General features: G+C 34.9%; 2 protein-coding genes across 3 annotated transcripts; one reads left to right on the top strand and one right to left on the bottom strand.

Moving 5' to 3' along the window:
* The first annotated feature begins 14736 nt into the window (after nt 1-14736).
* On the top strand, nt 14737-61387 carry LOC149775965 (uncharacterized). Its single transcript, XM_089941093.1, has 23 exons — nt 14737-14871; nt 23094-23162; nt 24126-24223; nt 24720-24821; nt 26818-26925; nt 31010-31294; nt 31937-32072; nt 33322-33544; nt 37258-37775; nt 41130-41471; nt 42044-42161; nt 44543-44731; nt 45478-45514; nt 45944-46216; nt 48298-48348; nt 48884-49041; nt 49357-49546; nt 50243-50362; nt 51269-51423; nt 52509-52631; nt 53211-53325; nt 54755-54848; nt 57939-61387. Exons 1-23 carry the CDS (start codon nt 14789-14791, stop codon nt 58069-58071), a joined length of 3720 nt encoding a protein of 1239 aa, XP_089797219.1. The 5' UTR covers nt 14737-14788; the 3' UTR covers nt 58072-61387.
* A 6458-nt stretch (nt 61388-67845) lies between these two features.
* LOC149775964 (heat shock 70 kDa protein 12B-like) lies at nt 67846-103036 on the bottom strand. 2 transcript variants are annotated; one of them, XM_089940884.1, is made up of 7 exons: nt 102937-103036; nt 89072-89218; nt 85445-85773; nt 80765-80983; nt 80279-80438; nt 79594-79850; nt 67846-78338 (listed from the first exon to the last, which is right to left on the bottom strand). In XM_089940884.1, exons 3-7 carry the CDS (start codon nt 85769-85771, stop codon nt 77532-77534), a joined length of 1770 nt encoding a protein of 589 aa, XP_089797010.1. In that variant the 5' UTR covers nt 85772-85773; nt 89072-89218; nt 102937-103036; the 3' UTR covers nt 67846-77531. The 2 variants fall into 2 exon arrangements, with proteins under 2 accessions (XP_089797010.1, XP_089797011.1); XM_089940885.1 differs by lacking the exon at nt 89072-89218 and having other exon boundaries at nt 102937-103012.
* Nucleotides 103037-104799: the final 1763 nt, after the last annotated feature.

The following is a 104799-nucleotide window of genomic DNA, read 5'->3' as shown; positions in this document are numbered from 1 at the left end:
TATTACTTGCATCTTTAACTGAAATATAACTACCGTAGAAGAGTTGACATCAAGGCAAGATAAAAGGCAATATTAAAAACCTATATATTAGTACATGGCGGAAAACACTGACAAAAAAAAACCCACATACACATCCAACAGTATGGAGGTTTACCCAGTGAGCAAAACTGCACGTCATAAACTGTAACATACACTATATCCAATCCTGTACGCGGCAACATGATTACATAGTTCAGCGACATCACTATCTCATCATGTTGCATAACTTGGTTGTAGTTTTTGTAACAAACCCAAATAACATTACACCAAATCATGTGAGGCTATAACGTTAGTAATTCATGTAATTGTCGTGGAATCCCGTAACTCAGTATTGCAACACCAGTTCACCAGAAACTGAAGCAATTTTGACACCATAACCATTTTAAAACTTTAATTACTTTTTTGTGTTTTCTTTAATCACCTCGGTAATATTCGGTCTCCTTAATAAACTCACTCTTCATTTGTTGAACGTTGCAACCTGCAAAACATAAAATTATTTTCTGAGGTGGAGGTATTTTTGCAATATTTATATGTTTAAAAATGTCTGCTGAATTGCTAAATTATTTGGTGTGGAAGAATAATTTGCATTTTTCAAGTGTCAGGTATAAACTGTAAAAATCAAACGGAAGTTTATTTTCTTCTTTTGATCAGCAAATAATAGAGTTGAGCATCGTAACAAAGAAGAAACGACAAGGAATTCATTGAAGAGAAAGACCCAGTTAAGAAGCAAACATCAGAAAATGAAATAGAAAATGAAAATGTTAAGCTACACCAATCAACAGCAGTTAATTCTATTGGAAGCCAAAATAAAATACGGAAACGGGGATTTAATGCAATGAATGTACAAAAAGAATACTAATTTTGTAAACAGTAAGTAAGTATGCATTATTTTTCCTTTATTTGAAACAGAGAAAGGTTTAGTTAAAAATAATGAAATAAAACTCTTTACTATTTTCAGAATCACAAGTACGATAGTATAAACTATTGACTCGTGCATTGCAATTTGTTTTAATTATTTCATGTGATTACGAAAATAGCAGTAGTTTATCTTGTTTTGTTTTTAATTGCAGATATAAAAGCCTTAAAATAAATAGTTAAAAATTAATAAGCATACATAAAGAAAAAGAATTAAACTCACCTATCTTATCATTAGCAAAAACATTTAACGTTCATTTCTTTTTTACCGTGTTAATCGGAAGCCTTTATATCTGCATATATATATATATATATATATATATATATATATATATATATATATATATATATATATATATATATATATATATATATATATTAGCCGTGGTCTCTTTTTACTTCATTCTATATTCATTGATGGGGTGTTTTTACAGACGTTCTACTAAATCCCCTTCTATAAACTTTCTTTATGTAGCCGGCGCCTGTAAAATGAAGAGAGTCTCCAAGTAGACCAGAGCTGTGGACCGAAATTAAACAGCTCGTCTACAAGGGGCACGTTATTATGAAGGTTTTAGGATTGCATACAGGCGATCATCGCAACAGACACAACCATGTGCAACATCCTGGAAAGTCGACACCTAGTTTCCAGAACAATTCATATCACACACATATCGACTATCTTATCCACTGATTTCAGATGGCATAAGTGTTCTGGAGGAATGCCACGGCCAATATCATCGTGCTTCGCAAAGAAAGAGCAATGTGATGTATATACATCACAGAACTACCAACGTAGGCTAAGTCTAAGTTCGAAATGGGAGCAAGGAGGAATGTATGCGCTTCATTGCCCGATGGCCAACCAGGCGATCCAGTAGCAGATTTTTCGCAGAAATATTACACATACAATACATTCCACAAAAGTCAGCTCAACCACCCTATCTATGCAAATCAGATACAGGAACAGTACCCCACAGCAGGCCATCCTTGATCGAAGCAAGCATTCCATAATGAGAAAGGAACTGGATGTGCATTTTGCATTTGGAATTTGGAAACGGGAGGTATTCGATACACTAAGACCAAGCACTTGATAGGAACGAATACCCATCCAGACACATATCGTATGTTTCTTCTACGTGCCTTACAATGGTAGTATTGGCTTCGGCAACCAGCTGATCGTTCTCATCAATGTGATGGCAGCCTTATAAAATTATGCTGTCATTTTAATGCTGTCTGCTGGCTCAGCATTTTTTGTCGTAGACTTTTTGCAGGAATGGTAGAGAACCTTCCAACTGTGCCTTCTCCACGAGACTAAGCCTCAGACCGTCAGGTATCCTCAGTTCCTTGCTAAGAACAGTGTGTGTACAATTAGTCATAACAATGAGGATAACTGAAGCGTGGGCTTAGAGCCATTGCTTTTCTATGACAGTGGCATGATAGGCTTTCACAATCTCGGTGCTAGCACTGGATTTACCTTTTCTCTCGAGAAAGGCGGGAAGCTGACGATAGTCGCTTTATTTTGCGCCTGGGAGATGGAACTGGCCTTTGGGGCTGGAACTGAGCCTTATCATTGACTAAACCTTTCTTATACTCTAATCTGTGTTGCATGAACCTCAGAATATTCGTGTGCACATTTTGTTCTCCACAGTTCCTTGCTCCCTGGTTTTAGCCATGAGCACATGTTTTAGCCGTAAAATTTCATATCTCAAGAACTGCAACCGATCACCAATAAGCATGTCATTTAAGACAAATTTATTTAGATGATGTATTCCAGCTGTTTGAGCCCAGAATTTGGAGGAATGGTCCCCGGGTCTGGCATAAATGATGATGCTAGCAAGGTCGTTTCGACAACCGTTTTTGTACTGTTATGAGAAGCGTACATGTTGTCCCAAATTAACAGACTACTGGCGGTCCTGTGTCCCACAACCCCATTCAACATCGTGGAAGTGGTGCACTTCCCTTTTGGGCAAACCTGGCTGGCCGACTTACTAGTCTATCCTCGGGCCACTCTAAACTTCTCATTCCCTGAGTTGTTGTTTTTTTATTTCTTTTGATTTTGAACTGATTTTGTGTTGTGATGTGATGTGATTTTGATTTTTAACGTAGCTTCAACAATTTTTCAGTCATATCGCTACGATGTCTGCAATGTAGCAGTTTATAGTGATGTCTAGCACTGGGGCATCATGCCGCAGACATGTAGCATGATGTCCCACCCAGTCACATTATCCTGACACCGGGCCAACCAGTCCTAACACCAACCTCTTAATGCTGAGCGCCAAGTACGTGTTTATTGAAATACCAACAAATTCGTGTATTTGATGGAAAACACAATATATTTGAATATATTTGCAGTTTTTGTTTATGTAATAACCCTACGTTGAACATGTATAAATTATTTTAACTTTGTTATATCTATTACACATATTTATATTTTAAAAAATCTAAACTGAGCTTGCGTTTAAGACATGAAGGGGAAGGAAAATTTGGATTTTTATATAAGTTTAATTTATAGAATATTTACTTTAAACTCTGTGAAAATAACGATTAATTTCAGCAAAACTAATGATTTCTCTAAACATTATATATAAACAATATGACAAAACTTATTGTTCTTATTTTGGACCTATGTATTCTGTTGTTATTTACAGAGAAGGGAATTACTGCGGATGAATCGCGATGGATGAACCTTCTGTAGCTCAAATGAGTGCACGCTCCATCAAACATTTGACCATTAATTCACTACATCCAACTGGGGCCCAGAGCGGCCGAGTGGTCTAAAGCGCTCTCCGTTATGAATCAATGCCATCTCACCTCTGTTTACGTGGGTTCGAGTCTCGGATTCGGCCAATGTGGGTATGTGAGAGAGCTTGCCGGTAGCTTCTCGTGGGTCGGTGGTTCTTTCAGGGGTTTTTCCGGGGTTCTCCCTACACCATTAATGCTGGCCTATCCTGTGCTGAAAAATGGCGTTAAACCCTACAACAACAACACTACCTCCATACGTTACACTGGTATATGCTAAATATGGTACTTCAATTGATCCACGACTTGCATAGCTGTTTGACATGCTTACAGTTATTGAGAGAACAACATAGGTAATTATTTCTGAAATTAGAACCTGATGGGATTGATGCAAATATATCAGCGTGAGTCTAGGATAACATCACTACACAGAGTTAACATGGGTTATCATTTCTTTGAACAACCTATAGCAGGTCCATCTCATGGATTTGTCTTAAAGTTTTCTCTGATTTCTTCTTGATAACAATGACAAAGGTGATCTCTGAAATGTCTAGTCTAATGAATTGAAGACGATTCCTAATTACAATTTATATCCGCTTGCTAATTGTTCGTCCAATTAGACTATTAATGTTCATTCCCTCCAGATGGGTACGTTTATGGTATTTATTTATTGTTCAATCCCTCCAAATTGGCCAATTTATGGTTATTTGTATTTGATCCCTCAGAGACGGAATGAGTCTTGTGTAATTACCCAGAAACTAAATATATACCAGGTCTCATCCTCTATTTCCTACACCTAATCACCATGTCAGAATTTCCTTTGTATTAAACGTCTATTGGCTTAATTTCATATCTTGTGTATTTCAGTCTGTGTCAGTGCGTATTTGGAACATTAATAAGTTTAAATACAGGTTATCAGAATATAATCAAAGTAAAATACATTCTACATATATATATATATATATATATATATATATATATATATATATATATATATATATATGCCTCACACTAGAAAAAAAACTGAAAATATCGTGTAACATAACCAATTTTCAAATATGAGGAACTAGAGCCTAAAACTGCAAAGTAAAGGTTCTTTTCTGTCAAAACGTGCAAAATGAGAAGCACTATATTTCCAAACAGGTCAGCCGACCATCACCGAGACAGATGAAATATTAAAAATGCTTTGAACTTTTGGGTTTTCTTCTATATAAAATCATGAACAAATAAGGTATAGATTATATCAAACATTTGGGTCGACTTTAAATACAGGATATAGTAACCTACAACACATAAACTAAAACAAAGGAAACATTTTTTCAGTTTCTTTTTTGTATCTCTCTTTAAAACTTCAGTTAATCAACATATGGGAAGTGCTACCTATATCTAATATAGACGGAATCATTAGAAAAGATATAACTTGACATAAGTTAAGCCTCAGGCTATTTTAAATGCAGTCAAACAAAAATGTAGCATACTAAGTTATGATTTATGAAGAGCAAACTTTCTTTTTTTTTGTGGATATCCTGTTCAAGAATGATCATCATTTCCTTTTTTAGTACAGATTACGTAATCACCTGTTGAATCAAGTTTTTCACTTTCACTGCTTAATATAACAATACTTACTTCAATACTCTTTTGTTCAGAAATGACTTATACAACACATGAATACTAAAGGAAATGCAATTTTTTTATAGAAACGAAGAGATTTACAAGTGAATAATCTACACTAATGGAGATGTCCTTTTATTTATATTTCGCTTTATACATTCTTGCATAATTTTACCTCTCGCTCCCTCCCTCCCTCTCTCTCTCTCTCTCTCTCTCTCTCTCTGACACACACACAGACAGACATACAGACATAGTGTACTATGACTCTGTATACTTCTTTTTGGCGTTCTGAATATGTAGTTGCAGGATGAGAGGGAAATTGCAAGTTGTACAACTTGCGTTAATGCTTTGCCTTTGATAAAAGTAATTGTGCAAGAAAATGTTTCATCTACAAAGCATAAGAAGTACTTATCTTTAGATGCATGTGTAAATAAATAGGTCAGTAGATTTAAATGTCTTTGTTAATATTTCTGGGTTTTAGTACTGTATATTATATGTGATGTGGTCGGATGGTTAGCAATTATTGCTGTAGCTGTGCTTCTGCTTTGTTTCAAAGGGAAAAAATAAGAGGCGTGCGTAGTGTGTGTGTGTGTGTGTGTGTGTGTGTGTGTGTGTGTGTTTCACTGCAAGATGCAACAGCTGGCAATTTCGACATTACAAAACAGTAATATGTTAAATGGGATCATTCAGTTCTGATAAAAAGTTATGAACTCCGCCTGCTTTTACAAAAAATATCAAGTTAACGCTTTTGAAGAATGAAGTTGACGAAATTTTAAAGAAAAAAATTAGTATACGGGTAGTAAAAGGTATTAATTTGCTACATTCCTTTTCAAGGGATACCAGTTTGTCTTGTAATCGGGAAGCAAATAGTTAAATGCGCTGGTGAGTAACATGTAGACTGATCAATAAGTACACTAGGTGAGTAACATGTAGACCTGATCAATAAGTACACTAGGTGAGTAATATGTAGACCTGATCAATAAGTACACTAGGTGAGTAACATGTAGACCTGATCAATAAGTACACTAGGTGAGTAATATGTAGACCTGATCAATAAGTACACTAGGTGAGTAATATGTAGACCTGATCAATAAGTACACTAGGTGAGTAACATGTAGACCTGATCAATAAGTACACTAGGTGAGTAATATGTAGACCTGATCAATAAGTACACTAGGTGAGTAATATGTAGACCTGATCAATAAGTACACTAGGTGAGTAACATGTAGACCTGATCAATAAGTACACTAGGTGAGTAATATGTAGACCTGATCAATAAGTACACTAGGTGAGTAACATGTAGACCTGATCAATAAGTACACTAGGTGAGTAACAAGTAGACCTGATCATTAAGTACACTAGGTGAGTAACAAGTAGACCTGATCAATAAGTACACTAAGTGAGTAATATGTAGACCTGATCAATAAGTACACTAGGTGAGTAACATGTAGACCTGATCAATAAGTACACTAGGTGAGTAACATGTAGACCTGATCATTAAGTACACTAGGTGAGTAACATGTAGACCTGATCAATAAGTACACTAGGTGAGTAATATGTAGACCTGATCAATAAGTACACTAGGTGAGTAACATGTAGACCTGATCAATAAGTACACTAGGTGAGTAACATGTAGACCTGATCATTAAGTACACTAGGTGAGTAATATGTAGACCTGATCAATAAGTACACTAGGTGAGTAATATGTAGACCTGATCATTAAGTACACTAAGTGAGTAATATGTAGACCTGATCAATAAGTACACTAGGTGAGTAACATGTAGACCTGATCATTAAGTACACTAGGTGAGTAACATGTAGACCTGATCATTAAGTACACTAGGTGAGTAATATGTAGACCTGATCAATAAGTACACTAGGTGAGTAACATGTAGACCTGATCAATAAGTACACTAGGTGAGTAACATGTAGACCTGATCAATAAGTACACTAAGTGAGTAATATGTAGACCTGATCAATAAGTACACTAAGTGAGTAATATGTAGATCTGATCAATAAGTACACTAGGTGAGTAACATGTTGACCTGATCAATAAGTACACTAGGTGAGTAACATGTAGACCTGATCAATAAGTACACTAAGTGAGTAATATGTAGACCTGATCAATAAGTACACTAGGTGAGTAATATGTAGACCTGCTCAATAAGTACACTAGGTGAGTGACAAGTAGACCTGCTCAATAAGTACACTAGGTGAGTGACAAGTAGACCTGCTCAATAAGTACACTAGGTAAGTGACAAGTAGACCTGATCAATAAGTACACTAGGTGAGTGACAAGTAGACCTGATCAATAAGTACACTAGGTGAGTGACAAGTAGACCTGATCAATAAGTACACTAGGTGAGTGACAAGTAGACCTGATCAATAAGTACACTAGGTGAGTGACAAGTAGACCTGCTCAATAAGTACACTAGGTGAGTAATATGTAGACCTGCTCAATAAGTACACTAAGTGAGTAATATGTAGACCTGCTCAATAAGTACACTAGGTGAGTAATATGTAGACCTGATCAATAAGTACACTAGGTGAGTAACATGTAGACCTGATCAATAAGTACACTAGGTGAGTAACATGTAGACCTGATCAATAAGTACACTAGGTGAGTAACATGTAGACCTGATCAATAAGTACACTAGGTGAGTAACATGTAGACCTGATCAATAAGTACACTAGGTGAGTAATATGTAGACCTGATCAATAAGTACACTAGGTGAGTAATATGTAGACCTGATCAATAAGTACACTAAGTGAGCAACATGTAGACCTGATCAATAAGTACACTAGGTGAGTAATATGTAGACCTGATCAATAAGTACACTAGGTGAGTAACATGTAGACCTGATCAATAAGTACACTAGGTGAGTAACATGTAGACCTGATCAATAAGTACACTAGGTGAGTAATATGTAGACCTGATCAATAAGTACACTAGGTGAGTCACATGTAGACCTGATCAATAAGTACACTAGGTGAGTGACAAGTAGACCTGATCAATAAGTACACTAGGTGAGTAATATGTAGACCTGATCAATAAGTACACTAGGTGAATAATATGTAGACCTGATCAATAAGTACACTAAGTGAGTAATATGTAGACCTGATCAATAAGTACACTAGGTGAGTAATATGTAGACCTGCTCAATAAGTACACTAGGTGAGTAACATGTAGACCTGATCAATAAGTACACTAGGTGAGTAAGCAAAGAGCAAAATGTCATCCATACAGATAATCTTAAACAATTTGAACAAAAGTTCAAGCAAACCTGCCACAAATTTTAAAGTATATAGCTTATGTGTCTTAAATAATCATACACCTGTCCTGTGAGATAAGCCAAATGATAAATACTTTGTCTTCATAGTTGTTTAATTTCTCAAAGTAAGTCCGAACAAATCGACAACAAATAATGGCATATATACATGACTGATATTAAAATATTTGTTCATACTAAAGTTCAGTTCAGCACCAGGTGTAGGCTCGGGTTTTTCTATTTCTGAATACTTTATTTTGTGTCCATGTATATTCTGAACATAATTTGCTTTAATATATGCATCTACCAATCAAAGAATACAAACTGCTGAAGTCACATGTGAATTACTTGATAATCTAAGAGAACTTGAGCAGAAGCCAAAGAAAACCGAATATGAACAAGAGTATCATGAGCCGCAATCACGCAGACCAAATTAAGTTTTCTATGGTATGAATGACTTCAGAGTAAACAATGGTCAAAGAAAAAGACTAAAGTTTCCATTACAAACCAGTTGGGGATTGATGATACAGCAATACATTTTAAAATCATCCACTGATTGAACAGTATCAGTTCTCCTAGAACAGTGGTCAGTACGATTTCCTGATTCAAGTGTAAAGAACTTGTACCGCAGAAATATTGAAGCAAACAAATAAGAGCCGCTACAACACAGAACAGGCACTAGACATATTCACAATGCTCATGAAGATACTACTACGACAGATCGAAGAACATAGATCAAATTACAGGTAAGCAAGGACTTTGTTAAGACAATAAAGAACGTTCGAAACTTGCTGAAGTTTTATATTGCGGAAGGCATCAGTCAGGGAAAGATAGTGTATATGAAATTGGAAAAGTTAATAATAAATGAAAGATCCTGTTTAGATGATGAAAATACTTCCCTCCGCCAACCCCACAAGAAATATATCTTGATATAAAACCAACAGGGACTCACCTGAAGCTCAATTATTAATAATGGTAAATTTGTCAGAATATAATTCCAATAAAAATGTATATAATTTCCAGAATTGGTCTTGTTCTTGTTTGAAATTTGCCTGAACTTAGCTCTAACTTAAGCTGAAACGCAGACAGTGATGAGTTTTATCAGTTTCTCTATAATTATGATATCATCGGGTTTTGTACAAGCATAGGCATATAATGAGATTGAGTTTACTACCATGATGAATAAATATGTTTAAGAGATATCAAATTCAGGTGGCTTCTTAATGACTCTTCGAAATAAATTCCTTAACTAAATTGTTAAAATTGAAGCGAATATAGTTAGCACCTCCAGTAATATCTTCTGGTTGAAGTCAGTCAAATCAAATATTATTTTTGAGCTCTACATACGTTTGGAAAGATATATGCCTCGCCCTAAAATTCGTCATAAATTATGAAGAAGAAACCCTCTTAAGTCAAGTTAAATGTAAATCGTACCATAATTTAGATTATGTTTTAAGTACAGATTGCCCAGAAGAGATAATATGGACACAAGAGGTATAAATGATCATAATCGTCAGCAATGGAATTGTTTGTAAACTTACAGGTTAACAAATTGTAAATGTCCATTTTTGTGGTGATATAGTGATAGATAATTTTACATACACTTCAAAACTTTTGCAAGTATCAATGACTGTTGTGTGTAAGATTATATTTAATGTATATTATATCATAGCTAGGTATAATAGAAAGAGTTATACGCGTAAGTTTCATTACTCCTGGTTTTATTTTATAATGGTCAAAACAGTAATAAAAGTACTCTCTATTAAGAAATTAATCCGAATAAGAAATTTTATTCAATTGTATGTGAAGTCATGAGTCATGATCTCTTTCAAACATGTCTGCATACGGAATTTCATATTTGTAATTTTGATGTTTATTTAGATCAAATACTTGTGCAGTTGATACATGTGTATACCAGGAATACACAGCACATATCCGGTCCGCCGACACATTTGGTCTGTCACGTGGCCCGTGGCCTTATTTGAGACATATGTATTGATGACTTTATTATAGACAAAACTATTTTGCAGTGCGGCCCCACTTCGTTCCAGTCCAGGTCATTTCTGATCCATGTAAACGTTTTGAGCTGTGCACCTTGGTGCTTATGCTTTAACGGCACATCAACACAATCCACGTCTTAGAATTTCTCTCAGATGGCATTGTGCCATCATCACATGATACGTACCAAGGTAAAAACGTTTCCTCCATTGGTCTCTCGTGTGACATGCTTGCGTACGCATCGAAGGTGTTCTGGAGGGAGGGTGGCTAGTGAATTTGATGATTTTTTGCAAATATTAATACATACCTCACACACTGCTTCTTTCAGTTTGGAATTGAAGAGAACTATGTCATCATTGGTAACATGTGAAATATTGAAGGCAAATATATTGTCTCAACCAACCGTGGTTTGATGCATCTTGTGAAAAGGTTCAGAACAAATCTTGATCAATATATGTAGTTTAATAATTCAAATTAAACAATTGCTGTTAAAAGAATATAACGTTATGCAACGAAATCAGAATTAGTCAATGCAACGCAGAAAAAAATAATCGAATGAACCTTTAGTTGCAAACAATTTTCTAATCAGACATGTTTTTTCATCTAATGTTTTTACTCCACAAAAAGACACATTATTATGTAATTGTGTTTCGCATCAAAAGTTTTGGGATGATACACTTGAAAGCGAATTTCAGGAGGTCGAAACAATGACAGTTATTCTTGACCTAAAGTCATCTGGTATTAACGGCAAGTAACTCTATATACTTTTAACTAGGAGGCTTAACCGCTACAATTACATATAATAACTATTCATTTGGAAAAGTTAAAATGACTCAGTCACTTTAAAATTTTGTCGTGGATTCAGTTTGAAAAACTGTGGCTACTACTCAATCTTTTGTTGTGCTTTCTTCAAACAGTAGACATCACTGCATCCCGAAATAATTACAAATAAATGTTAAGTGTAGTTTCAGATGACAGAGCTACGATAAGAATTCTCGGAGATAAAAAGAGCAAGTGATCGTTTTACTCTTTCTTTTCCACATTAATATAAACAATATCCTACTGATATTTTGTTGCTTTTAAACTAACCTACACCAACGAAACAAAACTATGCGAATTTGCTATTTTAGCTCCCTTTTTGTGCAACGTAATCATTTATAACGTGCACCAATATTTTGGGGAAATGTGAATCTTCAAACACATCATTTAATTGACAATTCAAAACGAACGTAAGAAAAAAGTCTGCCGTGTTGACAAAACTAGGCACAGTGCCGTCAATACCACATGCTAATAATTTAATGTAATGTTTACTTCAAAACAACACTATTACGCAATGCATTGATATTCATCGTAAAGGGCTTCCTTTAAGAAAAAAGAAAAAAACTGTATCGCTTATCAAGAGATTCGTTCTCAAAAATACGAGCAATAAAATGGCCATACGCTAGGAATTTACAAAATGTTAATTCGAACCCATTGGAAAATAATGATTTGTTGATATCCTCATAACCAAACTGATTGATACCAGTTCTGGCTGCAGACACAGCGGGCACAATAAACTAGCGTCAATCTGTAAATTCTAACAGAACTTGCTAGAATTATAAAATAGAAACAGAAATTGGTGCAGTTAAACTAAATTATGAGTAGTTATACGTCATTTGTCCTGCCTCACATACCCAGTTCTGTTTCAGTAAATGTTGAGGTCCAGTGAACAAGGGTATTTGTGGTATACAAAATCAGTTAAAATAGAATGGTACGGGACCATTGAGCTAGATGTGGCCTATAGTTGCTTCTTGGCAAAAATAAAAAACAGTCAGATATTAGTTAAAAACGGGTTTAAGTAGATGAGAACTGGTTTTATTCGCTATCCCAAACACATGACAGACTATGATTGAATAGGTTACCAAAGATAGCAATATTCAGCGTTGAATTAATAAGTTATTATTATTATTATCATTATTAATCAATCCTTTCTCTTCCGTTTAGTACGTCTCTATATTTTTTACCGTTACGTACTCCTTAAGAAGAAGCGTGTCTTGTAACAATAACATTCTATATAATTAAAATATATTGTAAAAATTAAGTGACAAATAAAGACAAGGAGTTCCAGTGTTCATGTAGGTGTAGTATCTTTCATTTCAAGACAAAAAGAGCCATGAACATTATTACATAATCATCGTGGATGAATGTGTGTGTGTGTGTGCGTGTGTGTTTTGAGGGCTTAATGACACATCGGTTCAATACTGTCTATATAAAAGCGTAAAGATGAAATACTGCATAAAAAAAGATGTTTAGAAGATAAACCCTTCCGAATAAATGATGACTGTTAACATTATCATTGTTGTTTTTTGTTGTTGTTCTTAACTTATGTGGTTCAAAGTTACTAATCTAATTTAAGTTACGAAACATTACATCAAACTGCACAAGAATTAAGAAACTGAAACGATATTTGATCAAGGTCACCAATTTTTAGAGGAACCATACAACACTCGGTTCTCTCGACTGGAAGGTGCTTCCTGTTGTTATTGTTTTCTGCAATCGCGCATCCATCTCGTTTACAGTTTCAGTCCATCCCTCTATCTTGTTGCACTTGACCATATCCTGTCAGAAGCTTGGTTTTTTATTTTACAGTTCATGCAAGTAATATTACAAATAATTACATCTTTTGTTAAGATTCTTTGCTTTATTTGACATTTGTAACATCAGAGTTCTCTTGCTTATGACAAACTTTGTTTCGGTCGTGTCGATAAACTCGTCATCATTCATATCTCTTCAGCGTGTCATGACATGTACTGCGGGGGTGGTTGCTGTGTTAGTACAGAAAACCTGGCTCGAATTGGACTCATCTGGCTCACGTGAGGGTACGTCACTCGTTTCTCATCAGATTGATGAATAGTTTTGTTTCTTACAATACCATACGACATCTGCGGCCCTTGTGAATGTTTCCTACTTCCTTGGTTGTATTTTGTTTTTGTTGGGGGAGGCTTAGAACTTGGATTGATCTATACTCCATGTGCAAATAACATAAAAAAGCACAATTTACTGCTCAGGATACACTGCTGATTTCCAGTTTGGAATAGCTGTGTATTCCATGGATTTATCAGACTGAAAGAACATCCAACCCGGCAACACCTCTGCTCAACAGCAATACCCGTCTCCACTGCTCAACTGCAATACCCATCTAAACTGCTCAACAGCAATATCCATCTCCACTGCTCATCATCAATACCCATTCCCACTTCTCAACAGCAATACCGTCTCAACTGCTCAACAGCATTACCCATCTCCATTGCTCAACAGCAATACCCATCTCCACTGCTCAACATTAATATCCATCTACACTGCTTAACAAAAGGCGAACAGTATTATCCAACTCTTTCTAACCTGACTACAAGACACACGTGCACGGATTGATACAGGCACCAAAACTTTCATTTTTCAAACTTTCGTTCCAAATAGAGTTAGCTTATCTTGCATTCATTATAAAAATAATATTAATTTAAGAAATTTTAGTAACACAAATTAATATGACTCACAACTCGTATATGGCCTAAGTGCAATAATAATAATAATAATAATAATAATAATAAATAAATAAATAAATAAATAAATAAATAAATAAATAAATAAATGTTTTGAAATAAATATTTGAAGATTATGCTACTTCTTGTCGCTAGTAAAAAGTGAATTTTAGAAATGTCAATGGTAGCAAAAATTGTGTGACACTACAAAAATAACCTTCAAGCAGGTGACAAACAACATTAGAACTGTCTACGGACTTGACGACAAAGAACAAGAGATGACAAACGCACAACAACCTGTGACCATTGTAGACAAGTTTCTGGTGTCAAATAATACCAATGCTGCAATCGCATCATGCAACGTCTGTGCTTTTCGCAGCTGTGGGTGTGCTAAACACGGATATAGACGGTAATAAAGGTGTCAGTATGTATCATACTCGTAACATTAGTGACTGTAACTTATCAAACACTCTACAATTAAGTTTTAACCTAAATTATTTTTCCATTCTACGATACCATCAAACACATCATCATTTAATACGTCAGATATGGAAATAAGCACGTATCTTCATTGTTCAAAAATCACCAATAGCAAGTGAGCAGATAGTTTTCCTTTCCGCCCCTTGCCATGTTGACAGCAGAAATACTTTATATTAGAAAGGCCAGAGCACGTTCTTAACCAAATATTGCTGCTTAACAGAGATGGTTACGGGAGTTACGCTTTTTCTTTGTATACTTTCTGTGGTTTTATCCCAAGTCTCCAAAACAAATGCAGACTGGCAAGGGTAAGTAAAATTAATGTTTATGTGAAAAGGTTATATTATCACTGTTGAACACACACATACATACACATACAATAAACAAATTAGTAGGTACCACTGTTCTAAACCATGTAATTTGCACAGAAAATATACAGTAGAACAGGATTTTGGAGGAGTATGTTCAAACCGTTTTGCCGGACACAATTTAAAGCATTTTTAGAATGGTTTGATAGATCCCCTAAAGAAAAACAAAAGTTTTTGTGAAGTTATTACAAAACCGCAAAGAGCTTGAAAAATAGTTTAGGCAGCTCAGACGTTACTGATCAATAATAATAATAGTGATGTTGTTCTTGTAAAAAAAATATGCTACTTATTTGCTCTTCTTGAGGCAAATAGCTGAACTGATTGCCGAAGAGTGAGTAGATTGATCGACAATAATTTACATGAGTTTTTGAAGATCTGAGACCGAGACAGAGTAACACAAACCTAGCTATACAGTACAGTGTATGTTTAGCTATTCCCTGAAAAGGCATCCAAAGCAAGATAAAGGCAAAATGTGGTATCATCCGTGAAATATAACTGTCAATTTTAGGATATAAACCGCAATCTTTTAATGTCCAAGACGTTTCAAGAGTGAACATAGTAACGTGATACATCCCAAGTCAAAAGACTTTGCAACAATTTTCTGTAAATCTTAGAGCATTGTTTTTTCAAAATGTATTAATAAATTTGTTCACAATACTATTTTGCTCTGTTCCAATATTTTTAATAAGTTTCCTCAGGACTTTGATCAGAAGTCAAAGCGTACTTTAACGCAACCAATATCAGAGACAGAAAATAATTAATAACGAAATCATAGCACTTAATAATATAGTTAGCTCCACGTCCGCAAGCTAGCTCTATTGACGGATATGCGTATTTTATAACCTTATTTCCTAATTTTGACTGTTGCTTAGCATTTACGCCAAAATAATAGCACACTCATATGGATCCAGTTGGCAAGCATTTCCTATATATTAGAAATTCTGGAAACTTGAGCCCGATTGTACCTACCTTGAAAAAGTTCTTTAAAAAGTGTGGTTTTATTCTACATCAAACTATAAATTGTCGAATGATATGACTTTCTTCCTTTTCATATTCTAGACAAGGACAACAGCATTATTAATTTAGTTGCTAAAGTTGTGGATTCAACCTTCCAGTCTCTTATTTGTTGAACGTCAATCCAATTAAAACAAAATTTTGAAAACCGATATGAAGGACCAATTAGTCCGCTGGAGCACTGGCCTACCACATATACAACTTTTGTTGACTTTTCTTTCCTCTTATATTATACTCTAATAGTGACCCATGTGCATCGAAATATTTTTAATTTCTAAAAAGGGTCCATTATATTATTCCGTTGACTCACCCTCACACACAACTCACCTCGTGAAGGGTATTGTTTGGTTATCTTGGGAAGGAGGGCGACGATTTGTGATAAATAAACACTTAAGTTTCCTGATGATGCATAGTTTAATGGAGACCAAAGTTCATCGACATACTATTGATGTTGCAAAGTATACTGGGCATTAATTATAGGGTTCGTTATGGGGAAATAACTTCGGTATGGGGACGAAGATAATTAATTTAATATTACGAAGCCATTTAGATTTGGGTTGTTATGGGGACAAGAGGCACTGAATGTTAAAATAGATGGAGAGATGGATAATGTTAATCTAATTAGAGACACTGTTTTAACAATCCAACCCGTAAGTAAAAACAAACTGAAGGAGTCAGGAAGAGGATATGAAATGCTCAGAAGCACACTTTGTTAAAGACAAACACCCACAATTACGACGAAAATAGGGTAGGGAAATGGGATAATTTGAGGGTCACCCACATTCCCTAAGGACACATACACATATCCTTATAAATAAATGCATCCTAACAAAAATACTTACAATATACGACACCTTACTCTCCAACACCACACCTATTTACAAATAAATAAGGGGCAGGGAACCTTTTCCTTTGTAATGCATACATGCATACGTAAATAAGTGCCTATGAGGTTTTTTTATATTAATGTTCAGAATATTAGTGTGCTGTACAACCAGGTTCTTTATTAGCGGACAGTACGTCACTGCATCCACTGAAAGTACTACCCATACACATCATCACATTTTCTCAGTCTAATTATCCAATTATTAAGTAACATTTTTATTCACTTTCTTCTGTATTATTCATACTCTGGCAAGCTGCTCTTCCATCCTCAAGGCGGCTTTCCAATTGTCTACTACTCCGCAAATTTATACATATATACATCAAAACACACAAAACACACACATAGTCATACACACATATAGGAAATCGTACAAACAATCGCACAAGCCAAGAGAGAAGGGTGGTGGCTGTTTTTAATTTTGTCTTTTCTTTTATACAAGCCAGGATTGTACATCATTTTTTTCAGTTCTCTTTATCGTCCTCTCGACCGAGTCCAGTTGCTGCTGTTTTTATGGGTGGATGTATTCTTTGTTTGTAAAATCAGATATCTTTCTCTTAGACTTGAACAAAGAAATTTCGTATAAGGCTCTTAGCTGCTTCGTTTCAGCCCAAATTTAATGTAACATAGGCACAGTTTTTGATGTCGGTCCTCTTCGCTAAATTCTCCCTGTTCATCGTTGATTGTCATGGTTTTCATCTCTCCCTTCTTCTTTCCTCCTATTCTTTTTGTGCAAAAGTATATGTTTTTACTTACTGTTGTAATTTCTCTAGATCTTCTTTCAATCATGTTAAACAATCATTTATTCTGGCAATATTAGCGATAAGGGAGGTGCTGTAAAAAATTCCTGCGCTGGCAAAAATCGCAGAAAGCCTAATCCACTAGAGGATCCCATCAGCTGAGTGATAGCGGCAACAGCGCCAATTATTTCGTTAGATTTCATTTATGAAAATACAGGATATAACGAAAAGATGATGATGATCACATATGCAGCACGACCTCTCTTAAGGTTTACTATGATAAGAAAAAAAGGAATTTTAACTAATAATTATTTTAAAGGATATTTTTTGCTAAGTGTACAATATAGATCTGTAACTTCTGAACCATTTTTTAACATTTTTAATATATCAAGCAGCATCAAAACATCAAATAATGCTTTTACATAAATGTTTGAAATAATAATATTTTTTTCAATTTTGTTTTGAAGTTTGAGACAATGATATCATATTTATGAATTTTGTGACATAATTCTGTAATACATAATTCTATACCAATTAGAAAAAAATCCTTTTAAAAATTTAATGTAATTATTTAGTGTTTCCTTACTTTTCTCATATTTTATGTATTTTCTGGAACATTATTTCTTTCTAAAAACGAAACATTTGTGTACGCTGATGTACGAGAAAGAAAAGTTTCACTGTTTTTTTGCTGTGACATTTATAACATTTGAAATATGTTTTCTCTGACAAATTCAATCTTACTTTATAAGATATATTTTGTCAATCTTGCAGGTTAATGCAGCAACTGATTGTTTCCGTTCGGTGCTTTACCTCACAGAAATACAAATATAAAATCTAATGACAAAGTAGTTTGAGAAATGTGCTTGGGTATGATGCGCACCGCAGTAACAATCATGAGCTTGTCCAGTGGTAGGATTCGAACCCACACCCTTTTGGTTAAGACTCTGGCATACTAACCACTTACCTCTATTAGTCGGTTCTTATGGCTTGCAGAAGTGCTCGTTTGACCCGATCTACATCGCCGAGCTAGCATGGGTTTCATTATGATGTATATCTATCTAGTCGTGTGATTGATTCATGACAAATGAAGTCGTTAAAATAAATAAAAACCCTAATTTCATTGTTCTTTTCTCTCACGAAATTATGAAATATCTTATCAAATCAATGATAACAACTCAGTAAGTAAAATGAAGTACATTACATTTAATTAGGTCGCTTATATGATGTAAAATATAATGTTATATGTGCACATAAATGCTCAACAATGGGGTTTCTTTCTTAAGAAACTAATTATTCAATGTTTCTGCCCTAAATTTATCTTTCTTAATAAAATAATCGGAAATGTTATACATCTGAGCATTCAAATATACTGTCATTTATACTAATAATTCAAAAGTTAATGTTTTGTTCTCTTAATAAATTGATCAATACCAAAGTTTTAACTTAGCAGGACAATATGTGAGTCATGAAACACAGACGTATCCCTGTTTAGTGATACTATTTTCAAAGTTCATTAATAAATTGTGTACTCATTTATATATCGTAAACAATAGTATCATTACAAGTCTTAACACCCATATGCGTGTTGTTGGCCCTCATAGGAAAGGATCTTTAACTGCGTGGAATTTTCGGGATAAAGCTGGAGAAGTTTTTCTATCCATCCATCCAACCATCCGTTCATCCATCCATCTATCTATTTATCTATATATATATATATATATATATATATATATATATATATATATATATATATATATATATATATATATATATATATCGTTTTTCCTTTATTTATTTTTTTTCTTGTTTAAAAAGTATTATCTTAAATACAATGTTACATGTATACTCAAATCCTAAACAAGTGGGGCGTTCTTCTTAACAAACTAATTAATACATCTTCCGGCTTTGTAATTGTCGTCGTTCACTTCCGTCATCTTCCTTGTATAGTGAAACGCTATACTTCCGAGCATTCAAATATAGTGTCAGTTATATTAGTGAGAGTAATGTTTTGTTTTCTTAAGCAACGTATCAAGAACCATACACAGTTTTTAACTCTTTCAACTTTAGCAGGATGTGATATGTGGGTCATCCAAAAATATATATCCCTGTTTGACGATAATATCACAAAAGTTTATGAATGAATCGTGTACTCATTTTAACTATTGTACAAAACAGTATCATTACAAAGTGTCAATATCCATGTGGGTATTGTGGGCGACTCATTGGAAAGGATCGTTGACTGAGTGGGATTTTGGAACGAAAGTTGTAAAAGGTTTGCTGTTTCGTAATTTGCAGCCACAATGTCATCTTGTATGATCACCAACCAAACCACCTGGGGTTGGGGAGGGGGTACTGATGGAGAAAACGCGTTTTCAAAGTAATATGTCACAAAATGAAAGCTAAGTAGAATCCAGGTATGTTACTAACGTTCTAAAGAAGCAGAACTCCACAAGATAAATGCATGAAATAAATGAGTTCTGATTAACCGGCGGGAAAATAATGTCGAGCTTGTATGATTAGATAGATCATATCCTGCTCTCACGATAATATTTAAACAAAATTTAACTCGTGAACCGCTATGAAAAGAAATGAAACTGCCAAAGATGTGAGGCTTGTTTTATTGTTGATCTCACAATTAATATGTCAAAATTCGATAGCATTGACATGTTCTGTATGATGATTAAGTTTAGACTTTTGAATTCGAGTTTATTGTTTGAGTACATACAGCTTTGTGACTACGGGTCCAGATGTTGCAGAAAATGGAAAGTCAGTAAAATAAAATGAACAGGCAAAACACCACTACTTTTTAGTACATAATCAACAGAATTGGACCGATATCATTAGACGACATCTTGCTTAAGTGTTGTAATACGTCTAAAAGCAGCTAGTTCGCCTCCAGACTGAGTTAAATATCGACTCTGCGCGAGTTTGGCTTGTGGTTGTTGTTTCCACTGTTTTGAAGGATCTCAAGACAACTACAGTCCAATGTTTTGAAGGATCTCAAGACAACTACAGTCCAACTAAGGACCACATATTAGCGAGTCTCTGATATCACACACGTATGGCTTTTGCTTCGCAGTGGTATGATTTATCAAATTATGGACGTTGAAGCCTTGTAATCGTTTTTTAACACCTACATCATCTTCCTTAGCCAAGCGAAAATGTTATACTTCTGAGCATTCATATATATTGTCAGTTATGTTAATAAATGAAGAGTAACGTTTCGCTCTCTTAATCAATTCATCAGTAGCAGACACAGATGTTAATTTCAGCAGGATCATCTGTGAGTCATTAAAAATGCATGTGTCTCTGATTGCTGGTACTATTGCAAAATTCATATATGAATCCAGTGCTCATTTTATATTGTAAACAATAATATTATTAAAAGTGTCAATACCCATTTGAGTGTCAGTGGGCGCCACATAGCAAAGGATATTGACTACGTGGAGTGCTGGAGCTAATGCTGGAAACGTTTTACTATTATAAACTATGCAACATAATAAGATATCTCTCTATTTATCCATCGATATATCCTTCATTTCATCGCCATTCTGCAGTTGTACCCAACAAACCATTGGAATGGTTGAGAGAAAATTAGTTTTTAAAATAATGTGTCATATATGAAACCTGCCAGAGCAGAATCGCCTTCTATTACCGACATTCGGAATGTGACGAAGACCAAACGACAAAAGTACGAAGAAGACCTTTTAGATTTAAAAAATGGTAAAATTTGAGGATTTGAATTGAATTAGCACTTTAAGTCCAATTTTAGATGACGGAGTATCAGATGCGTTCCATCAACAGCAAGAGTGGTCCAGAAAACAGTAAAAACACATTTTGGAAGGAAAAAATTCGAAAGTGAGTGCCTTAGTTATAATAATTCTCCCATAAAATCTGGACTCCTCACCAGAGCACCATCTTCGAATAACGAACGATCTGTCACTGTACTTATCCCTCCAACCACTAAAATTTGAGCACACAACCACACAACATTTGCAATCCGGAGTAGGAACAGTGGTAAATCTTCCAACCATCCCGTTCTGACTTTCACGGAGCACTGTTTTATTTCACAAAATCTTATGTTTTTTTACAAACCCGGACAATACGGACACTTTGAATGAGATTAAAAAAGATTTTGAAAAACTATGTCGGTAAGCGGAGGTGTGGAATGGGGGATAAGCTGGTAAAGAAAACAAGTACTCAAAATAATGTGTCACAAATGAACCTGAGTAGAATCCCCATCTTTGTTAATATTCTGATTATGAAAAATATCAAATGATAAAAGCATGAAATAATTTCACTCTGATTAACCGACAGACAAATGCAGTCTACCTTGTATGATTAGACAAAACTATGTTGTCTTAATGCTGTCACTGAACCAAATTTTAACTGGTTATCTGCTGTAAAAGGAATTTGACTGCCAACAATCCATGTAATTATTGTATAATTCATCTTTCTAACAATGTGCCATATTTCAACATTAAAGTCTGAATTTTTGAATACGAGTTCAATGTTTGAGCACAAATAGTTTGGTGACTTGGGGTTCCAGATGGCCTGACCAGAGAACAGTAAGTAAACAATCTATAGGCAGAAGATGCCGCTTCATGTAACTACATGGACCGCAGACATGGATATACATTTGGCGACATCTTGTATAAGTATTGTAACATGCCACGTTCCTAACAGCAGCTAGTTCAGCTCAAGACCAAGCTAAAACAAAAAGAATGTCGAACCCACTGCGCGAATTGGGCTTGGGGCCTTTGATTCTGCATTTCCAAGTACCACAAGACAAAATCGTCTTAATATTAGAGTTGTTAAACACGCTAATTCCACACATTTTTTCATATCATCCAAATAAGGATTACATATTTACAAGTCTCAAGTTTCACACTTGTACAGTATTTCTTGCTTCTCGTTGGTGAGATTTATTTGGATGCAAATCTAAGCCGTAAACCGATATGTAATGTCACGAACCATAAAACAAGCCATAAACACATAACAAACAGAATTATTCCTACCTCTGATAAAAAGAGTTGTGCGTGAGAATATCTCAAATATTCATATTCTAAGAAATTTTATATGGGCCATTTAACGAAACTCATCCGTGTTTCTATGAAGTCTCCTGAATACAGTTCATTGCGATTTATGAGAAATGTCTTCCAAAACAGATTTCCCGAAATTAAACAAATAATAACAAAATATTACACAACTATAAATGCAGACGTAAATGCAAAAGGCAAGTACCCTAGACTTATTGCAGTAGTACAACACAATGAAGGAGTGGGGTGGAAGTTGAAGAGCGGATGCATACACCAATGTCTCAATGTCAATATCCAGTTACAGTTTAAGAACATATATCTCTCTCTGGTACTGTTTATATCGTTTTCGCAACAAATATGACTAAATATACAATGCAACATCGACCATTAGAATTTAATTGGAGAATGATTTTTTTCAGACAATATCAGTTGCATGTATTGCATATAATTGTTATTATCATTCATTGTATATAATTGTTATTTCAGAAAGGTTATCAAAACTCGTGTATTGGAACACCGACCAGAAAAATACTGCACCAGTTACATCATTGCGTGGTAAGTGATATGCTGGACGTATTCAGATCAGTTTTATTGGAATATATGCCGCCAAGTTTTATTAAATCACGTTACAATAGCTAGAGATATTAAACCTGTGAAAGAGTGTAAAGCTTCAGATTGAGACCTTGACATTCATGCTTATCATTGAAGCTTATTACATACTGAATGTGTCATTATACACAGCTTATTACATACTGAATGTGTCATTATACACAGTTTATTACACACTGAATGTGTCATTATACACAGCTTATTACATACTGAATGTGTCATTATACACAGCTTATTACATACTGAATGTGTCATTATACACAGCTTCTAACACACTGAATGTGTCATTATACACAGCTTAAATGTGCAAAAATTAAAGATCAAAAAGTGTACTGCTGCTACTTAAATTAATGTTACCAAAATATAATTTAAAGACAATGAAGAGAAATACAGTTTCGTACAAATGAAAAGAAACTTTCAAGCGATTGTTAGTATTAAATCTGTCAATGACTCTTTTTTCTAAAATACATTTGAGAGGATCAGGGTAAATAAACATAGATTTATGTAGGATTGAATGTATATAGGCACATGTAAGGAATACAAAGTGAGCAGATATTTTATCTAGTGACACATACTTCTTCTTGGACACAAAAGCAGTTATTTGTAAGGATGTAAACACTCATGCTGGTACTGCGTTGTTAGACGATGAAACTGTGCCAAATATTGTATTCTCATTACGCATGAATTCAGAATCATTTTAAATTACAATATCTTTATTCTGACATGTTTAACCGCTGAAACTGCGAGGGATGGGGGCATGCCAGTACACATCCAAAATATATACAATTGATATGTTGGCTTCACAATCCATTTTTTCAAAAGGAAATTTGTCTTTTTCATATTGCTCATATCTGACGAAGCTACATATAAATGTATCACTTCATATGGCTGTTAAATGTTTTTATGCAGGTGCACAGCCCATAAACGGCGCACTGTGTTTAGACAATACTACTCTGAACAATGCATTGACGGGTGGACGCACAATGGTGACCAGAACTGTAATATTCGTAAGTCTAGTTTGGATGGCAAGTCACTAGTTGCATTTGATTTCTACTTGTTAAACAGAAAACATACGTGATAGAAATTTATCCTTATTCTCTGTTCTTAAAAATACGATACATTGCAAAGAGAAAAGTCATATTTCAACTCACATACTTATAATTTGACCTTAAAAGATAAATTTTGGAAATTTATCAAATTTTGTGATGATTAATAACTTACGAGGAAATGTTGACTGTTTTGCATTTTATATGAAGTAGTGTCCACTGTGGACCGCGACTAAATGCGACACATCGTTATCTATAACCACAGAGTATTGGAAGTAAAGATGTTAATTTCAATATTCATCGTACACACTTAAGTCAATGTGAGTGATACTTAGTAAGATGTATTTTTCTCATTCTTTGTTTGCTTCAATTCATTTTCATTTATTCACAGGTAACATTCTGCTCATTAATGAAATGGAAATTAATATTTTATTTTTCATTGTTTCTTTCTAATCAGCCATATGCCTTACGGAATGCCAACATGGCGGGAAATGTGTTGGGCCAAACGAATGTGAATGTACTGCAGGTCACATGGGACGTTACACGGCCTGTACAACTGGTAGATTAAAAACAAACATTAAAAATGTAAAATTCATTAACATTTCGAATATATACTAATTTCTGATCAAGACACTGTCGTAATAGTTCCTGAAGTGATAAGTTGTCAAATTTAACATTGTTCTGTCATATACCCTCAATTATCATCAACGCGATTTCTACACTTGTGAGTGGTCAGACCGTCAGTTGCCGCATGTGCTTCGAAAACACAGTCGGGTTGTTCTTTTCCTCGTGTTTTATCAAAATTTTTAGAAAGCAATGATCGGTCCTAAAATGTAGTGTGTGTGTGTGTGTGTGTGTGTGTGTGTGTGTGTGTGTGCGTGCGTGATGTGGATTTTTAACGTAGCTTTAACAATTTCGCAAGATTAAAACTCAACGCTGATATTTAGCTAGCGTAATAAATTTGGCTCAAGCATTCGACTTTGTACGCCTACTCAATATCTGACTTACTATTATACCTTTAAGGAATGCAAGACTATTTTCCCAGGCTACCGCTGGATATGGCTAAGATCGCGCCCACTTGATATGCAAGTAGCAAGTACAACACACATAATGGAATACTGCCACCTTAATGGTCAACTGATGTAGTCATGTCGAGCGGTAGCGTGGGAAAATGGTCTGTCATTCCTTAAATGTATAATAGTACGTCGAAGTTGAGTAGGTATACAAAGCCATTCACTGCAGCCAACGGAGTCTCCAGCCGTAGCGATTCTTCGTTCTATTGGGTACCGGCTCCCACGGCCTAGAGAGAGGGATCGCCCCTGTGTAACAACTTTTACAACTGAAAAGCTCTCCCGCACAGATTTTGTTGCCCAACCCATATTTCACTGTGCTAGTACTTTGTAAAAAAATCCTGCGGCGATTAACCTGTCTAACCTCAAATGGTGTGGAATCCAACACAGCGACCCGAAAGCCTTGGCTATTGACGGGTCTATCAGGCGCACGCTTATCGCAAAGTTTGCCGAACTAATGGAGGATGACCACCGTCAAAGCCTTGCAGCCACTAGAGGAAAACGGCGCATCGCAGCATCCCAGACCATTACGTCTACAGACCTCCCATGCCCAAATTATGTGCATCCAGCTTTAGACTAAGAAGCCACATGCATAGTCACAGTCGGCTGTACAGCTAGCGTCATCACAGGATACGATGGACAACAGAAGAAGAAGAAGAAGGTGCAAAGAAGAATGCTCGAGCTAAACATTAGTACCAAATTTATTACGCTACGCGAAGATTGTCTTGAAATGTCGGTGATGACTTTTAAATAGGTCGCCCGAGAAGAGAGAGAGAAGAGATTATGTCTGATAGGAAAATTCTAAACAACGGTACCAGCCCCTATGCTCTTAAAGTAAGCTCATGTATGTATTTGTCTACAAGTCAAAACTATAAAATCATTGATTACGAATAAGATACCACTGACCTTGAAAACGCCCTGGATGAAGTCGTGACCTAAATGACTGAATAAGTACGCTCATATCATTCCGTTATGCCAAGCAAAGATTATGAATTATTGTATTGAATAACTAAAACTTATTTAACGAAACTTTGCTATTTAGCTCATATTATTTGTTTCATTGTATTGTATCAATGTTAACTTCAAGTTTAAAGCCAAAAGAAAACTAACAACATCTTTTTCAAGTAGATAATAGCAATGTTTTCATTTAAATCATTCCTGCTTAATAAAAATTCCTCCATCTCGTCTGAAACCTATTGAAGAAATCGAATATCAATATCAATTATGTCACAGTTCCCAACACACGTGGCACCACTTCACCATGTCACTGAATATGCATTTTTAGTTTACGATACTTTATCTAATGTCCGTCATTCATCAGTCGCTTTGTATTAAAATTCGGGGGCATAGAAAATATCTATATATTCTGTAGCAACTATCACGCATTTTAGAATTCCACTCTAGTCGTTACAATCATCTGAACATGTTAGAAAATTGACTGTTACTATTACAATGTATACCTAAAAACATACTTTGGGATTTCAGTGACTTGTTCACACAAACTCCCATGTTACCCAGGAATGTGCGTCAACCATTTTTCCTGTTCCTGCGATATCGGCTTCAATGGCACCGGACAAGATGCCTGTTTGACAAGTACGTCCTAGAGCAGTTTGATTTAAATATATTTTATTTCTTCCTTTATAACATTCACAAACAGTACACGAACGGAACTCTAATGACTTATGCGGTTCCTTCTTTAAAGATACAAATAATTATACACAGGGTGCAGGACTTTATAGTATGATGGCACAATAATAGAAAAAAAAGTATATACTGTAGACAGCAATGTTTAAAACCGATGCTTGAGAAAGGCATTTGCAATTTGCATTATGGATAGAAAAATCTAAAACAGGAAGAAATAAAACGAAATGTAAATTGTGAATAAAAGAGAAACAAAGAAGGATTTTCATAGGAAAAGATTCCCTGAGATATAGTGTGTGTGTGTGCGCGCGCGCCTGTTTTGCACATTGCTTTTACAAGCAGCCACGAAGCATCGAAGCCAATACGTTATTTGAGAAAAAGTACGGTACCTTTTTATAACTCTTTTTTATATCGCTAAATTTAGCAATATGAATAATCACTTCCTACGCGAACGAAAAATCCCCATAATTATAAGTTAGCATTTAAAAATAATTTACATACTGGTCCTGAGGTTTGAAAATTCTCAACATGATGTTCACGGGAATTGTCGCAAGAAAAAAAAAATTGCTGCATTCTTTCGATGATAGGAAATCTATATAAAGTTGAACCAATTACAGTTTAAGGAAAGGATGCTGGTTCAATGAATTACAATTTGTCCGAAATCAAAAATGAAAATCTTAAGTTTCATTGTACCCTAGTTTACATCGTCTAGGAACATTTACATTATTATCCTTTAACATTTTTAAGGCTGTTAATGGCGATGATGTACCTAGTTTCAGCAATTCAGCTTGAAGAGATAATATGAAATAAAAACCAGACCCTCGTTTCAAAAACTTTATTCAACTCCAAATCTCAACGAAAAAATATTCCAGTCAATCTGGCACCATGCTTTATCTATTTCGTGTAAGGTGTTTGAGGTTAGAGTAATGTTAATTAATAGAACTGTTGAATAATGTTTTATGACGAGTGGACTGGTTCTAGCTAGTGTTATTTTGAAATTATTTAAATTACCGAAGTTATAACGCAAAGTTACTGACGGCAGGAAGAAGTATTGGTCTGAGATAGGAAGAGCGTAAATTATTTGACATTTTGAGAAGAGAATTTTTACTGGAATATACTGCTTGACAAAATGCATTCTGAAAATATTTTTAGCTTATTAACCTTACAGTAATGTTGTATACAGTCAGATTGTAGTGGTGAGAGGACGATATCGTTTCAAAAGTGACTGAGTATATGTTTGACAACGAGTCAACGAGTCATTCAAAAACATCTGACGATGGCACTGAGAAGTTATGTTGGTGTATTGTTTTTTCACAATGAAGGACTCGCTTTCCTTGGAATAGGGCAAAAGCGCGTTTCTTTCCAAAGTCTGGAAAAAAAAAATACTTTCCTTAAGAGGTTGTTTATAAATATTGGAGGATGCGTGCTGCTAAAATAATCATTTAAATAATCATTCGGCAGCGAATGTAGCCGAGGTTTTAAACTGTCGACTTTCCACATGAGATCATGCATGCACAAGAAAAGTTATCACAAATTTTAGATATATGTGATTACATAAGACATATAAAAGTTTCCAAAGAGCAATCATATGTATATCACATTTGAAAAACATACAATAAATAAATGTAATGTGTAATACACAGTTGCAACACATTTAACTACTATGAGCCAGATATCACCTAGGCAAATTTGTTTTTGCACATGTTTCCATTCGTGAACTAAACCTTTCATTTTGCACGTATTATATTCGACAAGTTTGTCATCGGATATGCTTGACATTTGTGGAAACTTTTAGACGTACATCACACTTCGTCAGATGTCTGTCATATGTAAACCCAAACATATATGTATGTGGCAACTCGGGCAGTGTTGTACTTATAGACAAAACAAGGAATATGACGTCCATTATGGGTTAAGCGTTATGCGATGGGTTAAGTTTCACAACAGAACTCGCACCTGGAATGGAAGGTGCAATCAAAAGAAACAAACTAGGGTGACCACCTAAAAAGTAATTTAAATTGTTTTAAAAATAACCTGAAATTGTATATCGTCTCGATGAAAGTGTGGATACAAGGAATAACTGTTTCAGAAATGGCACTTCATGGGACGGAGAAATAGAAGCTTCTTCAGATCGGAGATAGCGGATAGCGACTCAGTTAAGAAATAAAAGCTAAATGACCATTCAAACAAACAGAAAAGAAGAAGAATAGGATGAAAAAGGAGGTCAAAAATTGTGTAGGTCGACGAAGACAGGTATCGGGCAGAAGCCATAGAAGTATCAGCATACGGAGATTCTCATGTCTAATGCAAGGAACAAGAGAAAGTAACTATTACGACTCTATGTTCGTAAACTAAGTAACAGAAATGAGCGAAAACCAACGACTTTTGTAATATTCAACAAATAGTTTATTTCCCTAGAATACAAAAGAGAAAAAAAATGAAAATAAACTTACAGTATTGTGAATTAAATGCCCAATAGTCCTAAATGCATGTCTAAATGTATGATGTTCCATTGGTGATCCAAATATATTCCAATACTGAATGTATTAATGTGCCTATAATCTCAAACTTGGTAATGTGCCAGGGACCTGTAGTGTGAAGATGTGCTGACAATGTTTTGCTTTATCACAATAATATAATCCCAAAATTGTTCTTGTCTGAAATTACTAGAATTCCAAATTAATGTTCTAGTCCAAGAATATTATTTATGAGCACTTTCTATTTCCAGTGAATAATAATTTCAATGAATAATTCCACCCAACTGAATACTGAACACAACAATACGACTGATTCAGCATCAGATGTAAATGCAAGAATTTTTCAAGCAAACAATATTATTATTTTTAAAAAAACTAAGACACAAAATGAGAACCAGGATACGGGTCTAAATTTCATTTCTCGAACATTCTAAGTTGTCAACAAAATAAGGTATATTACTAACATTACAATAAAGGACATGGGAAACGTCAGGTACACTATGTATTTCCATAGGGGAATTCCAATGTCCTGGAATCAGATTAAGATAAACATGTTTTCTCAATAAACATGATCTGAATGTTTAACCCACTCTCATAGAGACATATTAACTATGTATTATGTTGTTTGCATAATAAAGGAACTTGATTTTGGACAAGGTAAAGTACTTAATACAATTATGCATAACATATAATCATGTAAAAAAACAACATCAATTTATACAAATTAAATATGCATAACATAACACAGAAAATAAGACACAAAGATTGTTTGAATCTTAGCTAGAGTAATTGTACTAATAACCAAAAAGTCCAAAGATAACTTGAGGAAACTGCAAGTCATACCTACAGCAGAAAGTATCAGTCCTCGGGAGAGTATGATTAATGCCCAAAGTCCTTAAGATTGATGGGCAGATGTAGTGGCTTTATTTAAAGACAAGGAGGGATGAACAAATAGTTGTGAATAATAATAATAATAAAATAATAATAATAATAATAATAATAATAATTCATAATCAACAAATCGCAGAGATGTGGTGTATTTTGCTGATTGCGTAAAGGAAACACTTGATTCATGCATACTTTCTGAAGGGTGGGGCTGCATAGAGTGCATAAGCTATGGTCGCTGATAGTCAAATACATCCTTGTCGAGTGAATCAGCTTCCACCTTCTGAGGCAGAATATTTAAGCGAATATTCCACACTTTTATGATGACATAACGCCAAAGTTTTGGACTTTTTGAGGAGATGCGGTTTGTTTAACAAATGTCGATCACATATGTTCCGTGTTTTATATTTTACTAGTGTCTATTAATGTATATACCTTGACATATATTGACAGTTTATATTTTATCGTGTAGTACTATATAGTACTCTATGTTTACATTTACTTGGATTTATCTTTCCAATATTTTTTCTTTCTTTTTCCTTCTCTTACATTTAATTATGCCATAGAGCCACTACAGTGAGCACGATCTATTAAACCCTATCTTATTATTAATGTTATTATTATTATTATTATCATTATTATTATTATTATTATTATTATTATTATTATTTCAGTGACACCAGACAAAGGAATGCCTGTAATAGGTCTCAGCTCTTGTACTTTGTCCCATGTGAGACGTTCTAATGGAACAACCAAATTTGCTTACATAACTGACGGATACTCAAACGAAACCGACACACTTTGGAGCAATCAAAAGGATTTCAACTATCTAAAATTTGAATTTCAGTCTGTATATACACTACCGTATCTTTCGAACAGGCCCTGGTATATACACGATTCAGGATTTGGTATCGTTAATGCTACAGTCAGTGTAAATATCTCCAAGATTCCAAGATCAGGTAAAATTTTGTTTAAATAAAGTGAAAGTTCATTGTTTCTACGAAATGTAGAAACTGTCAGCATAGTTTTCGAATCGGATCACGTTAGAGTTCATGCAAAATGTTGTGTAATGGTTCCTTGAGAGTCTTAGAGTTTCAAATTCGTAAAGGTTGCAGATCCAAGCAGCAAAGGATACATGGGAAAGTACATAATCGATGCCTAAAAATTGTAGATTAATGTATCTCTCATTTTGCTGAGTTGGTGCAATTCAAACAAAGCGATACAATTTTGGGTATGCATTTAATTTGTGTTCCTTTCTTGTATTGACTCTTATTTGCATAATATGTGTAAAAACAAATTTAGGCTTGCAACATTAAATAATTTGCATAGTTTCTACCGAGTAATTGATTCATTCGTATTAAATGGTTATGAATTTAGAATGAATATTTGTATTGTTTCCAGATGTCAAAGTAAGCCATTTCAGCCTCATGCACAGTTTCAAAGGCCTACCATAACTGACATTTCTTATTCTTATTGAACAAAGCTGCGAAGTTTTCTCATGATCTGTACATCATGGGTATTGATAGATGTAGGTCCAAATAAATATGATGTCTATATAACAAAAAGCCCCCACCCATCCATGTCTTCATTATTATTTTCAGGTGGTCAGGTTCGTGATGTTGCTTTTACAAAGCAGTACAATTGCCAGGGTCAAAATGATACAACTCCAAACAAGGACATTGTTAATTGCATGATTATTGACGATCAGTTCTATATTAACATAGAACATGGCGACTGGTAACCTATCTCCCTCTCTCTCTCTCTCTCTCTCTCTCTCTCTCGATATATGTTGCAACATTATTGACGATCAGTTCCCTAGTAATATAGAACATGGCGACGGGTACTCTCTCTCTCTCATTTGTATATAAAGCAACAAATTAAAGTTATCACTCAAATAGCTATTGACTTAGCATCAACAAAGAAAGTCAAAGGTCATATTTGAACTTTGTGTCCTTGTATGGAAAGGTAATGCGGAAAAACAGCAAAAAGTATGACTGAAAATCTATTTTTGAACAGCGAAAGGAACTTTAAATCATGTAGAAATGAAACTTTTGACTTGTAAGGTTTTTACACTAATGTCAAGGTAATATTGTATGCATTTTATCAAGTGTTGTTAACGTTAATGTATTTATAACTTTAATACGTTTGCTCTGTATATTATTATTACTCGCTTGAGATTTTTCAACATGGGGAAAAAGTAGTATTCTGCCCAATCGTATCATGTTGCTGCCAGACGTATCGTCAGCGTCCCAGTTGAATTTAAACCGCCAATTTCTATTATCATAGAACATTTGCACTATAAATAATAAGAGCGGAGATGTCTCTAACAAGCTTCTCGTCATAGAAAATTCTGTTAGCATATTTAAAAATGACATGAATGACACATTTCATTCAATGATCTATAACTAAATCAAACGAGTGTTTTGCGTATCCTCAATTTTATTATTTCTAAAAGGGCTTGCGCCCTTCTGGAATATTCTCTGTGTGTGTGTGTGTGTGTGTGTGTGTGTGTGTGTGTGTGTGTTGCATTTCTAAATATAGTGGGTTTGTGTATTTTACTGAGGTTTAATACCAACTAGCAAGCTGGTTTCCGTTCACTAAAGCCCCTTGTATTTTTTGTCCCATCCTTTTGGGGGATGGAAACATATCCGAGCATACTTAGATATCTGGTGCATACGATGTTACTCGCAGCTAGGATTTGTTTCGTGCTTTCGTCATGATATATATGAAGCACAACCTAATGCCAGTTTCAAGGACCCTTTCTTTCAGTTTGGGGCATATTTGCCTTTCCCGGATGATAGCTTATAGTTTTGAAGCGGTTTACTTATATCATATTGGCTTAAATTTAGATTTGCTCAGAACCATAAGTTTTTAATAGCTTTAGCGGACACAATTCAGTTTTTCACATGTATGTTTTACAATGGCAGTATATAAATTATTGCATATCCACACTCACGTTGTAAATTCATTGTTTACATCATAATAGGCTGCATGTCGTGTTTACCGCAAAGAGTGGTGGTTACAGAAAACTCAACCCTAATCTGAAGCAAACCATAACGGAGACCCAGATCTATAAAGGTCAGATTGGCCGGAAGGAAGTAGAGTTCAAGTTTGATTTCGAAGCGCCAGAGTACTGTTCTGAGTCAAACCATTCTAAACGTTGCACATCTATTGATACGCCTCTGAAAATCGAGAAAGAGTTTACCAAGGTAAAACTCAAAATGTTTTTATAGAAACAATTTACATACCTTTACATTATTTTCCGGTTACTACATATTAAACTTCACCACCGATACCTTTTGTTTAGACAGAAGAAGGATATTTGGAGGAAGAAAACCTAACCCGAGGTACACAACATATGGTGATTGAAATCTATGAGGGCGATGTAATGGTTTAATAGTTGTATGTGATGTTTTAATCCCTTTGTGTCAGCTGTCATATCAGTTCTGAGGAAGTGAAAAATCGTCTACAAATACTACACTATAACAGACATAAAAGGCAAAAGGGCTACAACATGTGTCAGTAACCAGCAGAACAAATGATTAGAAAACAGTGTACAGTGTATTATTTAAAGACTGTAAATACATTTATTGAACCAAGCAGATAAGTCTAAACGACTAGCATGATTATTTACTGCAATGTACAGACCTTTGTTATGTTTTTGTCCTTTACCCTACTTCTGAGCTCTAATTTTGAATCCTTATATGAACAATGTCTACGCAGCGGTGCATCTTCTGGATCTTGACAGATTGTCTGATAGTCCATTTGAAGCAGACACGTTAGCACAATTACACAAAAACAATGACTTAGACAAAAGGAATTCGGTTGTAATGTTTATATGCATGTAGTAGATTACCTCTCCTCAGTTTCACAAACTTACTTCTTAAGGTAGGCATAAACTTAAGGCATTCGATTAGTCAAATTTCAGTCAGACTGAAATTTCAGCCTATCAGATTGCTGGATTGAATTAACAACAAAGTCAACACAGACGTACTGTCGGTGAAATTAAGAATGACGATATCTTCATGTCATTTACGTGATTTATTAAAAATCTCTAGCACGATTGCACACAAAGAAAACGCTTGATCTGCGCAAATTTTGGAAAGCATGTTTGCATATATATTTAGATCTCCTGTTAGATTTCCGGACAACTTAAAACAAAATGTGTATTTTTAATTATTGTTCACACGTTCATGACATACACGCTTTCAGTAAACACATTGTAATGACAACGTAGAAATCGCTTAACCAAGACACATGAAATTTGAGAATCTGATTGTATGAATGAGTAGATGACCAAGTTTGAGAAGACGCATATATGCATATCAGATTTCCGTGCCATCTAAGGATTTTAATGTTTAATTTTCTATTCCACCACAACTGTTCCATCTGTCTGTTTGTCCGTTCCGGTAAGTTTTGAGTTTAGTTTTCTGGTTCTCAGTCTTCGGACTAGGGCTTTTATTAACATCAAACTTCGTCGGAAAACCGCGTCTTCTAAACTATTTTAAGACATAAACAGAATCTTATTCCATTATTTCATCCGCCTAAGCGATTGCGAATCGTAATTTAACGTCATATAAATTATATTTCTTGTTAAAACAAATATATGGGAAATTCGGATACGAGATGAGCAATTTTATGTGCTGAAGTAATCTATCAAGAAATGATATAAACAATGTTTTTCATAATTAGATGCTTTTGCTAGTCCTGAATGTAGTCTTAGTAAAGAGGACTTTATATAGTTCATTCAACATTGAAAATAAAAATTGAGTACATTGCAAGCAAAATATACGTAGAAAATAAAATTATTTCTTCGTTCGCAGAATGTTCATGTCGTAAAATGAAGTAGAGATATGAAACAAAATGGAAAGTACATAAGTGCAATACATGTTTCTTACTGTATACAAATCTAGTAAATACCATCCGTACACTCTCATACATGCCGCTTACACTGTCTTAGAAAAGCGTGTGAATTGTAAACTCTTAAAATGTATTTCTAAAGAGAGTAGGAGAAAACAAAATATTTGCAATTTATATTCTGTGATATTTTCAGGACAACATGCAAGTTAAATCATACTAGCCTTGATAACATATAATACATAAAAAAAATAATATTAGAAGCTAAATTGACGTGACCGTTTACATTATCTCAGACAGTGAAGACTTGTCATAAAGTTCCGTAATCATGGTATAGAAATGGAAGGAAAAAATAACCTTAAAATAGAAATATTAAAGAACAATATTTCGGCTGTACGAGGTGACTGAACCAAGTGACCTACAGAGATCAGATTAATCATAATCCCCAATATGCCCAGAACAAATCAGAATCACGAGAGAACCAAACAAACCTGATGAAACACAATTACACGAAACAATGGCATGTTTTTGTGATTTTATTATAATGAGAGAAATGAAATGATTCGTTAATCTGCAAGATCAACATGAATTACTAATTACTGCACGTCCAGGCGAAAAGTCTATTCATTTTTGGAAGGCATTTAAAGCTCATTTATGTAAATGTGCCCGAAAACCATATTGGAAGTCACACTTGATAGATTTTCAAATTAACACATTGGTAAAATACTAAACTACTATCTCATGAAGTCAGTGTATGCGGGTTTTTATAAGTAGTTTTATTTGACTAAAAATGTGTTAGTAGGCCTCTATGCATGCACGCATATTCACCAATAACTTGAATGTCGTAGATTAGACATGTAAGATTTACTTCAGTCGGCTGAACGTGCATGTTCAACTAACATATACTGGAGGGATCATGCTGACCTGTCCAGCACGAGCGTGTGAACGAATCTGAAAAATGAGTCAGTAGTCCTAAGGCGTGTCACTTTTTCCTCCTCTTGACATCAATATACCTAGTAATCTTAATTAAAGCAAAATCCCACACTTGCCCGACAATGAAAAGTTCCTGTTTTATATACTGCCCGATCCAATTATTACGACCCAAGTTATTTATTTTCCAATGCTTCTTTCTCTCATGAGAAAAGCCGTGAATAACATATAGCGGAGTCTCACAAGCCTGTTGGAAACCTAATGATTTTGAGGAGACTGAAAAAGTCTACGTGCATACGCTACAAACATAGTAGTAGCTGTAGTATATGTTTTCGTTGTCGATGACATAAATTTATTTCCAGATTTTTCCATGTATATAGTATATATCCGTACTGCAAGTCGCCAAGCTAGTATTTTCCAATGTACGAACAGATGTTTTTGCCAGTGTGTCCTTCTGTTATGATTGGATGTCTTTTACTGGGTAAAAATATTTTCTAAAGGGTCACTATAACTGGAATATTTGCAACTTCTGTACCAGGTTTGGCAAATGTTCACCCAGAGGTTTAGGAAGAAATAAAATTACTGACAGGCGAACGGACAGACAGACCGGCGGGCATACGTACACTCAGAGGGTACGAAATTATCTCACGCTTGAATGTAGAGATAATAACAACAATATTCGAAATGTGTTTTTCCTCGGGTTTCATACAAAGAAAAGATATATGCCAAATACTCAACAGGTTATGTACATTATAATCTCATGTACAATAATGCATTAAGTTATGTTCTAAAGTAAAACCATGTGATAAAGAAAAGAGAATTATCAGATCCTACAACATAAGAGTTCACATGACTTCGATAATCAAATATTTTACATAATTAACAGGACTGCAAGAGAGATGTTTTGAAAGATGAAGTTACATTTATAATTGTTTTTACATTATCATTTATTTATGATTTAACAACAAAATGAGGTTTTAAGAGAACTTAAAAGCCCTTCTTCCATTGGCACAAAATAAAATTGAGCATTGGGATACAGCTGAAGCATGTACTCAGTAAGTAATTTTAAAATATATTCCTATATGATCTATACTTTCTTAGAATTTCCTTGTTTCCCTTCAAATTTCAATTGCAGCTGCCAGTTAACATTTATTGGGCCGGTTGGGCAGATGATCTATCAGGAATGGAACGTTACCACTTGGAAGTTTTCAAACTCTCTGCAGATCTATATGGCAATCTCGAAGAGTTGTCGCCCCTAACTCCTGTCTACTACGCAGACTTCAACCACACTCATGATAATATTTACCGTCACTTCTACACTCCTGAAAAAGACGGCATGTATTCGGTCCTACTTCAGGCTGCGGACAAAGCAAATAACTCGAAAATAGTCCGACGACTTGTCCTCTATAGCCCGAATTCGAACATCAGTTTGAATAAAAAAGAAGACGGTAAAATCTTTGTATCCTCTGCCGTTCTAGAAACTGATTATATGTGGCAGACTGCAAAAGAGGGGGAAAAGATCAATATTACCGTAGAGTGGGCAAATCATTTTATAAATAAATTCATCGAAGATGGAAATCTTTTGAATGAAGTAAAACCGTATCCAATCCAGTTTCAAGAGATTCAGACGGATGGAATACTACGCAGTTTGAAGTAAGTTCATAAGTAAAAGAATACGTATAAAAGACAGGATAAGGACTTTGAATTTATATGAATATAACTACCTACATATCTACCTATCTACCTACCTACCTACCTATCCATCCATCTATTTGTATATTTAGCAACCTCAACCTTTTTTCCGGTCGTCTTTCTTGCATTCTCCCAGCTGCTAGTTGAAGAGCGGTATCTTCCACTTTCCAATTTTAGATTCCCTCTGTTATGACAAGCGACACAACGTGTATGGCTGGGTTGACAGCTACATACTACACGTGTTATGGAAAACCAAGACAACATCAATATTCGGTTGACAAAATGCCACTGGTCCCGCGCAAAGTTGCTGCACAACAGAATTTGAGCATATATATATATATATATATATATATATATATATATATATATATATATATATATATATATATATATATATATATATATATATATATATATGAGTGTGTGTGTGTGTGTGTGTGTGTGTGTGCTGGAATACAACAATTCAGTATACTGAAACTGTTCCTATATCAAATTGTGATCTACCCAAGGTGTGTGAATGAGCACAATATTATCGTTTCAACAAATCTATTTCTCTCTACTCTAGATCAGTGAGGAATTTCCACTTATTAATTAATAATAAACATTAAAAAATACAAGGAAATATCTTAATAATTCCCATTTTTAACATTTTTTACATGTTATAACATTTCATTAAAAAAAAAAAAACCTCTCTCTCTCCCATGTCATAAGGGACAAAAATACGCGGCATCAAAGCGTTGAAAGAAAAAGGAATTGTGGTTGATACAATCTTTGAACGTGAACTTGCGCCAAAGAACCTGCAAAAACCAGGATCGTCATAAGATATATGTACACTTTCCATGTAATTTTTCAACAGGGTTACACGATACCAATGATGCAATTTTACAATACCTTTTTGAGACGAGAAGACCGTGCTTTAAATTCCTTGCCTAGTACTGTACAATATGGTATTACATACCCAATTAATATTACATTTTTGATCTGGCATTCGATACAGATGATCAGTCTGTGATTCCGTATCGCACACCTAAAATTTCCGTATCGCACAATCAGCCTGAAACTACTTTTACAACTTGAAATATTCAATAATAGTCCCCTTATAAAATACCGGGAACAATTTATTGCTATATATTTTAAACTATTGAAAAATTTTAGCACACTTTTGTAATTTTAAGAACAGCAGTCATATTGGGTGAAAATAAGCCGCTTTTAGTGCTGGAGACAATGCGGGGGTAAGTGGCGAATAGCACTTTATGGTATTTCAAGGTATCTACCCCCGAGAAATTAGAGTTAGTTGACGTTGACAAAAATATTTTTGTCTGTTAATTTTACCGAGGCATCGAATTTGTTTAGTAAATACGAGGATAAAAATGGCAAACGTTTGAAATATAACGGAAGAAGAATCACAGGGAGCAGCAGCTGTTTTGACTGTGACATAAATGTATAAGAGTTACATATTGTTACGAAGTTGTTTAGACTTTTTCATCACTTGAGCAAGCTGCATGAAACTGTATGTTTGTTTACATTTAAATTCTTGCCACTTTTCAAGCAAAAAATAAAGAAACAATATTTTTAGAATTTTCTTGTTGCAAAATATCGAGATGAGTATTAAAATAGAGTCTGCACGCTAGAAAGATACTGAAACTTCATTTTCTTCAAAATATATGCTTAAATGATCACATTTAACTTCAATTCATCAAAAGATACTTGTATTAAATGAAAACAAAAAATGAAGAATTTTGAAAACACTGTAAATTAATTAGCTTTCTGTAATAAATTGAATGTATTTAAGTAATTACTGTTATTCAGCTACATTTGCCGAGAAAGTTTCTTCGAAGTAAAGGTAGTGTTTTCACTAAGTAGGGTGTAAGCAAAGTGGTCACTTACTAATCCAAAACCTATGTTCCGTTTGATAAGTAAAGACAAAATACACTTGCCTGTGACCGCATTGCACATCCATTCATATATGCCACACAATACCTTTTTTAAATTCAAAGATAAAGAGTAAATGACCATATCAGCAATATAGCCCGAAGACGCAACTGTACAGTATATAAATCGGCCTGGCCCGTGTTACGTATGTCACATAGGGACTTCTAGAGAGTTGTACATATTTCATAAAAGGCCAAATGCCTTTTTTTGTTTTCGCTTACATTACAATTTGTAAAGAATATGTGAATAAAGAGGGGATATATAATAAAGACAAACCACATAAGTGTTTTGTTCAGAGTTGTGAGAAGGAACTCGTTCAATATGGCGTAGGAAAATACGTCTCGGCCTGACGCCCTCGACATCTTTCAACACCGTATGAAACTAGTTTGTTCTGCCAACTCGGAACAAAAACACAGATGTAGTTCTATATATTGATGCTTCTGTTTTAATGTATAATGAGGTTCTAGAACGGATCATTTTTTTAAAAAAATAAAATATCCGAAGACCTTTCACTTTCTCTTTCTCACTCACTCTGTGTTGGTTGATCAGTCAAGCATGTGAGGTTTACGTTATTTAATCAAGATCACACACGTAGAGAGAGAGAGAGAGAGAGAGGGAGAGAGAATCCCTCCACGCCTGATTGAATCCAGATCTCTCGATCTCTCTCTCCTTGGAGCATCATCGTACCTATGAGGTAAAACTGACCGCCAAGAAACTGACCGAGAGAGAGAGAGAGATGGATGATAAAAATAATGTCGTGGTCGGGAGCAATGATAATTGAAGCGTGCTAATCATTTAGATCAGCTGTGAATAGCTTTGATTTTTTTTAATTACCTCTTATTTGTTAATGATTTAGCTTGGTCTATTCCCCACTTGTTTCTATATATTCGCCAGTGATGGTATGGTCCTGCGTTCAGTGTTCTAGAAACGAGGCATTGGACGTTTGTCGTGCTCTACTCTCTTTATTTAAACCGAACTTTGATGTTTAAATCCTAATGCAAATGATTATTTTATATCTCCAATTACTAAATACTTAGACCTAGAAAAATATCTAGAACACTCCGTTTGGTAAGAAATTATGGGCGGGGGTCCATTTTACAAAACTAATCCATGCTGTCATAAGGGCTTGTGAATACTGTACATCATGACGTCTGCTCCTAGCAATTGGCTAATTACTCCAGTTGAGTAATCATACCAACACCGACTCACCAAAGTCAAACAAATAATCAATACATTCTAAAATCGCTATAATCGCTTAACCAGTTATTCATTATGTTTGTATAGCATTTGTACCCATTCCTAAAGATATGTTAAAATTGATCCTATTATATAACTTGATGATTCTGCATTTTAATCTGACAAAATATTTTTTGTTTGTTCAAGGTTTGTGAGCCTTGATGACGACGAAGGCGCAAGAACCACAAGTGAAATTCCCAACAAACATGGAATAATACGATTTGAGGCAGTAACGAGTTATTCAGACGATACCGATTTGCCAACTCATGGTTGGTCCGACATACCTAATATTGATGAGAAGTTCTCGTTCAATGTCACGTTAAATGATGGAAAGACAGCGAGAATTTGGGTCCGCGCTCATGACATACTTGGCAACACCATCGTGGATGGAACTGAAGTGCATTTTGATACAACTGGGCCTATTGTTTCAAAAGAATCTGTTTCTTTGGTACGAAATCAAGTGAATGGGAAATACAACTACACTTCGAGGTACGGAATGGTAGAAGCGAAAAAATATTCCTGTAAAAAAGCCCCCCCCCCCAAAAAAAAAGAAAAAAAAAAAAATAAAAAAATAAACTCAGTTAATAGTTTAATTCTAAAAGTTACGGCATCGTTTGCACTGCTGACTAAGTCTTATAACTTCAGTATCGTGCTTTCTCTCAGGTTAACTGGATAGATATGCAGAGGTAATTTTTGTTTTAAAGAAAGGAAATATCTGGTGTCTGTTACTCAATGGACCATCAGTACCATGTGCTTCTTTTGCTATCCATCTATGAATGACCAGGCACTTGTTCTTGGAATGTATCTAATCTAAGAAAAATAATATGATAGAAAGAATCAGTGCAAACTATTTATACTTTGAATAACTACAAGGTAATTTATGGACTACATAATGAATGCTTCATGTTTATGTTTGCGCTAACGATCCTTTTTTTAACGGCATTACTATTTCTCTGATAAAGGTCTTTTGAAACATTGAAACAATCTATAAACAATTTCGACAATATCTTTGTATAACGCAATTACCTATTTATTTATTTATTCATTTATTTATTTATCAGAATAAAATTTCAAGCTGGCGATCATGACAGTGGGTTGCACAAGATTGGCTTTACGCTGACAAGAGATGATACGGGAGAAGTGAAATATTCTGGATATATATCTGGAAGTTCTAAATATGTAAGCATGTAAAAGTACTGCAACTCGCACACGCATATGCATGTATGGAGATGCATAGAAAGACAAAATAGCCAATTCGTTCGTTATATAATATTGAGCCACTTTCTTATCAGTAATTCGTCAAAAAATCCTCAAATGGACATCCGTGTAAAAGTTCTAAGTTCACAGATGTACTTTCCCCTATTCCAATGTAATCAGGGTTAGCTATTAAATATATATATATATATATATATATATATAGAGAGAGAGAGAGAGAGAGAGAGAGAGAGAGAGAGAGAGAGAGAGAGAAAGAGAGAGAGCAAAATTATGTTAACTATCTTTGGCGCTGTCACCTTTCACTGAGTGCTTGTTGGAGGCAATTACAAATTAGAGACAAGCAAGACAAACAATAAACGCAAATGAACGCGCTGAATTTAATTTGCGACATTTTGTGATTATGTATCAAATGGAAGTGTTGTCTGAAAATTTGAGGTCTCATGTCTAATTCGTTTGGTATGCTGTATAAAAACTGATAAAATAGTGTCTAAACCTGGTGTGAAACCATCCAGAGCTTTTTTGAAATCTACTGATTCCATTTTCAAAAGTACAATATTTACACAAACGGCACAAGAAAAGAAAAAATCTTGAATAATTGGAAAAGTCTGTCCAGCTCTAGTTGTGACTTTTCAACTGAGTTATCACAAGCCGTCAAGTGCGTTCTAATAGCAAATGAGTCCAGTTAGCGACGCAATCATTTGGGTTAGTAATAAAAGATACGTGTGGTCTTAAACTTTCCAATTTCTATTGTTGGCATGATGTAATAATTTGTTTTAACTGGCCTTTATTTATTATTATTCAATGTTCTATTTTAAAGCACTATTAAAAATTTGATTTGTGTCAATCTTAGCAGTGGCAGTTGTAGGGTTTAACTGCACGTCAAAACAATATGGTGCTGATTAACAGCAAAGTTCATTAAGTGTCAATATAACGAATTGAGTAAACATTATAGAAAGATAAATTCTACCAACACAATAACAACAAGTATTTTTTAAATGTGAAACAGAAACCCCCCATAACATTAAGTACTGAACGATAAAAGTTGAAAAGAAAATTTTATGCAGCTTTTACAGTTGAAGAAACTTGAAGTCCAGTTCATAGTTCTGAGAGAGTGAATTTAATGGCAGATATAAGTAATTTTGTATAATTTTGTTTTCCCTGTCACAAAATATAACTAAAAGAATAAAAGCTTAGTTTTCGAGCGCCCATGGGGGTATAAACGCTAGTAGCCTGGCTCAAAAGTTACCATGAATTGCAAAGTGCTTTCGTATTTAGTAACAGTAAAACATCAAAATCTTTTAAATCCTGTGAATCCAAGTTTTCTGTTTGAGTTACTTTTGTTAGAACTATTGCGAGTTCGCAGGTAAAAGATGTTATGTGTATTTAATTTGTGTTATTTGTTTGGTTTTCTTAACGAATGTATGTTACATACATTTGTATTTTGTACTTGACCTTGTCCAAAATCAAGTTCATGGTGTTCCTGACAAGTGACATTGGTTTAATAAACAACATAGTAAATAATTAAACTTTTCTATATGATTGTGGACTAAATATTCAGATCATTATTAGTGTAAACATGTACATATCAATATGAATCTGGGACATTGGAATTCCGCCATAAAAAAGAAACTAGTCTACCTGCTGTTTACCATGTTTTCATATTATAACTTTATTGGCAGATTTCATCTTGTTGACAGCTTAAAATTTACTGTTAACCCTAATTCTGGTTCGACTATTGTGTCTTAGGTTTTTTTTATTCACTTGCTTACTTGAGAAATTTCTTATTCTTGTGATAACAACTTTAGCAGAATTATTCTTATTGTTATGTTCAGTATTTGATTTGGATGGAATTACTTATTCAAATTAGTATTCACTGGAAAAACAAGGTGTTCTTCAATAATATTCTTGGACAGAGACATTAACTTGGAATTACAACGAATTCAGACAAGGACATACTGAATTATATTATTATGATTCGTCGAAGACTGTTGCAACATTTCCACATCACGGGTCACTACAAGAACAACATATTTAGAGTTAATTATTAAGCATTTTCGGAACGCCACTGGAATTTAATTTACTTGATTTATTAGGTCTGGTGATAGATCTTTTGGGGCTATTTGGGATTTAATTCACAGTACTGTAAATTCTTTGTAAATGTTTAGTTTGTATTCTAGACAAGCAAATTATTTGTTGAATTTTACAAAACTTATTGGATTTCGCTCTTTTACTAAGACCATATAGTCATGATACAAGCTGAGAAAGTCACTCGAGCAACCTGAAAACTGGATACTGAGTATTCAGTAAATGATGGCGAAGTTATTGGAGTGTTCTATATTTTGCAGACAAATGGTTCTTGTAAAAGTCATCTGGAATGTATATGTGTCCTCGAGAAATGCTTTCTTCGTGATCAAACCCTGGACCTAGATAATTGTTGGTTTATGACGGCTAAAGAGGAACTTGACCGAGTTAATGTCACTGTGAACATCACCGTGTACAATCAAGCACTGCTTTCAGAAAACTTCTCTCTGAAGGTACGCATACTATCAAACACTCCATTTAACGTCGCTCGTCATTTGTATATTGTTCCCATCTGTAAACATTTTAGTCATTTATTCAGTATAAACAGCCAAATTTATTGAAAGCATGAGTTGAAAGATTGCGATGATTATCTTGAAGCCAACTAGTATAACTACCAATAAAGTATACTTGAAACAAACAACGAAAACTGAAACATCCTCAAAATGATGTGTTTGATCTTCCCCATGGAGCCAAAATAACTGAGGGTAGTTAGTAATTAAAATATTGTAATGTCATATTTTTACTGCTTACTGTTTTTATCGAGATCTATATTTTTAACGTAATAGATTAAAGAACTTCTTCAAAGTTTGTTATCTCTGTTTAGGCCAAGCAAAAGATTATGTGTGCTTCTGGTTACTTTGAAAAAGTTCGGGCAGGTACAAACTTTTCTTGTTGGGGAGGCGATGTTATTTGGGGGGGGGGGTCCGAACGAATTTTTATGAAGATTAATCTCGAAAATAAGCCCCGTTCCCATCCTGAATTTAACTCTGATCATATATACATACCTTTGTATAAAAATTTCTCCAGATTTTTTTCCGTTGTACAGTTTGTTTCCCCAAAACAATGTACGGTCGGCAGGAACAAATAGAATCGGTTGAGTAACCAGAACAACACATGCATTTTTATTTGGCCTTAGCGTTACAAGTAATGAAGATACGCTCGTTTCATCACATATTTGCACGATTACTTTGTCATTTAGGTTTACAATCTGACCACGCTAGAAGGCTTAGAAAAATGTAAGTATGTATCCTTATCTATTAATTATTAGTTATTTATATGTCTGCAAGTCAAGTCTTTGGAAATTTGAACAATAAATTTCATTTGTGATGCCTAGCTATATTTTAATTTTATTTTATTTTATTTTGTCGAAAGGGACATATGTGGTCTTTTCGTTAGATTTGTCATTCTTGCAACATATTAAACCTAAATTTTGTGGAAAACAAACAAACGAACACATAAGTTCATAAAAGACTGAATGTCATTCCCTAAAAAGTACAGCTCTTACATGTTCCAGACACTTAAATATTTTCAATAAATTTTGCAAGAACCTGGCATCTTTTACATAATGACAAAGTGTCGCACATGCATATCGGGTTAATTAAAAACGACACTGTGTCACACATGTATATCAGGTCAATAAAACAACGTGCATTTTTTACTTGCAGATTCCGGTCCCACAAACATCCATGTGGCTCAGAATCTACCAAACGGTGTTCGCTTGGCATGGGATTTTCCTGAGACTGAATCCTGTTACGGGAGGACGGACATCGGAATCATTCTGTACACGCTCGACGGCACCACTAAACTCTACACAGTCAGTAGGACCACAAATTTTGTGGACATTGTTGGACTGAATCCAGGAAATAACTACGAGGTAGCATTCAGCCTTCAATACGGTAGTCAACGTATGGTTAATATGCCATTCAGTTTTAAGACATGTAAGTTCCTAGTTTTGAAGATACAGTTCTGAATCAGTCTTGTTCAATGGGATGTCTCAAACAAAAGCAGAACAATCAATTTTAGACTCATGAAATATAGTATGATAAAAATGTTTTGGTTTAAAAACTTAACATTATTTATTAATTTAATAAAACCAATCAGATAACCCCTATGTGAATATTTAATATGAAGTATTTGATTCAGGATGATATTTGACGTTCAGTTCACTCTGTACATGACAGGAAAAGCAATTTAAACATTTTACAGGCCGTACCTACTTGCCTGGGCTGTGTTTTGATGGCACTCTAACCAGGAACACGTTTCGCTTTGATAATTGCTTGAGCGGTGTGTTGTGAGCTATACTGTTGTGTGATGTCATTGTTCCAACAACACTGTAACTGAGTGGAGAAGCACGATATGAAACACTAGAGACCGCCACAAGCAATTGTAGTTCATGATCGTGTTTGTTGTGCCTCTATAACCTTTTTAAGTGTGAAAAAGACATTATTTATGTTTGAACTGAGCATTTGCTCACCAGAGTGGACACCTTTGGTCACAATGACCCCCAAAAATACCAGAATAACTTCGTCATTCATCTCAATATTTTGCCATAACCTGACGTCGTCAGTCTTTAGTATAAAGCCCAAATTTTCAAATTTTTCCCTTTGAAATTTAAGTACATGGATTTATTGATTGTATTGTTTTTTCTTGATGACATTGCTGATGTTGCTGCTTTCAGTTTGTGAGGTCACCTTTTGTGTTTGTCGGGTTTTTAATTCAGTTTACAGTACTATTTCGAAATGTCTGACTAGCACAAAAGAAAACAGTTGAGCACTCGATCCACCGATCAATCGATAAAGTATACACACACACATATATATATATATATATATATATATATATATATATATATATATATATATATATATATATATATATATATGTGTGTGTGTGTGTGTGTGTGTTTGTGTGTGTGTGTGTGTGTGTGTGTGTGTGTGTATGTATACATTTAGCGTTTAACTGCATATCAGCACAAGCCTAGTTATATTGTGCCAGTATTCCTAACAGCTTAACACAAAGGAGTAGTCAAAATAACGTTAAGGGAAGGTGTTTGATATAGAAACTTGAGGTACAGGATATAGAAACGGGAAGTGCTGGATATAGAAATGGGAATGTAGTGGATATAGAAACGGGAATTGTTGGATATAGGCATGGGAAGGTGTTGCATATAGAAGCAGCAAGTGATGAACGTAGAAATGGGAAGGTGTTGGACATAGAAATGGAAAGGTGGTAGCTGAAGAAAGATGTTCGATCGAGAAGAGCAAAGGAACTGTATGCGTAAATGGAACGGTAGTAGATGTAGAAGAAATATTGGATACACAAGTGGGTAAATACTGGATATACAAAAAGGAAGATAGAAAAATGAATAAAGAAAAATGAAGGAATTTGAGCCATTAAATGGAAAGTATCGAAGATAGACGTGTGAAGGTATTCGATATTAAAGTTTAAAGGTTTTTAATTCATAAGATGGAAAGTTGTTTTTAGATAGAAATGGGAAGGTATTGATATTGGAATGGGAAGGTATTGACTGTATAATTGCAAAGGTCTTGGATATAGAAGTGGGAAGATATTTCGATATAGCAACCTAAAGGTATTGGATATAGAAATAGAAAGGTATTCAATATAGAAAAGGGACTGTGATATACTGAAGAAGGAAATCATATATATATATATATATATATATATATATATATATATATATATATATATATATATATATATATATATATTACATCAGATTTATGGTTGCTCTTTAGGTAGGTACATTACGTATATGTATTATACATATTAATATAGTCACATAATGTACCGACCTGAATAGCATCTATGACGATGATGCAAAAGTGCCTGAAGGAAAAGAAATATGAATATATTACCAATTTCCTGCGAAATTAATATATATATATATATATATATATATATATATATATATATATATATATATATATATATATATATATATATATATATATATATATATATATATATATATATATTGTTTTGATACTGATGATTTCAGCGGCAGGTGAGCACTTAGTACCAGTTGGGGCCGTAATTGGTGTCGTGGTTGGTAAGTTCATTTATACTTATTTGAATTGGTACATCAATCACAAGTTTGCTATCAGTTAAGGAATTATCTTTTTAACTTTACGAATTCCTAATACTTTCTAGGAAAACAACGAGTTCAACGTCTGGTAATAATTTGTCGTACAGTTATACAATTCTGTGTATTTTATTTTCAAAACCAAACTATTGCGTGAGTCACATTTTCTTACCTCAGTGCAATTAATTAAACATTGTACTTTTTCAATTATATCATCATTTCTACGAAAACCTGAAGACGGACACTGTTTTGTTTTACCTTAGGTTTTAAAATTCAATACATTTGTAGCAGACTCAGTATTTTCATTTTTATTTTATTTTTGCTCTGTGCAAAAATAACCATAAAAAGCACATTTTTCACATCACATAGTTAACATCACTATATCACTATGTGCATATTTCACAAACATGATTCAGTGGTTTTTTTTACCAGTACAAAGCATGAATTTTAGTAACTCTTTCATATAAAACTCATTCATCCGTTCCGACATCTCTCATTACAGCCTCTGTGACGATCATTGCGATTCTCATAGTCGTATTCACTGTTTTATGGAGAAAGGGTCGCTTGGAGCCTTTCCAAAAGCATCTCAGCAATTTGAGTTTACGATACAGAGAAAGCATCCGGAGAACGTTTCGGTTAAGAACGAAGAGTGAAAGTCAGGTACATGCTTCTGTGTATTAAAGTTTATTTCTTTTGTGCTAAAGGTATAAATAAGTATACACGGTACAATGCACCCATACAGACACACACACACCACATACATACATACATGCATACATACATACATACATACATACATACATACATACATACATACATACATACATATAATAAGATGCATATATACGTACAAACATAAAATTTTTATACAAATTCCAGTATTGGATACATTGTAAGATAGATAGCGAGATAGATATATGCATACATGTTAATATAAACATATGTTTAAACTGACTCAAACGTTTCTTATCAAAGAGTTATTTCTCTGACGACGTGTATGTATATGGAGGGATGAAATTCGACGATCGGCAAGACTGGTATATCAATCGAGATGATATTACCATCGAAAAGCTTCTCAAGGTCGGCCACTTTGCAAACATTTACCAAGCCACTGCATACAGAAACTCCCATCATCAGAAGACTGTTGTTGTCAAGACACTCAAAGGTACGTTTCTATCACAATGTAACCTCCACAACAGATTAATACGTTTGTCTGTCTAGACTGTTTTGTTTTAAAATTTGACTGTGGAGCAGCTTTAAATGTAAGTCAGCTCCTGTACATGGTACATAATAAACTTAAAAAGTTTCCTTTTTAAACCGTTTCCACTTGTCAAAAGCGGTAAACCTTTTTCACTTGAATATCTCTATTAATTATTTCCAATAATGAAACTTCTCCTTAGTTTAAGTTGAAATTTCATATGACTGTAAATTGTATGTGGTTTTTCTCCTCTGACAATGATTCATTTGAAATACCTAATAATTTATTTGATATACTTAATTATTCATTTCAAATACCTAATTATTCATTTGATATACCAAATTATTCATTTTATAAACCAAATTATTCATTTCATATACCTAATTATTCCGTTTGTCATTTATTGTCTTACCTTTACGCTTTAACCCAATTTTTGTTTTTCTTTAATGTTTATTTCCTTACATGCGATTAAATTATTTTGATTCTTCAGATTACAAACATTTCTTGTTACAAATTTAATCTACATTAAGTCTCTAAAACAGTAGATACAAAATGAATGATCTTTTGTGTGGTTCATGGTTTCCATGGCTGCACTTCAGTATACGATATATGTTGCATAACGAGACAGAAAGTTTAATGAAAATATATCGTTACTGTATTCAGAAGGATTTACAGACAAAGACTGGCAACTTGTGATGGCGAAGATCAACTTTGCCGTTGTGAAAGTCGGGGACAATCCATATATCCTGAAGTTTATTGGTGCTGTCATAGATGATGATGTTCGTAAGTAAAACTATTATTAGATAAGCTTCTAAAGAATTTAATTTTTATGCCCGTTGTTGCATAATTTTAGTGATCCAACAAGATAAGACGACAGGAAAGGTTCAAACCATCCCCCAACTCGACCCCGGTTTCATTACTCCCCCTCCTGCAGCCTATAGTTTCCCTTTTGTTCACCCTAGTCTCCAAGAGTCCTCTCCTCCGTCTCTTCACAGATTACTAATCCACCTTCTTAAATCTGCGTTGCTCTATATTTAGTCCACTTATATTTTACTTTTTATTCAATGCAGAACAAGCTTATGTCATTTTCTCTTTTTAATCAGATCATGGCCAAAATCCTCTGTAGAAAAGTATCACTTCCTTCAACAAAAGTATCTATGTTACAAAGCGCGTCCGTTCCTTCAACAAAAGTGACCATCCAGTTAAAAGTGCGCCTCTTCCCATCATCTATGCGAGATATTTCTGGCTGGAACGCTGTTCTTAATATTGCAAAAATACTCATAATGTTGTGTGCAAGAAAGGTAGAACGCTGTTACAAAACGTTCAGCAAACCTCAGCTAAAAGCAACTAAAATTCTCCTGAAGAACAAAAAAGCTTCCAGAACTTATAGTCACGTTATAGTGTTAATAATACAATATGTAACTTGATACATGTAGCTTATATGGTCTATATTTTCGACGTGATTTTTTTAATTCTAATGAAAAATCGTTTAGGTACTCTATACAGATCAAAGTTTTCTTCAGTTGCATTGTGTGTTTATGTGTCTGGGTGTGATGGTCATGATCTTGTTTTACTTATATTGTCACAAGTGTTTGTCATTTCATAAGCAAAATGATATCAGTGGTTTCTGAAAAGCATCTGCTTCATAAACACTTTTGTGTATCAAACCTTATACTTCACCATTTACAGGCGGCCCCTTCGTCATATATGAATTGTGTGAGAAAGGTACCTTGAAGGACTACCTGGAAAGTCAAAGGGATCACCTAACACTGGAATTGCAGGAAAAGCTCTACCGCTTTGGACTTGATATTTGTAAAGGAATGCAGTATCTTGCATCTAAAGACGTAAGCTTTACTTTGCCAAGTTTAATTTTGTTTGAATATAAAAAGTAAATTGCGTTAATCTTCCATATGGATAAAATGAAGGATGAAGTGTTGATGTATTGATAGAGCAATGTGACACCCTCTTGTCTTCCAATGTACATAACATTAGTCTTATAAACATAATGCATTTTTCTACAAAATGAAATATGAAGTTAAAAAAGGATTATTATTTTATGAAGATCTGATTGCAAGCTACTATCTCATAATGGAAACATAAGGTGGGTACAAAGAGCAAGAAGGCTTTAAGAGGTATAGTTTTAATTTTCATACGAAACTGCAGGTACACAGAAGATTCAGGATTACAAAAATTTCCTGATCATGATTTAAGTATCTCTAAAGTACAGCGTGCATAAAGCTATATTCTTACATAATAATCGATGCACGGAGTTGTTGGACGAGGTGTCTCAATACACAGTATCCATGTCTCAGTATAGGATTTCACTCGGCACTGATACCCTGGAGTGTTATTATGTTTATAGAATTCCATTCATTCCACATTGTTTGTATTGACTGGAAACATGCAATCCAGTCCCGTTAGGTTCGATTTCCAGTCGCACCGAAAAGAGAACTTACCCTAGTATAGAAATAAGATGGGCTCTATTGGTGTAATAAATATTATTCATTCCGGATTTTTCAGTTGTTTGTTTGCGTTTTTTTTTTGGCATATAAATCAGAATATGGTTAATAATCCATTTAATTTCAAATAACTACCTGACATTCATCTGAAAAGTTGCTTTGTTGCTCAGAAATAGCAAATATTATCCTGAACCATTAGCAAAGAGCTTATTTCTGAATAGATCTTAAAAGCTGACTCTCGTGCGAGACGCTCAACCCCTTTTAGATGATTCGGAGCTCGCGCCGTCCCGAAAAAGGGCATATTAGAAACACTAGAAATAATGGATTCTAAAGTTGCATGTGTGCAATCATAAAGCTATTATAAGATTGGTAAGCAGATTTTGGAAGATATATATAAAGGTTATATTATTATGTCATTGTGTATTGTTTCATATTTGCTTTCATTTCTATATCGTTAAACTCCACTATAGGTTGTTCACCGTCGATTGGCCGCGAGAAATGTGCTACTCACTGCAACGTTCGCTGTAAAAATAGCCGGATTTGGACCCCAGGAAGTGGAATCATCAGATGATGATGCTGAAGCTGGGAAAAAGGTCTGTGTAATAGGCCTTCCCCATGATATCAAGACTAGAAATATACCAAATGTATACTATCACATACAAACATCCCAGATAGTCAAGTTTGTTCTATCTCTCATAAATTTAGTTAGACTTCCATTACCTTTATATATAAAGGGTGGTGGTGGTGGGGGTGATATCAATTTCTGCAATTTCCATATTACATCATTTTTAACACAACAATTAAAACGTATACCACATATTAATTATTGGTAACATCCTATCACGTTGCAATACGTTTTGAATCCCCATTAAGTTCGTTGACTCGTACCAAGAAGAGAAAAAGAGGCACAAAAACGCTATAAATCAGTATGGCTCCGAACTTTTTTTGATTCTAAGGTAAGTTGCGGAATGCAAAAGTAGGCACAATTTTAAAATAAAAACTGTGGGAGAATCAAAGTCGTTTGTGAAAATTGTGTCAAATCTCAATCACGCTTTGTTGTTGCTCTTCTTCTTCTTCTTCTTCTTCTTCTTATTATTATTATTATTATTATTATTATTATTAATATTATTATTATTATTATTATTACTATTATTATTATTATTATTTTCTAGGAGAGGATTCCAATTAAATGGATGGCACCTGAGTGTATGCATAGCACAGCTGGGGCAACAGAAAAGAGCGATGTCTGGTCGTATGGTGTGGTTCTATGGGAGATATTCAGTCTGGGTAAGACTGCAATCAATATCCATAGCCCTGATGAAGTAGTATTCCCCACTCACCCCCACCAAGAATGCATTATGGCAGTATAAAGTTGTCGCTATGTCTGTCTTCAAAGTTCTATTTGTCATCGGTTTCGTCTCTGGAGGATAATTCCCAAAACGTTTAAGATCTCTCTATGAAAACTGATATACTTATTGTATTAGTGTTGTGGTTGTGACTCTTGTCATTTTAATATCTTCATTTTCGACAATATTTGGCACACTTTTCTCTCCGTCAATCCACTCATTATCAGCACTTTCTTTTCTGACGTATAAGCCCCAAACCATTCAGGGTGTCTTTATTAAAACTGGTGCACATATTGGACTAGTGGTTCATATGTACTATTTATTTTCACTATTACAGACTTGCATATTTTGGTATAGTCGGGTAAAAAGATGTCTTCTGATTTTATTGCTTTTTGTTTGACGGGTGCTTTTTTTAGTTTTAGTTTATTTATTGTTTTGGACGGTTGATGTGTCTTTTTGCTCTTTTTGTTTGCTTTGGGGAGATTGTTGTTGCTGTTTTCTCTAATTACCCCCACCTGTCCTGGTTTTAAATTCCGAGGGAGGGTATTTAGCCATATAACAATTGCTATATCTGACTCCATGACTATCAGTCCATAAACATTTTCATGTAGAATTCCGAAACGCATTCAACCATTCGTATGTTGCCATGGAAATAAAATGGATCATTAGCAGTATATAAGTAGTATATAAACTAGAGTGTTGGGCCAGAGAGTACTTTCAGTAATAATCTTTACGAAGGTGAGGAACACAGGAGGAAATGTGCAATTTATAGACGATTTAGTAGGAGTATCATTTCCGTTTTATGGCGTTGGCCGTCTGGTTCATTGATCAATCAGACATATTATTCATGTTTGCAAATATATTATATGATGATTTTGGTAAGATATGTGGCTAGAAATTTTGCATCGATCGATTTCTTTAGTCTTTGGTTTATCTGAAAGAAGCAGCGTCATTGCGCACGTATATTGTCCTTTCTATAATTTATGAATACAACTGTTGCAGATATATAGGTGTCTCACGTTTATCTGCTGAAGTTACATTTGTTTCTGATTCAAACGTTTTATTCTAATATCATATCTCGATTAAAGTATAATTGTCGATGACAATGTATTATCTTTCTTTCTGCTTTCCATCAAGCCAGCATAAAATAACAAACAAAACATATTTCCTATTTACAGAAACATTCCTGAAAGACCACTGAAGGCCACAAAAGAAGCATATTAGTTTCTAATTTTTTTGCAAGCAAATTCAATGAATATTTTAAATACTGATTTGCAAGTATAAGTCTGCGACAAGAATTGTCTTCAAAAGGTGTGGTTATACCATGCAAATGGCGTCCCTGACCTCGTTTGTCTCTTTTCAAATAACAGGTGAAACTCCATATCCAAGCGTTCGAAGCAGAGACCTTCCATCAAAATTGAAGAAAGCTGAAAGGCTTCCAAAACCTGAACAATGCGATGATATGTGAGTTTTGTTTATACGGAACAAAATCAATTTAATGATGACATTTAGATAGTAAATCAACTTACCACATTTAATAATAGCTTATTTCTTCCAGAACAGGAAATGTGTAATTATTCGATCACACTGAAATTGTTCCAGACAAATGAATTGTGTCAGTAGGTCGATATAGCGATCATACATATTTTCTTCAGGTATAAACGTTTCGCCGAGTCGATTTGGATCATTAAAACCCAAACCCGCACGTCCGAAGGATTATGCAAATGTTTACACCAGAAGAAAAGGCATATGTGATCCTTATTCTTATATAGAAATAAACAAAACCTTTGAAAGCTTAAGATGTAGTTTGATATGTCCACAGAGAAGATGCCTATTCGGTATGTTTGCTTTACATGTTCATTTTCTTTTGTGGCTTTTTCTCCCGATCAGTCGTTGAAACATGCTCGATGTAAATGAGCCTCCCATTCGAGAGCTAAATTTGAAGCTCTATGGCGAAATAACGCACTTTAGCAAGCCGTTTAGGATAACATAACTTATTTCTAAATATTAAATCATCTACGGAATTTGTTTACACGCAATTGTCGTATTGTGAACCCATTGACGTTAATTCTTCTCAAGGAAATTTGATTCAAGCATAAATATCTTTCGAGTCTGTACCATTTACGCCTCTCCATCATGAGAATACCCACCGTCACTTAAAATGAGAACAGTTGTATTGATTTCTTCTCAAAAACCACTCAGCATGAGTCGGACAAATTCGACAAACTTATGTTTGTATAAAGGCCTTTCAAGTTTAGCAGATAGTATCTTTCCGCCGTCCAGTATGCTTTCTGTCACATAAGAGGTAGGCTCTTTTTAAACCGATTTATTTAAAATCCAGTCTATGGGATCGAACGGATTTAATTACAATTCTTTTTTAGCGTCGAGGCCAATCAGCAAGTGTATCCGTTGTTACAACAAATATAAACTAACAACTTTAAACGACCATTCAATAACAGAAATCATCCCAGCTCTTATGTTTATATTTTTCAAACCAAAGCTTTTCCGCCATCCCATAATACCACCATTACTATATATATATATATATATATATATATATATATATATATATATATATATATATATATATATATATATATATATTCTTTTATTTTAAACAACTCCAAAGATTTCTGGCAAATTTGGCAGAAAGAATAATAAAACAAAGCCGTTTGAATTTTTTACAAATACTGCGCATCAACTTTCCAATATTGCTGACGTTACTAACAACAGGAAAATCTAAAACGACCTTTGATATCAGAAGTCCGTATTTTTTACAAATGATGCTAGGGCACCTGAGTGTCTACAGCGTTCACCGTTCCGAATCACTGCCATCTCACCTCTGTTTGCGTGGGTTCGAATCTCGGGCTTGGCTAACGTGGGTACGTGAGAAAACCTGCCAGTAACTTCTCGTGGGTCGATGGTTCTTCCCGGGGTTTTCCAGGGTTCTTCCTTCACCAGTTATACTGGCCGCTATATATAGCTTATCTTGTGCCGAAAAATGGTGCCAAATCCTACAACAACAACGACAACAACAGATGATGCTAACAAGCATGCCAATGCTAAAATATGTGAAAACTTTAATAAAAAGAAAATCACGCTTCTTTTAGAAAATAGTTCATCAGAGAACTGATGCCGATCCACTCTCCAATACAGCCACCATTACGATAACTAACTTTCTTTTACAACTGGTTTCTTCTAAAACAAAATCTCTGGTTAGAATATGACCAAATTTGGTTAAAAAAACATCCTTTTATAACGTCTTATAATTTTATACATAACACGCTTCTCTGTCATCAAATGCTGTTTCTCAGAGCACAAAATATAAACACGTCAAGCAACATTTTCTTATAATGTATAACACACTCGGAAGAAATTTCGACAAAGCATATTTAATAACCACTGTTCTTTCACATGGATGTAAGGTGGATTTCAACCCAATGAGCGATCATACACCAATTGGGGTCTTTCTTCAAAACTTCTGTCATTTTAGATAATTATTATTCCAAATACCTGCAGACTTTAAGTTCTAACTAATAATTTGGCGGTATTAATTTCAAGATTTTTTCTTTCCAGTATTTTTATTTCACCGAGTTACAGAAGAGTAAACTCGGGTTTTCATAACTTATCAAGGGCCACCTCCCTTACAAAAATCAGTACTAAGAATCCAGACTCAATAGACGGCAATAACTATATAATGTTAAAACTTCCTGACCCAAGACAAAGAATTTATATGAAAATTACAAAAATGCATTGATATAACAGTTTATAAACAAGGTGAACACAACAGAAAAGTAGGTTTCCTGGAAGAATAAAAACGTTAGGGCTTTAAAGAAGAATGAGAGTTTATTTTATGTTAGTCCGTAAGCTACTGGATATTTTTAAGTAAAATAATTTGATAATTCACTGGAGCGAAATACGATAAAGAATTTCACTGCTTCGTCGATCGATAACAAGATAACCGTTAAATTCGAAGTTGTTATTAGATCTTTACGCGGCCTAGCGTTAAAGTCATATCGTGTTCAGCTCCAAGAGGGCGCTGTTTTGCTATTTTCCTTTGAAGTATAAAGGAGAATTAAGTAACTTGTTATGGTTTCTGTTTGAATAATACTAATAATCTAATACAGTATATCATGATAGTCAGTACGATTGCAGCATGAAACAAAAAAGAAAAAAATTTGCTTGCTACGAGTGAATAACGAATGTTTCATCTCGTTGGTGAAAAACGTAAGTATTTTTATTCTTGGCCTGCTACTCGTGAAAATACTGAGTTTAGTTTTTTACCCACTCGTTGAAATATATCCGTTATTCACTCGTTTCAAGCAAATATCTCCCATTTAATAACTTATTTTATAATACTTGATTGGATAATAATGGATTTGTAATAATGCATTGGATTCTCATTGTTTTATGAGTGTGGCACTAAAGAAAGTATCTCATCTCTTCAGATACTTAACTTACATACCATCATTGAAGAGAAAACAAATAATTGGGAAATATAAAAGCGTTGATAAATAATATTCAGTATGCTATATTCGTCCAAATATTTTCCAGCTGGTATAGCGTCATGTCAAGAGCCTGGAACCAAATTCCGCAGAAAAGACCGACGTTTGAAGAGATTAGAGAGGAACTGGATAAATTGTTTATTGAATCCGCCGGTGATTATATCTACTACTACAGATGCTGATTGATCCTGAACTGCTTCAATTTTGAACACAAAGCTGCATTCTGAATTTGTAGGAGTGCTATAATTCATATATATTCCGAATATGTTGCCTTACCTATTTAATTTAAGCAGTATATATCAACCAGTGTAGACTGTTTTCACTTTCTATATTTCTTTTACATTTTTATTTAAATGCATTTAGTGAAGCATTCTTACAGAAATGTATTTTTGTTTTTTGGATGAAAACAATAGATCAGTGTCTTTCTGCAGTTAGATTTTCAAAGAACATTTTCAAAGAAGTACGTCTGGCATTGTTTTCCCGTCTCGTTTACCAGAAGGTATGATTGATATTGTTTTGTCATTTCGGTTACCTCTAATATGAATGAAATTAGAACAATAGAAAACAAACTTTTTAACCACCATCATTTGACAAGCTTAAGTTTCTAAAAATGTAATAGTATATCTTACTCAGCACTATTCTCTGATGTCATTCTTGTACAGTACAGATATAAATATATCTGCTCTCATATCTTACATATTAATGCCTAAATAAGGCTCATGTTTCATATCTTCATTTGTAATTTTGCATATTTCCAGGTAAATACTAATCTTCAATTCAGCAGAGTACATTTTGTAGGAAAATTTTATTTATTATTATTTTTTGTGTTTTGTTTTATTTCTTCTGCTTTTGCTTTTTTTACATAACTTTACGACCTAAATTTGTTTATACGCTATGTATGTAATCGGTATTGAAGCTTTATGTAATAATAAAAAACACTAGTTTTATGCCTTTTCAGATATGCATCTATCTGGCACGTCAACATCATAAGGTTATATGAGATGCTGCCTATATAAGGTTAAATTCGAAGTATATGATCATAAAATATTGCACCAAAAAACTGAAGGAAGATAATCCCGTCCATAATAAACGTTAACATGAAGTATCGAAATATAATGAGATAAAATGTAAAACACTAAATATAAAGAATCGCTTGAGATGGTGCCAAGTTACTATGCAGAGGAAGATTCAGCCAAGTTGCCATTTTGCGAACAAGCATATGTATGGAATCATGGATACGACGTGAGGTTTTGATTTCAATGAATTTACTCTGGGAAACTATACAGTTTGTTGATTATTTTAGTTTTCGGTTAGCAAAGGTCAAATATTGTTTTGTTCTTTATAACAAACCAATGTTGCGATTCATTACTGCAGACATTCGCAGGTCTTGTACTATTTGCTGTAGTTGCTTCTAGAAGAGAATAAATTCATACCTAGTAAGAAAAAACTAATGAACATTGAACATTTAAATATATTTTTGGAGTATACCCCAATAGTACAAACGTGTTGCCGTTTAAACCAAAAAAAGGTTTGCCAAACGATTTCGATTTCCAGATTTGAAGAAAACAAACCTGAGGTCAAGATATTGAATTTGTAGGCGTATTCATTTCAAAAACATAACCAATAATTCCGACATAGAAGTTTACGGTAATGGTGGCATTCCATTTTTAAAAAAGAAGGTATTTAGAGACTAAAGTATGCAACGGTTTTAGTGCAGAATATATATAGGTATATACAGATAAAGCGTTTAATCGTTCTTTCCTTTAATAACCATTTAAAACAAATTAACTTCAAGGAGTGATTTGCCTCTCGTAATTCACGTAGCATTGTTTATAAAATCATGTTGGGCAAATAAAATATGTCCAATAATGATTTGTTACACACTTCTATGAATCGCTCTATAAAGTTTTTAGAATCACAGTACAGATCTTTGAAGAGTTGAAGCTTTAATGAGGCCTATAAAGGGGGTTTGGATGTACAGATTAAGTTTATTATTGATTTTATTGTAGAATTATTACATTTCTGAATGAAAATATGGTGGATCACTTATGATATGTATTAAAAACAGGGAATATAATGTATTCGTGACATAATGGGTTACACAACTGCACCATCAAAACCAATAAGTCGTTGACGATGTGGGATATAAAATCCATCAATAAAACGTCACACAGAACTGTAGCATTTCAACGAACACCGGCAGTAATATATTGTCACCGCTTTATACTCTGAAATTCTAAGTATAGATGGTGTACATGTAATAGAAAATAACCGCTACAGTCTGTACTAGAGGTTCGCAGTATTACCGATATAACGGTTTACCGTGATATACTTTTCCAGTGGTATGTACAATGGTACGTTTTTTTACTTTCTACGGTACTTTGGATGTTTCTAACAGCAAGAAATTTACAAAATTTCCGAGTAATAGAATTTAATGATATTAGCAGAATGTTTTCATTTTTTAATTAGAACATTATTTCCACCAAACATATTTCGCAATAATTATTTATGTCACGAATTAGTTTTTTATATATATTTCAAATGTAAGTGTATGTATGATCCTTTATTCAAGTATTTGATGCTTGTCATCTGTGCTAATGTGGTGACAAGGTATTCAGCCCACAAAATGAAGAAAGAAATCATGTTTGGTTAGTTACTAGCGTATACAAATGTGTTAAGTAAATGTATTCTTTTGTAAGACTGAATTATCGTTTGCTTATCACGAGAGCAGTTGTTTTCTGCTTCGATTTTACGTAATTTGTCGTGTTCACTTTATATGTTTCGTTTGTTGCCTTAGTGGTTTATGTTTGGCCCTCTCCAAAAAATAATTTAACCGGGTTTACGCATCCACTCAAAGTCTCCCTGCCTATTGCCTTACTAACGTGGCTATTTGTAAATTGCAGGCTTGAGGATCAGCAGTTGCTATTTTTAAACTCTTTACTGTCAACGCAATGTCCGTCAAAGAGTGACAGCTATAGTGTATGCTTAATCATCATTCAACTTTAGTTAATTTATCGATTACAACTTACGCAATAATTAGCCTACACATAGAAAATTCATCTACTACAAGGTACTGACCTTTCAATTTTCGCAGGGATGGGAGCTGCCATTTTCTTTTGAGGTGCGATATTTTACTTTCAGTAGCTTAAGACAACCATTCAAAAATATGATAGATATAATATGGTGTCAGAGCAAGATAGTCTTGATAGCTATTGACCGACGCAAATTGAAAAACTAAAAAGTGTCAAGCCCTTGAAACACAACATTAAATTGGTGGTCCCTAATATAATGACGGTACACCTTGGCACGTACGTTGGTATAAATTATTACCAGAGAGTGATTTATTTTTGTTGTATAGTTTGTATTAGCATGTACATGTATATATTTACTTATCTTGTTCGTTTTGTTAGTTTGTTTATTCGTTTTATTTTCTTCAAAGAATATGTTGATAAATAATGTCAAAAGGAGTTACAAATAAAAAAAACAATGTTTGAATAATTTAGTAATATATTTCTTTTTCCATACAAATACCCACCTGTGCGTTTATTTACCCCACTATATTGTAATTTATCGATCTATCCATCTCTTTTATTTCACAAATGAATGCTGTCTAAATACTATTTCCTAAGATACTTTGTATAACCAATATGACTTTTAAGTAAAGGTAAACCACTATCTCTCATTCATTCATTCTTCCGTTTTTTCCTATCATATGTAGATTTTGTAAAATCTATTAGAAAATGAAGAACCACAATGTTGCTGTTACAGTTTGTCAGATAGTAATGATCAAGAAAACATTGGCAAGAAAAAGAGAACCGTAAAAACATTATAGATCTGAGAAACATTTTGTGACATCAGCTTACTGACAGAGGCATTAATCATAAATACATTAGTCTCAAAATGAGCAAAATATATCAACATATATAAGTACAATTCAATTTAGGAGTTTGGAAGATATACTATAGATATTCAAATGCTTGATCAAAGCCTAGCTCAGTACGCATTAGACAAATAATGTTAATAAGAATGGCCTTCTCATATATTTGCAAATATGCGTAGTATAGCAATATGCGTTAAAAAAAAAGAAAATATGCGTAACAGCAGATATGCGTAATATAGCAAATATGAGTAATGTAGCAAATATACGTAATGTAGCAAATATACGTAATGTAGCAAATATACGTAATGTAGCAAATGGTCGTTACAACATGCAGAAATATCAGTCGGTACAACTTCCTTCACTGACGATTTACACGAAACTCACGGTGGTGGCTAGTAATTAGATAAAGTTGGGATTCCTGTTCTTTATATATATATATATATATATATATATATATATATATATATATATATATATATATATATATATATATATATATATATATATATATATATATATATGTCTGATATCATAGTTCCATACACATGTACACACATCAACACGCCAGCGCTATAGACACAGATCTCTGTAGTCACTATGATGTTTTCATTTGTGGAAAGCTCTAACGTAGATATTTTCCAATCAAAGTATTAGTGTTGTTTCTCAGTTAAGCTGCAAGCATTGTCAAAAATTCATGCTTTTGCAGCATGATAGTATGTTAATTTATGCACCTTGTTCATAGTATGATTTATGGTTAGGAAAATTAAAGATCGCAATAACTTGACTGCTGTATCAGGTTTCTACATTACTTGTAACAACTGCTTTACGGAATCACAATATGATGTCATTATAGGATTAAATGATCATGGTTGGGTATTTATCGATGTGTAAATTTTACCTAATCACTCACAAAGTAAATTAAGTCAGATAAATGCCCAACCATGACCATTTAATCCTTATAATTCCAAATTCGTTCTTTCTTTCATCGAATCAACTTATTCCATAAACAATGCATTCCAATTTAAATAGCACGTACTTTCCTTTCATTCGCCGCTTCACATCGCCCCATAATGTATAACCCATACATAATCAATCACACGAGCATATTGACTACTGTCACAGTTAATTTATTCAGAAACGTCATACTTTACATCTTAGGCAATGGCTACCGATGTTTTCAACACATTTAGTTTATTTACAACAGTCTTGTTTAATTTTATTCAGTGTCATCTGCTACGTCAGATGACCATGACCTTACATAATAACAGCTGATACGGAATGAACAAGTGTGCTAGATTAAATCTCCAATCAAACCTTAAATCATAATGGATTTTTATAAATGAACAAAAATATGAATAAGATAATGCTATCCCTTACTAACATAAAGGTAACAGTTAAATAAATTGTATACAGGAATAACATTTTATATCATTCTCAACAGCGTTAATACTTATGAAAACCCGTTCAGTGATCTAATGTCAAATGTAATGCAACTACTGTCACAGTTACGTTTATTCAGCAACTTCATACTTTAGATCTTAGGCAATGACTACCCATGGTGTCAGCACATTTCTTTTCATATAATAAAATAACATTATTTTTTTAAATTTTAGTATGTCCTATACAGGAATAACATTTTGTATCCTTTTCATCAGCATTAATACTTAACAAGACAATTTCAGTTATCTAATGTGAAATTAAATGCGCACCTGTTAAATGTAGAGCTGCTCGCAAAATGGGCAATATGTTTTGTTTCGTTGCATAGTTGAGTGCTGGAGTGCTGGAAGGAAGGAATGACTACACATCCAAAATAATTTAAATTAGCAAAACAATCACCTTTATGAATTATTATATACATTTTTTAATGATGTTAAGTCACATTGGTGGATATGGTAGTTTTGTCATTTAAAAACTTTATTCATTCTTTGAATATTGGTCTCATAAATATTTGTTTTTATTTTTGTGAAAGTGGTCATATTCACCATGCCACAAACACCCTAAAACGTTTTTTTAAAATAATCCACCAAAAAATACAATTGAAAACGCCAATGCCCCATTTTGTGTTTCTTTTAGTAACCTCTGAGTACTGAATAGCTTTTAAGTCCCCCTCATAATTTCATGAATCTTGGTTTAGTTCATATCCCTCAGCGGCCTTAAAATTGACTGATCCAGTTCCCACGCTACTATTGTTGTTGTTGTGTATGGCTAGGGTGACTGAGGTCATGGGGTGCTGTGTGAGGTAATTCATCAATCTGTTGTTCTTTTTCATTTTTAGCGTTTGTAACAGCCATCGCATCATCGTCAAATCCATCTTCATCTGCTTCAATCGCCGCATTTATTTCTTTTAATTCCTTGTCATCTAATTGTTCAAAACTCCGCAGGAAATTGCTATGAAAAATCACCATAATCGGCCGGTTTGCGCGACTATCAAGCAGACGATCGCCAAATTGTAAACTATGCATTTCAATCAAAGAATATTTGAAAAAGTATAAAAAGGGTATAATTTATATATATCTGCTGAATAAAAAATTTAAAAGACGAAACAATTGTTCCACAATGACGTGTATGTAATGTTTATTTATATTGCAAACAGTACAAAAACAGAAAGTAGTCCCAGAATGTATTGATGTGTAAAAATTTCCAGATCAGTATCACTTGAGCGTTTACAGCCAATTTTATTGCAGAAAATCCGTTTCATTTATAAAAATTGAAATTATAAAGTAATAAATTTTCTGAATAATTAAATATTTCAATTATTAAATTACAATCTGATGTTAAATACTTAATGATTATATTTAAAAAAACGTATGGATAAACAACTGGCCGTTTGAAAATATATAGTCGCTACTGAGCATGTGACAAAGACTAACATTCTCCTACATTTTTCTCAAGTGCTTAAATAGAAGTTCTTCACTAAATAGATTTACTGTCTTAATTGGTTTTAAAAAATGACTACGTCTACCACAGTAAATTTGATTCTTCACAAGAGGGTAATTGTATATTTACAGCTAAATGTCTCTTAAAGTTTCAGTTGCCTACTTTTTTATTTCAAAATTGTTGAAATGGGGCATATTTAACACCCGGCCTACAGGTCGCCAGTTTTTCAATGAGATTCAAAAATTACAAAATACTAACTAGATCTTTTCTTTGAATTAGTGTGCATAATTCTGCAACGGTATCAAACTTCTTCGGGGTCAAGCGAATTGTCGTCCGAACAAAATTCAAAGAAACAAAACAAAAGCGGAGAAACATAATGCGTGGGTTTATCAGTGTGTCTGTGTGTGGGTGTGGGTGTGTCTATGAACATGGCTGAAGTGCAATAATACTGCAAACATAAAATATTTCGTGCCAAACGCATTTTTTACTTCTATCGATACAATTCTATCAGTAATATCAGATTTTTTCTTCAGTTACCTGTTTACTCAAATGAATATAAATGCTACCTTATCAAACAAACTATTCCTTCATTACGGGAACTTGAAATGTCGTCTAACGTTAGTTTATTCGGTCATTTCCATGGTGGGTCCAAGTACTCTTTTGCTTAAAAATGAACAAACCAAATATAATATGATATATTGAATAATATTAATATATATAAGTTCGATCATAATTGGAATTTAGCAAACGGATTTTCTATTTTTATATTCTGTCGCGTTTAGAATGTCATTTTTACAAATTATCGAATAATTGTATTGTAGACGCTGATTGCGTTAAATCATTCACGTAAACAAGAACAGCTATAGAGGATAAAGTATAAGAATGATCCGAATTGTTACGGTGGGTGAGTCGGATGTAATAACCACGTTAGTAATTTGTGAATAGGCTATTTTGTAGTATTTGCAATTTTTATTTCTATATGAGGACGATTTTATGTCACCCAGTTGAATGAAATTTGGTCTCTGAGTGTACATGGTATTACTTTAAACCGCAAGATGAGTCATTTGTAGAACTAGATGCTTTAGAAAATAGTTTGATAGTGTTCTGAAGACCCAATGCGTATTTGGGAAATGGGTTTGAGCTTAGTAGAGAATTATTAGATGCCAGGCAGAATTATGTAGATTGTTAGCTTGTGGTCAGAATCAATTTTGTAATTCGCTATTAGGTTACTTCGTAGTAAACCAGTGCATTTATTAATGTGCTTTGTTAGAATATACACATGCTTGAATTGTGAATTTTGATACATGGTTGAAGTATGTAAGATTAGTTACTATGAACATATGCATATACCAGAACATGGATATTTGAATATTTGAATACTTTGCGTGAGTTGTAAGGTAAAGAAATGCAACTGATTATTGAGATATTGTTTAGTATAATGGGATTAGAAATATGTACTGATGTGACGGTATTTATTGATGTATGTATCAGAAGTAATTGATACCGTGCTGTATTATGACGTTTGTTTTATCATACAAGAACGTATAGGTATCTCGATGTGAATGAATGCGTGACCGAAGTAATTTAATAGCCGTTATCTGATGATAGGATGTGTGTAGTGTGAGATGAGAGGGCTAAGTAAAAAGATTGTAACGTCCTTGTGTTTTCACAAGAAGCTTTTTAGGGGACAGAGAACTTCCGGTTCCATTGGGTCCCAAGTCGTTAAGAGTTGGAGATGGAATGGAAACTGTAGCCGAGACAGATGATTTCGATAGAAGTGTAGTCGTCGGCTAGAAAGTGGAGAAGGAGGAGAAGGAGTCAAGAGAAAGTCGAGGAGATGGAGGAGAAGGAATTTGGAGAAAGGTCGGAGAGGAAGAGGAGAAGAAAGTGGGAGAAATAAGAGAGAAAGGATACAATAGATGAGTAAGAATACAAGGACATATGGAAATCAATCTCATACTGCTAATCAAGTGATGCAATAGGCTTATTAAAGGTCAATCGTTAGGAATGTAATTGGAACTTTGAGTCATTTGATTTTTGAATTGTTCTTAAATTGTTATTCATCGAATTTCAACTTGTTTTGCATATTTAACCATCTAACTGTCGGCATTGCTGACTGGGGGGCTCGGAGTTTTGCATCTATCTTTCACTAAATTTTACTTCCAACAAAAAAGAACCTGGGTGGGACTTCTATAATAGTTTAAATAAAATATTAGGAGCACCACACCCCAACCATATAGTTCGTCACAATTACAAAAAAGAGCACTTGAGTAATGATTAGACAAATTTGAAGAAAGAACCTGGGTCATCAGGATCTGTTTATAATTGTCAGATGTGTATACAGACAGTTCTCATTGTACAAATAATTGTCAGATGTGTATACAGACAGTTCTCATTGTACAAATAATTGTCAGATGTGTATACAGACAGTTCTCATTGTACAAATAATTGTCAGATGTGTATACAGACAGTTCTCTATTTACAAATCTTTAGTCCGTTTCTTGTGACAAGTTTCAACCTTGGTGAGACATAGTACTTGATATGTGCTATATTAAGAAGTCGTGGGCCTATTATAAACAGTCAATTCCAGAATTATAAAATGGAGCCTGCCAGTACTCGTTAGATTGAACAGGATGACTGGCAATATGCTGACCTTAGTTACACCCACATCCTGTGGATTGCTTTCAGAAAATGTGGAGCCTACCTGCGAAATTCTATACGCGATAAAGGTCGAAATAAAGGTAAGTAGGTGGTCCCTTCGATCAACGTTGAACAGATCATGGACTTTGTCGTTCACTGAAGTGGTGTCACAAGCTTTCTCCAAGTCAGAAGATATGACTACCATGTTCTTTCTTCATGAAACAGCTCTGGCTTAACGGGCAATATTAATCGAAATTCGGAATGTATATTATTTGACTCACAATGTCAGAGTAGTCTGTATTGATCATTTGTTCCAATGTTGGTGGTATGGTGAGATAGTTGATAGCGTTGGTGTGCTCTAAGACAGGTGTTTTTACCGGTGTCACTTTTATTTCCTTAGCTTTTTGGCAGGAGAGGAGAGGCTAAGCTAATGCAGAGACAAAACATGATACAACAGTGAGAGAGAGCCCTACCACTTATCCATCAGGACCGGATTAATCAAATAATCAAGAAAACTACAGTTGATAAGGTCTCATAATGAAAAACAAAACAACAGAAATAAGACTAAATTTTTATTATAAAGAACATGTACAATTAAAGAAAGTTAACCCAAATCATTAGTGACCGTAGTTTAGAGTGGGTTACCTTCCTTGCCTAGTAAATTACCCTAGCCCGAACGATGTAAATATGGTGGCAAAATGCCACCATGAGAAAACTGTATGCTTCAATAATTATATCACACACAGTTTAGATTGCATTTGCTGTCATCTTTCTCTACATTGACGTTAGTGCTTTTAAGCATACGGCCTATTACGTAAGATATAAAAGCAGGAGGTTATTCACTTGCCGTGATGGATCATAAGGCAAATGATGACAAAAGGTTGCACGAGGCAAGCGTCACAATATGCAGACGACGTCAAAATGAAGAGCTTCTCAGCGTACAACACAGTCTGTTTTTTTGTTATTACCTTGATTTCCTTTTGGATTTTAATCTGTGATAATATATACCGTCAACAGCTCGTGTGTTAATCCTCAAAGTTCTTGTAGTGATATTTAAATGCAACTGGTGTCAAAACTGCCTATGACTACGATATATTGTTAAATTTATATATATTTATGAATGAAGGACAACGATTTCATAAGATACAGTGTCAATGAAAGTGTGACAAACTCTGCTAGTTGCCAATCATTTGGGGGTAGTTCATCTCATCAGTTAATTAAATGTTTGGAAATTTAGACCGATAATGTGTTTTTTTTAAATTGTATTAGACATTGGATAACGTTAACACATATATGTGTTGCAATAAACTACATTCAATACAAGTCACAAGACACAACGGAAAAAATCACTTGCCTCAGTGATGCTTGATAACAAAAGAAGCTGATAGTTCCAGGAGTGTAATAGACAGAAATTTTTATATTTCACGAAAATCCGATGAGCGTAAATGTGCGCTTCGGACTTTACATCATATACGTTGATATATGAACGCAAACAATAGAAGCAATACTTCTTCAAGACAGTTTGTTGTGTTTGCTATCAAGACAATCACGTCCGCTCACCAAATTTGTATTAAACTAATTAATTTCTCATACACACAGACATATAGGGAGCGATCTTAATAATGACTATAGATGTCAACCTGACAGTATGGAATATGAGCTCATTAGACTTGTTAATAGGAATAGATGTGATGCACTCCCCTTACTGTTGAGTGTTTGCTTACTTATTTAGATTCCTGTAAAAAAATATAATAATTTTTTTTTTTAAAAATATAAATAAAAAAAAAATTATTCAGGTATCACCAGGAAACAGATTTAAAGTATGTTTTCGGTGCTACCAGAAGACAGGTTTATTCCATAGCCATTCAGTAGCTTTCATAAAGCACGACTAAAGTACTTACTGCAAGATTCAGACTGAAATAAATCCCTTCCATATCTAATGTGTTGATTTCATGTCCTCATATATAACCCAAAACTTTCTGTGGAGCTAACTCATTTTCATCAAACTCACAGAGAGAGAGAGAGAGAGAGAGAGAGAGAGAGAGAGAGATCACTGAAACATATATAGTTGAATGGACTCTACTAAGCATAGTAAAATTACAATAAAAGCCTTCAAAACAAATTTTAAGAGATTCAGAAAAACTGTGTCACGGTCATTAATGGTTTTGCATGTCCATCAAGCCAATATAGGTGATGTGTGATGTGATTTTGATTTTTAACGTAGCTTTAACAATTTTTCAGTCATATCGCTACGATGTCTGCAATGTGGCAGTTTATAGTAATGTCTAGCACTGGGGCATCATGCCGCAGACATGTAACATGATGTCCCACCCAGTCACATTATCCTGACACCGGTGCCGACCAGTCCTAACACTAACCTCTTAATGCTGAGCGCCAAGCGAGGCAGCTGTTAGTACCATTTTTGTAAGTCTCTGGTATGACTCGACCGGGGATCGAACCCACGACCTCCCGCATCCGAGGCGGACGCTCTAACCACTAGGCCACCGGAAAGACAGCAACAATTAAATTTTGAGTAGTTTCAACTGAAAACGCTCCTGTCTCCCAAAGATTAATTTCGTTTTCAGAAGTAACAGGGACGGGTTTTTTCTTTGGGAGTCAAACCCGTTATTTCTTTCGAAAGTCAAAGTTAATTCTTGATTGTTTTGGCTGATTAATATCCCCAAACATTTTTCATTCTCCGTATGTAAGCAGAGTAGAGCATACTTGAACTCCAGCTCCTTCAATCTTGCAATCCTTTCCACATATATTCATCCCAGCACACAAAAGGGGCTAATCTCAAACTCGATCAAATCTCTCTCTTAAAATCGTAAAATCCGGCCACCATGGGTGTGATTTGTCATTCAGGGTATGCAGAGTTCTTCTAAGTTTTCTGTCGAACAATAATTATGCAGGAGTGTACCCATTCACAATGACGACAACCGATATGCGAGCAACTCTTAGTAAGGATCGGTGTTTCTGTAGCATTTTTATCATTGTTTACACTCTGCACAGAGTATATATCCGCTACTTTTTCGCGTAGATTTTATTACTCGTCATGTGAATAAAGTTATATTCTTTAGTAAAGTTGGGAAATGTTTGTGAACTGCATTTGGGACCATTGTCTGACCTTATTATTTCCAATTTACCATAATTTTTGATTTCATTATTGCATTTGTTTCAATGAAGTTAGACGTCGGCCTGTTTTTTCGTGCTATTCAATATCACTGTTCGTACAGTCTAAGCTTTGTCAATTGTAATCAATATTTCTAACTAAAACATATGATATCGCGAACCGGTATCGAGTCATTCTCACGCTGATTGTCTGTATTCGAGGTGGCATTTCTCTTTGGGTCCTACAACAAATACCAATGGTTCATGGTAGGTTTCAGTGTAGAAAGTACCTATGAGATGATGGCTACATTTTTCATAAGCCCATGTCATAGAATTTGCTTCTTTTTCTATCTGCGGTGAACTAATTTATGTGTCTATCATTGACTTCGACTCAAAGGCAACTGGCTCTCACACAACATTTTCTTATTTCTAGAGAACAGCGCCTAATCCAAATCACCAAACTCCCGTTGACACATTTGCTTTTCTATCGCTAAGCTTTATTTTAATTTCTCCGAATGTTTTCTCATGTGTTGTGCCCCAGTGGTACTCGTTTTTCTTGCTTGGTAGGTTGCAAAAAGGTTTGCTCCTTTCAGCCGAATTTAGGATAAAGATATCTTAATTGATTTATCATGTTCAAACGTCTGGTATATTTTACTTGGCTATTTCACTTCTAACCTTCGCTCAAAATTCAACTATGTTTGGTCTGATGGCAATGATATCAATTCTAATAACCTACACACTTTCCTGAGGTACGTGAAAATTTCACTTCTCGTCATTAAAAGTGACCCTGCATCTTGTGTTCTTGTTATCAACTTATCTAATCTGTAGTTACGTTCCTTTTCGTCGGTGTCAGACAGAAGGATGTCATCCATTTTGCATACTACGAAATCGAAGCCATCAAGGATGAAATAGAAAACGTGTCTTTCAAAACAGAATATGTGTAATATTGTAATGACTGATGTTAGCCAATGCCATTCATATTCGTGTGCTAATTTAATCTGGCAAAACTCCTGCTTCAGATCTAATTTCGGGAAAACAGTAGCACCAGAAAGTTTCGAACCGTTTCGTCTTGATACCACACGGTAAAGGGAGATAACTGTATATTGGTATACAATATGATGTGCTAGCGATATATAGATTAGATGGACCAGAAATACTTGCAATACGCAATACCGGTGTACCAATATAATTTCAAACTTTTAAATTCATAGTTAATTATAACAGTCAGTAAAGTAATATTAAGAAGTGTAAACCTGTAACGATATCATTGACGTGTAAATAATAACACGAGTACACTAAACTGAGTATATTAAGAAGTGTAAACCTGTAACGATATCATTGACGTGTAAATAATAACACGAGTACATTAAACTGAGTATATTAAGAAGTGTAAACCTGTAACGATATCATTGACGTGTAAATAATAACACGAGTACACTAAACTGAGTATATTAAGAAGTGTAAACCTGTAACGATATCATTGACGTGTAAATAATAACACGAGTACACTAAACTGAGTATATCTGCAGCTGTAATACATTTACGCTTTAATAAACTTCTGCTGTGAATACAAAACTCTGTGTCCAAAATGTTAATAATAAACGGCCTTTAGCTATCACAATGTACTAGTACAAAATCAGTAGATTTCTTTAAAACAGTAATCGTGCTAACACTCCATAAAGAAGTGTACATTGATCTTAACTATATTTTTTTTTCTCTTTTCATCTATACCTATGCCACCTGTATTTCCCTCTTTTCGTCTGCTTCAATTTCAAGATATTATTCTTGCTTGGATCCATAAAAATGTAACTATGTATCTCAAATTAGTTTTTTTTTATAATTTTTTTACAATTGATGTTCTTTGATTTTGGGCAAACTAGAATTATACCTTTGTCTATTATTTTTAAAAAAAAATTGGTTATTATTTTGTCTTTCAGTACAAAGGGACTAAGAGATAGTCAAAAAAGAAAAGATATTTTTGAATTTGAACGCGGAATAAAAACTACCAATATGCTGTTTACAAGATACTCATTTCACCGAAGGAAAATAATCACATATTGAACCTAACTGTGCAAAGTTTAGCTCGTGGTTTGACTATACCCTTTACAAATAACATAAGTATTAAAGGTTCTAGAAGCTTCAAGTATAATAATGCAAATATAATTGCTCTAGCATCAGTGTTAAGGGTCGGCAAAGGACACATATTGACGTGTATTTCCAAATTAAGATTCCCCCCTAATATTTTTGATACAGCTGAGTTAGTTATCAAAGTATATAAAAACTAGGTTAATTTCCCGTCCTATGACGGGAATTTTAAAAAAAAAGTCACAAAATTTAAAAATTTGTGATGAGCGAGTTTAAAAAATGTTTGAACATAAAAAATGCAACGTGTGTAAAAACAACTGGAACGCCGCCGCGAAATTCAAACTCGCGACCGCTTGTTGGGAACTTAATTCAGAATTGTGATATGGATGTATCATTATAGAATAATAAATAAACCGAAAGCATGGGGGAAATACTGAATATTAAAACAAGATTGCATCATATTGGATTATTTATATTTATATTTCTAAAATTAAAGAGTACACTTGAATTTTTTTTCAAATCTTTTTAAATTGGTGAATAAAGTTAAAAATGTAATAAATATAAGAATACTTGTATATATCTTAGCTATTATAGGTATGACCAATAATCAATCATTCTCGCCCTTCGATTTACATAGGGACTAGGGTTCTGGAAATTCAATACTTCTTGAAAGACACGGGAAATGCAGATAAAGTAAAGAAAAACAAAGAAGTACTAGACTAATATTTTCTACTACTAGGTAAATAGGTATTTCTTAAATTATCATACATAGGACATTTAACAGCAAAGTGAAACTCATCTTCTATATCCGCAAAAAACGGCAGTCTTTCAACATAAGGATTTTTTTAAAGCTACCGATATTTACCATTATAAGGAACGTTTTATATTTCTCAACATACATAGTAAGGGAAAATTCAAACATTTAGTATAGAATCCTAATATAGTCACTGAATTTAACCCTCCATTTAGTTCTTGTAGAAAAAATGTATTTGCAACGTTGTTTAAATATAATGAAAACTTCTCCCAGTCTGTATAAAAAGTGTAGCTTCTTGACAGTATTTACCCAGCAATCAGAGTGTTCGTCTCATATCAATTATAGGTGATAGCACTGTTTGGGGAATCTAATTCCCAGTTATCTTTTATAATTTGAACCAGTATTTAAGGATTCTACTATATCTTACTACTTGCACTGGCTATTCTACATAACTTATTATAGATAACAGATCTAAAAATGCATGTTTTGCAGTACCAATAATATATTTTCAAACAGATGTATGTATAGATTCAATGCAATTTGTTTTGTAAAAACCCCAAACTTCTGACCCATACAATAAAAGTGCGATATGTATATATGTTTCTGTTAGTACCATGCCCGTGCATTTTTTTTAAACAAAACAAAAATCTCTTCGTGATCTATTTTTCAATTTTAAGGCTTTGCATTTAGCTCATGATCACCTGAGCTTTTGCCATGTTCTATGCATGCTGTTCTACATTAAATTAAGAAACAGTGTGAGGGAATATCCCTTTTTTTTATTACATCGAATGGACTCTGTGAACAATATGTGATGCTTCAGTTATTTTGTTGAGGTCTTTTCAAAGTTAGTTGGATGAATGTTGTTTATCTCTTTCATTATTTTTTTCTGAGTACCACTCCTTTAGAACCCCATTGAGCTTACCTTAACCTATATTTATGCTTGCTAGTAAAGGTAAAGTAATTGCGTTTAGCCCATGAGCACATAAAGTTTTCTATGCTCAATTCATACCGTTGTATTTGAAAGGCTATTCGTATAAATAAATATGAATTACATATTGTAATAGGTTACCGTGAATAGGTTAATTGTATTGTAGACGTAACTAAGTATATCAATTAGAAGAGTGGACTGCATGAATTTCATTGTGAGGTCTCAGCTGTACTTCATAATCAGAGAAATAACTGTTATATGAACAGTGCTTCGAATAGTAGTCATACTGGACCTGTCTTCAAGATTGCTCCAGCCTTGCGACCTTCCCCTAATAAAATCTTACTTTTGAAGCAGATTCTAAGAACGATCATTATAGGTTACTGCATTTGTATGGGACAATATGAACGAGGTTTTCGGATGGATATACTGCACGACCTTGGAAGTGCAGTATATCCATCCGAAAAACGAGTTCATATTTTCCCATACAAATGCAGTAACCTTTTTATTATATGCTCATTTTCTTATTCTACCTAAGGCTAAATTATATTAATAACAATCCACTAAAAAAAAAACAAAGTAACGGAATGTATGCTGTATTCTACACTAAATACACGAGTGCAGATGCATCAGTACACAACAACAATACTAATGCGCACATAACTCCGTCCGGAGAAATTTGAACTTAGTCGCGCGTTCGACATCACTTAGAAAGAAAATGACGTTTTGGTCTACTTAAAATTGAAATTTAAGTCATATTGTTAATGGATGCGCACTGCAACAACTTTTCCATTTGACCTGGAATTAATAGATTTTGGTATTTTTGTCGATTCTACTAAATTTCGTGATTATGGACTGGATTTGCCTTTGTTAATTCTACATGAAGTAACATCTGATTTGTGCAGCGAGGTAGCAGCGTGTTGGCTCCTCTGCATGTGTGTTTATGTTCTATCATTGAACGTTTGGAATCATAATGTGGGAAAAATATGAACTCTTTCAATTGTAATTATCAAAAAGAAGCTATGGAATATAATGTTCATTTCATTTTGAGTGCAGCAAGGAGGAAGTTACTGTACCTGGAATGTAGTCGAAAGTACAGTACAATATCATAATGTGCAATCAAGTTTTGGAACCCATGATATAGCTGATGTAATTCTAATTTGCAGAACTAAGAAAGTACATTTTGAGGAAATTCAGGATATAAAACTGTAATTATATTTTTGCGATTCTTATTACCAGCTAAAGAAGACACGTCTATGCCTTGTCACTTACATGCTATTTCTAGCGACCCCAGCAACTGTATGACCTATCTGGCGTCTATCGCTTGCATAAATCCGAAACATTGTATCAAAAATGTTAACGCGGAATATTTCAAAGCAGCTGGTATGTGGCATTCCACGAAACAGCTGCTTTAGTTCATTCAGAAACAAATTTAATCAACCAAAACGTAAAGCGTCTACTACATGAGTGTACATGATTTTTTTTTACAAAAGTAGTTCCTAATGCACTACGCTAATGTTGGGTACACATGTCATGCACGTGGGCACAATATGAAGATGTTCAATATCGTGAAATATTGCACGATTCTTACAATGTACAATTAACGGAGACAAAAAGTGAGCGTATAATAATTAAAGAAACAAAAGCGTGACTAGCATCTGATTTTTATGAACTCATTATAGCAATTCACCTTATATACGATAGATAAAAATGGGTTTATAGCAGCTGCACGGCTTTTATACACCGTCACAGCATGTATGTATATGGTCTAAAGACACGTCAGCACAATATTGGCTATATATTGTCGAGTTATCATTGTAAAATGTGTGAAGATAATAAATTGCAAAACTAACTTTAATCAAGATCAATTTGTTCTGAATTATTTGTAAAATGATTTTCTACCTTTAATCATGGGATAAGTGGTAGGGTGGGTCTCGCAACCCCTCTATAGTATTAGGACTAATACGGCAAAAAGGTGGACAATTAAATTTTGAATGACTCACGAGCCCGCAGTCATCAATACCGACAGCCTAAATACATGAATAGCTCATGGTAAAATATATAACAATTTTATCAATATTAATAATAAATGAAACTATTCCAGCAATTACTGGATGTAAATCTTTCAATTACACCCCACTCATAAATTAATTAATGCATCGATTTGGCCTGTTAAGAAATGCCTTTTTTATTGCATCACATGAGCGTTAACGTCCTAGTGTGAGAGAGTCTCCTTCCAATGAATAGTTTCTTGTACTCATCTGTATTCGTTCTTTTCCTATTCTCCCTTCTCCTTCCCTCCTGCTCTCTTCCTGTGCCGCCTTGTATTATTCTCCTTCTCCTGCACCCTTCCTCTGCTACTCATTGTACTACTCCCTTCCGCACTCCTTTTGTACTATTCTCCTACTTCCCCCTTCCCTCTCGTGAGAGTTTAGTGCCGTTTGTGCGTGCGACATGGGAGCTTCCTGTAGAAGCTTTCTAATTATTTTCCAGTTCAATTCTTCTGTCCGTTTTTTACGAGTCTCGTTTGCTCAGAGTGGTTCTTTAGAATTCGGTTTGGTAATTCCATATATCCTCCTTTCCTACCAAACGTCAAGGACCCATTGAATAATCTTACACGGGTAATGGCTAAATGTTTTATTGACCCCTTGCCTGTCTGAGACATTAGCTCCTCCTACAGGCAGGGTTTCAAATTTCTCTAATACCGATTGGCTGGTACGCCTTAATTGATGTTCGCGGCTTGGGCACGAATCTTTCACATGTAGTTGTGAACGTAGATATCTGGCCTTTTTAGCGACACAAAACGTTTAATCCCTTTGAAGCGACTAGCCGATTCAACAGTCTAAATACTGAATAAACACTGCCGGCCATCCGCTGTTGTTGGTCTCACAAAGCCTTTAGTCAACTGTCACAAACCTTACGTAACCCTCTGGCCATAAAGAAAGTAAAACTCACAGACGTAAAAATGGAAACATTCTATTTCCACACAGTGGGTGATGACAATAACGGCTTAACACATAATAAAAAGGAGATAATAATGAAGGTATTGAATGAGATTGAATGAAATAATGAAACGGGACTGTTGCATGTATGGTAAGAGTCAATTATGACATGCGTTAATGTTTCTACTGTAACAAGAACATTGAGACTTATTTCTTGGACATTTCTGACAGTGTTTGAATTTCAGTTATATGTAAACATATTTCTTGTCACATTAACAAAGCAGTTTTGTAGCTTTAATTATTCATTCAAAAAAGTATTTATGTTCCATTTTGTATTTGTGATTTCAAAATCCTTCGTTCACCATTACCACTAATTTAAGGGAACTCTCTCACATCGAAACTTTTCCGCATACAGAATCATTCTTCAATTATTCAATAAATTTGAATGACACTATGCAAGGGATGTTGCTCGATCGTTCTGTGGCTTGGAGCCTTAATTCAGTCATCCCAAACTGGAATGTTACATCGACCCAACGTTCACCTTTGCTTGGCTTTGGAATTTTAACATCTACTTTCCCTAAATATTTGCACCCTGAATCGGTGGTAAATTTTGGATTTGTATCAGTGGTGTAGTATAATTCTACTGTGGCCCATTCCTGGAAATCGAATGCAGTGCAGTAGGTCCTTTTAACCGAAAAATCAGTTTTCACCTCAGAATCCGCTGAAACGAGAATGTCAAAAACGTCTTTGCATTGGGTTCCTCTGTCTGTTACAAGTTTCTTATCTTCCGGATGAACTCCTTCAACAAACATCGGGTTACGGTTTACCCCGTAGGTAAAGCGAAGTACTCTCGTATCAACTGAGTAAGGCATTCTCCCGAAAAGAACGGCACCTTTTGCAACAATAATGTCTGCATCTGACGGAAATATTACTTTTCTTCCATTTTTGCCATGAAATGCTTCCCTGATGACATCCTGCACGAATGGCGACTCAGAAAAACCACCTACCATTAAGATAAGGGAAACGTCCGACCCATGACTTTGCCTCAGAATCCCTTGTATATGGTCGATAATGTGGTTGGTCACTTCCCGGAAGAGTTTGTCGACCAATTTCGACTCAAGCATCATTTTGTCTGCCTTAATAATAATGTCTTTCTGTAAACCTGACTTCGCCAGATGCGTCTGGAGATCGCTTTTTAATATTTTCTGACATAGATCGTTCAAGGAAGCTGGAAGCTGAAAATGATTCGAATTTCAGGTAGTGAGATTGAAATCGGAAGTCTGTATTATAGGAGTTATGTCTTACCTCTTGTGTGTGTGTGTGTGTGTGTGTGTGTGTGTGTGTGATTTGAATTTTTAACATAGCTTTAACAATTTTTCAGTAATATCGCTACGATGTCTGCAGTGTGGCAATTTATAGTGATGTCTAGCACTTGAGCATCATGCCGCAAACATGTAGCATGATGTCCCACCCAGTCACATTATCCTGACACCAGGCCGACCAGTTCTAACACTAACTTCTTAATGCTCTATACATATACATGTGTGTGTGTCTGTGTGTGTCTGTGTGTGTGTGTGTGTGTGTGTGTGTGTTTTTCAATATATAACATGGTGGATCAATAGATAAGTACATTCAATATATTTGGTATATGGGTCTAAATTTGTAATGTTAGTTTCATGTATATACCTCGCATTTCTGAATAAAAAATGTAGTGTGTTTCTGCATTTAGCCGGGTGTAAAGCTCCGCTTGCCCAACAAGTTGATTCGCGTGCCCTTTCCAGTAACATTGCCTCATCCTTTGTTAGGAAACAGTACATTCTCTAGTGGATTTGAGCGTTGGCGCATTGGAACTAGACAATCGGTGACATTACTCATGGCGCCAGTTCGATTCCTGACTTTACAGAGAAAAAACATTCTTACCTGTTTGATTACATTTGTGTCAGCCAATATTCATATAATCAGGGACAGTTATAACTATGCTGGTCTTGGCGGATCCAATGGCTCTCACTGTATACAAGTTCTTTTCAAAATCAAAATTTTAATATATCACTGGTTCTTCAAAATAAAAAAATAGAGTACGGAGTCTTTCCAATATTTTCATAAAGAACACACCCTTATATTTGCTTTAGAATTGACTTCTGTGGTTAATGTATGAAGCTTGTATCTATATAGACATGCACGCAATGATGGGTAGGTAAGTTGTAGGATAGATCGGTAAGTACATTCTTACATACACATTTATTTCCATGCGATGGTAGGTAGGCATACGAGTTTGCATCAGAAACGTACGATTTCTTCAGATCTAACACAATCACCATTGCTATAGAGTAATGGTTCGTGCAAATCTTAAATCAGTGCAGGAAATCCTAAATATTTAACTTCAAATTATTCGCTTGCCGAAATATATCAATACCTTATGTATATTTAAGAAAACATGAACGGGAAGCAATCAGCAAATATTTAATTATCATAATTGTGTTAGGTATTTACCCTGATAATCATTTTGCTTCTATTTTGCCGGCCAAAACACCGCTTGGCAGCCTCAAATTCCTGACAGAGATCTAAATAATCATATGTCTCTTCATTCTTCCATCTGGCAAACACATTCATCCCGACAATACCGATCAGTATCTGAAGGAAAGCGTTGTCGACTGCAATTCCTCCCCAAGGTCCTCCGCTCGCTCTACATACTTCTTTCAAACCGCCTCCTCTCTGTTTCTCATGAACTGCTATATCAGCTGTTCCACCTATATATATATATATATATATATATATATATATATATATATATATATATATATATATATATATATATATATATATATATATATATATATATACTTTTGTCCAAACATTTGTCTATTTTTTATGTTCGACAATGATCGAGAGGCTATCAGCTCTGTAAAGTAAAAGTGTGTTTTTCAATTTTCTTGTAAAATGTGGCCTTCGTGTTATATATTTCCTTTCGGTTTGTATCTTAGGTGTGCAGGCGTTAATCAGGAACAATGTAATTGTACTTAGTTTAAGTATTACTTTGATGCATCTGCATAAATCGATACATCGTTGTTTATATCCTGCATCATTATTGTATGTTTACCCTGTGAATTGCGCGTAAAGATCTTCTGATCTTGTTCAAAGTCATATGTATCGAATTACCTTGTAAGGCAATATTTACCGCCAAGATCCACCACCATGTACTTGGTTCCGGGAGGAGCAGCGGCAAAGTGGACCATTTCTTCATTAGATCTTATGCTATTTGCAGGAACGTATTGGCAGAAAAGAGACGCTACCTCTGGCTCAAGAGCGATTGCTAATTTCTCAGCTCCTATTCCAGCCTGAAATTATAAGTTGAATACAATATAACGTCCAAAACAACGACGGGCTCTTAGATAACAATGTGCTCCTCTTGCTTAAGGCTGTATTGAGTATTTTAGGTTATATGCAAGGGAGGGCTTTACATCACGACCAAACAAGTTATTCAAGTGATAACGAGTATTCTAGTATTTGATACTGGAGCTGTCGAAATTGTAGATAATAATGCATGTCACTCTGTTTCTTTGCTTTCTTATATGGATACGTGGACTGACATGACATACACATTTTCTAGTCTTAAATTCTGACAGGAATATACTAGGTAATCACCGCCATTAAATGCACCTACATTTTGAGCGGCTTCCCTCATGAACTGCTTGGCAGCATCGCTCCAAATGGCGGGTACTGTGAGGACAAAGAAGACATCATCCTTCTTCACTCCCGTCCCCTCCTTTTCTAACATCTTCGTCAGATGGATTATCAGACATTTGATGGAGAGAGCAAATACATCAATTGCTAGCATTGTCTTCCCCGTCTCATCTTCAATAATCGATGATTTTGTCAGACTCTGTGAAGAAATTTATTAAGCGTAATTCGAATTCATAGTTAAATCGTAATTTATTAAATAGATGGATTGACTTCCAGTTCTTTAGGTGCTAACTAACCAAAGTTATTTTGAATTTTTCAAATTTTTACCACTTTACAGAGTTTTCACTCTATCGAGATCTTAAGCAAGTATCTGGAATACACAACAAACGAACTACACAACTCCATTAATTTAACCATATATATATATATATATATATATATATATATATATATATATATATATATATATATATATATATATATATATATATATATATATATATATATATATATATATGATGTGTATGCTGATTCTGGAGTTACTCCCTTTGGGACCAGAGATGTGTGATTTGGATTTTTAACGTAGCTTTAACACTTTTTCTGTCATATCTCTAGGATATGTGCAATGTGGCAGTTTATAGTGATGTCTAACACTTGGGCATCATGCCGCAGACATGTAGCATCATGTACCACCCAGTTACAGTATCCTGACACCAGGCCGACCAGTCAAAACACTAACTTCTTAATGCTGAGTGCTTTGCGATGCAGCTGTTAGTACCATTTTTATAAGGACTTTGGTATGACTAGGTTCGAACCCGCGTCCTCCCGCATCCGAGACTGACACTCTAACGACTAGACACCGGAGCGGTGGGATCAGAGATGATGATATTGTATATGCAGTTAGGAATGAAGCAGAATTAAGAAACTGTTAAATGCATGTTAAATATCGCGATTTCAAACACTTATATGAACAATAAGTTCAAGGAGGATTTAAGGCAAGTTCATTGAGACATAGTTAAGATTTGCAATGATATAAATGATGCATGGTGAGGCTACAAGTGATTATTATTTTAAATAATTGATTTATATTTACCATACAAAGCACCTAGAATCAGGTCAAATTTTGAGAATCGAATTAATGATAGATTCCATACATACCATGGATTTTATGCTAAGGGAAGCAAGGAAAAGTAAATGTAAAGATGTTTGGGATATTTATACGATGCTGTTCAACAATCATGAAACAAACCAGAATACATGTGGAAAAAATATTAAATATACTTTTTTCTTCTATCCAAATAGTTAGTCCACTCATGTACTAACCGTCTTACTGTTCAGGGCGTAGTAGTTAATGACTAAACTAACCAGTGACTTGCATATTTAATATGTCCAGAGGCACAACTACTTTTGTAAACGGTTTGAGGAGAGTTTCGTGTACTCTCTTTTTGTTAAGGAGCGTCGATAACTAAAGAACTGCATCTGCTCCACCTATTGTTAGAAAACTTCTAAAGGGACTTGTTTTCATTCCTTTTATAACTGTATCACATGTGTAATTCGATTATCCACGTATCAATAATGCTTCTGTCCGAGTCATTCCTGCGAGACAGAGCTCATTGGTTTGGGTTATCGCTGGTTAAAGAATATTTAGCACGGAAAATTAACTAGAGTTTTACTTCTAGACCTACGTAACACCTTTGTTAGTGTTATCATAACATTTTGCTACACACATAATTTGCATATAATGTTCAGAAATACTTATTAGTTATGGTATCGTTATTTTGTCTGATCCAGCTACTTTAAAACACTATTATAAAAGTATCACAGAATATGGGAATTTTATAAAGGGTTCGAAATTTTATCTCATATCGGTTGATCTAAGGAAATATAGTACAATACAGTCGTTTGTCGATGTTATATCTATTGCTCTACAGTAGTTTTAAATGTTAAAGATATTTTAACCACATAGTCTGTATTAAACCTCTTAAATGGACACAAATTATACATTATTTGATTTTAGAAAACTCTTTTATAGTTTAGCTCCACAGTATCGTAATGTTCTTCAGTTTGTAAGGAAAATTAATACAAGGAGTTTACGTTAAAGTAAAATCAACGATTTGTATATATCACACGTTCAGACAGAGTATAAAATGTGGAATTCAATGTCAAGTAAAATCCACGATTTGTATAAATCACACGTTCAGTCAGAATATTGACAATAGAAGTTCAATGTAAAGTTAAATCAACGATTTGTTTATATCGCACGTTCATACAGAGTATTAAAACGTGGAATTCAATGTCAAGTAAAATCAACGTCTTGCATATATCACACGTTCAGACAAAATATTAAAACAAGGAGTTCAATGAAAAGTAAAATCAACGATTTGTATATATCACACGTCCAGACAGAGTATTAAAACGTGGAATTCAATGTCAAGTAAAATCAACGTATTGCATATATCACACGTTCAGACAAAATATTAAAACAAGGAGTTCAATGAAAAGTTAAATCAACGATTTGTATATATCACACGTCCAGCCAGAGTATTAAAACGTGGGATTCAAAGTAAAGTTAAATCAACGATTTGTAAGTATCACACGTTCAGACAGAGTGTTATAACGTGGAATTCTATGTAAAGTAAAATCAACGACTTGTGTTTATCACACGTCCAGAGTATTAACACAAGGAGTTCAATGTAAAGTTAAATCAACGATTTATATATATCACACACGTTAAGACAGGGTATTAACACAAGAAGTTCAATGTAAAGTAAAATCAACGATTTGCATATACCTCACTTTTAGACAGAGTATTAAAACGTGGAATTCATTGTTAAGTAAAACAATAATATTAATCATAACAATAATGAGGACTTTCTATAGCGCCTAAACTTTAGAAGCTCTGAGCGCTTTACAACATTAGACAAAACCTATAACATAAAAATAAATTAAAATATGATTACAAAAAAACACCATGAAATTAGAAAACATCAAAACATGCTGAAAATATTTAAGGTAGTAAACATTATTAGGTCTTTAAGTTTCTTCTTGCAGTCGAAATAGGTGAGTTTTAAGAGCAACTTTGAATGGGATCACTGTGTCTTAGTGTCTACGTTCAGTGGGCAATTCATTCCACGTTCCTTTGCCCTGGTATGCAAAAAAGCGTTGTCCATATGACTTCGTTTTCACAGTGGGAATTATGAGTATACAATTGTCAGAAGAGGAGCATAAGTATCTTGCTGGTGTGTACACATGGGTGAAGTTGGATAGGTATGTTGGACTGGAGTCCGTCAGTGAAATGTAGCACAGAGAACAAAGTTTGTGTTTGATTTTGGATCGAATGGATAGCCAGTGTAAGGTACAGAGCAGCGGGGAGGTATGCTTTGATCGTGTATTCTAAGGATGATCCCAGCAGTTGTGTTTTGAACTTTTTGAAGTTTCTGGAGTAGATATTGAGACGAAACAGACAGAATTGAGTTACAATAGTCCAGTCTTGAAATTACTAACGAACACACAAGTGTTTTGGTGGCATCAACTGAAAGATATTTGCGAATGGAGCTGATGCGTCTCAGCTCAAGATATGCAGCCTTGCATATGTTCATGACATGTTGGTGCAATATGAGAGTACTATCCAGAGTAACACCTAGGTTTCGTACTGACTGCGTGAATTTAATGCTGGTGTAGCTGATTTATTGTTTGAGGTAAAGTATGTGAATGAGAAAGTCTTTGTTTTGTGATCAGAATGGCTTCAGTTTAATCATTATTCATCTGCAGCTTGTTACATGTCATCCATGATTTCAGATCAGAAATGCACCTCTCTACACTTTGGATGGTAGCATCAACTTCAGTTGGGTGGCTAGAATTGTATATCTGGGTGTCATCAGCGTACAATCAGTGAGGCACTGGATGATAATCTATGACACTTGAGAGACACAATTTGTGTCGTGTTCACCAAGCAGGACTTGAACCACAGTAAAGCTGTAGTATGAATGCCAAATACATGCTGGAGACGGTGAAGTAATATACCATGGGTTTTTGTGTCAAATGCTGCAGACAAATCAAGGAGGATAAGGACTGTAATCTTTCCGCTATCCAAAGCAGAGAGAAGGTTATTAATTACTTTTAGAAGAGTAGTTTCAGTACTGTGGCAAAGGCGATATGCAGACTGTACATTGTAAATAAGATGTGATCCGTCTGGACTAAATCTGACTCAAGCAATGTAAAGAATATGTGATCCGTCTGGACTAAATCTAACTAAAGCAACGTAACTAAAATGTCATCCGTATGCATTAAATCTGACTCAAAAAATGTAACTAAGATGTGATCGGTCAGGACTAAATCTGACTCAAGCAGTGTAACTAAGATGTGATCGTCAGGACTAAATCAAAATCGAGTAACATAACTAAGATATGATCCGTAAGGACTAAATCTGACTCAAGCAGTGTAACTAAGATGTGATCCGTCAGGACTAAATCAAAATCGAGTAACATAACTAAGATGCGATCCGTCTGGACTAAATCTAACGGTCTCATTTACCCTTATCATTCCATTTACGAATGAACTGATGGATTTAAAACAATCTAAACTGAATTGAGCAATTATTTGATTTTATTTTGCTGACCTTTTCAAGCCATGGTTGATGTATGGAATATAAAAATACAACCTTTCCATCTTGTAATTTCATTTTAAACCTCCTGAAGAAGTAGTACTTGTCGTTTTCTTTCGACAAACATAAAGCTGCGTATCTGTCCTCGGCTGCATAGCCGAAGGCACACTCGTCAAGTTCTGTTTTTTCATTCAACAGCAGGCAAGTGGGCGTTTTCAACGAGATGAGGTTCTTTTTCCCACTGTTCCATGCTTGCGGAGAGCTTATTTTAACAGGATCATTTCGGTATTCGTGATAAAATTGATAGGCGTAACCGGAATATGATGTTCCAAAATCAATGGCAACCACTAAGAGAGCATCTCGTCCTCTGTCTTTTAAAGCCATCCCTGTAAAAGAAAAGATATCCTCTGAAAAGCTACTAGTAAATGAATGGACATTCTCTAAATGCCATACATGTTCTAGACATCCCTGTATTAATCTATAATTCACTAACATAAAACTGTTTTCTGGTCATTGTTTCCTCTGGTCTCGCAAATATGCTCGGAAGCAACTCAAATTCACCTAATAGTTAGCAGTGTGAAATAAAGCATCATGCCTAAATTACATCTTAAACTATTGTGTAAATTGCAATACTCACATCAAACACATCTCCGAAGAACGCAAGTAAAAATATCATTTCAATGCATCATCAAGTGTTGTGACGAAAGATTTTAATTTAAAAATGCTGAGAGTGGTATTTCAAGCTATGTCTTTCGTTTCGGACTCACTTCACGCAGTGACATCACATGCTATTGATGAAATATTCATGAGTCTTCTCCTCTTTTGATCTCACTTCACACAGTGGCATCCCATACCGTTGAATAAATATTAATGAGTCTTCTCCCTTGATCTCACTTCACACGGTGGCATCCCATACCATTGATGGAATATTCATGAGTCTTCTCCTTTGATTTCACTTCACACGTTGGCATCCCATGCCGTTGATGGAATACTCTTGAGTCTTCTCCTTGGATCTCACTTCACACGGTGACATCCCATACCGCTGATTGAATATTCATAAGTATTATCCTCCTTTGATGCATCCCAGCATACGCGAATATATACTAGTATGATTCATCAAAAAGGAATATGCAATATTCAATGACATTATTGTGGGACTGTTCGTATCATGCATTGTCAAATGGAACACATCTTTCTATCCCAGCAGTCGTTATATTAGTAGCAAAAATGGAGACGTTATTACGACATGTTCAAACTTTTGCTACTACTTTAACTCAATACTACTGATATTATTATAGTATTATCTCTATTAGTGTATTAGTACATAAACAAATCAGTACATATGTCAATATTGCATTACATTTATAAGTTGTTTGATGTCGTTTCTAGTCTGTTAATGGTATTTGAGGCTGGACTTTTCTCCAATGATTGGACCCATGCCTATTTGAAATCACTTTTACAGTGTTCTTCTTTCTCCGAGGAGTATTGCTTTCTTGCGCTTGAACCTGCGATTGATTTAGATTTTGCAATCATATAGATCATATAGGATCTCTCTCTCTCTCTCTCTCTCTCTCTCTCTCTCTCTTGTGATCTTGCCATCTGAGTACGCAGTGAATCCCACAGTTCTTAGACAGCTCCAATGTCTCTTAACTCATCTTTCAGTGTTTCCAACTACTCTGTATTGTTTTTGTTCCTGGCTGGTTTACGCCATATGTTGCTCCACAACGTTTGGGCTCACTGTTTATAGGGTATGACTTTACAATCATTTTCTTTTTTTCAATTTAACTGTCTGTAAACGCGTCGTTTTAATTGCTTGTTTTATTTCATCCATTTTACAATATTTTTGTATATCTTGATTTGGCTGTGATTGGTTACACTTTCTGTTTCAACTCTGCTATTGCGCTTCTTTCCGAATCCTATGGTGTATATTGTACATTCGTTTTAGGTATGTTGTTCTACTTGTTGCGTATTTCCATTCGTAATTGATTAGGTTGATGATACATATGTCCATCATTTGTCATGCAAGATTCCTTATCAACTTGTCTTTCTAACAATGATCACTACGAGGACGACAATACAGAAAGCACTTATAAGGGATTAAAAATTACAAAGGAAAGGAGAGTATCAAGCAGATATAAATCGGTCTGTACTTTCACTTTTATTATTGCATACTGTAAATTCATTTACTTTTATGGGTATTTATTTTTTCATGGTTTATTAAAAAATTACATTTTGGAGAAAATTCAATTCATGGATTGGTGAAGAAGTCCAAGTGTTGCCACATAATTTCCATCGCTTGCTGAGATTTTAATTTCGTGCTTTGTAGCAATCACAAAACACACGAAAATTGGCATCCCGTATAAATTCAGGGCAGAATATTATTTTTAGTACTGATATCTTACGTTCCGCACAGCTCATACTGTTTCAGAATATAGCGCTGCCGTAATGATGTTCGTAAACATAGATCATCTAAGCCTTAGTTCATCCTCTGCGCGTATTATTACACGAAAAACTGGACTACTTCCTGCTACTGCTTCCTCATACGCGCATTTAAATCCCGTAAAGCACGAGGATGAAGGCTTAAAACTAAATGTGACAGCTCTAACAAGTTGCATTGTGGTGTTGTTTGTATATTATGACGTACATTCACGTGCTATTTTATAAAATTCCTCGTGTTCCATACTGAAAGAAACAATCACAGATTTGCATAAGATACACATAGAACGAAAACCACAGTATAAATGAAATCTAAAGTCAGGGTCACAGAGTTATCAAATGGTACGGTTTGCTCGAGATGGCAATTTACCACTGAATTTATAGCACTGTGGCATTGTGTTATCAAATCAAGGGGAAGTAACCCACCGCAAAAGGTATAATGGATAACAGCGTAAAATCCTTGTAGGCTTTCATGACTCCAACTCCTTCGTCAAAGGTATTTGGCTTAAATTGTGGTTTGAATTATAATCTGCAAAAACATTAAATTAGAATATATAAAACTTTAAAGGAAAATACTGTTGTTTTTTTTTTACGGAAGATTTACCTTTGTAGTTTTTTTATATCGTTGATGATGTGTAAATTATGACTGAATATACATACTCTCATTCATTAACTAGGTCTATATAGACCTTGTTATAGTGAAGTTGTGTGTTGTCGCAATTTACTTCCTGACTGCTAATAATAAACAGCAAAATACACGGTAAAAATTGATAATAACTCACCTTCTTGGTTGACATTTAAAATTGATATTGCTCTTAACACTGAAAAATGTTGATAAAATGAGGCGTGTCTTTATAAAGGACGACGTATTCAATTACATTCATACAGCCAGGACAATTTTTACACCAGTAATTCCCTTCCTTATTCGGTCTTAAATACTGTTACTAAACTTGATATACACAGTCATTGTAAATTATCATAACCGATTTAATATTGCAAACTTTAAAATTTGCATACACATTGACTTAATCTTGAATCCCTGTATATAGGAACTTTACATCTTGCTGATTTCGCTTTAATGCCTGAAGACGTTTACTGTAGCAAGTACGTAGCGATTCCTGCCAAAATGCTCAAAATATTTTAGGCTTGATCAGATTCTTGTCAGGTAAAACTGTATATTTTATTTTAATCCTTTTGCATGTGCATACAATACTTATGAGACTAAACTTTGTACCAATGGTCATTTACCTTTATACGTGGCGTGCTCGACAGTTCAAACCAAAACGGAACAAGTGCAGTTCACATTGTAGTGCACTAAATTTGACTTCCGAGTTTAACATGTTAATTTAATCAACGCATGTATCTTGGTAGTCACCAACCGTTTACGTCGAGAACCTTAAAAATATAATAGAGAAGTATTATATTCTTATTTATATAATTTGCATTGCTTTACATAATTATACCTTAAAGATCATTCGTATAAAAAAGTAACAATAAGTGTCTAATTACTTATGAATATTGCAAACATTACTTTATCGTATTTGATTTCCTTTTCTTTTCAAGGCATTTAAAAAGAAAAAGACAGAAAAACAAATGAATAAAAGACAAACAAGAAAATAATATTTAGGATATAGTTTAAACTGGATAAAATATATCAATAATCTGTGTATTAATGATACTTCAAAATTAGTGACTCGTTACCAAATAAAAAAATATTTTGGGTCCTGTTTTGCAGCAATTTCTGTTTCGTCAATTCAATATGGCACATTAAAAACATTCAATGTGATTATGTTTGTTGCCATATTTTCCTTTATATAAGTCATTTAACTCATACTTTTAATATTTTATGGGTCCCACGTCTTAAATTATTATTTTCAAATTGTATATGTATATTAGTTATACGTTATCAAAGGGATAGGCAGGGGAGTGCAAATAAGATGAAAAGCTAGCCTGCCCTCTTTGACAATTGCAATGAAAGCCAGCGTGCCTTATTTGACAATGGCAATGAAAACCCAACCTGCCCTCTTTGACAATGGCAATGAAAAGCCAGCATGCTCTCTTTTACAATGGCAATAAAAAGCCAGCGTGCCTTATTTGACAATGGCAATTAAAAGCCAGTCTGCCTTCTTTTACAATGGCAATTAAAAGCCAGTCTGCCTTCTTTTACAATGGCAATGAATAACCAGCCTGCCTTTTATGACAATTACAATCTGCTTTCTGTACGTTTGAGGTCGTATATCTTTCAACAAGTATCCATTTCAAAGTTAGTATTTTCATGAAATGTAATTTAATATAAGAAATCCAACTAAAACATTTTCCTACATCATTTGACTGATAACAGCTATGGAAAATGCCGGAGAACGGTTATCTAGTCCATTACAGGTGTTTTAGGTGCCCACATAGCAAGGATTCAAACTAGATGATTCTCATTTTCAAGCTCTAATTGGTGTTACATATGTGCATCTATCTTTCTGAAAAAAAAAGTAAAACAGAAACGCGGAAAGACCTATTAAAGCGAGTTTTCACTATATCCACTTATTTTTATTAGGCATTATTTTTCTTTATCTTTTTTATATTAATTTTAGATTCATTATTTCATCCCTGCCTCCAACATTGAAATGACCAATGATACTAGTATTTCCGACCTAAGATTAGCAACTGAGATACATGTATTATGAACTTTAATCAGAAAATGTACTTTGTAGATTCTCCTTCTCTCTTCAACTGCGTAAGAAGATGAAGCTTGACCGTAAATCTTCATACAAATGTATATTTATAAAGATATGTTCACACCCACCCACCCGTCCAGTATTCTCTAAATAGGATAAGTTTGTTCCTATCTAATCTTTCCAAATATTGAGAGCTATAAAATCAAGTGTCGAAATCCCAATCATTGAAACCTTGTATATTTTCCAGAAAATCGGGCGAGAAAAAAGGCCTACACTTAATGTATACGCTTTTGTAACCTCACTGAAACATATAAACAGTGGCGTCAGAGTCAGAAGTTCACTTCACACGGCCTTCATTAGCACAGAATATAAGAATGCATTATATAATTGTAAAGTTTTTGCCGCTTTATTAAATTTAAGATTGTCCTAATTCCTTGTTGAAGTAAATTACTATTTGAGAATCGGGCTGGCTTCAGTAATGGCTATTTCACAATAGACAATATCTTTCTTTTGTACAGCCTTATTGAACTTATTAGACGTGACATAAAAACACTTTTGCACTTTTGTTGACTTTAAAAGTGTCTTGGATAATGTATTATTGCTCAAATTGTATTGGATGGGCATCAAGGGAAATGTTGTATATTACAGTGAGTATTTATAGTATCTAATCATGTGCCTGTGTAAATAATGAATTTTCTGGGGTTTCATTTGAAGAAAAAAATGATGTAAGACAAGGGGATCATTTATGTCCATTATTGTTATCCTTATTCCTAAATGATCTAGAATCATTTTTACTAATAAGTCGATGTTGAAGTTGCGTAGTACCCTCCAAACATACTGACTTTGCAAATATGTTAAATGTTATGTTGCTATTATACGCTGACGACACTCTTCCTGTCGCATATAATCCCTATGGCATGCAATACACGCTTGGTTTGTTCTGCAGATAATGCGACAAATGGAAGCTTAACAATCAATACAGTGAAAACAAAGATTATTGTATTTGGCTCAAAAAAAGATTACACGTACAAATTTAGGAAAATACCTATACTAATGTTGTAGATGAACATAAATATTTAATCTTATGCCTTATATTTTAACAAGAATGGAAAGTATACACGCTATATTCAGGTTCTTTTTCTTATATACATCATACGTTGTAAACATTACAACCGGACTGTGTTTAAATGCTATTTTCTGTTGTATTGTCAAGACGAAAACAAAACATACCAAATAAAATAATTTTTCTTTCAATAATTTCCAGTACCAATCTAAAATAATGTCATATTACAAACATGATACAGTACATTGTATTCAGATAGTGACCTTTCGGACATTAAATCAGCTGGTAACTCCAAAAGAATTTTTTGGTCATGTTTTTTGTACGTTAACAACTGCATGAAGGAATCGGCACCCTTGTTTATGCCTTGAAAAATCTGACAACATATTTATTTGTCTATCTGTATATATACTTGTTTACCTTCCTTATTTAATATTTTAATGTGATTTTAGTAATTAATCTTGTTACAGATTTGTCAAATGACTGTTTTTGACACATTGGGATATTTTATGTGAATGACTAATTATTGCAACTAGGATTTCCTTTCCCCTACCCCTCTTCCCCATTACTGATGGAATTAGAGCAAAGCGATCCATATTGTAAACCCAACGCAAACATATCCGTACACACACACACACACACACACACACACACAGGCAGTAAAGTTAATTTAGGAAACAGTTTCTGAATTAAACCGTGATGTAAAAACAAATTAAAACAATCGGTCAAAAATTAAACATAAATAAATAAATATCGAAAATATTCAACAACTTGTAGTTTTACACAAAACTACTGACAACAAGCTTCATGGTATAACTAAAAACGAGAACGGTGTCAGCTATAAACAACGTATTTGTTGCTGTTTACGATAACAGTTAAAATTATGTCAATGATGATCATGGTGATGATGATAAAATAAGATGAACCATCGTGTTTCAGTTCTTCTTCTTCTTCCTATTATTATTATTATTATTATTATTATTATTATTATTATTATTATTATTATTATTACATAAACTACAAAGAAATGGAAATTCCTTTGGTGATCATGTCATAAACTTGGTTCTTCACGGGGTTTTCCCGGGTTCTTCCTCCACCATTGATGCTGGCCGCCATGTATAGCCTATCTTGTGCTAAAAAATGGCGTTAAACCTACAACAACAACAACTTCTGTCTAATGCAGCCTAGATAAACCTTGCCAAACGTGATACATTAGCTAGTCCATATGGAAGAGGGGTGTGCGACTTAACTATATCACCCGGGAAGAGAGATAAAAGGGTCATACTTGCAATTATTTCAATTGCAATTAGATTATTATATATTAGACTACATTTTTGTTTTCATTGTTATGTCAAGAATACTGACAGGTGGTGTGTAATTAAATTGTTGTCTTAAAAATAATGAGTGAGTCTGCGCTAACTATGGAATCTCGTACAGCTAAACTAGTCTCACAACGAATAGATTCAATAAAGAAATATCTCCCTGTTCGTGGTTCTGTCAACAATAGCTACAACAACGTGAGGATTCTAATGTCGAATTCACAGAAGGTACAAAACAGTTATTTAAACCAGTTGTCGAACCAACCAAAACAAATTCTACAGCAACTGAGGCAACAAAAAAAAGCTCTTGAGATGTTACCCGAGAATATTACTGGTCGTCTTCAACCCGCGCCACCACCATATCATCAGCCTCTTGAACCACAACCGACGTTCAACGAAGAAAATCAGGCATAAAAAACTAGATCTGAAAAAGGAAGGAAAAAGTAAAATCCGAGCTAATGGCGCTCCAGCAGCACGCTCTGGAATCACGAAGCGTTATCTGAAGAAGCAACCGGAAGTGACCTTAACACTTGCAATGTGCTAACACATCGTGGTCGTAAGAAACAAAATGTAATCCCTGAAGCGCTAATTGGTGGAAGAGGAGCCGGCAATGATTCTCCAGAAATCATCAATGAGGCAGCTGCTATCTTTCAACGTTTATTTACCGGTGGTGTCATGGACAGCAGCGTTTATTGGGCACTAATAGATCAAATTACCGACGATTACTACAGCGATTGATCAATTAGATCGGTGATAACAAAATAGCATGATTATACACAATGCTCAACGTGTAACAGTAATGGTCAGGGTGATATTTTCACGATTACCAGTATATTAAGTAATCTACGGAGATGGGATTAGTGAAGCTGTTCAAGATTTATTTCAGACACACCCCAAAGGCAATCCCGATTACAATGAACGCCATCGACGCTGTTCATGATAAAGATAATGGTAATGTTGGTGATTCCGCTTATAAGGCATTCTCAGCGGTCAAGGACAGACTCGCGTGATAAATACGACGAAACCCGCAGCCGCAGCCAGTAAAATTACCCAGCACTGAAGTGATATCAGCAAGAGTCAGTAAAACAATAAATCAAGCTGCAAATTAGTGGTTAAAAGAATTAAACTGGCGTGCCGTCACTGACAAAACAACAAGCCGTCGAGACAAAAAATACAACTACAAGTCTGAAAGCTGGAAGTGGCATGGCTTGAAGTCGTTTAAACAACAAATAATATAATATAATGCTCAGGTGTGTATCTGATTCCGCATTTAACGTGGGCGCGTCAGTCCTCAAAGATGAATCTGTGCGTGATTATCAGTATTATTCTTATAATGCACGAGTACCTGATGCACATGACGAATCAAACCACAAGTTCAGGATAGAAGCAGATATTTTCTTCTCGCTGAGGCATTTATTGAAATCGAAGGGCAACTTTTGAAAGCAGGTTATACAGCATATGGAGCTGGTAATCGAGTTTATTTTGTTAACACTGATGTTCTAGCTATGTTTAACAGCATTGACGGAAAGAATATTAAATCATGTTATTAAACGTTTACGTTGCTACAACGATACTGTGCCTCGCATGATATTCCGATGATTATTCGCCATCCGCTGGTCTGTCAATGATGTTCGCAAAGAACATTATTGATCATCCTGACGATAAACAATATTTTACAAGTCGACCAAAAAAGTTCAGCCGCTCGTGAAGACGCAGATGTTGAATCGGTAATCGTATCGGCGAATGAAAATTTCAACTTAGGATTCGCAGCACGTCGATCAGTGTTGAACGATGATGAAGAATCATCATATGCAATTCAACTATCACAGATCTTTGGATTTTGCAGAAATGTTCGAAACGTTATTTTTGGTGCAAAGCAAACAATTATACTTGTTCCAAAAGCCGACGACGACGGTGCAATCTGGCATCTCGTTAAGGTTAATGCTGGTAAGGTAAAACCAAGACAACTTTCGTCGTGGAAGCCAACTATGATACCATAACTCGTTGAAGAACAGGGTCTGTTCTTTTATTGATAGTGGCGGCAAATCAACGTTGTCATGACTGACAAGGACCAGAGACAGTATTGAAAGTAGTGTTGCTGGGTTATTCACATGGCAGATAGCATCAGCTCGGGTAGTTTCAGCACCACGACATGTATTCATGTATTCAGCATATAGCACGAGTAGATTCATAGACGCGAAATCCTGGCATGGCATTGAAGAAAGCAGCGGGACACGGTTTAAAAATATTTTTAAAAAATGGAACGCGATACGGTCAAGGTCTGCGACCAGAAGAAACATTTCGCAAAAAAAAATCCCCATGTCCAATTTTGATTTACTTGATGCAGCTCGACTATTAAGAATCAAAACCTTTAGATGAGTTTTCATGCGTAACCAGTTATCGAAACAACCAAACCACGCATAACTGGTATCATTCATCTCGACGACGTTCAGGTCCAGGTACTCACTAGGTTGCATTTGCTATCGATTCGCGTCGTGTTGTTTATTTTGATTCGTATGGATTGGCACCATCAAAAAGAAGTTCTAAATATACCATTGTATTTGCATTTGCCAGCCCTATCTAGTATTCCACATTACCAACGCAGACATTAGCAGATACGCCTGTGTGCGGTCAAGAAGTACTTGTTGTTTCATACCGCTATGTCAAGGTCATTAGCGCCGCCGCATAAAGTCGTACACGAGTACACAAGAGGACAGTATACTATCCGTCGTCTTTTTTAAAAAAAATAGATAAATAATTTATAACGGTAACATTCTTGTTGAATCTCGCAAATGTAAAATTAACTGCAACGACGTATTGGTGGCGTCTGGCAGTCATCGCGTGAACTCCTCAACTGATTACTTAATACCATATATAGCGAATATGAATCCAACACAGTCTTACAGATATAATCAAGCACGCGTGAAGGCATCGCTGGAAAACATCATAGACGAGCATATGACAAAACAGCGGCGATACCGCAGACGTACCATCATCATCGACAATGTTGTTTATGCGGTGTCCGAGTTAATCATTTGAACAACGATGTTGATCGGTACGTTATCAGCACCATATATATCGCCACTGATAGGAATCGGTAAAACTGTTGCTTTCGGCAATGCTGATTTCTCAACATTATCGTGAAATTATGTGTGGGTAAGACATTATATAAGCAGACCGAAATAGAGTGGGCTGCAACAAATGACTGCATAAATATATCGTCGATAAGGTCAACTGAGTTAAACGAAGGTGTAATATCAAATAGTGAATTTGCTGCAATTAGCAATATTTATAGGCGGTATCACGCGATAAAGTCTCGCAAGGACGCAAGCATCCCGACGCCGTCAGCATCCAAGATAACGATCCTTCGCGAGTCGACACGTAGAGTGCGAGAGTTCCAATGCTGCATTAAGAATCTGCATAGATAATAATAACCGCAGAAATAAATACACGACTGAATCAGGTTATCGCTAACACCACCAACGACCACGATGAAATCAGCGACGTCAACGCAGCCGGAACTCGACATCACTTTCTTACACCGATAAAAGCACCTAATGGTCGGTCACTTGAGATCGTCCTGGCACAAATACGAGTTTTTTTACAGTTAGCCAAATATCAGATCAAAATTATTTGGTGCATTATCCGCTAACGTTTCGCTTGTATTCGCGTATTAGAATAGCGATGGGTCCTCGTATCCTGACTGGAATGTCGTGGGAATTCCAACAGGATCATACCAAATCGAACGAATGAATGATGAACTTCAACGTCGTATCAAAATATTTAAAGGGAAAGAATCAAAGATCGCTCTCACGGAACATGAGCCAATGCTGAGTGAAACTATTAAAAGAGCACCGGAATCAGAGGCTTCCAATTACGCCGTTGACATATATCAGTCGTCGATCAGAAGTATGTTGGCACGGCCGCTGGTGGCATCAAGTTAGGTCGGATCACCACAACCACAACGATCTCTATTTATCAGACACACATTTACACATAAGAATTCCAGAGTATTTGATACACGGACAATGGAATGGGGGTAACATTTATATATGGAAGAACACTGGATAAATTACCGCAAGCGATGGTAAAATACACCTGGCATGGTTCTATGGTGATAAAACAATGAAGAAAATCACAATTATTGGAAGCGCACATACGGGGTTTTTCTGTTAAGACACTTATCGACCGCTGAACCAGTATATATTTGAATATCCAAATGATGATCGTAAATAAAGAATCATTGAGATAGTACAGTATGTGAACCTGGTCAAATCTGATTAAGAATTATTTCAAAAATCTGTGACAGAAATAGCAATTAACAAGGGTAATGTTATGATAGTAGAAAGTGCAGTATAATACAAATAAGTTATTTCTTGACTTTTTTAAGATCACCGAAGCCCATTTGCCTACATTTAAACTAACCGGGTTGGATATCGATAAAATGTAGAAAGATCTCAATGAAGTAAATGATGAATATATTCAGAAGATCGATGAGGCATGGAAAATACAAAAGACCCTGAAATTATTCTTAGATATAATACGGGTTTAGATGGTGGTGGTCGTCATATATCGTCTGGCATTGTCAATACCACATCGACGATTTCTGTAAATCTTGTCCGTGACGCCGTAAACAGTAGTTATCAGGCGGGATCCAGCAATGGATCACAACCGCCACAAGGATATATTGTTTATATCTTTTTTTCTCCAGAGGCCACCTCGGGTTATTTGATTGTATCAGTGCCTACTAATCCCGTTTATTTACGACATCATAAATCGACGTTATCACTAACACGATTTTGTCGGACCGACCAAGACGGGCATTTCTTAGACATCCATAGGGACGAATTAACATTGAATTTGTATGTGCGTGACAGACCCTGAATGGTCCAGCGTGAGTAAAAAAAATACCGCATTCCAACACCAATAAAAAGTACGTTATTCAGTCGAGACCAATGCGATATCGTGTTGCTGGATCGAGTAAATTAATTAAAATATATCCGTTTTGGTTTCTCTGAGCATGTGCAAAAACTTTTTTTTTAACTTTTTTATGTCCATGTTACCTGGACACCAAGTCTGATGAATATTTCGCAGTGTATGTGTATCAATGCCGTTAAAGCTAGCCAAAAAATTATAGTTATCTCTGATCTCTTTAGGTATTAACAAACTCACTGATGTAGCAGATATCGCGCATGGTGTTGCCGCAGACTTATTGTCCCGACAGGCAATATAGCAAATGTATCTACCGCCACCTAAAACGTTTCAACATGGAAGGTTTGATGTCAGCACACCAAACGAAGTTCATCAGGCAGATACCTTGTTTTTACCTCATGACACTATCACTGACACATCACGTGAACTCAGAGCACAGATGCGCACATACAAATACGCGTTGATGGTCGTCGACGTTACAACCAGATACAAGGAAGCGGAACCGCTCTCGACTAAAACAGCGACTGTACTCTCAGCCGCAGTTTCCGCTGTATCTTTACGCTGGCCACGATTATACCGGTTGATATGACAAAGAACGTCTTAGTACAGTATCATCGCTGATGCAGCAACATAATGTTGAAATCAAACGCGAACACGCCGCATTAGATGGTGATCATTCAATCGTTGAACGATTTAATCGAACACTTGCTGAGCGACTGTTTGTACATCAGTACCAATCGTAACAGTGGCGTTAAACGGCAAAGTCACGCGTGAACTTGCTATGCAACCCGTCGATGCAATCGCGAAGAAACACATGCAAGTTACGCGACGCGACCTGCCAGAGAGAAACGTTCCGGATATCAACGTGACAGTCATTTTTATATGAACCTGGTGAACCTGAAGGTGGCCAAGCAAGAGCAGCTGTTCCTATCTGGAGAATAACCACACATAAAATTTCCAACATGATAAGATCTACCGGCAGGTCTGCAATCTACAGACTAGATTCGGCTCAACGTGGATTTAACCGTAAACAATTGCAGGTAATTCATGAAAATGCACAATTTTCAGCAACATGGATACGCTAGCAAAAGGGCACTAGCTCCTCTGCGTCGGTTACACTCAAAACATGTCAGTGTGACATTTTCGCGTGTGTGACCAAAACTGCTTTCGACTCTATCCACGGTAAATTGTCGAGGATCATTAGGAAAATGCCACCACAAAATTATTATTATGTTACAGCAAGTACAGTGGTCATTTAGTCGTTGCTTCAGCGTCATGATATATTCAATCATCAAGATCGAACTAGCGTTTATGCTTTCTGTTTCTGTCATCTCGCTGATAGCCAGTTATTTTTGTTTTACCGTGCCCGGGACTAAAGTGCCGCGAATTGGCACAAAGGGGATTTTAGTGGACGATCCTTGTGCAATTACTTGAGGTTGATTATAAACTACTCTGTGCAGCTGGGATATTTTTGTAACTCTCGATACTGCCAAAAAATAATAAATTTGACCTTTTGACGCGATCATCGACAATCCAGTTATTGGTATCTGAGATTGTTAGCACCTGCAATGAATGAATTGTTATTACATATGCTAGAGTCCAGCACGATGGTTGCACCACAGCCTGCTCAACAACTTCCACGAGAACATCAATTATATCATTCAGAACCAGCTTTTGTCGCATCACATGAGCCACTCCTGGAATATCAACGAAAATATTTTGAAGACGAGTATCTGCTGAACGATAAAACAGTGGAACTGGCAAATCGGGGAATATTTCATTATGAAGTTGAAATAGTGAATTGCGAACTATTCTCCTGGATGCAACTATCAGATCAATAGAGCGCCAAAAGCTCCAGAAATCATCAATCGCCGTTTCTTGAAATATACTGCGCGTTATCTTACATTGAGTGTTGTCAGGTTGAAGTCTAATTAGCCATTTATGTGTTGGTTTTCCTGTAAACTGAAGATGTTGCCCATAATCTCCACACACGATAATAGCAGGTTGTTTTGATTTTAACCAACCAAGAAATATTTCTAGCATTTCTTTGGACACAGTACATATTTCGTCCTAATTGATGATTTTAGGAACATGTTTCTCACCCATTCTCGTTAAAGTCCACGCATCATCGAGCCATCGAAAGAAGCTGTGATAATAATGAGACTTAACACCCTTCTGTTTTATTTCCTGGCAAACCGATATGTTGGGGTTATCACCACCATATCGGAATTTCTAAATAGTTGTATGGGACTTGTTGTTTCACCAAAACCACCAAGACCATTAGGATAAACCGTTGTATGTCTTGTAATGAATTTTTTTACTGATGGCACCATTGACTGTTCTGATACATTTATCGTTACAATAATACACACGATGAGGTTTATAATCTACAAATTAAGAATAATTAATTATTTTCTCATTTTTTACTTCTCTAATGATTCCATCTAATTTTGATTTACTTATATGAAATGATTCTGTGCCGACTCTAATAGCGTTATTTGGAAATCGGTTAATCATCGATAACAGGTTTATTGATACATATACATGAATCGAAGATCTCCAATGAGTAAACTGGGGTGAATCACCATCGTAGTAGCTGATGATGGTACCGATCGTGGTTATATTTGATAGATTTGCACGCTCCCTCGTGGCAAATACACATTTTGCTGCTGTATCTTCGATTATAAAATCATGTTCAGCTTGGTCCATGATTAACCTTGAACAGATGCGCAAGTTATCAGATGAGGCACCATGTGTAAACTTACCAATATTTTTTCGGCTCATATCTTTTGCATCAATGCATTCTGAGTGCAGCAGCCAGATCTTTTTTTGTGGCCAGTATGAAATTATAGCATCACTCACTGTCAGCGATGTCAAATTCCCCTTATTTCGCATATATCTAAATAGAACTATTGGAGCCCAACCATGTTTATTGTTTGCGCACCAGTCTGTGAGATTTATCCCTGGATCTGGTTTATTAAAATGACGACCAAACCAAGCAACAATAACTGGATGAATGATTGCTGCAAGCTCAAATGATCCTATCTCAACAAATTCAGATAGATCCACCGCTGGCAGCGGACCGTTTATTGCACCTCGGGTCATTTATTGTGTTGCATGACCAAACCGCAATAAACACAACTCACATTCACCAGCTCGAAGAAAACTAGCAGGATAGCTAGCTACCATATCAACAAAAATTACATCATCAGGACTATATTTGGTGTTCCAGCGACCTACATGGTCTAATTCAATACATGAACGCTCTGTATCCTCGAGAAAGTCTTTCGGGGCTGGACGTCATGAATTCTTTTTCGCGGGCAACGTGGACAACCACAGACGAGATTGTAAAGCAATAATTTATTAACTCATCAACGACGTTTACGTCGTCGGTGTATTTTAACTCAACCTGTTTCATCTGCATATGAAGACATTCTTCGCGATAAAGTTAACCGACGTAGCACAAATTGATCAATCTGGATCCCAATTCCAATTCTGGATCACTCTGAAACAGCCAGACTGAAACTGGATCGTAGTAGATTTTCGCGTCGGAAACTTTGTTACACTTGCAGCCCACGCATGCGCATTGTGGTCAATGCGCGTTCTGATCAACTATTACCGCAGGGGCGCCTCTTGTTTTATGGTTGCCATAATTGTGCAAAACGTAGTCGGTTATTGTTTTTATACTATCGGAAACTTTTTAAAAACATTCCAACACTGCAATGTCGTCTATGAGGGCTCCATTCTTTCTAACACGCTATGCCAAAACTTTTCTTTTCTTCTCGTGATTCTGTTAATCCAAATTCTCGTCGGGTGTTCATAAACTGTTATGTGACCCGCTGAGCCAGAATTTAAGAAGCCAGTAGGTGCGCTTGTACCCATATCTTCTTCTTCTTCTTCCAGTAATGTCTTGGGTTCGTCTGGAACATTCTCGGACATGGTGTGAACTATGTACATGTGATGGGAGGTCCAAGTGCAGCTAAAATCTGGTCTGGAGCTAAGTTGCAAAAGAGCATATTAGGCTCGTTTAATGGATAAAGTGAATAAACAACCGCCGTCACATGATATGATTTTTCAGAATATGGCCTGTCAGTGCCCGTCAACATTCCCGGTACAGAACAACAAAAGAAGGGAAAAATAGAACTAGAAAGAGATAAATAAAAATCACTGGCTGTGTTTCTAAGGCACAGAAATTAGCAGAGTCAACAGTGCCAGTATTTTTTTAATGTGTTTGTTTCGTGATATTCAAAATTGGACTGTCAAGAGTAATCAGTGCCAGTATTTTCCACTGAGTTTGCAATGGTGTCCATGCCAAATTAACATTGATCGGTACTATCATCTTGGTGTACTAAGTGTTATTTTTTTAATATTTGGTCGCAAGTTATTGTGGCTTTTCGTGGAGGGTTCGGTTTTTAAGAATGGTTGGTCCGCCCTCGATTTCAAAATACCACCAAGACCATGCTAACCAAGCTTGCATAAAAGGCACGGATCAGCTTTCTGGCAATTAAGATCTCAACATTTTTCTAAGACCCCGAGTCTATATCCTGGGCATTAAAGGGGCCCAGGTAGGTCTCCCCCACCCCCCAAAAAGGTATGTTCACCCCACCCCACCCTTGCTGCTCAAGTGGTGGAATTTGTTTAATTACTGCGTACAGTCCAGTTATATTCTCCTCGGTTGGGGCATAATAACATTCACATCGGAAAAGAGCTCTTCTACATCACTGATACGATATTTCAAAAGGAAAATTTCATCGTTTTGAATCGGCGTGTTATAATAGATTTCCGTCATAATTCATTAATCCAACCAACCCACCAACCCGCAGAACCGTTGCCCCATTTTATAGTACATTACTTAAGCTACTGATAGGAACTGCCATTTAAAAAATGCTTTAAAAATGCATGTAACACATGGGATAAATATGACGCGGGAGAATTTTGTACTTTCTCAGTGACGTCGAATACCTAGTAAATAACGCAGGTCTAGACAAGTCCTGACAATTTCCTTCCTGGTTTTATCCACTTACAAATATTGCACAAGGTAGTTACTATACATCTGATGAAGAAATGTAACTGTTAATATGCTAATAAAGCAGTTCTTAATTACACTCTTCTCAAAGTCACTTCAACACTTACCTTTTATCAAAATTAATTTTAGAGCTTAAATTTTGACTGCTAAGACGACGTCGCCTTCACATGATCATAAGTCCTTAAGCAAGTTTGTGTACTGATTTGCATTGGGAGCGGTGAATACATTTAGTACCGGGTTTCCATAAATAGGTGAATTTTACTATTGATGATAGGTGGCGCTCTATAGATATTGTATACAGGGCCAGCGCCAGACCATCTGGCGCCTTAGACAAGGTTAGATTCTGCCCCCCCCCCCCCGGAAAATATCAATTTCCAAATTTATAAACAATACAAAAAATTAAAAATGCTACCCCTGAAATCAGCGCCCTAGACGGCTGCCTAGTTTGCCTATATGGTAGCGCCGGCCCTGATTATATACCTGTAAGAGGTTCTTTGTATTTGCAACAGGCACAATGGAGAGAATGTTGGCATACATCCATGCTACTGTATGCACTGTGGCTGAAATTTCTTTACGTATTGTAATTGTGGAAATTGTACGTGATCTAAGCACACAGGTCACTAAAATAATTGCAAGCATTCGTTCAGAAAATCACCTTGGATTAGTCCAAAGTACACTAAATTTAGCAGTTTTAGAATAGAGAAAACGAATTTGCTAATTTAATCAATACCAGCTTCTGAAAGTGCAATGAATTAATCAGATAAAAAGTAAAAAAGATATCGGCTTTTCTTTCCAATTTACTGCTAAAGTCCAGGAAGTAAAAATGACCAAGCGGAGCTAGAATCCGAATCTATCCCTATCAATAATACGCCAAAATAAAGAGAAAAGTTATTTTAATACTGCACAAGATACACAAGATCCTTTTAAAATAGACAGGGTAATCGGTGGGGAAAACCTGCGAAATTCTTTCTCTTGAAAACATCCAACCCTATGCAAAACACAGAAGTGAAGAGCGCCACCATTATCATAGGTAACGTGGAATATCGCTCAATGTCGCTGATCGAAGGCTAATCTAATTGTGTGTGTATGCCGCATGTACGTCTATGTATCGGACCATTAATTATTTTACAGTAGGTAACCAGTCTACTAGTGGGGGGATTTTTTTTATAAAAAGAGTACTAAATCTTTCTAGGTTCGACCATTTGGCTAATAAAATGATTCAAATTTGTTCCATTATTAAGTTCACAAACTTCAATTTGTATACAAACAACAAGCTAATTGCTTTTATTTCTATATTCTGTATTTAATTTTCACACAATTTCTGGCAAATAGCATAATGACATTATGCATGGAAATGAATGTTACATTTGGAGGTAATTTGTGCGTCAGTGTTGGGGTATGTCTTCTGAATTGTCATTTCCGCTTCTGGTAGTTAACAAGCATTCCTATAATTGATTATGTATGTGTAAACTTTATAACCTATATGAGACGGGTAAATATGAGTTTTTAACTACCCAGTTTTCATTTTTGTCAGTACAAATACATGCCTTAGTATTGCCAAAGACAAGAACACTCTGTTAACAGAGCACTATGGCATCTACTGCTTTTGACATGGCCCTCGTTGCCTTAGAAGTATCCCCCATAATATTTCCGAAAGGCAGCATGACAACGCTTGCTCAGGTCCATCGCAAAATTGATTCGTATCCTCTAGCATTCAGCGTTGACTTTTTCCCTGACATCTCATGTATGTGCATTAGACTTTATAATGGATTCTCCCATTCTGGGATTCCATTACTGAGATATGTTCTCTTGTGTCCTGTGAACACCGTAGTCCACAGTTCATTTTTCTAGATCTGTGCTAGCCTGTATATACTATTTTCACATGAAACTGTGACTGTATTGCCCTTTTTCTTACTTAGAATCTTGCATTTATCACATTTTATGGTGCCGGGTGTAATTTAAATTCATGC

The sequence above is a fragment of the Sinohyriopsis cumingii genome, chromosome 18, assembly GCF_028554795.1.
Source record: "Sinohyriopsis cumingii isolate HCF-2022 chromosome 18, ASM2855479v2, whole genome shotgun sequence".
NCBI lineage: Eukaryota > Metazoa > Mollusca > Bivalvia > Unionida > Unionidae > Sinohyriopsis > Sinohyriopsis cumingii.
Note: the sequence above shows the minus strand (reverse complement) of the source record. Positions and strands in the feature narration are given on the sequence as shown.

Bases quoted from the DNA above. Each gene is read 5' to 3' on its own strand.
- LOC149775965 (XM_089941093.1), top strand. From the start codon at position 14,789: ATGGTTACGGGAGTTACGCTTTTTCTTTGTATACTTTCTGTGGTTTTA. The intron at 14,872-23,093 runs GTAAGTAAAATT...TTGTTATTTCAG, and splicing joins ACAAATGCAGACTGGCAAGG to AAAGGTTATCAAAACTCGTG. The intron at 24,822-26,817 runs GTAGATTAAAAA...TTGGGATTTCAG, and splicing joins TTACACGGCCTGTACAACTG to TGACTTGTTCACACAAACTC.
- LOC149775964 (XM_089940884.1), bottom strand. From the start codon at position 85,771: ATGGCTTTAAAAGACAGAGGACGAGATGCTCTCTTAGTGGTTGCCATT. The intron at 80,984-85,444 runs GTTGTATTTTTA...ATTTCTTCACAG, and splicing joins TGAAATTACAAGATGGAAAG to AGTCTGACAAAATCATCGAT. The intron at 78,339-79,593 runs GTAAATACCTAA...AATCATTTTCAG, and splicing joins GAAGCAAAATGATTATCAGG to CTTCCAGCTTCCTTGAACGA.